General features: G+C 40.0%; 2 protein-coding genes across 2 annotated transcripts; one reads left to right on the forward strand and one right to left on the reverse strand.

Annotated features, from left to right (window-relative positions):
• The first annotated feature begins 58,220 nt into the window (after nucleotides 1-58,220).
• On the forward strand, nucleotides 58,221-60,588 carry MKRN3 (makorin ring finger protein 3). Its single transcript, XM_082617276.1, has one exon. It carries the CDS (start codon nucleotides 58,408-58,410, stop codon nucleotides 59,908-59,910), a length of 1,503 nt encoding a protein of 500 aa, XP_082473402.1. The 5' UTR covers nucleotides 58,221-58,407; the 3' UTR covers nucleotides 59,911-60,588.
• Nucleotides 60,589-101,728: 41,140 nt separating this feature from the next.
• MAGEL2 (MAGE family member L2) lies at nucleotides 101,729-105,844 on the reverse strand. The gene has a single exon (XM_082617550.1). The coding sequence runs from the start codon at nucleotides 105,714-105,716 to the stop codon at nucleotides 102,138-102,140; it is 3,579 nt and encodes a 1,192-aa protein (XP_082473676.1). The 5' UTR covers nucleotides 105,717-105,844; the 3' UTR covers nucleotides 101,729-102,137.
• Between the last annotated feature and the right edge of the window lie 38,335 nt (nucleotides 105,845-144,179).

Genomic DNA, 144,179 nt, shown 5'->3' on the forward strand with positions numbered 1-144,179 from the left:
CAGGAAAATTCTATCAAACATTTAGAGAAGAGCTAACACCTATCCTTCCCAAAGTCTTCCAAAATATAGCAGAGGGAGGAACACTCCCAAACTCATTCTACGAGGCCACCATCACTCTGATACCAAAACCAGACAAGGATGTCACAAGGAAAGAAAACTACAGGCCAATATCACTGATCAACATAGATGCAGAAATCCCCAACAACATACTAACAAACAGAATCCAACAGCACATTAAAAGGATCATACACTGTGATCAAGTTAGGTTTATCCCAGGAATTAAAGGATTCTTCAATATATGCAAATCAATCAATGTGACACTCCATATTAATAAATTAAAGGAGAAAAACCATATGATCATCTCAATAGATGCACAGAAAGCTTTCAACAGAATTCAATACACATTTATGATAAAAACTCTCCAGATAGTAGGCATAGAGGGAACTTTCCTCAACATAATAAGGACCATATAGGAAAAACCCACAGCCAGCATCGTCCTCAATGGTGAAAAACTGAAACCATTTCCACTAAGATCAGGAACAAGACAAGGTTGCCGATTCTCACCAATATTATTCAACATGGATTAGGATGTCTTAGCCACAGCAATCAGAGAAGAAAAAGAAATAAAAGGAATCCAAATCGGAAAAGAAGAAGTCAAACTGTCACTTTTTGCAGATGGCATGATACTATACATAGAGAATCCTAAAAGGCTACCAGAAAACTACTAGAGCTAATCAATGAATTTGGTAAAGTAGCAGGATACAAAATTAATGCACAGAAATCTCTGGCATTCCTGTACACTAATGATGAAAAATCTGAAAGAGGCATTAAGGAAAAACTCCCATTTTCCACTGCAATAAAAAGAATAAAATACCTAGGAAAAAACCTACCTAAGGAGACAAAAGACCCTCATGCAGAAAAATATAAGACACTATTGTAATAAATTAAAGACGATACCATCAGCTGGTGAGATATACCATATTCTTGGATTGGAAGAATCAATATTGTGAAAATGACTATAGTACCCAAAGAAATCTACAGATTCAGTGCAATCCCTATCAAACTACCTATGGCATTTTTCACAGAACTAGAACAAAAAATTTCACAATTTGTATGGAAACACAAAACACCTTGAATAGCCAAAGCAATCTTAAGAAAGAAAAATGAAGCTGGAGGAATCAGGCTCCTGGTCTTCAGACTATACTACAAAGCTACAGTGATCAAGACAGTATGGTACTGTCACAAAAAATAAACAGATCAGTGGAACAGGATAGAAAGCCCTGATAAACCCACGCACATATGGTCACCTTATCTTTGATAAAGGAGGCAAGTATATACAATGGAGAAAGGACAGCCCCTTCAAAAAGTGGTGCTGGGAAAACTGGACAGCTACATGTAAAAGAATGAAATTAGGACACTCCCTAATACTGTATACAAAAATAAACTCAAAATGCATTAAAGACCTAAATGTAAGACCAGACACTATAAAACTTTTAAAGAAAAACTTAGGCAGAACACTCTATGACATAAATCACAGGAAGATCCTTTTTGACCCACCTCCTAGAGAATTGGAAATAAAAACAAAAATAACAAATGGGACCTACTGAAACTTAAAAGATTTTGCACAGCAAAGGAAACCATGAACAAGATGAAAAGACAGTCCTCAAAATGGAAGAAAATATTTGCAAATGAAGCAACTGACAAAGAATTAATCTCCAAAATATAGAAGCAGCTCATGCAGCTCAATATCAAAATAACAAACAACCTAATCCTAAAATGGGCAGAAGTCCTCAACAGACATTTCTCTACAGAAGATATACAGATTGCCAACAAACACATGAAAGAATGCTCAGCATCACTAATCATTAAAGAAATGTAAATTAAAACTACAATGAGGTATCACCTCACACCAGTCAGAATGGCCATCATCAAAAAATCTACAAACAATTAATGCTGGAGAGGGTGTGTAGAAAATGGACCCCTCCTACACTGTTGGTGGGAATGTAAATTGTTACAGCCACTATGGAGAACAGTATGGTCTAAAAATAGTACTACCATATGACTCAGTAATACATTACTGGGCATATACCCTAAGAAAACCATAATTCATAAAGAGTCATGTACCACAATGTTCATTTCAGCACTATTTACAATAGCCAGGACATGGACGCAACCTAAGTGTCCATCAACAGATGAATGGATAAAGAAGATATGGCACATATATACAATGGAATATTATTCAGCCATACAAAGAAATGAAATTCAGTTATTTGTAGTGAGGTGGACCTAGAATCTGTCATACAGAGTGAAGTAAGTCAGAAAGAGAAAAACAAATACCATATGCTAACACATATATATGGAATTGAAAAGAAAAATTGTTCTGAAGAACCTATGGGCAGGACACGAAAAAAGATGCAGGCATACAGAACAGACTAAGGACATGGGGAGGGGGAAGGGTAAACTGGGACGAAATGAGAGAGTGGCATTGACATATATTCACTACCAAATGTAAAACAGATAGCTAGTGAGAAGCAGCTGCATAGCACAGGGAGATCAGCTTGGTACTTTGTGACCACCTAGAGGGTGGGATACGGAGGGTGGGAGGGAGATGCAAGAGGGAGGGTATATGGGGATATAAGTATACATATAGGTGATTCACTTTGTTATACAGCAGAAAATAACACAGCAATTATGCTGCAATAAAGTTGTTTAAAAAATGCTAATGCAGAGCTTTCAGAGAAATTCATATCATTAAAATTAAATATTAGAAAGGAAGAAAGCCTGAAATCAATTTTCTAAGTGTCCATCTCAAGAGTTAAAAACCAACAGAAAAGCAATAAATAAATAAAGTCAGATAAATAAAATATTGAATAAAAGGTCATAAAGCAAAGTTTTAATAAAAAATCAGCAACTAGTTGGTTCTTTGAGAGTATTAATTATATTGATAAACATTAGTAACTGTTTGATTCTGTCTTTTGGAACTCAGGGATGGTCTAGGATGCTGAAACCTTTTTCCTAAAAACAGAAAATGGAGGACACGAAAAGGCTTTTTTACTTGGGAATGCCCCACAGGGTCCTGCTTGGTTTGGTCAACACACACACACACAAATTATAAGTATTTAGGTAATGTTATGTGTTTGCTAATCTTATTGTGGTCACCATTTCACAATATATACATATACCAAATCATCACATTGTATACCTTAAACTTGCACAATGTTAAGTGTTAATTATGTTACAGTAAAGCTGGAAAAAATCCCCACTGTATTACAATTCACCCTTTGATATCTTTTTGATTTAATTGAGGTATATATTGGAAGCTTTGATATCTTGACATCAATTTTGAACTAAATTATTTGGAATATTTGAGTGGCCTGAATAATAGTGCTACTTTTATAGAGTACAGTATAGGTTGCCCCAAAACTGTAGAAACATTTTATCATAAGAATAAAAAAGAAGAAAACAAGAGAAACAATAAGGAGTTCTTGTAGACTGGCCCATAACCAAGTTCTTTATTTATATGCCATTAACCAAGAAAAGATCTGAAATTTCTGGAGTCTCCAACAATATCTCAGTGTAGTTGTAAAAATGTGTTAAATTTATAAATTATATTTTTATGACAATTATATCTGGTATTTCTTGATTCTTTCAATACTTAACAATAGGTTAACTTTGGCAAACATCATGATGGAGCGGTGCAGGGGTGAGGTATTTCTTTCCTTGTCCCTCTGAATTAACACTGGGCTATTGGTCTCCACGGTGTGGACCACAATATCTCTCAGATTCTAGGAGCATGAAGATGACTGCCAGAATGAGAGCAAGGTATGCAGTAGGCAAGAGGACTATGGCTTGCTACCCCTGGAGACAGGCTGGGACCTGGCACCTTTTGCTGCAACGCCATAACAGGGAAGAGCTAAATCAGACTCCACATTGGATCTGTTTCTTTAACTTTAACCTTTAATTTTCATTGCTTTTTAAATTATAATCATACATAATGGCCTGAATCAAGGAACCCAGGCCCTCTGCTTGAACGTTAAACTAAAGTGGTCTGTTCAGCTCCCAGGGAGACAATCTGACCCTGCCCACCTGTAAATGGCTGAAATTAACACATCCCCTCACCAAGGCTGGCCATTCCAAGGAGATGTCTCGCAAGATTGATGGCCATTTTTACTCTATTTCCTCACTGCCTCTCCCTATTTTGCCTTTTTACTTTACTTCCCTCTCTGATTCTATAAAAGAAATTGGCACCCAAAGCCCGATAAGATGGTTATTTTGAGACATCAGTCCGCCATCTTCTCGGTCTGCTGGTTTTCCGAATACAGTCATATTCCTTGCCTCAACACCTCATCTCTGATTTATTGGCCTGTCATGAGGCGAGCAGAGTGAGCTTGGACTCAGTAACAAATATGGCTTAGCCAGCCAGGAGCCTTGCTGCTCATGGCTAGCCAGCCCCAGTCTGGGAATATTGGGGCAAGACCCTAGCAGCTGCCAGGACAATTTGTCCTGAGGATCTTCCCTTCAAAATTCCCTGAAGTGGCACCAGCTACCCCAGCACTTGGCAGTTGAAGCAAGGAATCAACAAACTTCTACGAGTCAGACTCAATTTGATTTTGGAGGGCAAGTCACTCTGGCATGCACACTGGGAACATATCCCCCCTCAATTTGGGCTTTTCCTTTATGGAACAAGCCAATTTGGTTGGGGTGCTCTGTTGGAGAAGGGAATTGTTGTTGGACTCTAACTGATTTTGGGAACCAGTTCATTGGGAGCTAGTTCGCTCGTTTTGTAGGGTATGTCACCTGATTTGGGAACTAGTTCATTGGTTTTGGTCTTGGTTTTGTGTGCATCGGTGCTAGAATTTGTGCCTTTTGTGTTGGAATTTTTTGCATTTTCTTTGTTTTGGTGTTATCAAACTTGTAAAAATGGGAAATACTACATCTATCCCGAAGGAGAGCTCTTTGGGCATATATTAGATAAATGGGCAAAACATAGCCATGAGCCTATGACTAAGAAAGACATGATATACTATTTTAATAGGGTGTGGAACCAATATGTGTTAGGATCAGAAGAGCAATGGCCCCTGAATGGCTCCCTCAGTTATTATACGATCTCACAGTTAGAAGTGTACTGCAAAAGAGAAGGGAAAAGAGATGAGATTCCATATGTAGAAGCATATATGCTATCTCTTCAGGAGAAAAACGAGTCAGAGGACTGCCACCTTATGGTGCAATGGTCTGAAAGGAAACCCAAGGGGAAACCCATTCTACAAGTGAAAGAGGGAGAAATGAGAGTGGGGACATGTTATTTCAAAACTTAAAACCCACCTCCCCAACCTATCCAGCTCCCCAGTGGCTGAGCAGGCTGCACTGGCAGTTGTTGTAACTGCCCCACCCCGCATGCCACCAACATATTCACTGCCTCCTGTTTCCCCTACCCAGGGGGATCAAATAGAAGTTTCTATGGTAAACTCGGGGCACAGGGATCTAGTTTAGCATCACCATCTAAGACCTAACAGGGCACCCAATTGGGACCAGGAGCCATTTCCACAGCAGGGTAATTTCCCTTGGGCCGATATCCTATAAGAGGCCAGGGGACTCCCTAGGATTTGAGGTGTCCAATTCTGATTTTGCCTCAGGAGCCCCCAATAACTTCGACAGTGGGGAACAAGTTGATTGAATTTCTAATAGATATGGGTGCCACATATTCTGTGGTAAACACCAAGGTGACAAAGAAAACATCTCAGTCTATCTTGGTCACGGGAGTCTGTGGAGACACACAAAACTGTTCATTCTTACAACCTCTAGAATGCCAACAAGGGGACCTCACTCTGAAACAGCTTTTTATATATGCCATAGTGTGCAATACCCCTTTGGGGGACAAGATCTTCTTTGTAATTAAATGCTCAAGTAATTTTTTGCCAGAAGAGCTTGACATCAGGGCCCCACAGGTACCTTTTTGATCTTGTCCATTTGGGGAACTTCAATTCCATTTGCAAGGCAACATTTTGGACAAAGGTCACAGTTCTAGTGGGACTGGGAGGTCACTTTTGGGGCATTTTTGCCATTTGGCTTTTGATTTCTGGGCATCTCTTTGCCATATGTTTTACTTTGAGTGTGACTTCCGGCTGGTGAGGTTTAGGTTTGGTTACTTTGGTTTGAGTGCGCAGATATCTGGTACTAACTGCTTGAACTAAAATGGGAAGCACTTCCTCTAAAGTTCCACCGCCAACTGAGAGCCCCTTTGGAAATTTTAAATGACTGGCCGACCTACAGATGTGATCCAATGCCAAAGAAACCTGGCCTAAAAATTGGTCTCTTACAATGAGATCTTTATTGCCACAAATTGGGAAAATGGACTGAGGTTCACTTATGTCCAGGACTTTCTCCTATAATCAAAAGCCTGGGGAATCAGAAAAACAAAACTGTCACTTGTTTTACAAATATATCTTTACAGGACCAGAAGTGTGGCTCCAAAAATAATCTAAAGCCCACATATCCTTTTACCACTCCCAAAACCTTCCCTATTTATCTTAAGAGGCTTCTAAATATTAAACAAAGGGGAAATAAAGTCATCCTAGGAGAAACTTACCTGTATCTTTGAGATACAAATGTCCTATCTGGTCTTCTCAAGAACGCTTTCTCTACCTTCTTTTTAAAATGCAAATTTTGAAAAAGAGGGTACAGTATTTTAGAACTTGACTTGTTTTCCATAAATATTAGTAAAAAGGGTTTAGCCCTCTAGACAAGTGAGCTTGATTTTTTCCATCTGCCAGAAACCCAACTTTAATCCAACCTCTTTTGTAAACTGATGGGTTTTATATTGCTGTACCTGACTCAGGGCTGAAATCTTGAAATGAGAACTATGATGTCTCTCTGTTAGTGTGTTTGTATGTGTCTTTGTCTTTGGATAACATTGCTGAGGTTAATCTCTAAATGAGCTCTATTTAATTGGCTTAAAGGAAAGTAAGTGTTCTAATTTCATACTTTTACATGTACCTGTCCAGCTTTCCCAGCACCACTTTTTGAAGAGGCTGTCTTTTCTCCACTGTATATTCTTGCCTCGTTTATCAAAGATAAGGTGACCATATGTGTGTGGGTTTATCTCTGGGCTTTTTATCCTGTTCCATTAATCTATATTTCTGTTTTTGTGTCAGTACCATACTGTCTCGATTACTGTAGCTTTGTAGTATAGTCTGAAGTCAGGGAGCCTAATTCCTCCAGCTCCATTTTTCATTCTCAAGATTGCTTTGGCTATTCGGGGTCTTTTGTGTTTCCATACAAATTGTGAAATGTTTTGTTCTAGTTCTGTGAAAAATGCCAGTGGTAGTTTGATAGGGATTGCATTAAATCTGTAGATTGCTGTGGGTGGTAGAGTCATTTTCACAATGTTGATTCTTCCAATCCAAGAACATGGTATACCTCTCCATCTATTTGTATCATCTTTAATTTCTTTCATCAGCATCTTATAATTTTCTGCATACAGGTCTTTTGTCTCCTTAGGTAGGTTTATTCCTAGATATTTTATTCTTTTTGGTGCAATGGTAGAAATTAAGTTATTTGTAGTGAGGTGGATGGACCTAGAATCTGTCATACAGAGTGAAGTAAGTCAGAAAAAGAAAAACAAATACCATATGCTAACACATATATATGGAATCTAAGGAAAAAAAAAAAGGTCATGAAGAACCTAGGGGCAAGACGGGAATAAAGACACAGACCTACTAGAGAATGGACTTGAGGATATGGGGAGGGGGAAGGGTAAGCTGTGACAAAGTGAGAGAGTGGCATGGACATATATACACTACCAAACATAAAATAGCTAGCTAGTGGGAAGCAGCCGCATAGCACAGGGAGATCAGCTCAGTGCCTTGTGACCACCTAGAGAGGTGGGATAGGGAGGGTGGGAGGGAGGGAGACACAAGAAGGAAGAGATATGGGAGAACATATGTATATGTATAACTGATTCACTTTATTATAAAGCAGAAATTAACACACCATTGTAAAGCAGCTATACTCCAATAAAGATGTTAAAAAAAATCATGCTGAGTAAAGAAAAAAGAAAAGAAAAGAAAAGTAGGTGCTTGCAAACCAAACAATTCTAAATACAAGAGAAATTAAGCCAAATGAGTTTCAGGTTCACGTGAACTGGGACATATTTAGTATTAAATTAATACCTGCATTAATGTTTAAGTTTGTTGATCTAATTAATATAGGCATGTCTTTAGAGCCATCAACATTAAGTATAGTACTTTCACTGCACCTAGGTTTAATAGAAGTTAAATTAAATCTTGTTATATCCATTGCAAATTTGTCAGCAAGAAAATAACTTGATCTGATGAAACTTTGAAGTCAATGTAGGGCTTCCCTGGTGGCACAGTGGTTAAGAATCCACCTGCCAATGCAGGGAACACGGGTTCGACCCCTGGTCTGGGAAGATCTCACATGCCGCTGAGTGACTAAGCCTGTGTGCCACAACCACTGAGCCTGCATTCTAGAGCCCATGTGCCACAATTACTGAACCCACGTGCCACAACTATTGAAGTCCATACACCTAGAGTCCATTCTCCTCAACAAGAGGAGCCACTGCAATGAGAAGCCCGTGCACCACAATGAAGAGTAGCCCCTGCTCACAACTAGAGAAAAGCCCGTGTGCAGCAACGAAGACCCAACACAGCCAAAAACAAATTAAAAAAAAAACCTAAAAAAAATAAAGTCAATGTAAACAAGATAATGATGCCAAGCAGGGCCCTGTGGGGCTCCCGGGCAGGGAGGCCTTTTTGTCCCCAGTTTGTTGTAGGTAAGGCTCCAGCCTCCATGACCTTCCCTGAGTTCCAAAGGGCAGATTCAAACAGTTACTAATCAAGGGAGGAGCAGCCATGAAAACACCTGAGGAAAGATTAAAGGGACCAGAGAAGCTCATCAAGATTAGGAGACCCAAGACCACCAGAGACCCTGCATACACCCTAATCTTGTCAGCAACCCCACCCTTTTGAAATTTTGCAGAAGAAGAATGAAAGACTGTTACTGCCTTGACCCTTATCACATACCTCTGAGCACTACCACTGACTATATAACCTATCCCTATTCCCCAGTGAGGGGCTCACAGTTCTTGAGGCGCTAGCCTGCTGTGTTCTCTCTCTGCCTGGCAAAGAAATAAAGCCACTCTTAATTTCTCCTCCATAATTCTGTCTCTGTATTTCTGTTTGGCATTGGTGCACAGAGAGCCAAGATTTTGGCAACAAGAGCTTTTAGGTAAACACTATAAGAATGATTATATTCTAAAAATCATCTTAAATAGTTCCCCCAGATTTTGGTAACTATTACTTGCCTCTTGGTTTTCATTAGAAATTAAGGTTCTTAAGAGTCAGAGATTCTAATTTAAATATGTAATTAAAGTTACTGAAAATAATAAAATATTTCAGTATGGTAGAATGTGTGTTTTCAGTTAATAAGGTATAAGGAATGGAATACAGTTTACTGAGAAAGTTTTTTACATGGTCAGGATTAACTAAATTTAGATTGAATTTAACTGAGTAAATGGATTCTAATACAAGACTAGAATTTGATCTCTCTCTGTTAGAAGTGAAACTGTGCACCTCAGATTGGGACTTGAGCCCATGTGCTGGGACACAAACCCAGCCTAAACCCTGACTGGGACTTGAACCCACATGGCTGGGACTCGAACCTGGCCAAAACCCACAGTCTTCCAATTGAGATCACACACCTGATTTCAGGACTTAATGAAGCTCAGGTTCTTGATTGCAGAAAGAATTCAGTGAGAGACAAAGTGATAGGTAAGAAGTGGATTTATGTAGAAAGAAACACACTCCACAGACAGAGTGTGGGCCATCTCAGAAGGTGAGAAATGTACCAGGGTATGGGGTTGTCAGTTTTTATAGGGGTGGGTAATTTCATAGGCTAATGAGCAGGAGGACTATTCCAGCTATTTCCAGAAGGGGCGGGGATTTCCAGGAATTGGGCCACCGCCCACTTTTTGATCCTTTTGGTCAGTGTTGGAACTGTCTTGGGGCCTGTGGTTGTGTCATTTAGCTTGCTGATGTGTTACAGTGAGTGTATACTGAGGCTCAAGGTCTAGTGGAAGTTGACTTGTTTGCCATGTTGGACCCATTTGGTTCTAATCAGTTTATGTCATGTCCTCAGGCTATGTCATTCTTTCAAATGTTGTGCCCTGTCCCCTTCCCTCCTGTTTCATTCCCCCCTCAGAGATTTTACTCCCATATTCTTATGGGAAGCAGAAGGGTGATGGTCTTCTGTAACTGCTTCAAGACTGAGTAGGGGTGTCAACCCTGGCTGTCAGGGAGTAAAAATCTCTGGGTGCCTGATCTAGGGGTTCCAGGGGTAGGACACCTTGTTTTATATTAGTATGGACTGGAATCCTTGCATAGCCATCATCTTGGTGTGGAACCGTTGTAACTGTTTCCATAGCCTTTCTATGAATGTCCTTGATGAGGAAGCACTTTTTGTAACAGCATCAGAGTACAAAAATATCTATAAATGACAAAAGACTTAAAAGCCATGGTTAAACATTTGATTATAGTGTAATCAATAAAGAAACTTAGTTAAAATAACCAGAATTATGAATGATTACATTTAACTTAACATACCAAGTAATCTTGGTTAAATATTTTTCTTTAAGATACCTCAGGGGAACTCTAAATTATCACAAAGTTAGCTGGAAATCAAAAGAAACTTAATTAAAATTTGATATTTGGGAAGTTTGTCAAAAAGTTTTGAAACAGTTGGTCAAATAAGATCATAGGTGACTGTGAGACAATACTTATTCCTTAACCAAAGTTACAAAAGATCTCAAAAGCAAATACAGATCACTTAAATGCAAAGACACTCACACAGTCTGTTGTCAAAAGCAGCATTTCAAGAATGCTTTGGAGGAAGAAACCAAATCCAGTCTTGTTCTAGCCCATTCCTAATAAAATCCATTTACCCAACTAAATTCAGTCCAATCTTAGAAAATCCTGATCATGTATTATTGTTTTCAGTATTTTTCATTCTCATTCCTCCCACCTTCTTTTACTGAAAACATACATATTACTTTCCTTAAAAGTTCTTTTTTCACATTGAGTTACTTTTCTTGTTGACAGATTTATAACAGATAGAATAAGGTTTTATTTGACCTCTAGTAAAGCTAGGTACAACAGAAGTATTATACTCAACATTGATGACTCTAAAGACATGTCTATATTAAACCAACAAGTTTAAGTCACCTTCAATACCAGATATCAGTTTAGTACTGAATATTTTCCAGATGACATGAACCTGAAATTCATTCTGGCCAGATTATTTTTTACTTCTGAGTATTTACATAAGTGTTTGATTTTTTAAAGGCCAATTAAGTGGAGCTCTTCTATGAATTAATTTTTGGCAATACCATATACCTACAACACACATATAGATACATATGAATATACAAACACAGAGGTCTCAGTGTTCCCATTCCAAAATTTCAGTCCTGAGTCAGGTACAACATAAAATCCATCAGTTACAAGTGGCTAGATTGAAATTGGGTTTCTGGCAGATGGAACAAATCAAGGTCACCAATCTAGATGGTTAAACCCTTTTTACTAGTGCTTATAGAAAAGACACTTAGGATTTCTGTTTATCCTTGAGAAGTCAAGTTCTAAATTACTTTACCCTCTATTTTTAAATTTGCATTTAAGAAGATGGCAGAGATAAGGGTTTCTTAGAAGACCAGATAGGACATTTGTATCTCAAAGGTACAGGCAAGTTCCTCCTAGGATGACTTTGTTTCCCCTTTGTTTAATACTTACAAGCCTCTTAAGATAAATAGGGAAGGTTTGGGGAGTGGTAAAAGGATTGGTGGGCTTTGGATTATTTTTTGGAGCCACAACTCTGGTCCTGTAAAGACTATCTTTGTAAAACAAGGACAGTTTTGTTTTGTTTTTCAAAGAATTGGGTGGTTACCTCAATGATATTGGAGGACTGACATACCCATTCACCTATGTTGGAAAGTTTTACTTTTCCTCATTTAGCTTAGGGGAGAAGGCCTCCCAAAATTCCTATCAGGCTCTGAATATCAGCTATGGTCAGTTTAGTCAGATCGGTGGCCTCCTATTTTGGTAATCTACTTACAAACATTTTTGAGGATCTTCCCTAGGTTTAAGAAATTTGTACCTTATATTTAGACACTATATAACACTTTTTACTCAATAATCACCGGCTGGATATCTTTGGCCAAGCCTGGAACTTCAATATTCCACATTCCAGGGTCTACTAAGGCTTCTATTTTAGCTTCAGATTTTATCTGTTCCTTTTTTCTTTTTGTTAGAACCAATTGGTGATGAGGGTGGTTCCCTTGCCCTTCGAGAACCAGAGTGGCCCCTCACTTAGTTAATAAATCTCTTCTTATTAAAGGGATGGGACAGTCAGGCACAAACAGAAAGGAATATAAAAACAGCTGGCCAATGATCTTGCACAAAAGGTGTTCTAGGAAATTGCACCCCTGTCTCCTCCCTAACAACCCCATTACATATTTCTTATGATTGCTAAGGTTTCCAATCCTTTGGGTTAAGACCAAGAAGGTTGCACCAGTGTCTATAAGAAATTCTACCAGTGGCCCACCACATTAATGACCACCCGAGGCTTGACATTAGTTATGTAGATAGTATCTCTAGGCAGAGCCACTTTCAGCCTTGGACAACATCATTTTTCTGATTGCAAAACCATCAGTGGCCGAGGGGCTCCCATCACTCTCTGGCATCTGGGGCATTCCCTCTTCCAATGTGATGGCTGTTTGAAAAGGGCACATCGATCACAGTCCTCCCTCCAGTGTCCCTTTTGTCCACACAGGGTACACTGGCCTTGTATGTGTACACGTGGGCCTTGTTGTCAGCCATGGCCAGATTGGCCCAGAAAAGCCAGCTTCCCCTCTGGTGGTCTCTGAGTGGACAAAGTCACTGCAATCATTTGGGCCTTTTGCATATTTCTCTGGGTGCATTCAGCCTTTTTGGCCGTATCCCTATTACCGAAAACCAAATGAGCCAATTAGAACAAATCATTCATTGGAGTCTGAGGACCAGCAGTTGTTTTCTGAATTTTGCACCTGATTTCTGGAGCAGACTGGGCTATGAAATGCATAGCCAAAAGGGCCTGTACCTCGGGGGAGGAGGGATCCACGTTCATCTAGGATCCATGGCCCTGTAGGGTGGGCCAGTTAAAATGTCCTCTGTATCCTTCCTAGAGTTATCCCTCCAAGCTACACACGCCTTAAATTCCTTTTGTGTTCCATTGCCTAGATATAGGGCATGAAAATTTGAACATAGGGTACTTCACTCCATTTTAAATTTCCTAACTCATACTGTGGCCAAACCTGATTACATAACCTACTAAGTTTTTTCCTTTTAATTCCTGTTGTCTAAATCATTCCCAATCCCAGAGTATATGGCCCAGAGGGGTATTGGTTGGGATTGATACAGCCTGACCCATTTCAGACAAGCGTGAGGTGACGGAGGTGAAGTCTCTCTAACTCCCAAGCTATCCAAAATTCCATTGTTAAGTCAAAATCCACCGCACAGTTTGGTCAAGATTTGCACTTAACGATTTTAGATAGTATCCCTTCCAAGGTAGTCTCCCAATGAGGTGTTAGTGCCCCAGAAGCTGTCGCAAAGAAACGGCACAGGAGACATCCCCAGTAGTGTTGACAATGAGTGGGAGTTGGTTTAGCTGTAAGTTGGGAATAAAGGGTCAGCATTTGTAAGGGTCAGAGGGAGGAGAGTAAAAGCAATGAAAAGTACACCTTGGTAGTCACACGTCTTCTAGGGTTAACAGAAGAAAGAAATAGAGTAGGAATGAACAAGGATGTAAGAATGTAGGAGAAAAACCTCAGAGTCAAGGAGAAGAGTATATAGAGATTAACAGTTCTGTCCTGGAACTGCTGTTGGATGTGCATAAACATATGGGGTCGACCCACTGGTCAAAAATGAGCAGACATCAGCAGAGCGTCCTCCCTAGTTACCTGGCTCGTGGCGTCCCATGGGTCTCTTAAGGACCAAGACCTAACTCTCAACATTTTCCTCCTTTACCACCGTAACTTCGTGGTCACCAGCTGAAACCGTGCACCTCAGATTTGGACTTGAATCCATGGTTTGGGACTCGAACTCAACCTAAACCCAGAATGGGACCTAAACCCACATGGCTGGGACTCAAATCCCGCCAAAACCCTGATGGGGACTCGAACCCCCACACGGCTGTTTCGGAAGTGCTCCTTTTTGATAACAGATTGTATGAGTTTCTGTGCCCTTAGGTGATCCATATTTGTTTTCTTTCAATTGTTTTGTGACTTTGGTTAAATGAATAAGTATTGTTTCACAGTGACCTATGTTCCTGTTGTGTTTTAAAACATTTTTGATATTTTTAACAAACTTCCCAAATATCAAAATCTGACTAAAGCTTTTTAGCCTCCCGCTGACTCTGGGATACTTCAAAAGAACATCTCTGAGACATCTCAGAGAGGAATGTCAAACTAAGTTTATTTGGTATGTTAAATTATTTCAAAAACATTGTAAGGTGATTGGAGATGAACCTTAGGTTATAGTGTATGGATAAATGTCATTAATATAGATATTCCAAAATTTATATGGAATCACTAACATCCTGATATGTTATCAATCATAATTCTAGTTATTCTAAAATGTTATATGTCACAGAAATATCCAAGTTTCCTGCTAATTGCATTGTACTCAAATCTTTAACCATGCTATTTTAAGTTTTGTCCTGATGCATTTACAAAATGAAGATTTTCAGGAAGACTCATAAAAGGAACTTTTTAACAAATATAAGTTTCTGATAGCCTTTAGATAATGTCACTGGACTAGGTGACAAATGACAAAACTAATGGAAAACCTGATTATTTCATCCAGATCAACAGGAATTAATTACATGGGACTGAAAGAACTGATGAATGTGGTGTATACCTTTACAACTTTGTGAAATATACTAGTTCTAACCTTTGTTTTTGAGAAAAAAACTTTTCTCTTATGCTATGACCTACAAGAAGTTGATAAAGTATGTCTTTGTGAACAAAGATGAAACATTTGTCTTTTTCTCTCTACCTGATCCTGACAGAATTTGGCGTCTCTAGCTGGCTCTCCTGTGGTTTTGATATTATGCTAATCATTGTTTTAATTTGTTCTTTGTTTCCAAATTGTTTGCACTTTGTGTCTCACTGCTGCAGTATGTCTTTGTCAATGTTACTAGCTGCATTACTTATATCCCATCTATTTTATAAGGTTGTTGTCTCTTACAGTACCCAGTGTGTAACTAGGCCTCCAACAAAACTTCTATGGCTAAACATCTTAAGGAAATAGATCACATTTATAACATAAAATAATTGTAATAGTGTGATTCTAGGTATGGGAAGAAGCAATAAGGGAAAATGTCTCCTGGATCATAATTAGACAGAGGATCTAAAGAATGTTTAATTATCAGTAGGGTCTGATCCTAAAATTAGAACCTGGAGTGGCATATCAAGAATTTTCACCTGACCTGGTATGAGCATCCCAGCACTGTGGGACAAAATTTGATCATGAAATGTCTCCCAAATATTAGTTAAATTCCTGACCAAGAGGAGAGGATCAGTCACCAGCGATTGCAGCCCTCCAGTGTGAGCCAGTGAACCCTGAAGAAACTCAGGAAGGAGAATACCTGCCATCTAGCAGCCATCAGACTGGAGCCACTCCTTATGATGAGCCCTGAGGACACTCAGGATATGAAAATCCAGGATACAGGCCCCAGATAGCTATGGTGCATATCAAAGGAATAATTTCAGTGAGCCCAGAGCCTTGCATCTTCCCATACATAGAAAAACGCTAATTTTCTTAACTTCAGATGTGGCCTCATGGACTTGAAACCCTCAAAATTCCCGATAGCTCTCAACTTTCAGGGTGTGATTTTTTTTAAGTCAACAGGTGTAAAGTAGACACTTCCAAAGAGGAACAAAAGACAAATCTCAACATTTGGAACACTGGCACTGATGGCAGATGCTCCCAGAAAGATCTATCTGATGGAGCAGTTAGAACAGTTGTCACTCCTTTTTCCACAAGATCGTGGAATGGACATTGACAGTGGGGAAACGTAAAAAGGAAGAAGTAAATCAGACTCCATGTTGGATCTGTTTCCTTGACTTTAACCTTTGCTTTTTGTTGTTTTTGTTGTTGTAATTATGCATAATGCCCTGACTCAGGGAACCCAGCCCCTCTGCCTGAATGTTGAACTAAAGTACCTCTGTTTAGCTCTCAGGGAGACAATCTGACCCTGCCCACTTGTAAATGGCTGAAATGAACACATCTTCTCATCAAGGCTGGTCATTCCAAGGAGATGATTTGCAAGACTGATGGCCCTTATAACTTTACTTCCTCACTGCCACTCTCTATTTTGCCTTTTTTACTTTACTTACCTCTCTGACTCTATAAAAGAAACTGGCATCCAGATCCTGATGTTTTTTGGGGACACTAGTCCACCATCTTCTCAGTCTGCCCGCTTTCCAAATAAAGTCGTATTCCTTGCCTCAATACCTCATCTCTGATTTATTGGCCTGTCATGTGGTGAGCAGAGCGAGCTTGGACTTGGTAACAGTCCTGCAATGCTTGCACCTGGACATACTTCTCCTCAAGCAACAAAATACAAGGAAAGTATATGGGACAAAAAACAGCTGCATGCATGTGCAGTTAGGGCAAATTCTAGACAAAAGATACAAAGAGACCTAAAAACCCAGCTGTCACTTTTGAAGAGCCTGGAGCAAAAGCAGAGGGTTGGGAGCAAAAGCAGCGTACTGAGCATGCCCCCTGCAGACCACCACCTAAGGGGTGGGCAAACCTCCTAAGCCACCCCTCCGGCCTGACCCCTGGACACACCCCCACCCTCACTCCTTATAAGGAGCCAGCTCACACCCCTCGGAGTGAGCAAGCAAGGGAACATGTTGTTTGTTCTCACTTCCTCCTGCTGCAGCAGGAGTCCCAATAGAGACTTGCCTGAATTTCTTGCCTGACCTCTGATCCATTTCTATTGGTTAAGGAGGTCAAGAACACTGATTGGTGACATACTTTGTGGCGACACCACGAAGGGACTATTGTCCCCTTCCCGGGAGAGGATCTGGGCACCTCCAGGACCACTGAATGCCGCTTCCCAGTGCGTGACAAGCGGCCGCCTAAACCTCTTGTTTCAGAGTCAGCAAGTTTGTTAAGTCTGCCTTCTTGGTCCCTGGGGGCCTCAGTACCCTCATTCAGGCAATGCTTTCCCCCTCCCCTTGTCCCTTTTCCCTCACCACTTTCTCTTTCCCCTTTGTCCCTTTCCCTCTCCTGAAACCTCTCTACTTCTCTCTCTGTCCTCTCTTACTTCTGTCCTATCCTTCCAAGAGAGTGGATATCAGGCAGCTACAGCATCACTCCTCTCAGCTTGTGAGACCTGCTCCCTCTGGCTAACAATGGCTCACCTTGGCGGGTGACAAGCAAAGGTGGGAGAGGCTCGCCTCACAGCTCACACCTTGGTCCAGCGGTTTCTCCCTGACCAGAGATCTTTGAGAGTGATAGAGGTTCAAACCTCATATCGTGTAGTGGCTGGAAGTCTGATGGTCCCAATATTCTCACCTTTATTTTCCTGCCGCCAAGAGAGCTCCTGTTGGGAATAGACTGAAGCGGCAGATTTCTATATACTATTGTATGTATGGGTGAGAGTCACACCTGTGGGTTGGGGACCCACAGACAACATACAACTGGCTGCTTTCCAGGCTTGACTGCCCCGGTGGGCAGTGGACAGGGTGTTCCCTCCTTCACTGGCCCTTTGTGGAAGTGCACAATTTGGTGCCTGAATAGACACCTGCAGGGGTGGGTTGAAACTGAAATCTCCCTCTTTCTGTCTCTTTCTCTTTTTCAGTCTTTTCTCTCTCCCCTCCCTTTACCTCTCCCTTGATCCCTACACCTGCATTCCCATCCCCTTTACGTTGAAAACTTCTTGTTTGTGTCTTTAAGTTTTGTGATTTGTATCTTTGTTTGTGATGTAGTTTTGTCTGTCCAACTGCTCCTGCAAGTCTCTACTGACATTGTGGGCATGGTGGAGCACTTGAACCTTGAAATACAAACCCAGCCCACATTGCCTGAGACTCCAGCCTTGGGTTATGTAGTGGGATTTTAAAGAACAAAAAGAAAAGACAAGAGCTTGCATTTTTCCTTCCTCTGCTCTTGCAATACACTATTCTTCCAGGGCTCTCAGGAACTACCTGATTCATCTGTAGTCCCCCAGACTGAGGGAAAAAAATGGGCCATTTTAAATTCAAGCAGGAAAACTATGAGATCTCTGGTTCTGTAGAAAGTGGTTTGTCTGGTTTAAACTTGTGGGTTTAATTAATACAGACCTGTCTTTAGAGTCATCAACACTAAGTGCAATACTTTCACTGTATCTAGGGTTACTAGAAGTCAATAAGTGTACATTGTTTCTGTTATAAAATCTGTCAACAGGGAAAATAACCTGATATGATTAATTTTTTAAAGTAAATATAACTGGGATAAAAACCTTCTGGTAAATTCTATAGGAATAATTATGTTTTGGAAACTTCCATCTAAAACAGTCTCTCCAAATTTTGGTAAATCTGAAACTAAGTTAAGTTAAATGGTAAGAATTAATTAAATATCCAGGCCATTTCAAATAAGATAAAATATTGGAACATTAATTACTAAACAAGTCTAAATTTACCTACTCTTGTCTTCTTGTGAGAGAGAAACTAAAGCTGTTTGGTGCCGCCTTGAGACGTTCTCTACCAAATCTACAGAATGCTAATGTAAAAGACAGTTCATGGTTCCTTAAGGAAAGTAGGATGTTTGTTTTTAGAAAAGAAGGTATGAGGAATGGAAATATATTTTGTTAAAGGGAAAAGTGTGATTTTGTCCTAGAGCTGGATATTTCTGAATGGGGAAAGAATAAAGGACAAAGTATGGCTACAGAAAGTTGCAGAAGGCTTGTGGAAGAGGGACATTGAGAAAAGAATTTTGTATGTGGTCAGGATTTTCTAAGGTTGGATTAAATTTAGTTAGGTAAATGGATTTTATTAAGAGTAGGCTGATGCACGACTGGATTTGGTTTCTCTCTCTCATAAGAGAACAAAGTTGTCCTGGAATGCTGCTTTTGATAACAGATCATGTGAGTTCCTGTGCCTTTAAGTGAGCTATATTTACTTTTGATTTTTTTCCCCACCTTATCTCAAGGAATAAATATTGTTTCACAGCAAACTATGATCTTATCTGATGGGGTGTTTTAAAACTTTTTGACAGACTTCCCAAATATCAAATTCTAATTGAAATTCTCTTGACTTGCAGTTAACTTTGGGGTACTTCAAAGGGCCCCTGGAACATCCCAAAGAGAGATCCTAAACTAACTGGGTTAATCTGTGAGGAGAGCTTTGGCAGGTTCTCCCTAAACGTTGACAAGTTCAGAGATGAATTTATCAGGCTGGGGTTGACATTCTCACCTGGTAGGCCAACATGGTTATTCTGGCCCACTGTTGCACCCTGGATGAAAAGGAACATATATTAAGAAAGGCCAGAGAACACACAGATGGCCTACTGGCCACCAATCCACACCACCAAATTTATCAGGTGGGTGGGGATGCAATCCCAAAACATGATCCACACTGGGACTATGAAGATCGTGTAGGCCAGGTTAGGATGAAACATTGTATTACTTGTTTATCATAAGGAATGAAAAGGTGTAAGGTGAAGGCTGTAACTTATGATAAGGTCTGAGAGGTTACACAGGAAAAAAGATGAAAACCCAGCAGCCTTCCTGAGCCTGGTGAAAGAGGCATTCAGGAAGTACACCAATACAGACCCTGAGTCCTCAGAAGGAAGGACATTCTTGGCCATGCATTTTGTCACCCAGGCTACTCCTGATGCCGGAGAAAATTACAAAAGCTTGAGGATGGGCCCCAAACCCCATTGTAAACCTTGGTAAAGGAGGCCTTCAAGGTCTAGAACCGAGACTTAATGGCGGAGGCCAATAACAGTAAGAGGCTAATAAAGAAAATGCAGCTTTAGACTGCTCTGATCCACGCACCACCTTGAGGGAACCCTGGAGGGCTGAGAAGGCTGGACAGACTGCCAAGAAGCTGCCTGGGCCCAAACCAGTGTGCTTTTTGTCGGAAAGGGGGGCACTGGATGGGGGAATGTACTGAGCGCCCTCCTGTGGGATGCCCGAGGGGCAACACTGACTGGCCCCACTACCTTGTGAATCTCTCAGATGCAAGATTCCCACACACCGAATGATTGGCTCTGAGCGCCTGCCCTGCTCTGGATCCCACTCAATCCATCCTCATTACTCCCACAGAGCCTTGGGTCACCCTCGATGTGGCAGGTAGGAGAACTGAATTTCTTGAAGACAGTGGAGCTGCCTTTGTTCTGACTTGGCTGGCTGGCCCTCTCTCCATGACTCTACTGTGATGGGAGTTGATGGACAGCCAAAAGTAAGGTGATTTATGTCTCCCCTTGCCTGCAGAGTCGAGTCCATTATTATTACTCCTTTTTATATATGTCAGAATGTCCCTCTCCTCGGAGAGAGATTTGCTAACTGAGTTAGGACCTGGTCTATTCTTAGGACAGGGTGAAGTCCAAGGTGGTAAAGAATCCAAACAGAGAATGCCATCTGTTATGAGCCCCAGATGACCCACCTGTTGGGCATCAAAATATTCCCCAAGACCTCCCCCAAGAAATTAGAGAACAAGTAGATCCTGCAGTTTGGAATACCTTGGTGCCAGGAAGAGCAAAATGTGTTCCTCTGATAAAAATAAGGTTAAGGCCTGGGGAAAAATACACCTGGAAGAGAAAATATCCTTTAAAGCCTGAGGACTTGAGGGGAATCCAACCACTGCTCAGCAAATTCCTAAAACACGGACTCATTAGGTCCTGCAAATCCCCATGCAACACTCATCTTCCCCATTCAGAAGCCTAACAAAGAGTGTTGGTTTGTGCAAGACTTATGAGCAGTGAATAAGGCTGCCTCACCGAAGTGCCAGGGAGCACTCAGAATTTCTCTGTTTTGGACCTCACAGATGCATTTCTTCTGTATTCCCCTACATCCAGACTTTCAATACCTTTTTTTCCTTTGAATTGGATGGATGCTGACACCCTGGAGGCTACCCAGTATACCTGGACAGTGCTTCCACAGGGTTTTCAGGACAGCCCCCATCCTTTTGGAAACATGTTAGCAAGAAAACTGAGGGAACTGAGCCTTGAGAAGGGAACTCTGTTACAATATGTTGATGACTTATTGGTAAGTAGTGAGACCAAACAAGATTCAGATCAAAATACTGTTAGGGTCCTAAATTTTCTGGCAAAAAGGGGATATAAAATCTCTCCAACCAAGGCTCAGATCTTACAGCAACAGGTTCAATATTTAGGATTTCTTTTGAGCCCAGGGGCACAAGTCCTGGCCATAGATCCAAAAACAGCAATTTGCACGTTACCATCTCCAACCACAAAGAGACAACTCAGAGGCTTCCTTGGGATGGCTGGGTTCTGTTGTATCTGGATTCCAACTTATGGCCTTATAGAAAAACCCCTATATGAGGCTCTAAAGGGAGGAGAAAGGGAACACTTCAATGAAATAAGGACCACCATCAGGCCTTTGAGACTCTAAAGAATGAGTTGAGGCTGGGAGCTGAGGCTCGGGCTTCGGTCGGAGCACAGGGAGAGGAATGGGGTTGGCAGCGTGAACACAGCCTGAAGGGATTAGTGAACCACAGCTGGCCGGGAGGGAGTCCAGGAAAAAGTCTGGACCTGCCAAAGAGGCAAGAGGCTTTTTCTTTCCTCTTTGTTTCCCAGTGTGCGAGGAGAGGGGATTAAGAGCGCTGCTTAAAGGAGCTCCAGAGACGGGCACGAGGCACTGCTAAAAGCGTGGACCCCAGAGACAGACGTGGGACCCTGGGGCTGCTGCTGCCGCCGCCAAAAAGCCTGTGTGAGAGCGCAGGTCACTGTCCACACCCCCTTTCCGGGGAGCCTGTGAAGCCCGCCACTGCCGGGGTCCCGGGATCCAGTGGCAGCTTCCCCGGGAGAGCGCAGGGCGCGCTGGTGCAACGTCATGCTGGCCTCTGCCACCGCAGGTTCGCCCCGCACTCCGTGCCCCTCCCTCCCCTCGGCCTGAGTGAGCCAGAGTCCCAGAAGCGGCTGCTCCTTTAATCCCGTCCTGTCTGAGCAAAGAACAGACGCCCTCTGGCGATCTACATGCAGAGGTGGGGCCAAATCCAAATCTGAACCCCGGGAGCTCTGAGAATAAAGAAGAGAAAGGGAAATCTCTCCCAGCAGCCTCAGAAGCAGCGGATTAAAGCTCCACAATCAACCTGATGTACCCTGCATCTGTGGAATACATGAATAGACAACGAATCATCCCAAATTGAGGAGGTGGACTTTGAGAACAAGATTTATGATTTTTTCCCCTTTTCCTCTTTTGGTGAGTCTGTATGTGTATGCTTCTGTGTGAGATTTTGTCTGTACAGCTTTGTTTCCACTAATTGTCCTAGGGTTCTATCCATCTGTATTTTCTTTTAAAAAATATTTTTTCTTAATAATTATTTTTTACTTTAATAACTTTATTTTACTTCATCTTGTTTCTTTCTTTCTTACTTTCCTTCCTTCCCTCCTTTAGACAATGAATCATCCCAAATTGAGGAGGTCGACTTTGAGAGCAAGATTTATGATTTTTCCCCTTTTCCTCTTTTTGTGAATGTGTATGTGTATACTTCTGTGTGAGATTTTGTCTGTATAGCTTTGCTTCCACAATTTTTCCCAGGGTTCTATATGTCCGTTTTTTTTTAATAATTATTTTTTATTTTAATAACTTTAATATATTTATCATACTTTATTCTATTTTAGTTTATCTTCTCTCTTTCCTTTTATCCTACATTCCTTCCTTCCTCCATCCCTCCCTCCCTCCTTTCTTCCTTCCATTCTTTCTTTCTTTCTTTCTACTCATATTAATTCTTTCTTTCTACTTTTTCTCCCTTTTATTCTGAGCCATATGGATGAAAGGCTCTTGGTGCTGCAGAGTCAGTGCTGTGCCTCTGAGGGGGAAGAGCCAAGTTCAGGACACGGGTCCACAAGAGACCTCCCAGCTCCACATAATATCAAATGGTGAAAATCTCCCAGAGATCTCCATCTCAACACCAGGACCCAGCTTCACTCAACGACCAGCAAGCTACAGTGCTGGACACCCTATGCCAAACAACTAGCAAGACAGGAACATAACACCACCCATTAGCAGCGAGGCTGCCTAAAATCATAATAAGTCCACAGATACCCCAAAACACACTACCAGACATGGATCTGCCCACCAGAAAGACAAAATCCAGCCTCATCCACCAGAACACAGGCACTAGTCCCCTCCACCAGGAAGCCTACACAACCCACTGAAACAACCTTAGCCACTGGGGACTGAAACCAAAAACAAAGGGAACTACAAACCTGCAGCCTGCAAAAAGGAGATCCCAAACACAGAAAGATAAGAAAAAGGAGAAGACAGAAAAAGACACAGCAGGTGAAGGAGCAAGACAAAAACCAACCAGACTTAACAAATGAAGAGGAAATAGGCAGTGTACCTGAAAAAGAATTCAGAATAATGATAGTAAAGATGATCCAAAATCTTGGAAATAGAATAGACAAAATGCAAGAAACATTTAACAAGGACCTAGAAGAACTAAAGATGAATCAAGCAACGATGAGCAACACAATAAATGAAATTAAAAATACTCTAGAAGTGATCAATAGCAAAATAACTGAGGCAGAAGAACGGATAAGTGACGTGGAAGATAAAATAGTGGAAATAACTGCTGCAGAGCAGAAAAAAGAATGAAAAGAACTGAGGACAGTCTCAGAGACCTCTGGGACAACATTAAATGCACCAACATTCGAATTATAGGGGTTCCACAAGAAGAAGAGAAAAAGAAAGGGACTGAGAAAATATTTGAAGAGATTATAGTTGAAAACTTCCCTAATATGGGAAAGGAAATAGTTAATCAAGTCCAGGAGGCACAGAGAGTGCCATACAGAATAAATCCAAGGAGAAATATGCCAAGACACATATTAATCAAACTGTCAAAAATTAAACACAAAGAAAACATATTAAAAGCAGCAAGGGAAAAACAACAAATAACACACAAGGGTATCCCCATAAGGTTAACAGCTGATCTTTCAGCAGAAACTCTGCAGGCTAGAAGGGACTGACAGGACATATTTAAAGTGATGAAGGAGAAAAAACTGCAACCAAGATTACTCTACCCAGGAAGGATCTCATTCAGATTTGATGGAGAAATTAAAACCTTTACAGACAAGCAAAAGCTGAGAGAGCTCAGCACCACGAAACCAGCTTTACAACAAATGCTAAAGGAACTTCTCTAGGCAAGAAACACAACAGAAGGAAAAGACCTACAATAACGAACCCAAAACAATTAAGAAAATGGGGATAGGAACATATATATCAATAATTACCTTAAACGTAAATGGACTAAATGCTCCCACCAAAAGACTCAGATTGGCTGAATGGATACAAAAACAAGACCCATATATATGCTGTCTATAAGAGACCGACTTCAGACCTAGAGACAAATACAGACTGAAAGTAAGGGGATGGAAAAAGATACTCCATGCAAATGGAAATCAAAAGAAAGCTGGAGTAGCAATTCTCATATCAGACAAAATACACTTTAAAATAAAGACTATTAGAAGAGACAAAGAAGGACACTACATAATCATCAAGGGATCGATCCAAGAAAATATAACAATTGTAAATATTTATGCACCCAACATAGGAGTACCTCAATACATAAGGCAAATACTAACAGCCATAAAAGGGGAAATCGACAGTAAGACATTCATAGTAGGGGATTTTAACACCCCACTTTCACCAATGGACAGATCATCCAAAATGAAAATAAATAAGGAAACACAAGCTTTAAATGATATGTTAAACAAGATGGACTTAATTGATATTTATAGGACATCCCATCCAAAAACAACAGAATACACATTCTTCTCAAGTGCTCATGGAACATTCTCCAGGAGAGATCATATCTTGGGTCACAAATCAAGCCTTGGTAAATTTAAGAATATTGAAATTGTATCAAGTATCTTTTCTGACCACAATGCTATGAGACTAGATATCAATTACGGGAAAAGATCTGTAAAAAATACAAACATATGGAGGCTAAACAATATACTACTTAATAACGAAGTGATCACGGAAGAAATCAAAGAGGAAATTAAAAAAGTACCTAGAAACAAATGACAATGGAGACATGATGACCCAAAACCTAAGGGATGAAGCAAAAGCAGTTCTAAGGGGGAAGTTTATAGCAATACAATCCCACCTTAAGAAACAGGAAACATCTTGAGTAAACAACCTGACCTTGCACCTAAAACAATTAGGGAAAGAAGAAAAAAAAACCCCAAATGTTAGCAGATGAAAAGAAATCATAAAAATCAGATCAGAAATAAATGAAAAAGAAATGAAGGAAACGATAGCAAAGATCAATAAAACTAAAAGCTGGTTCTTTGAGAAGATAAACAAAATTGATAAACCATTAGCCAGACTCATCAAGAAAAAAAGGGAGAAGACTCAAGTCAATAGAAGTAGAAATGAAAAAGGAGAAGTAACAACTGACACTGCAGAAATACAAAAGATCATGACAGATTACTACAAGCAACTCTATGCCAATAAAATGGACAACCTGGAAGAAATGGACAAATTCTTAGAAATACACAACCTGCCAAGACTGAATCAAGAAGAAATAGAAAATATGAATAGACCAATCACAAGCACTGAAATTGAAACTGTGATTAAAAATCTTCCAACAAACAAAAGCCCAGGACCAGATGGCTTCACAGGCAAATTCTATCAAACATTTAGAGAAGAGCTAACACTTATCCTTCTCAAACTCTTCCAAAACATAGCAGAGGGAGGAACACTCCCAAACTAATTCTAGAAGGCCACCATCACCTTGATATCAAAACCAGACAAGGATGTCACAGAGAAAGAAAACTGCAGGCCAATATCACTGATGAGCATAGATGCAAAAATCCTCAACAAAACACTAGCAAACAGAATCCAACAGCACATTAAAAGGATCATACACCATGACCAAGTTGGGTTTATTCCAGGAATGCAAGGATTCTTCAGTATACGCAAAGCAATCAATGCGATACACCATATTAACAAATTGAAGGAGAAAAACCATATGATCATCTCAATAGATGCAGAGAAATCTTCGGACAAAATTCAACACCGATTTATGATAAAAACCCTGCAGAAAGTAGGCATACAGGGAACTTTCCTCAACATAATAAAGGCCATATATGACAAACCCACAGCCAACATCATCCTCGATGGTGAAAAACTGAAAGCTTTTCCACTAAGATCAGGAACAAGACAAGGTTGCCCACTCTCACCACTCTTATTCAACATAGTTTTGGAAGTTTTAGACACAGCAGTCAGAGAAGAAAAGGAAATAAAAGGAATCCAAATTGGAAAAGAAGAAGTAAAGCCATCACTGTTTGCAGATGACATGATACTATACATAGAGAATCCTAAAGATGGTACCAGAAAACTACTAGAGCTAATCAATGAATTTGGTAAAGTAGCAGGGTACAAAATTAATGCACAGAAATCTCTTGCATTCCTGTACACTAATGATGAAAAATCTGAAAGTGAAATCTAGAAAAAAACTCCCATTTACCATTGCAACAAAAAGAATAAAATATCTAGGAATAAACCTACCTAAGGAGACAAAAGTCCTGTATGCAGAAAATTATAAGACACTGATGAAAGAAATTAAAGATGATACAAATAGATGGAGAGATATACCATGTTCCTGGATTGGAAGAATCAACATTGTGAAAAAGAAACTACTACCCAAAGCAATCTACAGATTCAATGCAATCCCTATCAAACTACTGCTGGCATTTTTCACAGAACTAGAACAAAACATTTCACAATTTGTATGGAAACACAAAAGACCCCGAATAGCCAAAGCAATCTTGAGAACGAAAAATGGAGCTGGAGGAATCAGGCTCCCTGACTTCAGACTATACTACAAAGCTACTGTAATCAAGACAGTATGGTAATGGCACAAAAACAGAAAGACAGATCAATGGAACAAGATAGAAAGACCAGAGATAAACCGACACTCATATGGTCACCTTATCTTTGATAAAGGAAGCAGGAATGTACAGTGGAGAAAGGACAGCCTATTCAATAAGTGGTGCTGGGAAAACTGGACAGGGACATGTAAAAGTATGAGATTAGATCACTTCCTAACACCATACACAAAAATAAGCTCAAAATGCATTAAGACCTAAATGTAAGGCCAGAAACTATCAAATTCTTAGAGGAAAACATAGGCAGAACACTCTATGACATAAATCACAGCAAGATCCTTTTTGACCCACCTCCTAGAGAAATGGAAATACAAACAAAAATAAACAAATGGGACCTAATGAAACTTCAAAGCTTTTGCACAGCAAAGGAAACCATAAACAAGACCAAAAGACAACCCTCAGAGTGGGAGAAAATATTTGCAAGTGAAGCAACTGACAAAAGATTAATCTCCAAAATTTATAAGCAGCTCATGCAGCTCAACAGCAAAAAAAACAAACAACCCAATCCAAAAATGGTCAGAAGACCTAAATAGACATTTCTTCAAAGAAGATATACAGACTACCAACAAACACATGAAAGAATGCTCAGCATCATTAATCATTAGAGAAATGCAAATCAAAACTACAAGGAGATATCATCTCACACCAGTCAGAATGGCCATCATCAAAAAATCTAGAAACAATAAATGCTGGAGAGGGTGTGGCGGAAAGGGAACACTCTTGCACTGCTGGTGGGAATGTGAATTGGTACAGCCTCTATGGAGAACAGTATGGAGGTTCCTTAAAAAAACTACAAATAGAACTACCATATGACCCAGCAATCCCACTACTGGGCATATACCCTGAGAAAACCATAATTCAAAATGAGTCATGTACCAAAATGTTCATTGCAGCTCTATTTACAATAGCCCGGAGATGGAAACAACCTTAGTGTTCATCATCCAATGAATGGATAAAGAAGATGTGGCACATATATACAATGGAATATTACTCAGCCATGAAAAGAAACGAAATTGAGCTATTTGTAACGAGGTGGATAGACCTAGAGTCTGTCATACAGAGTGAAGTAAGTCAGAAAGAGAAAGATAAATACCGTATGCTAACACACATATATGGAATTTAAGAAAAAAATGTCATGAAGAACCTAGGAGTAAAACAAGAATAAAGACAGAGACCTACTTGAGAATGGACTTGAGGATATGGGGAGGGGGAAGGGTAAGCTGTGACAAAGTGAGAGAGTGTAATCGACATATATACACTACCAAACGTAAAATAGATAGCTAGTGGGAAGCAGCCGCATAGCACAGGGAGATCAGCTCGGTGCTTTGTGACCACCTAGAGGGAAGGGATAGGGAGTGTGTGAGGGAGGGAGATGCAAGAGGGAAGGGATATGGGAACAGATGTATAACTGATTCAGTTTTTTATAAAGCAGGAACTGATAAAAATAAAAAGAAAAAAAAAGAAAAAAAAGAAAATTAGTCTGGGGCTGAAATAAAAGTACACACACTGAATGGCAATATGTGTGAAATTCCCCTTGGACCCACCCAACAAAAAGTAACTGCAAAGGAGTACAGTTGTACAGGTTTATTCATTAAACATGCTATTTCATTTAAAAAATAAATAAATAAGAATATAAATACTGAGTTGAATAGAGTGCCAGCACTGGTGCTTCCAAATTTGGACAAGCCCTTTACCCTATACATTTGTGAGACATCAGGGACAGCACTAGGAATCCTGACCCAAAAGTTGGGACCGGATCAGAGACCAGCAGCTTACTTTTCAAAACAACTAACAAAAAGGAGCAGAACAATAACAAATAATAAAAGAATAAAATAAAATTTAAAAAGAATAAAAAATAAAATTAGAAAAAAAGGTCATAAAAGGCCTTGGTGGTGTTGGGGGGTGGGGGTGGGCAGGCCTCAGGCTGAGGACTCTCATGGCTGGAGGGGGCCCCAGAGGGCTGAGGATCAGGCCCAGGACCCCAGCAGGTTTGCCAAGGCCCAAGCCAGTTGGGGAGATGCTAGCCGTGTTCCCCTCTGATCTCCCGATCCCCCAAAGGTCTCTCCCCATCCCCACCGGTCCCCATATTATGGTTGGGCCCCTTTACGTGTGGGAACCCCTCTCGTCCCCACCGCTGCCCCACAGGGGTGCCTGGTCCCATCACGCCTCAACCTTTCCTGCTCCTCTTCTTCCCCTCCACATCCTACCCACTCGTACTGGAATTCCTCCCATCCCTTTAGGTGTCCGAGGTCCCCCACCAATGCCTGGTAGGTGCCCTAGTTGTGATAAGATGCAAACTCTGTATCCTTCTACTCCACCGTCTTCTGACTCATTGGCCCTAAGATGGCCAAGCTGCCTGTGGGGTGTAGCAGCCACAGCCCTGTTGGTTAGTGAGGCTTCCAAGCTCACCCTGGACAACACTTAGATGTTAACCCCTCTCATGAGGTACAATCTGTGCTGGAAGTCAAGGGACATCACTGGTTGACTGGAGCAAGGTTAACAAGATATCAGGCCCTCCTAATGGGTACCACTGACATTCCACTGACATACCACTTAAAGGTATGCCAAACTGTGAACCCGGCAACTCTGTTTCCAGCGGTCGAGAGTGGAGACTCAGTGCATCCGTGTATTGAGACCATAGAACAAACTTACTCCACCAGGTCTGATCTTCTAGATGAGCCTCTTGACAGCCCTGAGGTCGAATGGTTTACTGGTGGGAGCAGTTTTGTAGAAATGGGAACCCGAAAGGCGGGGTATGCCATAGTTAGTCTAGATGAAGTTATAGAAGCCAAGGCCCTGCCACCCCAGACGTCAGCCCAGAAGGCTGAACTAATTGCATTAATGAGAGCTTTGCAATTAGGGAAGGATAAGAAATTAGATATTTTTACTGACTAATTATGGGTTCCATGTGCTACAGGCTCATGCTGCCATTTGGAAAAAAAGAGGAATGTTAACCACTAGAAATTCCCCCATAAAACATAAAGATGTGATTCTGGCTCTTTTAGAAGCAGTGCAGCTTTCAACCCAGGTAGCAGTAATATACTGTAGAAACCATCAGAGGGATGGAACTTTTGTGAGTGAGCCAAGGGAACAACAAAGCTGATCAAATTGCAAAACAGGTAGCATGATTGCAGGTACATGAACAAGTTATGGTTCTAGTGATTTGCCCCCCTGAACTCCCTAGCCTTCCCCAGTATTCCCCACAGGAACAAGAAAATGCAAAAAAAAAAAAAGTGGTATGAGAAGGGAAGCACCGGGTGTATAAAAAGGAGGATAAAGTTCTAATCCTACTGGCCCGACAGTGGAAACTCACTAAGAGTTTACATGATGCCACCTACTATGGGAGGGATGTACTATGGGACTTGATGCAAAAGGCTTTTTCAGGGAAGGGGCTTAAAAGAACAGTAAAAACAAGTAACACTTGCCTGTGATTTGCGTGGCTGTAATAACCCACAGACCCATCCTATCCCTCCTTCATTACTCAGGACAATTCAATGCCAAAGACATATCCCAGGGGAAGACTGGCAGTTAGATTTCACCCAAATGGCCCCATGATCAGGATATAAATATCTTCTGGTGTTTGTCGATACTTTCATAGGATGAGTTGAAGCCTTCCACACCTGATCTAAAAAGGCTATGGAAGTCTGTAAGTCCCGTTTAAAGAAATAATTATTCAGTGTGGACTTCCAAAGTCCCTCCAGAGCGATAACGGGCACTTTACAGCCAAAATCACACAGCAGCTCACAACAGCCCTAGGGATAGGCTACAAGCTACACACCTCTTGACACCCCCAGTCTTCAGGGAAGGTGGAGAAAATGAACCATACTTTAGAGAAAACCTTAGCAAAGCTCTGCCAAAAAACTCATGAACCCTGGACCAACTTTTACTCCTCAGGGTCTGTGTAGCCCCCAGGAGTGGTCTGAGACTTAGCCCATTTGAAATGATATGGGAGGCCTTTTCTTACTACTACATTGTACTGGATGGAGGTGAACCAGGCCCTGAGATATATTATTAATCTAGGACAAGTTCAGAAGGCAATCAGGACTATGCCCACAAAACACTGCCAGCTCCCACTAAATATACAGAGGAAGGAGCAGTCCCTTCACAAATAAACCCCAGGAACCAAGTTCTTAAAACCTGGAAAGTTGGATCCCCGAAGACCAACTATTGCCAAAATGGAAGGTCCCCTATAAAGTAATTTTAACCACCCCCACTGCTGTCAAACTCAAGGGATATCTTGTTGGGTACATTTGTCCACACTAAAGCTTTTACCTCCAGAAGCCCCAGAGGTCACAACAGAAGAACAATACACCTGTGAGCCAGTGGAAGAGCTGAGATATCTATTCAAAAGACAGGCACCATCAACAAAAAAGTAAAATGATGTAGTGGGTTGGCTCCTATTTGAAGCCTTAATGGGACTTGGGACCTCTCTTGTTTCCTTGGTTGATGTGGTTCTTGACAACTGTCTGGCTGTTGATTATCTTCCGGCAGAACAAGGTAGAGTTTGTGCGACAAGTAATACTTCCTGCTGCACTTGGATCATTGCAACAGGACATGTAAAATTAATATTAAGGAAACATACACTCAGGCAGAGTGGCTTCATAATTTTGACAGGGGCGATGTTGCCTCCCTTGTCTGGTCAACAGTTAAGGAAGCCCAAAGTTAACCTTGTTCCTTCCCTTTCCAGGCCCTTTAGTGGCTACTGTTCTTCTCATTTGTAGCCCTTGTTTGTTTACATGTTTTTTAAAATTTTATTTATTTTTTGGCTGTGTTGGGTCTTTGCTGCTGCACGCGGGCTTTCTCTAGTTGCAGTGAGCAGTGGCTACTCTTCGTCGCAGTGCACATGCTTCTCATTGTGGTGGCTTCTCTTGTTGCAGAGCATGGCCTGTAGGCCCCTGGGCTTCAGTAGTTGTGGTGTGGGGGCTCAGTAGTTGTGGCTCGTAGGCTCTAGAATGCAGGCTCAGTAGTTGTGGTGCGTGGGCTTAGTTGCTCCACAGCATGTGGGGTCTTCCCGGACCAGGGCTCGAACCCATGTCCCCTGCATTGGCAGGCGGATTCTTAAGCACTGAACCACCAAAGAAGTCCCTGCCCTTGTTGTTTAACCTTTTGGTTAAGTTTGTGTCTTTAGGCTCCAACAGTTTGAAGTAAGGCTTATGATGACTCAAGGAATTCAGCCCATTCCAGCAGAAAGTGGCCCAGGTCCCTATAGGTCCTTGGAACAGTCGGAGAGGGACTTCTACACCTCTAGGGTAGGCTAGGGTCTGCAACCGCTGTCCAGCAGGAAGAAGTTTCAGAAGAAGAGAGCTTCGGCCCATTATCCCTTAAGAATAGGGCATGTAGTCTCTCAGGGGGGAATGAGACAGGCTGCGACCTGGGACCCTTTGCTGCTGTGCTGCAATGCTTGCACCTGGATACACCTCTCCTCAAGCAACAAAATACAAGGAAACTATATGGGACTAAAAATTACTGCATGCATGTGCAGTTAGGGCAAATTCTAGACAAAAGATACAAAGAGACCAAAAAACCCAATTGTCACTTTTGAAGAGCCTGGAGCAAAAGCAGGGTGTTGGGAGCAACAGCAGGGTACTGCACATGCCCCCTGCACAAACCACCACCAAGGGGTGGGCACACCACCTGAGCCACCCCTCCGGCACGACCTCTGGTCACACCCCTACCTTCACTCCTTATAAGGAGCCAGCTCACGCCCCCTCAGGGAGGGAGCAAGCAAGGAAATCTGTTATTTGTTCTCTCTCCTCCCTGCTGCAGCAGGGGGCCCAGTAAAGCCTTGACTGAATTTCTTGTCTGGCCTCTGATCAGTTTCCATTGATTAGGGAGCCCAAGAACCAGTAACAACTCCAGCTGCATAACATTGGCAAGGAGACCCAGGTGCCACTTCTATATGGTGGGCAGGTCCAGCCAACACCTTACGCCACAGGGGTTGCCTAGAATACATGGATAAACTAAAGTTCTGCCCAAAATAATATTACAGAAGTACTGACACCAAAGAGGTGATAGGCCCTTGGGATAAACATCTGCCAAACACAGGCTGCAACTAGAAATATACCATATAACTGAGCACAACCTTATGAGGCCTTCTGGGTGTGGACTGCCCCCACCTGCCTCTTGTTTGTAGAAAAGCTGTAGTCTTCCAGGCCTCCCTTGAGAAACAAAAACCTGTCTCAAGATTTAATGACTGGAAGAATGTGAACATGTAGGAACAAAAGATAGCAGTTGGGTCAGGAGAACTGGTAACAATTTAAACAATAGATCATCCACATAGCAGAGTCACAGAAACTTTAGTTCCTCCATGAAGGACATGGATAACAGTGTCTGATGCACAGTCCTTAGTTGTTTTGCAGATACTAAAACCTGCACCAGAAGGAAGAAGCTAACTGCATCATGACCATGAGCATGTAGCCCCCAGACCAGCTGGAGCCTGAGGATTGATGACGTCAACCTCCGTGACACCACACTTTTACCTCACCATCAGACAGTCAGAAAATTGTGCATGAGCTGATCACAGACCCTGCAGCTCTCTCCCTCACTCTATCTTTAAAAACCGTCCCCTGAAACTCATCAGGGAGTTTGGGTCTTTTGAGCATGAGACACCCACACTCCTTCCTTGGCTCCTGCAATAAACCCTGCACTTTCCTTCACCACAAACTGATGTCACTAGATTGGCATTGCTGTGCACTGGTGAGCTGACCCAAGTTTGGTTTGGTAACAACCAGAATGCCCAGACCTAGAAAGTGTGGCTAAGTGGCCTGTCCCTCAGATTGCCCTAAGGTGAGCCCCTACCTGAGCTGCATATGGCCCCCAGAGTTTAGCCAATCAGCAGTGTTCATTTTGAATATTCTGACACCCAGAAAATTTAGGAAAGGAGAGATGCAGCTACTACCAGCAGACAGAGCATCAAGGCTAAAGCTCACCAACAAGTGGAAGTTTTGTCCCAAGCCATTTTCTCAGTGGTATGGAACCCATCATAATCCAAGAGCACATCCTCCTACAAAGCTGTCCATATATCAGCCATAATGGCCTAGACATGCTGTCTGTAATGCCAGTTGTTTGATAAGTTTTAAAGATTATTTTAATCGTGGTACACAACACAATTACACTGGGATAGATAAAAGACAGAACTTTTTAATAACTTGCAGTCCAAAACAAGAGAAGGCTGCCAGGCAGGGTTAAATGAGAGGTTGCACCTGGGACAGGGTAACAGCAAGTTGAAGCTCTAGGGGGCAGCTTGTACATGGCAAGTGGGCTGTCCTTAGCTAGGTGTTGTGGGCTCCCTGTGGATTGGCTAATTTAAATAAGTTATCAGACATAAGGCATAAGAGTGTCCCTAGTTGTCTGATACCTGACCCTGGGGCAATTTTAGCTGCTGCATAGTGCTTTGAGTGTGAGATACAAAGGGAAGTGATTGATGTGTGGACATAATAAGCTGTTCAGGAAGGGAAACTACCAGCCTCCAGCCAGGACCTCAAATTTTAGTCGAAAGCATTTAAAAAAATGATATGAGAGCAACATTCTGTTGTAGCCAACTTGAAGATAGAGGAGGAACTTTCACTCAAAATTTTGTTTGGATGTCCAGACTGATAATGACACACACATTCAAAGAGGGTACAAACATGTTTATTACTCACATAATGGAGGCTTTCTGGGGAGGGCAGAGCAGCTCCCAGGCAGGTCCAACACAGCTTGAAGAAAAAGGGAAGGAGACTGGCTTGGGGTTTGTATGATGGTTAGGGGTGGGGCTGAGATGAGGATTCCCATGCATGGATTGAACTTTCCACCTGCTCCAAAGTAAGGAGCACCTAGGCTTTCTTACCATCTTGCCCAGTTGTGAGGCAGAAATAGAAGAAGGAGAAGTTGGATTAAAAGCTGTCAAAAGCCAAATACCAAAAAAACAAAAAATAGTGTTTTATATACACATAGCTTGAACCACAGAATTTGGCTAGAGTATGTTGTAGTATAAACATCTACCTTTAGTCCAAAATAAAATAATTATCTCTCTTTTAAGGTATTTCAGACCTATAGCAACTACAACTAAGTATCATAGCCTTCTGCCAATTTTTCACCTGTTTCCTCCACCCCCCCAAAATAGTTGAGAGATTGAGAGGACATAGGGATTGTACAACGGGAAGCAGGGCTTTCAGGATACGTTTTTAAAGGCTTAATGCACTTTTGAAATTGCATTTGTCATTACACTTAGGCAAACTTAATGTTGTCCAGAATAAATATTATATTTTTACAGCTTTGATTATTACTGTTTTGTCCTTATCAAGAGTTTAGCTTGTAAAAAATTAATAAACAGACACCTGCATTAAATAGAGCCAGGATACCAGCAGGGGGCGCTCTCACACCCTCCGACAGTAGCAGAGCCCTACAGGAGGAAGAAAGATCCTCTTCCTTCCTGGCGAGGACCCAGCCAATAAGAAGCTATGGCCTCTTTGTTTACAACAGTTCCTCCCAACATCCTTTTCCCCTCATAAAGGAGTTCTACTTCCCTTGCTATGCAGGAGATTTCAGGTGGCTCCCCAAGTCTGCAGACCTCAAATTGCAATTCTCTGCTGATCCTGAATAATCCCATCTTTGCTGGAGAAATATCTGCAGTCTATTCATCTTAGGTCAACACACTTCACAGTATTGCTGCCTTGAATCCATTTTGTTTGGCAAACTGACCTGCAGGGACCTTAGCTGACGTTAGCCCCTCATGCAAGCACATGCCCTAGACAGCAGCCCACAGAGTCACAAGTGAATAAGTTCCTAATATGACTCCCCCAACAGCCCTTCTGATCAACAACCCCCGTGGCCTCCCAGGGCCTTCCCTTTTCGTTCCCCTTAGATAAGACCCCAAAGAAATTCACCAGACCTTGCTCTTCTGGCTTGAATTGACCAATCCAGCCTTGGCCCAGGAACCCCAAAGCACTACACCCATGACGCTAATAAAGGCAAGTGCTCCAGGTCCTGTCTCTCTCTCTCTGCATTCACCTTGATGTCCCCAGTGGGCCATCCAGGTGTACTGTGTCCTTCCTCCAGAGCCTCTGAGTAATTACTTCACTATTTCAATTTCTCTTGTGGTCTGTTGTTGAACTGCAACTCACCAGCCATCTGGCACCCTGCCCCACTTAACAATTGTTAATTTAACAAAGTCATAACAACAGGCATCATGAGCAGGAACGTGGAGTTGCCCTTTAGCTCTCGTGGGTAATTCTCCCTGGGGGAGGCCCACCACTTGCTGGCATTTGTGCTGCAGTGTACCACCTACAAAGATACTTCCTAATCTACCTATAGTGCTAACTCTGAAGGGGACGACCAGAGTTTTCACAAACCTCAGAGCAATGCGCATCAGAGCTGATTTGAGTTTCTGTGGACATGTCTTCTACCCATCAGTGCCCCACAGATGGTGAATTCCCCAGGAGGGTGTTAGATTTCAGGTATAACTGTTAGGAAAACTGGTTAAGATTTTCATTAGTTAAAGGCTGGGACAAACAGGTGACAACCCCTGCCCAAGCGTGCACTACCAGATAAAGGAGGGGACTCCCTTAGAAAACGGAGACTCCCTTCCTCCGTATTTTCAGGACTCCAGTATTAACGAGTACAATTGGGGCACCCTGGCTCAGGAAAGCACGGAGCCTCAGGAAGGCAGGTGCACTCAAGGCCTTTGGTCCCTCTGTTGCTACAAACATTGCTGCTGTTGCACCTCCTCCCCCAACCCTGTGGGATATTGTGGGCCACGGCAACACATGGTGACAAAAGATATAATGGTCCTACATAAACAGCCTGAACACCTAGTGCCTTCCCTGCCTAAATCACCCAGGAAGTTAGCAAGCTCCTCATTAACTATAAAATGCCCATAGAATCAGGCTGGACATAGTTCAGTGCCCTGGTGAACTAGTATGCCAAAGCATTGTTTCTACACCCTCAGAGTGTAGGGTCCAGTCCCAATGATCCTGCCACCATCATACATGAGGGCATGAGGGCCAACCCTATCCCTGTGAGGCTGATTGTGACACCCTGGAGAGGAAAGCAGATACCTATGAATCCAGCTTCTGAGGACATCCATCTTTCCAGTAATAACCCATAAGGTCAAAGCAGTGGGGGATTTGAAACTGAAAATGGAAATTTCATGCATCTCGGGATTCAAAATATTTTTAAACATTTTGTACATCAGGAGGAATAAAAAGGGACCAACTGACTGTTAAGAGTATTTAATATTTCTGTGACCTACTACTTACCATTACAGAAATAAGACAACTAGCTGGTATTACCAAAGACCTGAAAATGCATAACCTTTTAAAAGAACCCTAGGATCTAGCAGCCAAAACCTGCAGAGAAAAGCCTGGCTCCTACCCAACCTGAGATGGAGAAGTAAAGACCACGTGCTCCAAAGCAAGGACACTCTGCCTTGGTCAGTATCCAGATTGTTCACCTTAAATGAAGCCCTGCAACCTCAAATGCAAATATTCTCCATTGATGTGGCTATTGATCTTAATGTGTGTAACGTGGATAATAGGATTGCTAATAGACTCCACAGGTCTAACCCTGCCCCAGCAGGAAAAGAAATCAGCCATGTTTAGTACTGTACTGCAGAATGGCTGAGTGTCAGGTGCTGGTCCTGTTACAAAAGCTTTGCTCAACGTGTCAATAGGCATGAATTCTGATCTAGAGCTCACCTCTCTCTACATTAAATGGTGCCAATGGAAGTGACACTTAAGCTGGTCACTCCCTTTTTATACCATGCCTGAAATTATATCCCAAGCAGAATGGCCCTCCCAATGCAGTCAAATCAGATGCATCTGGATGGCAGACTTGTGCTTTAATGATCTTACAGTAGATCTAATGGGATGATCCCTGAGTGTAAAGCTGCCTACAATTAGCCTATCAATGTGCCCAGATCTACATGCATTGTGGCTGGAGTCCTCACAAAGCTTGAACATGGACATCATGTGGTCCTTTCAAGGTGCATCCTAATGATCTGATGAAGATCATGGAGATCTGCCTAACTAGCAGTAGATCCCATATTGTAATTCCATCCTGAGCCAGGCGCTATCACATATACTCAGATTTACCACCAGCCAGCCTATCCTATCCTTCCCTGCTCTGACCTCTCCCACCACCGAACAGATCAACTACTCAAATGACATCACTTCAGGCTGATGGGGCCCAGGGTAGGCCACCCCAATATATGCCTCAATGCCATATTGATTATTTTGAATTAAAGTTACTTAAGAAACAGCCAATGCAAGAGGGACAATCTGACCCTCCTTTATGTCACCCTGAAATCAGGAAATAAATCTCTCACGTGAAAGGTGCTCTCCTTGCAAATGAAGGTGAAAGGACAGACACCCTTAGAGCCAGAGATGAGGAATTCAGGACAAGAGGCCTATATAAACAAACCTTGTTACTTCTTTAATTTACTACTCCAAGCCCAAACTTTGTTTAGATATCTTACTAATTGAGCACTCTAAACCTAAGTTTCTTTGTCCTGTCAATTCCTAACAGATTTATTGTTTTTTTGTCTAAAAAGTATAAAAGCTGCCTGCTTTGGCCACTTCTTAGGTTTCCATTTCTATGGGACCTCCATGTGCATGAATTTAAATTTGTTTCTTTTTGTCCTGTTAATCTGTCTTGTGTCAATTTGATTAGTCCAGCCACAAGAACTCAAGTGGGAAAGAGGGGGGAATTTTCTGCCTCCCTAGTGGTTGATGAGTAAGCCAGGGGGCTGACTGTACCTGCTTCCCACTCTGAGGCTGCTGCAGCTGAGAGATCCTGGGACATGTGACAAAGGCCAGCAGAAGGTAAGATTTCTTACATGTCAGCCTCCTGATCTCTGACCCCAAGGCCTCTTTCAAAGGGAAGTGGTGAGATTGCCCTTTTTTCTCTCTCTCTCACTCAGTTTAGATTAGCAGCAGAAAATACTTGTGGAACTAAGTTCCTTGGACTTAGTAACACTTGTGGATTCTTCTCTCAAAGATGGTCACTGTTGTGTGCATGTGTGTGTGTGTGTGTGTCTGTTTGCCTGTCTATTGTGTTTTTTGTCATAAGGAGGAAGAAATAGGTCAGAATGCAGGCAGAGTCCCTATCAGCCTGCTCTCTGAGCCAGCCTCACAGGCTGGTGAGTTAACCGTTCTCACCAGACCAGTGTTTCTTCAGTCAAACTAGACTGTGGGTCCTCTGTGTAAAACGGGATTAGGTTTTTGTCTTCCATATTTTTCTGTGTCCCTAGAGCTTGGCCTTGTGTCCAGTGAGAATATTCTCTGTGGTCTCTGACATCTGGAAGGTGCATCTGGTGGCCAGTTGAATAGACTGGGATTCTGAGACACAAAGTCACAAGTAGCACTCTCTTTGTCTGGCTGTGCAAGCTCCCAGGGGAGTTTGTCCTAAGGGGTCCCAGTCCACAAGGGGCCTTTTTCATATCAACTTCTGTTGCTTGTTAATGCTGGAAAAATTCCATTCCAGTAGCATCTGCCCAGTGCATTGATTAGCATATTTACAGCAGGAGGTGCCCCACATTTTTTGTGGGACATTGGAGACACCATTTTCACTACACCATTCTTACTGCCAGTAGCAAGGAAGAGCTTTTACCTTCTTAGACTATATCTGGGAGTAAAATTTCTTGATCTTGTGAGGGCTATATACTGTCTTGTGAGATGCCTCTTACATCTTTGGTTAAACCAAAAAATACTTATTGGTTTGAGTCACCTTTTTAAGTTAATATAAGATCCTACTTATCAATGGCCAGACAATAGATACTTAAAATTGGCTGTATTTAAAAGGGAAAAAAATTGACAGCTCTCATCATAAGCAGCTGTCATACTGGTACCTATGGGAGGATCAAATTGAAAATAAAACAATTATAATGACCAGCCTTAAGGAACTCCCTATGAAGATGAAAGAATAGAAATTAGTCTTAAAGCAAAATCCAACATAAATTCTCCTTTTTAAAAATTGATCTTTCTTCTCAGCAATTCCCCAGGTCCTCTTACAAATAATCAGGAAATAAATCAGCTGAAGTACAATATTTAAGGGCTTAAAGGAACAACTCTCTTTGTCTTGCAAGTTCCTACAAAACCACAAGTACAACTCTAGAAACAAGTCAAGGCCCACCTATCTTTACCATCCTAAGACCTCACCTATTCCTCTCAAAATTGCTTGTAGATAGTATAAAATATCAGGATATTGAAGCAAAGTTGCCCTGTGCTTCAAAACTATTTTACTAATGATTATCCTAAGACTTATAAGAGACAAATATACTCCAAAACTCCTAGGAGAAAACTTACATTTTTATTTATTGTCCTTTAAGATATAAATCTTATCATGTCTCAGAGAGGACCCAGGTGGCAGACTAGGAGGATATGGAATTCACCTCCCCCCACAAACACATCAACATTCATCTACCTATGGAACAACTCTCACAGAAAACCAATGTGAAACTGGCAGAAGGTCTCATACAAACAAAGGTGCAAGAAAGATCCCCATGTAACCAGGTAGGATGGGGAAAAAAAAGCAGCAGGATGGGTCCGGTGCCCCTGGGAGGGATCTGTGAAGGAGGGAAGGTCCACGGGTGCAGATCTTCACCCTGAGGAGCCCACTTGCCTGCTGGGAGATTCACTGGGACAGATAGAGGGGCTGGAGGGGCCTGGACTCTGCTGTCACAGAGGGCACATGTGCAGGCTTGCTAGCAATCAGGGCAGAAGGAGACCTATGCTGGTGGCTGCCACCTCACCACACTTCCCAGCCCCAAACCCACACCCAGTGGGGCTGCTAGTATGAGCAGCAGCTAGGAGCTGAATCTTGAGCAGATAGGCCCTGGAGAAGACTTGATCTAGCTCCACAGAGACAGACAGCCCGGAGGGCCTTGGGTGTGGTCTTGGCTGAAACTTAGAGCCCACTGTCAGTATGTGCATAGTGGGAGTGGGTCCAGCAGGGGTGGACTTTGTTGGTGTGCACAGCAGGTGGCACCACAGAAATGCATGCCTTGGGAAGATAGCCCCTGGGGAGGAGTATGCAGTGGTTCATTTCTCAGTGGGAGCTCTCCCATTCCACCCAACCCACACCACAGCTTGAAGCTAGACCTAGGGTGGACAGGTCCTGGGAAAGTCCTGCCACCTAGGCAGCCCAGGTCCCAGGCTGTATCAGCACAGCCACCTCAATTTCTGCAGCCACAGTACCACAGCCCCAAGCACCAGCCTAGCACCAGGTCTGGGACAAACACAACAGAGAAAGGGACATGATCTTGGCCTTTTTCTAGGCAGAACCATGGATGACTGCACAGGTGGCACATATGTCCTCTTGACCACTTGGTCCTCACTTGCTTCAGCAATCACCTCCTCGGGGACAGAGCACACACTTAAGGGCAATGGAGCCTTATCGAACCTGACCCTCAGGGCATCTACTCTAACAACTGGGGAACAGAACCTCCCCCCAACAGGGCTGTGACAGCCATGGAGCAAAGAGCAGGCCCTGCTAAATATCCAGTGCAGGCTCCAGGAAGCACAACACTAACCCCTTATCAAGGGGATAATGGACAGAACACTGAGAAAAGATGTGGCTGGCATCCATACCAAAAACAGCTCTCATACCAAAAATACTGGATGCACACAGTTTGCACAGGGATGCTCCCACATAAAAACACCTCTTCAAGACCACAGTAGAAAACTGTTTCTCCTAAATTCATAGAGACAGAAAAAGTTAAGTAAAATGAAAAAGCAAAGGAAGGGCTCCCAATTAAAAGAGCAAGAGAAATCCCCTGAAAGAACAAATAATGAAATAGACCTCACCAGTATACTAGACACTACATTGAAAAAGGAAGTAATAAAAATGCTAAAGGAATGAAAAAAGATTATCAACAGAAATACAGATCCTTGTAACAAGGAACTAGAAACTATAAAATGGAACCAATCAAAATTAGACAACTTAATTGCCAAGATATAAAACCAACCTAGAAGCAATGAATAGCAGACTGAAGAATGCAAAAGAATGAATAAGTGATCTGGAAGATAGAATAATGGAAATCACCCTATCAGAACAGCAGACAGAAAGAAAAATTTTTTTAAAATGAAAGCTGCATAAGAGATCTATGGGATAATATAAAGCATGCCAACCTACATACAATAGGGGTTCCAGAAGAAGAGAGAGAGAAAGAGATAAAAATGTATTTAAAGAAGTTATGTGGGACTTCCCTGATGGTGCAGTAGTTAAGAATCTGCCTGCCAGTGCAGGGGACATGGGTTCAAGCCCTGGTCCAGGGAGATCCCACATGCCGTGGAGCAACTAAGACCATGCATCACAATTACTGAGCCTGTGCTCTAGAGCCCACGAGCCACAACTACTAAGCCTGCATGCCACAACTACTGAAGCCCATGTACCTAGAGCCCGAGCTCCACAACAAGAGAAGCCACCACAATGAGATGTCTGTGCACCACAATGAAGAGTAGCCCCCACTCACCACAACTAGAGAGAAAGCCTGTGCACAGCAATGAAGACCCAACACAGCCATAAATAAATAAATAAATAAATAAATAAATAAATAAATAAATAAATAAATGTATTACCAAAAAAAAAAAAAAGAAATTATGGCTGAAAATTTCCCTAAACCTAAAGAAAAAAACAGATATTTAGGTACAGGAAGCACAGAGGGTCCCAAACTAGATGAACTAGATGTTTGTTTTTTTCTCTTTTTATGAGTGTGTGTGTGTATGTTTCTTTGTATCATTTTTTCTGTTTAGTTTTGCTTTTACCATTTGGGTCTGGGGTTCTATCAATTCATTGTTCTATTATATTTTTTCTTCCTTTTTTTCCAAGCCAAGTGGCTGGCAGTGTCTTGGTGATCCAGCCAGGTGAGTGGCCTCAGCCTCCAAGGTGGGAGAGCTGAGTACAGGACATTGGACCACAAGAGACCTCTCAGCCCCATGAAATATCAATCAGCAAGAGCTCTCTCAGATATCTATGTCTCAACACGAAGACCCAGCTCCACCCAACAGCCAACAAGCTCCAGTGCTGGCAGCTGCATGCCAAACAACTAGCAAGATATGAACACAGCCCCGCCCATTAGCAGGAGGTTGCCTAAAGTCATACAAAGTTGACAGACACTCCAAAACACACCACTGGACACGGCCCAGCCCACTAGAAGGACAAGATCCAGACCCACCCACCAGAACACAGGCACCAGTCCCCTCCACCAGGAAGCCTACACAAGCCACTGAATCAATCTCAGCCACTGGGGGCAGACACCAAAATTAGCGGGAACTACGAACCTGCAGCCTATGAAAAAGAGACCACAAACACAGTAAGTTAAACAAAATGAGAAGACAGAGAAATATGCAGCAGATGAAGGAGCAAGGTAAAAACCCACCAGACCAAACAAATGAAGAGGAAATAGGCAGTCTGAAAAAGAATTCAGAGTAATGATACTAAAGATGATCCAAAATCTTGGAAATAGAATGGAGAAAATACATGAAACATTTAACAAGGACCTAGAAGAACTAAAGACCAAACAAACAATGATGAACAACACAATAAATGAAACTAAAAATACTCTAGAAGGAATCAATAGCCTAATAACTGAGGCAGAAGAAGAGATAAGTGACCTGGAAGATAAAAGAGTGGAAATAACTGCCACAGAGCAGAATAAAGAAAAACGAATGAAAAGAATTGAGGACAGTCTCAGTGACCACTGTGACAACATTAAATGCACAAACATTAGAATTATAGTGGTCCCAGAAGAAGAGAAAAAGAAAGGGTCTGAGAAAATATTTAAAGAGATTAACATTGAAAACATCCCTAATATGGGAAAGGAAATGGTCAATCAAGTCCAGAAAGTGCAGCGAGTCCCATACAGGATAAATCTGAGGAGAAACACGCCAAGACACATATTAGTCAAACTATCAAAAATTAAATACAAAGAAAAAATATTAAAAGCAGCAAGGGAAAAGCAACAAATAACATACAAGGGAATTCCCATAAGTTTAACAGCTGATCTTTCAGCATAAGCTCTGCAAGCCAGAAGGGAGTGGCAGGTCATATTTAAAGTGATGAAAGGGAAAAACCTACAACCAAGATTACTCTACTCTGCATGGATCTCATTCAGATTCGATGGAGAAATTAAAACCTTTACAGACAAGCAAAAGCTAAGAGAATTCAGCACCACCAAACCAGCTTTACAACAAATGCTAAAGGAACTTCTCTGGGGAGGAAACACAAGAGAAGGAAAAGACCTACAATAAGAACCCAAACACTTAAGAAAATGGTAATAGGAACAAACATATCGATAATTACCTTACATGTAAATGGATTAAATACTCCAACCAAAAGGCACAGACTGGTTGAATGGATACTAAAACAAGACTCGTATATATGCTGTCTACAAGAGACCCACTTCAGACCTAGAGACACATACATACTGAAAGTGAGGGATGGAAAAAGATATTCCATGCAAATGGAAATCAAAAGAAAGCTGGTATAGCAATTCTCATATTAGACAAAGTACACTTTAAAATAAAGACTATTAAAAAGACAAAGAAGGACACTACATAACAATCAAGGGATCAATATAAAAAGAAGATATAACAATTGTAAATATTTATGCACCCAACATAGGAGCACCTCAATACATAAGGCAAATTCTAACAGCCATAAAACGGGAAATTGATAGTAACACAATCATATTAGGGGACTTTAACAACCCACTTTCACCAATGGACAGATCAACCAAAATGAAAATAAATAAGGAAAAACAAGCTTTAAATGACACATTAGATCAGATGGGCTTAACTGATATTTATAGGATATTCCATCCAAAAACAACAGAATACATTTTCTTCTCAAGTGCTCATGGAACATTCTCCAGGATACATCATATCTTGGGTCACAAATCAAGACTTAGTAAATTTAAGAATATTGAAATCATTTCAAATATCATTTCTGACCACACTACTATGAAAAAAGATATCAATTACAGGAAAGAAACTGTAAAAAATATTTAAAAAACATGGAGGCTAAACACTATGCCAGTAAATAACTGAGAGATCACTGAAGAAATCAAAGAGGAAATAAAAAAATACCTAGAAACAAATAATGGTGATAACACGACGACCCAAAACCTATGGGATGCAGCAAAAGCAGTTTTAAGAGGGAACTTTATAGCGATACAATCCTACGTCAAGAAACAAGAAAAATCTCATACAAACAAACAAATCTTACACCTAAACCAATTAGAGAAAGAAGGACAAAAAAACCCCAAATTAGCAGAAGGAAAGAAATCATAAAGATCAGATCAGAAAAAAATAAAAAAGAAATGAAGTAAACAAAAGCAAAAATCAATATAAGTAAAAGCTGGTTCTTTGAGAAGATAAACAAAATTGATAAACCATTAGCCAGACTCACCAAGGAAAAAAGGGAGAAGACTCAAATCAACAGAATTAGAAATGAAAAATGAGAACTTACAATGGACACCACAGAAATACAAAGGATCATAAGAGACTATTACAAGCAACTGTACGTTAATAAAATGGACAAACTGAAAGAAATGGACAAATTCTTAGAAAAGTACAACCTTCCAAACTGAACCAGGAAGAAATAGAAAATATGAACAGACCAATCACAAGCACTGAAATTGAAACTGTGTATAAAAATCTTCCAACAAACAAAAGCCCAGGACCAGATGGCTTCACAGGTGAATTCTATCAAACATTTAGAGAAGAGCAAACACCTATCCTTATCAAACTCTTCCAAAGTATAGCAAAGGAAGGAACACTCCTAAACTCATTCTGAGAGGCAATCATCACCCTGACACCAAAATCAAACAAAGATATCACAAAGAAAGAAAACTACAGGCCAATATCACTGATGAACATAGATGCAAAAATACTCAACAAAATACTAGCAAACAGAATCCAACAGCACATTAAAAGGATCACACACAATCATCAAATACGGTTTATCCTAGGAATGCAAGGATTGTTCAATATATGCAAATCAATCTGTGTGATAATCCATATTAACAAATTAAAGGATAAAAACCATATGATAATCTCAATAGAAGCAGAAAAAGATTTTGACAACATTCAACACCCACTTATGAGAAAAACTCTCCAGAAAGTAGGCATAGGGGGAAGCTACCTCAACATAATAAAGGCCGATTTTGACAGACCCACAGGCAACATCGTTCTCAATGCTGACAAACTGAAACCATCAGTTTGCAATCAGGAACCAGACAAGGTTGCCCACTCTTCAAAACTATTATTCAACATAGATTTGGAAGTCCTAGCCATGGCAATCAGGGGAGAAAAAGAAATAAAAGAAATCCAAATCAGAAAAGAAGAAGTAAAACTGTCACTGTTTGCAGATGACATAATACTACACATAGAGAATCCTAAAGATGCTACCAGAAAACTACTAGAGCTAATCAATGAATTTGATAAAGTAGCAGGATACAAAATTTATGCACAGAAATCTCTTGCATTCCTATACACTAAAGACAAAATATTTAAAAGAGAAATTAAGGAAACTCTCCCATTTACCATTGCAACAAAAAGAATAAAATACCTAGGAATAAACCTACCTAAGGAGACAAAAGACCTCTATGCAGAAAACTATAAGACACGGATGAAAGAAATTAAAGATGATACAAATAGATGGAGAGATTTACCATGTTCTTGGATTGGAGGAATCAACATTGTGAAAATGACTATAATACCCAAAGCAATCTACAGATTCAGTGCAATCCCTATCAAACTACCAATGGCATTTTTCATACAACTAGAACAAAAACTTTCACAATTTGTATGGAAACACAAAAGACCTGGAATAGCCAACACAATCCTGAGAAAGAAAAACGGACCTGGAGGAATCAGGCTCTCTGACTTCAGACTATACTGCAAATCTACAGTAATCAAGAGAATATGGTACTGGCACAAAAACAGAAATATAGATCAATAGAACACGCTAGGAAGCCCAGAGATAAACCCATGCACATATGGTCACCTTACCTTTGATAAAGGAGGCAAGAATATACAATGGAGAAAAGACAGCCTCTTCAATAACTGTTGCTGGGAAAACTGGACAGATACATGTAAAAGAATGAAATTAGAACACTTGTTAACACCATACACAAAAATAAACTCAAAATGGATTAAAGACCTAAATGTAAGGCCAAACACTATAAAACTCTTAGAGGAAAACATACGCAAAACATTCTGACATAAATCACAGCAAGATCGTTTTTGACCCACCTCTTAGAGAAACAGGAATAAAAACAAAAATAAACAAATGGGACCTAATGAAATTTAAAACCTTTTGCACAGCAAATGAAACCACAAACAAGATGAAAAGACAACACTCAGAAAGAGATAAAATATTTGCAATTGAAGCAACTGACAAAGGATTTATATCCAAAATATACAAGCAGTTCATGAAGCTCAATATCAAAAAAAAAAAAACCAACCCAGTCCAAAAATGGGTGGAAAACCTAAATAGACATTTCTCCAAAGAAGATATACAGACTGCCAAAATAAACACATGAAAGAATGCTCAACATCATTAATCATTAGAGAAATGCAAATGAAAACTACAATGAGATATCATCTCCCACCAGTCAGAATGGCCATCATCAAAAAATCTAGAAACAATAAATGCTGGAGAGGGTGTGGAGAAAAGGGAACACTCTTGCACTGCTGGTGGGAATGTGAATTGGTACAGCCACTATGGAGAACAGTATGGAGGTTCCTGAAAAAACTAAAAATAGAACTACCATACGACCCAGCAATCCCACTACTGGGCATATACCCTGAGAAAACCATAATTCAAAAAGGCACATGCAGAGAGGAAGAGAGAAGAGACTTTTTCTTTAGAAAATAAAAGACACATGCACACCAATGTTCTTTGCAGCACTATTTACAACAGCCAGGTCATGGAAGCAACCTAAATGCCCATCGACAGACAAATGGATAAAGAAGATGTGGTACATATACACAATGGAATATTACTCAGCCATAAAAAGGAATGAAATTGGGTCATTTGTAGCAACATGGATGGACCTAGAGACTGTCATACAGATTGAAGTAAGTCAGAAAGAGAAAAACAAATATCGTATATTAACACATATATGTGGAATCTAGAAAAATGGTACAGATGAACCAGTTTGCAAGGCAGAAATAGAGACACAGATGTAGAGAACAAACATATGGACACCAAGGGGAGAAAGTGGTGGGTGTGTGTGTGATGAATGGGGAGATTGGAACAGACATATATACACTAATATGTATAAAGTGGATAACTAATAAGATCCTGCTGTGTAGCACAGGGAGCTCCACTTCTCTGTACAGTAGAAACTAACACATCATTGTAAAGCAACTATACCCCAATAAAAAAATTCAAAAAAAACTTTATTAAAGTCATTACAGAAGATCTGCCTTATCTCTATGTTTCTGATGACCTGAGTGCTGGCTCATATTTGGCTAAATTAAACCTCTGGTAATTCTGAGGGAAATGGATAAAGGACAATGAATCTGGAACAAATTTTTATTTGTATCTTCCAGGCACCAAAGGACAATACCAACCTTTAATCACAGTAATTTTGGGGGCTGGGAATTTTTTCTTCCAAGAAAATAAACCAGCAAAATCAGCAAGAATAATCAGTCCAATGATTATAAATTCTCAGAGGATTCTATTATTGTTTTCAATGAGCAGGTAAAGAAATTTCCTCATTTGAGACCTTTGCAGGAAGGCAGATTTTCCCACACATAATCCCTCAATGAGAGTACCCTTGAGTGTCTCATATATAAGAAAGTGCTTCTTTACAGCCCAAACCTGCTTAGATGTAAAGCTGATATTCCAATTCCCAGTGGTTATTCTTCTCACAAAGGGTGATTTAGCATGTCTCTCTGTTCTCTGATTGACTTTTGATTGATGCTCTCCTTGCATCTATGTTAAAAATAAATGTTTATTGAACTCTGACTATGTATAGACTATACCAGGTAAACTGGAATGAAACACAGATACCAACTATACTATAGTTTATTATCTATTTAGTGTTATGTGTTACTCATGTCTAAAGAAATACTACAAGGTCATATAACAAAAGATGCATATTGAAAATAAATGTATCTAACAGCTTATGCAAACACCGCAGGAAAAAACAGCAACAACAACAACAACCTCTGTGCAAACAAAAGTCCAGAACCCTATGGCTTGACTGGGGATTTCTACAAAACATACAAAAAGAGCTTATATCTATCCTTCTCAAACTACTCCAAAAGATTGAAGAGGAGGGAATATTCCCAAAGTCACTCTATGAAGCCACCATCACCCTGATATCAAAACCAGACAAAGATACTACCAAGAATAAGAAAATTACAGGATAATATCTTTAATGAGTATAGATGCAATGTAACTGTATTTGAAGATAGGATCTGTAAGGAGGTAATTAAGGTTAAATGAAGTCATAGGGCGGGTCCTGATCCAATAGGATTAATGTCCTTTAAGAGAAGACACCAGACAGCTCACTGTCTCTCTCTTTGCCATGTGAAGACAGCACCAAAACAGCTGTCTGCAAGCCAGGATGAGGGTTTCACCAGAAACCAAAGCAATCAGCATCTTGATCTTGGACTTCCCAGCTTCCAGAACTGTGAGACAATGTCTGCTGTTTAAGCGAAATCTGCAGTATTTTGCTACAGCAGCAGCCCAAGCAGAATAATACAGTAGAAAAACAATAGCTCATTTCTACCTAGTATGTAAGGATATATTAATAATACTACAGTAGTTCAACCCTGCATATGAGAATCTCATGTTTGTGTTTAAAACCAGAAATCAAGACTTTTGTTGTTATTTCTTGGGATAATGTTAGTTTTCTCCTAAAATCTTTACTGTTTTATATTTCAGGTTCATATCTATATTTCTCTTGAGATAACGTTGTATGCATATTATGAGACAGGGATCAAGTTTCTTTTTTTAAGTTATTCATTGAACTGACTCAATACCATTTATGGAAAAAATTGTCTTCAATACTCTTAAGTTCCACACTTGTTAAGAATTAAACGTCCTTGTGTGGGGGTCTATTTCTGAACTCTGTTTTATTCAGTTTTCTCTCTATGATTGTACCAGTATCCACTCTTTTAATTACAGTTAGCCTTGAAATACATTTTGATGTCTGGTAAAAGTAATTTCTCTTTTTTTTCTCCTTCAAGGTTGCCTAATTATATTTGGTTATTAGCATTTGCATATGCATTTACTCTGACCCTTTCAAGTTATACACACAGACTCATTTTGATTGAGCTTCTAATTAATCCATAGATCAAATTTCCATATATTAACCTCCTTAAAATACTACATCTTCTACTCCTTTATCATGGAATAATTCTCAATTTATTTAGGACTTCCTAAATTTCTCTCAGTGATAGTTTATAGATTTCTATGTACATATGTTTAGATTTATTCCTAAAATATTAAAAATGTCCCCATGCATCTTTAGTTCTGTGAGTTCTTAAATTTCATTTCTAACTGTTCATTATAGAAATGTAAATAGACAATTGGTTTTTACATACTGATTTCTTCTCAATGGCTTTGCTAAATTTATTACTTCAAATAGTTCAACTATAGATTCTTCTGGATTTTCAACTGTCCTCCTGTTAATAACCCATTTCCAATTATAATACATTGTATTTCTTTACTTGCCTTATTACAGTAGCTAAGACCTTAAGTAAAATTTTAAATATAAATGTTGGTTGATGGCATTGTAGCCTCATTCTTGGTGTCAGAGGGAAATCTTTGTACATTTCAACATTTATAAAAATCAATATGACTTTTATCTAGAGTTCTTAAAGAGGATATCTTTAATCAGTCAGGGAAATTCTTTTCTATTCCTAGTGTTCCAAGAGCTTTATCATAAATGCATATTGTTTAAACATAAAAATCTGGGTTTTTGAGAGTTTATTATTTTATTTTTCTCCTTTAATATTTTAATGTTGTTATTTACACTGACTGATTTTGTTTTCATCATTCCTAGAAATATCTTTATTTCAAGTGCTCTTAAACACTTCTTTGCATGCATTACAGATAGATATAACTTCCACTCACTGGTATGGCGCTGTTCTCAACGCAGCTCACAAGTGGCATCTTAGAAATGTCTTAACTACAAGTATTCTCAAACACTTCTCTGAATGAATTTCAGAATGGTTGTAACTTCCATTCACTGATATAACACTGTTCTCATTGCAGCTGGCAAGCAGCATCTTAGAAAGTGTTCTTAAAAACTTCTCTATGTGCTTAACAGAATGGGTATAAATTTATTTTACTCATAAAACACTTTTAAATGCAGCTTGCAATTAGTGTTCTGAGAAACACCCTGTGTGTGTGTGTGTGTGTGCGAATAAATCAGCTCTTTCATTTTATTTGTTTTTTATTGATATATGCACGACTTAAACCATTATACTAGTTACAGGTGTACAATCAAATGATTTGATATTTGTATATGCTGTGAAATGATCACCACTATGAGTCTAGTTACAACATCCATCACCACACAGTTACAATGTTTTTTCTTGTGATGAGAACTTTTAAGATCTACTCTCTAAGTGACTTTCAATACACAATACAGTATTATTAGCTACAGTCACCATGCTGTACATTACATCCCCAGGACTTATTTATTTTAGAACTGGAAGTTTGTACCTTTTGGCCACTTTCACCCATTTCACCCAGCCCCATTCCTGCCTCTGGCAACTACTAATCTGTTTTCTACATTCATAAGTTTGTTGTTTTTCAATTGATTTTCAAATATTGACATTACCTTACATCATGAGAACTAACCCTTTTTTGTTTTGTTATGTATTACCCTTTTATAGATCATTGGACTTCATTTTTCAATTTTCCTGAAATTTGCATCAACATTTATGAGCACCATGTGTCTGTAATGATCCTTCTTACATACTTAATAGAGCTTATTGTTAATCTATCTGGGCCTGGAGTTTTCTTTTTAAGAAGGTTTTTATTTATAATTAATTTCTTTTAAAAGCTAGAAGGCTATTTATATTTCCCATTTACTTCCATTTTATTTATGATAATTTGTATTTTCTAGGAAGTTAAACATTTCAACTACATTTTTATATTGAATGGCCTAATGCTGTTCATGGTACATTCTTATGATCTCCTTAAAATGTATATGAACAATGGGGATATCACAGTTTTTCATTCTTGATATTGGTTAGCTGAGAAATCTCCATTTTATTTTTTCAGCGAAACATACGAGAGGTTTATCTGAATTATTAATCCTATTACAGAACGAGCCTCTGGCTATTCTACTTGTTATATGTTTGCTTTCTTTTATTAATTTCTGTTCTTGTTTTTGTTATTTCCTTCCACATATATTCTTTTGGCTAAATTTGTTGTCAATTTTGTAATGTAATGTACATTTGTAATTACCCGAATTTAGTGATTGTATCAGAAATAATATGACTTTCTCACTTTCTAATATATTCAAGCTATAAAATTTTCTGCAAGCATTGCTTTCCACCCAGCACACAAACTTTTATATAAGCAAACTCATTATTAATCAAAGCATAATATTTTCTGATTGCTTTTGTGATTTTTTTTCATTGACCTGTGGGTGATTTAGAAATATACTTATTAATATCCCGACCTATAAATTACTTTTCTAACTTTTTAAAATTGATTTCTGGCTCAATTTCAGTCTGGGGTTGGAGAATATACTCTGAATTATTTCAATCCTTTGAAATTACTAGACATCTTTTAGGCCCAATATGTAAATTGTAATAAGTGTCTGGTGTGCAATTTTCACGGACTAGATTTGGTGAATGTAGTGTTTTTATACACATCAATTAGATCAGCAGTATTAATAGTGTATCACAATCTATCACCTTGCTCTGTTTTCCCCCCTTTGCTTATTCAATCAATTACATCCACGCCCTCTAGCGGCCAGAAATATTAATGCACTTTATAACGTTCCTTGTGGGAAACCAACATTTATCCGGTCAGTCGGGTGTGATTGCTCACAATTCTCTTTAATAATTGCCTAAACGTTTTGGAGGAGGAAAGAAACAGGGAAAAGAACATGGAGAACTATATGAGTACTTTTATGTCTTAAAATATAAAAATCACTCTTTCTTTAAGGAACGAAGATTCAGATTAATTCTGTCATTTTTTCCCTGTGGCCACAGCATTCAGGTCTTAGTGTACACCTGGCATAGCATCTATGTCCTCTTCTAAAGGGGAAGAGACAGTAGGACTCCAACATCATCACGTGACATTCTACTCCCATCTCTGTTCATCTTTCTTTTCCTACCACCTGGAAGCAAAGTTTCTTCCTTCCTTATGAATATATTTAAGGCTATACATTGTGCCTCTATGCATGGCTGTAGGTGCATCCTAAGTGTTTTCATAAGTCACATTTTCATTGTCAGTTGAAATATTTTTCATTTTCTTTGTGATTTCTTCTATAACTCATAGGTGATTTAGGTTATTTAATGCCCCTTGAACTCTCACCATATTAGCTATTTTCTAAGTCTTTCAAGCATTTACTTTTCATATTTATCCAGTTTCTATCATGGTTCTGCATGGAGCTATCAGCCTTATAAAAACTATTTAATCTGGGTTATGGCTAGAAATTAAAATTTAAGTATGTTTTAGGTCTGTAATATAAATGAATATGAATAAATTCTGTTAACCACACTACACTATACACATAGCTGAATTCTTGGCACTTATAGAAAAGCTTTCAGAATATTTCTTGAAATTTTCTGTTTGATTACAATATAGCTATGTATAATTTTCATAATCAGAGTTTTTGTGATACTATATTTGAATGTCTTTAAGATAATTTATACCTTTTTATATCCATATTAAAATATGGAATTAGAAAGACATCTTTGAGTATATTTTTTTATCAAGTTTTTCACTCATGGTGACTAGATTTTTCAAAACAGCCTACCCTCTCCTAGGATAAGCCTAGAGGACTCCTGTCCCATGCAGACACCCATGCAATTACAAGTGATGTGGGAACAAAAAGTGCTGCACAAAGGTACCTAAAACTGATCTTCTCTTCATGATAATTAATTAATTGTGCCTGGTTTCAAAGCCCAACTTGTTACTTACAGCTTTCTTGAGGTATAATTGATATACAAAAAACTGCACATAATTAATGTATGGAATTTGGTGAGTTTGGACTTCTGGAGTTGGAGAAAACTGCCTCTGTAAATTTCAAAATAAAAATCAGTTTTTCCATCAGTATAAGAAAATAAGTACTTATTCCCTAACTCTTATGTGCCAGGAACTTGCAGGGATCCTATAGACGTATTACTGCTGTATTCAGGCAGCAGAAAATGGAGCTTGACACAGTCACTGTAGTCACAGTGATTCTAAAATACAAAAGAATTTTATCTCAAAGATTGTCCTTGTAACAGGCACTGTTCCAATAATTTTATATTATTTCATTTATTGCAACAAACCTGTGAGCTGATCGCTCTTATTATTGGTGGTAGCTCTTGTTGTTTGCCAGATAAGATAAAAGAGTGATTAATTTGCCCAAGATGAATTCCTCAGAGAGCAGTGCATCCTGGATTTGAACCCCTGATGCCTTATTCTAGACAGTTGCTTTTAATCCCCCCCCCACAGTAATGCCTAAATGTCAGACCTGAAGTAGGTTGTGTGTGCTGGAGGAAACTGCTTGGAGACAAATGTGTATCCTTTAAATATGGACACATGAGCCACATGGGGCTGGGCCCAGCAGGCCTGAGATGTTTAGAATAAAAGACTGTGGGGGTCTCCGGTTCTTTTCCACCCATGGCCATAGTCCACTTCAGAACTAGTCTCCTGCCTGTCAGGCTTTTGTTACACTGCCCGGACTGTGTCTCAGCTCTGTCAGACACCTCCCCCTTGTCATCTGTTCCCTGGTGACCAGGTGCTCAGCCCAGCCTGCTCAGGTGGAACACTACTTCCCTTTGTTCCACTTGGACACCCCAATGCTGACCATCCAGATCTCCTGCTGCCCTGAACACCACTATGTACACAAATTGGTCTCAGCCGGGTCCCAGACTTGGAGGCCCTCAATGGTTTTTTGGGAAAAGAGGGCTCAGCTGAGCCAAATAACTGGAGACAGGATCAGATGTGTATTCTCAGAGACTGTGTGAAAGCAACATCAGTGCTCACATTTTAAAAAAAAATCAGGATAAGATTTTGAAGTATGATGGTCAGAGAAAATTCTCTGAGGATAGAGATTTGACTGGGATGGAAAATATTTGATCATTTCTCTCAAGACACATTGCCTAATATTTCCAAGTATTCAATCTCAGATGATATTTAAAATCATGGGGTACAATTTTAGTTTCTAATAGTGAACATGGAATATGTCATTGTAAAACGAGATGTGCTTCACTGTGAGATGGCAGGACACAAACATGATTGGGAGCCACACAGGGGGGGATCTGAAAGTAAATACTGTCCCATGCCAACTGCATAGCTGGGTAGGTTAGAAAATATTATTTTTCTCCATTTCTTCATGTTTGAGGAGAAGGATGGTCAGATACTATTTGGAACTTTGCTGTCCAACAGTAGCTACTACTCAGCCACATTTCAAGCGCTCAAGAGCCATGTGAGCTAATGACTACTGTACAGGACAACACATAAAAAATCATCATGGAACATCCTATCTGGTGGTGCTGGTCTATAAAAAGGTCAATCAAATTAATTTAGACATGGTGTTGAGAACATACTACCATTAAACAAATAATAGATTTATATTCCGTATTTTTACGTTTGTGAATTTGTGGAGAGCCTGGTATATAAGCTCAATATCTGTTTCAAGCCATTTTCTGTAAAAATTCGGGGGGCTGTCAAAGGAATATTCATTAAGCAATGAATTTAGAGGAGAAAAAAGAATGCAAGTGAGCCAAATTTTGAAAGAATTGGCATTCTAAATACAAAACTCAATATAAAGGAGGAAAATATAACATCACCAAGGCTTCCTAGATTTGCAGTGGAAAACAGCAACATTCTCTCATGATTTATCAAATGAGGAAAAGTTTACCTTCTGAAAATACTGAGCCTTCTACTACATGATCAGAATAAACCTCAATTTCTTTAGGTTTTCAGAAATAAAATGATTTTAATTTTTTAGAACTTTAATTCCAAGGATAGTTAACTTTTAATGTTATAAATGTTATGAATTCTAAATGTCTATGTATCATTGATTGTATACATGTATATATACATATAAATATAAATACAAATGATTTTGTGTATTGCACTACCATTCATTGTCTTTTCTAAATGTGTTTAAGTCTAATAGTTTATCAGTAAATTATTCTTATTTTTCTGCTGTCTTCCATTAATAATTCCTTTGCGATTCTAACATCTTTTATTTCTTTGTTTGCCTTATTGTACTGGCTAGGACTTGCAATAACACATATAGACCTTTTTGCCTTTCTATTTATTTCAGATGGAAAACCTTAAAAGCTTTCATTTATGGAATTGTTTTTAATTACAGATTTAATTTATCTAACAGATCAATACTTATGTTCTTTATTTCTGGTCCTCTCATTTTTATTAATAAATATGTTTTTAGAAATATGACCACTTCACACAAATTTTCAAATTTAATGGCCTAACCTTGTATCTGATATCCTCACATGATTTTTAATATCTGTTATTAATGTAGTGATACCACTTTTTAAATTTCTGATCTTGGTTATTTGAGCCTTCTTCATTTTTTCTTGATAAATTTCATGAGAAATTTATCAGGTTCAATAATCATTTCAAAGGATTTTGATTAATCCCCCCTACTTCATGTTTGTTTTTCTTTAATTTCTTATCTCTATTATTTACTTCAATGTAACTTATCTGCTATATTCATACTTTCTTCCATTTTAAAATATAAATTTGGACCATAAAATTCCCTCTAAGAAACTTGTTTAAGCAAACAAAATCCAATAATATATAAAATGATAATAAATCATACCAGAAAGCTTTATTCTTGGAAAAAAATGGTAAGTTAAACATTTGAAAAATCTGTCAGTGCAAATAACCGCAATAACACAATAAAGAGAAAATAACGTGATCAGCTCTTAAGAAATGCAGAAAACTACATGATAAAATTCAGTATACATCCATAAGTACTCTTTATATTTAGGAAAATATTTTTTTACTAATCTATTAAAATATATCTGCAAAATGACAGCTCAGGCGTGGAAATTAAAAAGCACCACTCATAGGCAGAAGGGTAGAGAATATACTGTGAAAGGCTGGCCCAGCACAATACCGTACAAAACTGGGTGAAAGAAAGAAAGGGAAACAAAGAGCCACTGTGAGTTAACCAGCAAGAGAAAATAAAAGCCAAAGGGGACACAAAGGGGACAGTGGCTTATTAGGCCAGCATCAGGACCAATGAAGTCTGCAGCTTCTGCACAGTGGGAGGGGAGCCCTGCAATCCACAATAACCCGAGAGAGCTGAAAGGCGCTAAAGTGGCCTCAGATCAGAACCCTGCTCATGCCTCACTGGCGAAAAGCCTTTCCAACCTAAGCCCATAAGAATTTCCAGAAAACAAAGAGCAGAAGAAATCAGGTCTTGCCAACACAACTAAATAAATAAGGCTTCCAGCAGTGACAGTCAAGAAACCCAGAAATAAAAATAATTAAAAAAATAAGACCCACAGACATAAAACGGAGTGAACAGACAAAGCCTTTATAAAATTCATGTGTGAGATGGTTCAGAAATAAGATGAACTTTACACGGGAGCAATAAAAAAACACGAGGATTATGATGCTTTCAATAGACACTATGAAAAAGCAACGAAATCAATGCGTGTGAAAGAACACTGGAACAGATTGCATTAAAAACCTCAAAGCGCTGTGATTCCTTCGCTCAGAAGAGCCGCGGGATGGCGAGGTGCCGAGCGCAGCAGAGCAGGGGCAGCGCCGGAGCGGAGAGCGGGCAGCGTTGCCGGCTGCGAACACAGGAGGAAGCCGGTCACCATTTCTGCCGGACCAACCCTGCACCGACCCGGTGGAGGACTGACGTTGTTCCCACAGGAAGTGTCCGCCGCGCCTGCTCAGAAAAGGAAGTAGGAACACAGGCACAGGAAGCAGGGAGCGGGGGAAAGGGAAAAGAGATGCACAACTTCTAGGGAGGAGCCCACGAGCTGGCGCCTGGCCTCCGGGCCTCAAGCCCGAAAGGAAGAGATACCAGGGAAGTTCCGGCACCATTTAGGGGCGAAGAAATGCCATGGAAGAGCCTGCAGCTCCCACAGAACCCCACGAGGCAGCTGGGGCCTCTGGGGGTGCCGAGGCAGCGGGGGAGGGCGTCCCCCGGCCCAGCGTCCCGGTGCGCCCAGCCTCCCGGTGGTCTTCGGCTCCAGGCCCGGCCCCCTTCCGCCCGTCACGTCTGAGGCCCGCCCAGGCCTCATGGGGAGGGGCTAGGCCCAGATGGCTGCAAGGCCGGAGCAGCGGCAGCTGGACAAAGCAAGTCGTCTGCAGGTATTATCTGCATGGGCTGTGCAAGGAGGGGGAGAACTGCCGATACTCCCACGACCTCTCGGGCCGGCAGGTGGCCAGCGAAGGCCACGGTTTGTTGCCCCAGGCCTCTGCAGACAGTGGCCCCAGCACGGCTGCGCACATGGAGCCCCTGCCTCAGGAAGTGGCGGAAGCCCCCCCTGCTGCGTCCTCACGCTCCTTGCCTCTGATTGGCTCGGCTGCTGAAAGGGGTTTCTTTGAAGCTAAGACAGACAATGCAGGCCTTGAAGCTGCCGGAGGAGCAGGTGCAGAAGGCTGGGAGGGTGCCGTTGAGTTTGTTCCCGGGCAACCCTACCGGGGCCGCATGGCCCCTTCTGTCTCCGGGGCTCCTCTGCAGAGCTCGGTGACTGAGAGGGAGCAGATTGCCTTGGGCATGGGGAAGCAGCTTTGCCGCGATGCTATGGTGGGGCAGTGCTTTCGTGGGCAGAGATGTATCTATCTCCACGGAGATATATGTGATATGTGTGGGCTGCAGGTCTTGCACCCTGTGGACGGTGCCCAGAGGGCAGACCATGTAAAGGCCTGCATTGAAGCACACGAGAAGAATATGGAGCTCTCGTTTGCTGTGCAGCGCAGTGCGGACAAAGTGTGTGGCATCTGCATGGAGGTTGTCTATGAGAAAGCCAACCGGAATGATTGCCGCTTTGGCATTCTCTCCAGCTGCAACCACACCTACTGTCTTAAGTGTATCCGTAGGTGGAGGAGTGCCAGACAGTTTGGGAGCAGGGTCGTCAAGTCCTGCCCGCAGTGCAGGGTCATCTCCACCTTTGTCATTCCCAGTGAATTCTGGGTGGAGGAGGAGGAAGAGAAGCAGAAACTTATTCAGCAGTACTTGGAGGCAATGAGCCACAAGACCTGCAGGTATTTTGCTCGAGGCAGGGTCTGCCCATTTGGAGAGAACTGTTTTTACAGACATGCGTTCCCTGAGGGCCAGGGAGAGGAGCCTCAGAGGCAGGGTGCTGAGGCGTCCAGTACTTGCCGTGGTCAACGTTTCGAGCCTCTGCAGGTGGGAGAGGGCAGCATGCCCTTTAAAAGCAGTAAAAAAGAGCTTGTCATGCTTTGGCTGGCCAATCTGTTGTGTAAGTGTTTTATTTCACTGGGAGCTAGTGAGCTCCCCTTCACAGAGGCCCTATGGGACTTGCGTCATTGTGAGCTGGAAGAATATTTCAATTTGAATCTGTGGCATTATGCTGTGGCATGTTGTCTGGTGTGCTGAAGCTCTGTCATCTGCTCTTGCCTGTGTTTTGTTTATAGACACATCTGTCACAGGGGCTGCGGAAACCATTTGTATAGAGCATCCATCACTGTTTTCTTGCCCATTCCCATTTCTTGCTCCCCAGGATTATGGTGTTTCACTGTGTTAAAAAGTAACAAAACGTCCTTAAAGTTACTGTTTGGAGAAATTAATATGACTGTCAGTTTATGGTTTATTTTGTCATCTCTGTTTTCAACAGGATTGACTCAGTTCTAGTCTAGTGTTTACAGAATTTCCACACTCATTTTGAAGCCCCTCAAGAATAAATGTGACAGGGTGAAAGGAGAAGTCTTAACTGAACAAGGAGCTTTTTGCTACTTCAGTCTTAAGAAATGGACCCTCGTGGGGCTTTGTGGTGCAGCTTCAGCATCTCTGTTGTTTACACGTCTGTTTCTTCCCCTGTTCCCCTTCAAGTGCACTCTTTAACTTGTGGTTACCTTGTGGTTTTGTGTTTTACTTGACCAGAACCAGGTGCATATGTTTACATGTTTTTATCCTGTTTAGCTTGATGTGAAATTATTTATATTTGGAAGTATATATTTAAGAATTCTATATATACATACATATGCATATTAATGTGTATGAAAGTTATGTATTTGAAAATATATTTAAAAGGTGTATACCATAATGTTTATTTAATAAAATAAATACAGAGCTGGAAGCTGAAGGTCAAAGGCTGATAGGATTTGGTGTTGTGTGAGTGTGAGGTACATGAATAATCATTCTGTCCCTTTTACAGCTTCAGTGATTAGCAGCTAATGAAAAAAGCTATTTAAGTGGCTCTATCCAAATGTGAGACATTTACAAAATATGACATTGGTAATTCCTGTGATGGCATTAATAGCTCATTGCTGTTATTAATACAGAAATGTGAATTCCTGTGCAGTTCAGCCACCACCTCATTGATCTTTGTAACAACACAGTCCTGGACTCAGATACACAGTTCTTTGTGTTCAATGTTTTGTGTCATCTCTAGACATTCCAAAGAAGGGGCTTTTGACAAAAGTTTTCAACATAAAAGGGACAAGATTTTAAAAGATAAAGAACAATAAACAGAATGCAAGAATAGAAAGATAATAAATGAAATATAGAAAGGGACAAAAGCTAAATGCAATAGTAATTTGGAAAGTTGGTAACACAAATACACCATAATTATATTAAATGGAATTGGTTTAAAAACGAAAACTCAAAGATTAGCAGACTTGATTAAAATTAAAATGAAACTATATGCTGTTTAAAATACACACCTACAATGGAAGAATACAGAAACATTATAAGTAAAGGATGAAAAATTAATCAGAGGTGCTGTGACTTTTGAGCACAGATGGAGTTCACATTAAGGATAAATACATGGCTGGAGATAAATAAAGATGATATATAAACATGAAATTATAATATACCAGGAAGATAAAACTGTTCCAATTTTATGTTTGGTACCATAAGATTAGATATACAAATAAATAATTGATAAGAAAAACTACAGAATCTTGGTAGACAATTTGAATACCTCTTCTCAGTAACTGAACAAGCAAAGAAAGAAAGAATGTGAGTTGAATAGCACAATTTTAATAGTTTACCTAATTTGCCTGTATAAAATGCTGTATATCAACTGCAGGAAGCTCTCCTCCTGGCTAAGATAGCTGAAAGTATCCTGGGGGCCTAAGTCACAGGAGATACAGACTTCCCTGACTGTGCACAAAGACAGGGTGCATTTACAGAGTTTATACTCTTCAAAACACTGATTTAATTCTAAAAACCACCTTATGAGGTACTTGCTATAATTTTTAGCACCGTCATGATGAGATTAATAAGATAGAGGGGTTACATGACTTGCCCATATAGTCCTGACCCGTAGACATGAATTAGTGGAACAGCAAATGGACCTCAGGTAGTATATTTCCAGAGCACAGGCACCATGCTGCCCCTTGCCCCACATGTATAACTGAGAGCAGGTGGACCCACTGAATATAGGTACTAGAAACACATGTTCAATCTTACATATGGAGGTTCAGCTGGGTGGGACAGAGATGGGCATAAATGAGCTACAGAGTGTGGGAGCCCTAGTGCTTTATCTGTGGGCTGCCAGACTCAGTATTTCTTAGTCCACTGCTCAGAATGTGCCTCAGCTGCCCATATTTGTACATTGCCTCTCCCTTCTTACATGATTCCTGATTCTGTGGGTAAGTATCAGCCTGTTTCACTGGGGTCCTTCCCCTCTAGATTCTTGTTATCCAAATAATTCATCAGTCAAGAGGCCCTGGATGCCTGGCTATTGCTGGCATGTAGAGTGAGTGATTCCAAATGAAATCCAAACATATTTCTACCCCCAGGCTGCCCTAGTCATGCAGGGGAAAGGGGGCTTAGATAACCAAACAACCAAAGAATAGGACCAGATGGGGCACTCTCAAAGACCACACTGACAGCAGAGGCTCAAAACATGAGTTCTGAGTGGTGGCGATGCTGTCAAGGAGGGCATTTTAAACCAAGCACAGAAAGCTTTGAAAAGTTTGTCCTAATATGCACTACCTAATGTGAAACATCACATTTCTATTCAAATAGTGTCTTGAACCAAACAATCATAATAAAGATGGGGAGACAGCGTGTGACAAGGGTGTATAGAAGATAAAATGGTTTGGGAGACAGACAAAGGATGACTAGAATCCTGACTCTGCTTCTTACCAGCCCTGCAGTCAGGAGCAAGTTATTTAAGTTTCCTATACCTCAGTTTCTTTATATGAGAAATGGGTATAACACCACCTATTTTGCAGGGTTGTTGTGAGGATCAAATGTAACCTGGACAAAGCTTGAAGCATAGGTGGTATTTTTAAAACAGCATATATAAAAGTGGTATTTATGTGTGTTTGTAAACCTGAGAAAACCTTGCACAAGAATTAAAACTCCACCAAGTTTTTCTCTTTGGGAAACTTTGGAACTTGTGTTAAGGTAACATTATGATTTTATGATTATTTTCTTAGGAAGTAGGAACATTACCTTTATGTTCATAATTTCAAAAAGACCAAGTAATTTTTTTTAGCAAAAGTCAGTTAAAACTAAAAATGTGCTATTCAATTACTGAAAATATAGCAAACAAGAAAAAAAATCGTATTATTTGTGACAGATGCCTACACGAGGAAAATAAGTAAGATGATATTTTTAAAAAATGGGCTTCCCAGGCTTCCCTGGTGGTGCAGTGGTTGAGGGTACGCCTGCCGATGCAGGGGACACGGGTTCGTGCCCCGGTCGGGGAGGATCCCACATGCCGCGGAGCGGCTGGGCCCGTGAGCCATGGTTGCTGAGCCTGCGTGTCCGGAGCCTGTGCTCCGCAATGGGAGAGGCCACAGCAGTGAGAGGCCCGCGTACGGCGTACCGCAAAAAAAAAAAAAAAAAAAAAAAAAAAAAAAAAAAAAAAAAAAGATTCCCTTTTCCCTCATCAGCTCATTCAGAAAGAGATCGAATAACAGGGATGTCAGCACATCCAAAGCTGAGTGAAATGTCTGAAGGGCCTGCCCATAAGGACAGCTTAGCCACTCCTGCTGCAGTCAGGAACAAAGGAGCCCTTGCCATACAAAATTTTGCTCTGTGAGTGATTCAGAATGTATGCCGCCCCTCCTCCAGGAGACTCATGGATTCAGCCCCTGGGGCTCGTGCATATAGAGTGCCATTCTAAACAGACAAAGAATGCCTGGGTGAAGCAAATCTGATTTTCTTATTCTTCATGTATCTAAATTCGGTGGATGTAAAGACTTACAAATATGCTAAAAATTTACCTAGTACTTCTTCACTAAATCCATTTACTGAATATCAGTGACTTAAAGGGAAAGATTTCCAGTTCATAATTGATGCCTATATGGTGTTCCATTTTTCACTTTTGTGAACATCACGGGGGTGTGGTTTCTGTTTCCACAGCAGATGCTAAACTACAACCTAAGTGTGGAATGAAGTTTGGGTGGGGATAGAAAAAGGGATGTTTGGAAAATAACCCAACACTAGTGCAAAGAAATAAATTAATACATGTCAGAATTTTGCCGTTAAAAATATATCACATTTTCCAGTGTGATCACTAACAAAAAATAATTGACTATGTATTAGATCACAGTGAAGCTGTCAAATTGAGAAATTAGTAGTACAGGCAACATTCTCTGATGTCAATACAAGAAAATAAACCACTACCACATGAAAATTCTTTTAAATATCTCTCTCAAAAATAATTTGATGAAAGAGTGAATTCAAAATCTTCTAGAAGGATAGAATAAGGTAATGAAAATTTATATATACCATAATCTATAGGATAGTGCTGAATCTGTGCTCAGAGTAAAACTAATCTTAAATACTAATATACAGTATCTAGAAAGACAAATTACATAATTAAATAGATATCCAAATCTGTAAATTTTAAAGAAACTAAAACATTCAGACACACACACACACACACACACACACACACACACACTGGTAAGCAGAAAGAATTAAGATTAAAGCAAAAATTAGTGGATCATAAAATGCAGATGTAAAAGCTGCTTTTTTTAAAAAAGCTACACAGATAAACCACTAATGTAATCACAAATAAAGGTAGAAGTTCAGTTAAACAATAGGAAACAATGAGTAGGAAATAATCAGAGAAAAGAAGACACCAAAGAAATGGGAGATAAACCCTGTTACACTGAGGCAAGTGCACTTGGAAATGTGATAGGAATTTTAAATTTTCAATGTAATTTTCCAAACAACAATCTAAAATACAAAGTAAATCAAACCAAACCAATTGCTAATGAAAAATTAAAGAAAGTTATCAGGAATGTACTTATGCCCCTGACTTCCCAAAAAAGAGAAGAGCAGAAGACATTTGTCCCAGAAATTTACTAAAAGCTTTAAATAGATTGCAATGCTATATAAACCATTCCAGAGAAGAGAATAAAGGGGACACTTGTGAAATGTATGAATGACACCTAACATGGGTATCAGAATGTTTCCAATACAGTATAATACAAAGTTAACTAGAGCCCAATCTCATTTGTGAATATTGATGCCAAAAAATCTCAAATGAAAAATTAACAAAAAAATAGCACAATAGAAGAAGAGTACATCAGGAAAGAGTAGGTTATATTCAAGGTAACAGGATGGTAGAACATGAGAAAACATTTTTATCTTAATACATCAAAAGAAATAATGATTTGAACGTCTTTGTATATCTGAAAAAACACTAAATTCATGATGAATATAATTTTATGTACAATACAGGTGTATGAGGTATGTTAACTGTATATGTGTACATGTATATAGTATACATCTATAATTTTTTAAATGCACAGTCACAAAAGCACATAACTAAAGAAAGCAAAGGAGATGAAGACAATAAATAATAGAGAAAAATATTAAGTAATAAGACTGATTTGATTTTTTTTTAAATTATAAAATAGATAAACCATTATCCAACTTAAGAAAACGAGGAAAAAAGAGAAACAAAGTGGCCATACACAGTTGCACACACATTCACCTAATCGGGGTTCACCAGAAAGAGAGATTCTATTAAATAAACATAAGAAAGAACATTACTCAATCAGATGCCAATTAATTGCAAAACTTGAAAGAAATTGATAATTTTGTAGGCACATGTAATTAATTAAACAGTAGCTTCACAGAATATAACCTACCACTTAACATGAATAAATTATTTCACAGAATGCAGTTTTCCCTAAAAACAAGGATTTTCATAAAACCTTTAAAGAACAAATAATTTCAGTGCTATTTTACACAATTTGGAAATTATTACAAAATGGAAAATGGAAAGTAGGACAACTTATGTGGTTTTATTTTGTTTTGTTATTTTTTCAGCTTTACTGAGGTATAATTGACATAGAATTGTGTAAGTTTAAGTTGTAAAATGTATGATTTGATATATGTATATATTGCAAAATGATTGCCACGATAAGTTTAGTTAACATCCATCACCTCATATAGTTACAATTTTGTGTGTGTGTGGTGAGAAGTTTTAAAATCAACTGTTTTAGTCACTTTAAAATATATAATACAGTAGTATTAACTATAGTCACCATGCTGTACATTACATCCCCAGAGCCTATTTATCTTATAACTGGAAATTTGTACCCTTTGACCACCGTCATCCATTTCCCCCACCTTCCACTCCCCTATCCTGGCAGCCACCAATCTCCTCCCTGTTTCTATGAGTTTTTTGGTTTTTTTTTTTAGATTCCACCTATGAATGAGATCATATAGCATTTGTCTTTCTCTGTCTAATTTATTTCACATAGCATAATGCCTCAGGGATCATCCATGTTGTTGCAAATGGCAGGATTTCCTTCCTGTTTATGGCTGTATGATATTCCATTGTATGATGCATAATTTATACCAAATTATTATTTCATGGTACTGTGTAGTACACATACACATTTACACACACATGATTAAGTGATTTATTGAAATATGGTTTATTTATGAAAATCATTTCATAATATGAAATATGATTTATCGTGAAAAATGCAAAGTTTAAAATTAGTAAAAACCCGAATAAAAAGTATTTCAGCATTTTTATTCTTTTAATAAGACAAAGGAATATAATCATAAAATTATCTCCTGTGATCAGGCGAAAACAAGTAGACCCCAACCCTGCACTGCCAGTTAGTGTTATTTTGATAACCAATGCAATTGCATGCAAAATAAAACAAATGAGGCATACAAAACTTTCAAAGAAGGATGTAAATTTATCTCTCTGAGATAATATAATATTTTGTGTTGAAAATCCAAAACTATCTGGAAAACTTCAAAAAAAATTCAATAAGATGCTAACAAAAATTAATGTGTTTCACATATAAAGCTATAGAAAATTTAATGGACAAATTTTCTATGGAAACAGTACTTTAAAGTGTATATAAATAAGTAACAATAAATCTGAAAAAGCTACAAAAAGAAACACTTTAACAAGATAAGCAATTATTCTTAAAGAATACTTGAAGTGAAAATGTATACCATGGAATTTGATAGGAAAAATCAACATATTAATGTGTCAGTTCTTTAAGTTCATTTATGTACTTGACAAAATCCTAATAAATTACTCCTTTGGACTGAATGTTTGTGCCCCCCCATTCATATGTTGGACCCCTAATCCCCAATGTGGTGGTATTTGGAGGTAATTTGGTCACGAGGTAATTTGCTCAATTACCATGAGGTAGTTTGGTCATCCCTCGAGAATGGGATTAGTGCCTTAATAAGAAGAGACATAAGAGAGATGGTTACTCTCTCACCACAACATGAAGATACAACTAGAACGTGGCCGTCTGCAAACCAGGAAAAGAGCCTCACCAAGAACCCAACCATGCTGGTACCTCGACTTCAACCTCCAGAACTGTGAGAAATAAAGGCTTGTTGTTTAAGCCACCCAGTCCGTGGTATTCTATAGTAGCGTCTACTGAGAAAGACAGAAATGGGGGGGTAGTGAGAGGTGGGTGCTTCTGTAACAAATACCTAAAAATGTGGAAGTCATTTTGGAACTGGTAATAGGTAGAGGTTGGAAGAGTCTTGAGGTGCCTGCTAGAAAAGTTGATATTGCTGTGGAGGCTTTTTTTTTTTTTTTTTTTTTTAGTTTCTGCTTTATAACAAAGTGAATCAGTTATACATATACATCTGTTCCCATATCCCTTCCCTCTTGCGTCTCCCTCCCTCCCACCCTCCCTATCCCACCCCTCCAGGCGGTCACAAAGCACCGACCTGATCTCCCTGTGCTATGTGGCTGCTTCCCAATATCTATCTACCTTACGTTTGGTAGTGTGTATATGTCCATACCTCTCTCTCGCTTTGTCACAGCTTACCCTTCCCCCTCCCCATATCCTCAAGTCCATTCTCAAGTAGGTCTGTGTCTTTATTCCTGTTTTACCCCTAGGTTCTTCATGACACTTTTTTTCTTAAATTCCATATATATGTATTAGCATACGGTATTTGTCTTTCTCTTTCTGACTTACTTCACTCTGTATGACAGACTCTAGAGGCTTTTAAAAGTAACTGGTGAGGGCTCAGAAAGGAAGGCAGAGATACACAGGGAATACACACAAAAAAGTATATACAGAATATTGGTAGAAATAAGGATGGTAATAGCCATTCTGATGAGATCCCAGGCAGAAATAAGGAATATGTTACTGGACAACAGAAAATGTAGCCCTTGTTATAAAGTGGCAAATAAAACTCGAGAGCAGTGAAATGGACATTTAGCCAAAGATATTTGTTACCAAAGTGTTTGAAGGAGTAGCTTGGTTCCCCCTGACTGTTTATAGTAAAATATGAGCAGAGGGAAATGAAGACAGCCTTGATAGGGAAAAGGGAAACAATATACAGATTTTGGAAATTCTCAGCCTGTTCATATTACAAAAAACAAGGAAGCACCTTCAGAAGAGCAAACTTGGGGTGTGGCAAACCAACCAGTTGATGAGTTTAGTGTGGGTGTGAACCGCCGGCCTAACCTGCTGCCCCAGCAGGAACAATGCCAGTTTGAACCTAAGGGGGCAGAGATGAGACAGAATGAAGGCTGTCAGACTTCCTGGATTTGACAGGCAGGACCATAAGACCTGTTTGGCTCTGAACATGCTCTGTTCTTCAAGACAGGGGAAGATGACCCCAAAGCCTATTCAGAAATCAGGGCCACCTCCTCAATTTCAACAGGCCCAAACATACTAAAACAAGTAAAAATAGATCGTATATAGCTTAAATAAATAAGCACATACATGTATACATACGTAGGTAAGTCTGTGAAAGTTCATATGAAGGAAAAAAAAACAGTACAACTTGAATATTTTAGAATTTAAATATAAGTAACCATCAAACCCTACCAGATCCTAAAACATAGTATCATATGCCAGCAGTGTGAAAAGTGAGGTGTTGGCACTTTAATTTTGAGATCAAAGATGTATATAAAAAAGGTCCAGAAATGGACACAGACACATATAGGAATTGAATTTATGAAAAAATATTAAAACAAAAATAACTTGAATTATTAAATAAAAATTGTTGGATAGGGCTTCCCTGGTGGCGCAGTGGTTGAGAGTCCGCCTGCCGATGCAGGGGGTGCGGGTTCGTGCCCCGGTCCGGGAGGATCCCACGTGCCTCGGAGCGGCTGGGCCCGTGGGCCATGGCTGCTGGGCCTGCGCGTCCGGAGCCTGTGCTCCGCAGCGGGGGAGGCCGCAACAGTGAGAGGCCCGCATACAGCAAAAAAAAATAAAAATTGTTGGATAAGCTCTGAAGTCACCTTGAAAACTAATGCATGGGCTCCAAATATCTTACTTTACATACAGTGTAAATTCTTACGTTAAAATTTTCAAATGTAAATATGAAACCAAAAATGTACAGAAACGACATAGGATTTTTTTTCTTTTAAAGTCCTAGAGTCAAAAATGCCTTTCTATGACATGACTGACGGAAGTCTTAAAGGAAATTTTGACAATAATTGTAGCAACTGTGCAGAGCTTACTATGTTCCAGTTTCTTTTCTAAGATACATTATCTCATTTAATCCTTCCAGCCATCCTAAGATAAGTCATAGTGTTATCCCCTTGTAGGGAGGTTAAGAGATATGCCTATGGTGAAGTGATTCCAAGGCCCATCCTCTCACCACTGCACTGCCTCACAAATGTGACCACCTTGAAATGAGCCTAACAAATTTCACATGAGCTAGACCAGAAGAAAGTATCAACCTACCAAAAAAAGGAAATCATAAAACAGGGCAGATGCTTATTTCCATACATTATAAAGTGATCCAATAAAACAAAAGACAAGCAATATAATGAAGAAATTAATAAAAGTATGATGAGACCTTGCACAGAAAACAAACTGCAAATAGATTTAAAGATAGGAAAAGTTGTCAAACATCACCAATAATAATGTTTATTAGAACTTCATGGAGTTTCAGTTTTCTCCTTTCAATTTATCAAATACCCAAACATTTGAAAACACACTCTGGTGACAGTTGGGGAAATAGTTACCTTCATATATTGCTTGTAGGAGTGTAATTGGTACACTTTCCATAGAGGAAAACTTGATACTATCAAATCATAAATTTACATATGCATACTTCTTGACCAGTCATTCTATTTATTTAAATGTGACTTACATGTATATTCTACATGTATGAAATAATTCAAATACCAGGATGTTAATTGCAGCCTTTGTTATAAAAGTATAAGATTGGAAATGCCTAAAAAATCCAACAGTAGGCAACTGGTTAAAAAATAGCAGAGACAAACAGTGGAATATTATGAAGTCACATTTAAAAAGTGAACAAACAAAAAAGCAGAAGGAAATTTGCATGGGCTGACCTGTAAATGTAGAGTGGTAAGCAGGAATTAAATGTGCAGAAGTTTATGAAATTATATCACTTGTATGTAAAGGCAGCAATAATTATATATAGTGTCTTTGCTTATATATATATAGTTATATTTGGTGTCTTTGCTTATATGTACATAAAAGTCTCCTGATAAATCATTTGTTTGTGAAAGAATATAAGTTTTTTTTAAAAAAGAATGTATCTATAGATATACATACATATACATACATGTGTGTAAAATATATATAATAAGTAAATATGAACACAGGAGAAATGTATACATGTACAGATATGTATGTAAAATAAAATAAATGTAGACCTGAAAATTGAATGTCAGTGGTTAGTACATTTGGTTCCTTTATGAGTGTGGGTTATGTGGAAAAAAGATGCAAAGATATGAGAAAAAATTGTTTAAACGGTTTCAGCCAAATACAGCACACTCATTGTAAGGACCCAGCAATGACTATTGTCACTAGTCACTATGGCAACAGAGCTGCCTCTCAGGGATCCCACATATGTAGACACACATTCACTAATAAGGCTTGGTACTGTCTACTATTGCCATGTGATAATTCAGTCTGTGACTCATGCACAGGTCTTTATACTCAATATTCTGTATTCTCCTGATTCTCAATAAGATGCTTTTTTTAAAAATTAATGAAATAGTAGCTAAAAGGTAGAAAAAGGAGAATACAAATAATAAATTTATAAAAAGGTAAGAAAGAAGAGAAAATTGGCATAGAACAAGCAAGAGAAATAGAAAGTAAACTGTAGTATTGGAAATTAAACAAAAGTAATGCAGAGGAAAGATTTCCTAGATTTATATCAAAGTTAATTTTAAGGCAAAGGTGTTAGTAGAAAAGGTGAGAAAATTTCAATGCTTCGGGGAGTTAAAAGCAAATTAAATTTGTATTCATGTGATTACATAGCCTCAGAAAATACAAAGACAAAAGAACCAATAGGGGAAATACAGGAATCCACAAGCTTAGTAGATATTTTTAACACATCTTAATCAGTCACTTATTTAAAAAGAAATAAGGATAAACTAGATTTAAATAACAATGAACACTATGGAATTAATTGTCACATTTAGGATCCTATAGTTATAAAATTAAAAAATTCATTTCTCGTGGTATGGATAGCAGATAAAAAAGGAAGATGCCTGGCCAGAAGCCTTGACCCAGAAGCCTTTGCATGACCTGTCTTCCTTATAAAAATATATACCACACATAAGTTTTTACCATGTAGTAGGCAAAGTGCAAACGGAGTCTATAAGCATGATCTAATTTTCATAACACCCAGTGTACTAGTACTCTTCCTGATATCTACGGAATATAATGCTAATGACGGGGAAGTTAAGTAATTTGCCCACCTCAGGACCACATCCAGAAAGTTGTGGAGCCAGGATTTGAACCTGGCTTGTCTGATTCCAAAACACTTGAGTTGGCTGGCCCCTCCCATTCTGCCTACCCTTTGATCTGGAGTGAGTGTACCAGTGTGGGGGTGGGGGTGTCTCCTACAAAAAAGCTGCTTGGGGAAAAGCACATACACGTTCACTGTAGATGGGCAAGCCACAAAGGTAAGGACAAGTATCACTGAACTGCTGGGAGTAAAAGACACTCCAGATCTTATCTTTCCATCTCATCTGCCTCTGAACAAGGGGTTAGTTGTTCTGCTGCCAGGACTCTGCCCAGTTCCTCAGATTTTGTGTTCTCTTTGCTATGCTGCTTTGCTTCCTGGTGCAATGGTTCAGACTCCTTAGTTGTGGCTTTCCTTATTTCTTCCAACATCAACCCTTCCAAAAAGATACCACCCAAATGGTTAACAGGGGGTGGTAGTCTGGGTCCTCTGAGAAGCAGGCACCAAAACAGAATTAAGTGTGCATGGATGTTATTTGGGTAAGTTCCCATGAGAGAAGTTGGGGAGAGGTCCAGGAAGGCGGGGAGATACTTCAGACCAAGTCTGACCGAAGGTGACAGAGAAGAGGAAGGTAGGATAGAAGCATCCTGACCTGCTGTGTAGTCTAGTGGTGTCTCAGCAAGGCCATCCAGGAGTCCTCAAGCCACAGCTGGCCATCACTGGTGTCCCCTAATCTCTCAGAAGTAGACCTTGTCACATTCAGTCACTAGCTGGGAGAAGCCGACAGGAAGCATGGCTTTGACATAAACACAATCATGGATTTCAGAGCACAGCAGTTGGGGCCCTTGGTCAATTAAACTCCCCGTAGTTGGAAGATTTCCAGATATCTGTTGAAGGAGCCAGAAGGTCTTAACTGTCCCACCTGTGCTGCAATACCTGGTGATGGGCATACAATGAGATCTTACCATGACCCTTCCTTTGAGACACTCATTCATTTTTGTTGTTGTTATATCGACAATTTTTTTTAATTGAAGTGCAGTTGATTTACAATGTGTCAGTTTCAGGTATACAGCAAAGTGATTCAGTTATATATTCTTTTTCATATTCTTGTCCATTATAAGTTATTATAAGATATTGAGTGTTGTTCCCTGTGCTATACAGTAGGTCCTAGTTGTTTATTTTATATATAGTAGTGTGTATATGTTAATCCCAAACTCCTAATTTATCTCCCCCCTGCCCCCACTATCCCCTTTGGTAACCATAAGTTTGTTTTCTATGTCTGTGAGGGACACTTATTCTTAACAGAGTTTCTTTTTTAGGGCTTCAGTCAGCCAAAGAACCAAACAATGAGAGAATATGGCCAGATATCATGTTCTCTGAGACTCTGTAATAATGAAAGCAGATGCTACAAAAAATAAAGACAGAGTAGCAGGCTAGGGCAGTTGGGGCAGATCTAAAGAAGAGACATTGAGGCTGGTCCTGGGCAGTTTGCAAATTTTCTCCTAAGCTATATTCCTCATCACTAGAGTTGTCATATTTTCTTTTACTAACTCTCTGTCTCTCTCTTCCACCCATCTCTCCAGATAGATAGATATTTTTACATATATATTTTATATAATGGTACCATTTATCCAGACTGTTACATAAGAGGCAGAAGAAACATTAGACTATGCTTAGAGAAAGGGAAGTTATTTGGGGACAGGATACGTGGAGGATTGGAAGCTAACACAATCTCTGTGTCTTAGTAACCTAGGCAAGTTACTGAAGTGTCCTACAGCTCAGTTTACTCATCTGAGAGAAAATGGGAATAACAGCACCTCATTTTTGGTGTTGTTTATATGAAATCTGGATGAAGGGAATCAAATGGAATCTAGATACAGTATAAATGAGGAACTCCTGAGTGTCTGTAGACCAAAGATGAGCATGATGTTTGCCCTCAAGGATCTGGACTCCACCAATGTTTTTGAGGCAGTATCTATGGAGTTTATTATTCCCACATGAATAATGATTCAGACAGGAGGCATATTAACCCAGTGCCCCCCCAAATTTTAATAATTGGGGATTATTATGTAATGTATTTCAACTAAGAGCATAAATGTTAAAACTGTGATATTGAAAGTCTTATAAAAATTACTTTTCATTTTCTAAAAAACAGAAAAAAACAAGTATGGTTTTGGGGGCACATAACTATTTAAGAAAACAGCAAAATTAAGAGATGACAAAGTAATATTTTTGACAAAAACATCCAGATAGTTAAGAGAACATACCATATGAATTTATTTATAAAAAGTTAAAGAAAAGGAAAACCTAATTTATTGTGATGGAAATCAGAACCTTGGTGATCTATGGAGATAGAGATTATCTCGAAGGGGCCATAAGGGAACATGCTTAACTGATGGAAATGTTCTATATCTCGTGTGGGTGTTGGCTGCACACGTCCAATCACATGCTGGAGTTGGACTAATGGCTAAAAAGAGCCAAGTGCACATCCCCTCCCAACTTCATACTCAGCAATATGACATTGGTGGCTTGAAACTGGACGTGGTGAGAGTATTTACACCATAGACATTGACAAACAGCACATCAGTGATTGTTCAGAGAGCTAGTTCACCACCACATCACTGCACAGATTTATACATTTGCCAAAAGTAATTACATTTGTATGGTCTTAAAAGTCTGGACACTTCAATTTTCATGAATTTTAACTTAATAAAAATAATAATGGAAAGTTGTCTTCCACTTAAAGTATAGTCTTTTAGGACCTGTTAGACACTGGGGCCCCAGTCACTGTCATTCCAGATAGGGCCTCTGAATTCACAAAAGTGGAGCCCACAAAAGGGCATGCCAGTAAAACAATCAAAGGTGTACAGACCCATTTGGATGTAACCAATGAGACATTTACCTCAAACTGCTTCCTCTCCTGATGGTCCCTGAGCTTATTCTTTCCCCATAATAGGCATGGATGCATTAACATGTCCCCATGTCACATGGAACAAGTTCTTAGCCTTCCTTGTAGACACCAGTGACTCTTCCTCCTCAATGAAGGTGGCAAACGCCCCCAGTACCGACTTAAATAAGGCACTGAATGTCTACACCCTGTCATTATCAATGTGCGTGAGACTGGGGACATTAAGCCACAATCTTCCCTTTCAGTAGCCCCTTTTGGCTAAAACCTAAGCCAACCGCTAATGTATGGCACCTGGCCATTGACTATTGAAACTTCAATACTCCAGTTCCCCCGATTAAGACTCCAATTCCTGATACTGCAGAATTGATTGAGGACATAACACTGGTGCAAGGAGTGACCTTGACCTAGCTAACATGTTCTGTTCCCATTACGGGGAAATTCCAGGCCTACTTTGATTTCACTTTTGACAGGGTTCGATACACATTTACACAGCTCCTGGTGGGATTTAAACAGCTCTGCAATTGCACATAACCTCTGCTGCCAGGATTTAAATGCCTTACAATTGGGAAAGTGTCATTTTTGGCATCATATTGATGCTGAGGGTCCCTACGAGGAAGTTGGAAGGGCAAATGTGCACAGCCTCACACACCACCTATACCAATACACCTGGGCAATCGTCCCTCACAAGATCCAAGGCCCAGCCTCATCTGTCAAGATGTGATTTCACTGGTCACTTTTCTTCTACTGGGGCTTCTAGATATGCTGTCACAATCATTGATATGGGACTGCTCTTGGCGACTCCCACCTGGCATTCCTCTTCAAAAACATGTAATCTCCTTCCCTACCAAATTTATTCTTGTTCTTTTTGGATCACCAGACATTAACTCTGACCTAGGTACCCACTTCACCTCTTGGGAGACTCAACAGTGAGCTCTCCAACATAGCAGTTCTAGAAAGTCCATCTAGGCTACTGCCCCCAGGCAGCTGACCTCACTGAGCATCTTAAGAGCCTCCTTAAAGAGCCATCCTTAAATTACTTCCAGGCATGTGGTCCTTGAAATGGGTTGAATTCTTGTCATGGACCCTCATATTACTTAACTCTCACCCCTGGGCCTTTATATCCAACATATCAGTTATTATCCATTCCTCCCCCCACCCCCAAATGCCACTTTTGCTCCTCTCTGGCAAGCCTCAAGCGTTTGCCCTCCAAGATGATATCCTTTTCATTTTCTCCTCTGACTCCACTTCCCTCTTTCAATAATTTTGCAGTCATCTCGCCATCTGCTTCACTCTGGTGACCTGATCAAGGGCAGATCATCCAATTGACCCCCTCCTCACTGAATGCCATCCTGTCCCAAAGCCCACCAAGTTGGTGCAAAATTGTTTCTTTGGAAACCCTGACAATGGTGCGGACCCTTCGAAAAGAGCCTCTCCGTACTGGCTGCTCTTCCCAAATATAGAAAATAAAGGCTGGCTAATTTAAACTTATTTCCCTAGTAATTTAAGGGAGTGGAAATCATTGCTACAGGACCAACCAGGGGCACAAGTTTGGGTGTCTGAAAGAGGGAAAGAAACTCTCTGCCTGGTAAGTGCAAGCCATATTTGGAGATGAAAGCTACAAGTCACAGCCGTACTTCACGCCTGAGGAGGTAACCCATGCCTTTCTCATGAAGAGCAATTACATTGAGCCATTAATCAATACATAAATAGTTCAGCCAGAAGCAACCTGACAATTGCTCATGAAATGCCAGTGCTCTGTATGACTATGGCTATTCTTATTGCTTTGTATTGCCTGGGTGGCACAGCTACTGGTAGACCCCTCAGGGCTAACCATCACACAGATACAATGCTGGACCAGTCCTGCTCCAGCCTGCAATTGCACCACAGGCATCCACAGGGTGGAAAAGTGGAGAGTGTTGGAGAGTCCTGTTGGAAGGGCTGAGGCCAGCAGGCCACCAGGTCTCCTGGCAAAGAGATTGAATTCCTTTACAGACAATGGGCCCTCCCGAAGTGATGTCTAAATGATGCTCTTCTCCCTATTTCTGTACATCAAATATTGTTACAAGCTAACCAGACCTATGATGATCATACATAAAACCCATCTGGTTACAGGATGTAATAGCAGGGAATGTTGGAGAGCCCCATCGGAAGGGCTCAGGCCAGCATGCCACCAAGTCTGGGCAGTGAAGGGATTGAGTCCTTTGCAGAGATTGGCCTTCTGGAAATGATGTCTAAATGACACTTGCCCTTCCTCCTGATTTCTGTACCTCAAATACTGCTTCAAGCTAGCTGGACCTTTAAGTGCCCATACATAAAACCTACCTGGTTATGGGAACTGTGGTCCCATGGTTTGCCAATTGCCCTCACAGGCCAGTCCCAGGAATGCCTAAATAGCATCCATAAGATCCTCCTTAGCAGGGATATAAATGTGTCCACAATCTTTACGTACTGTGGATGAGCTCGGCAGGGAATAAAAGAGTAGCCACCCATTCCTGTTCTAATTGTGCCCTTGATGTCCCCAGGGAATCTCTTAAGAATGTGTTGCACTCGCAGCAGGCGCAGATATGTTAGCTCAGTCCTCAGGGAAGCCTCCAAGGTATATCAGGGTACACTGCTCCCAGCCCATGACCGTGACCCCAAATGCATAGCTCATGGGAGGGTCACCCACACCCTCACCAGCCACGACTCCAGAGCACCTCACTCAGCCCGAGTTCACCATTGGAGGAGCCTACACCTCCTCTAGCAGAGATGACTCCTCAGGGACACAGCACCATGCCACAGACCTCACTCCTTGCCCAGTTTATAGTGAACTCAGTGAATCCCCACAGTGGGGACTAAGACTTTCTGGGAACAAGGGACTAAATGTACTGCCCTGATGGAATTGTGGGATTCAGTGAAATATTATTTTGCCGAATTTTCCCATTGTTTGCCTGCTGACCCTACTCTGTACCAAGAGTCCTGTCAGACTATGAGTATTTCCCCTGCTGACCACAGGGCAGCACTGTATCCTATTTCCCCACCGAGTCAGGCCAAATTGTGCATTCTGAACCAGATAGCTCCCGGCCTGCAAACACTGCCCATCTGAACCTGATCAACTTGACCTTCTGTGTCTGTATGTTGTGTGCTTACTTGGGAATTCCCAACCCCTGCTGCCCACCGTGAGCCCCCACCATGGTTACCCCTGACGCTATTAGGATATCTTCCACCACATTTCCCCCATGCTTTCTCCAGACCACGTGTCAGGTGCTTCACAAATACCACCCATATTTTTACCCCATGAACTAAGAAGGCTACACACTCAGTGGGAATCAGAAATTACGAGTCTGTCACCTGGCCCCCAGTTGCCTGCACTCCACCTTAAGTGCTTACTTTGCTGATCTTTCCACTTCAGCCAACTCTAACTAACAACATCTTTGCCCTGGCTTCCCTTCCATTAGATGACTTTCCCCCCAACTTCCCACCCCAACTGCTCCTCACAGAGCCATGTGGGAGCAGCCTTGCAGGCCACTTTGGTGGTTCTGTGCATAGGCACAAGCAGCTCTTGGACCACAGATGTTTAACCGCTCCACCAGGACTCACGTAGCTGGGATAACCAATGAATGGTGTGATTTCCCAAGTTTCAGGCTGGAGGCTTCAATGAACTCTTTACACTGGGAACTTCTGCCTTCAGATTGCATTGTGGGCCCACTTTGCACGCTCTCACCTCATGCACCATTCTCTCCCCCAGCCCTCTGATCCTTCTCCCCGGGGCCACACACTACAATGTGCCATTGTCTCCTTGGCCTGCCACTTGAGGTTTATTGCTCGGTCACAAACCTCTGTGTATCCTACTCTGGCTGACTAACAACAACCCAAAAGAGCCATTTTCATTACCTTAGTCCTGGACATTGCAGTCCTACTAGGGTTGATTGGATTGGCACTGATGCAAGGACCTCTGCCACTGCAATCAGGTCATTGAGGTCAATCAGCAATTATCAGCCATCTTATCCTAACATGTACAATGACTTGATGAAACCCTGTGCCTTGTGCAAGGGTTTTAGACAATTTCTTGTCCAAATGGTCTTAGACAATCCCCTGGCCAAGGAAGGAGGGACTGGTGCCCTCCCCAGGACCACTTACTGCCTATACCTCAATGACTCAGGACAGCTTCAAATCTTCTTATACCAGATGGTCCCAGCTATTAAAATATTCCACAATATTACCCAAAGCTTTGAACAGATTCCCAGGGGCCTCAGATCACTGATATATTTTGATGGCTGCACCCTTCAAGTTTGGGACAATGGTTATGAACTAGATTTCAGACCATCACCTGTGTAATTATTTTGAGATTTGTTACTATAACCCTAATTAGATGTGTACTCTCTTAGTTATAATGTGCTCTGCCCTCAACTGTTAACATATCTGCTACCTGGGCTGGTAATGTCCTCACCATTGCCTCTGATGCCTGGGCATCACAGGGTGGATTGTGGTGTATCTGCCTGACAATTAAATTTTTGGATTGTAATATAAGTGCCTGACATTAAGATTTTGATTGTCAAGTCATCCATTTCAAAGACATTCACCTTGAATAAATTTATTGCCAGCTACACAACCAGATAAAGAGCCAGGCCACCCCACTCATGAAGTTCCCCTTTTTGGAAAGCTCTGGTTGACCTACATAACTGACTGCTTGATGACCCTGTTTTTCCCTTCCCATGCTTCAATTCCTGCTCTTATGTTTTGCATTCACCAAGAGTGAACCCACAAAACCCTAGGTACCCCACCCTTGACCACAATAAATGCAGAGCCCCAGGCTGCACTCTCTATCTGTGGCCTTGCTGGGTGGCCACAGCTGTGCTGTGTAACCTCCAGGATCTGTGAGTAATAAATCTTGTTTGCTCCAAGTCCCCTGATAGTTGTTGCTAAGATACACCTTGCAATCATAAGAACTACAGGTGCTGGTCCAGCCACATTGGCTCAGGAAGGGGAGATGCCTGTGAGGGCTGCTATAAGCAGGATGGGCCCAGGTGAGCACCCCAGTCATTCCTAGATGATAGCATCACTATAGAATGAGACCAACACAAAACAGGGTGTAAGGTAATCGAGGTGCAAAACAAGCCCATAAAAATGAAGAATAAGGACAATCCTCATAATGGGTGTCTCCTAGTGAAATGAAGCCTTTGCAAGAGACAGACTAAGACTTAAATATAAATATATGTATAATATAGAGACAGAACATAAGAGAACTGAAAGGGATCCCATAGCTCAATAAATAACTTTCAGGAAATTTATACAGGATTATTTATAACTAAATAATCAACAAGTTGGTTAGAAGAAAGGGTTCATGGACTTCAGGGGTCCCAGAACACAGTTGAAAATTAATAAATTTTTATTGAATAAAGAGTTCAATGAATGAGTTGCTTGGTACTTCACTTTGAAGAGAATCAAGTAGAATAAAGAACTTTTGTGTGGAGTCTAACCCTTGATTTCCTGAAAATTTTGTTCAGTGATTTAAAAGAATCTTTACAAAGTCTGACCCAGAAATGGCAGGTAATCCCTAATTTTAACAGGTCTGGAAGAATCCAGGAGGCTGCATGATTTGAAAAATCTAGGCTAAAACTATTAAGATCAACATAGTAAGCTAACTATTATCATATTAATTTTATTTATGACAATGCTGCAAATAAGAGATTTTAAGTGAAATTGCTAATGCTATGATGTCACTGAGGAGTGTCAAGACAAGATTCTGTTATATGACCTCTTTACATTTACTTATTTATGTGTGCACATGCACACACACACACACACACACACAGAGATTTACTTCCCCTTGCCCTCCATCTACTTCCAGATATTTTCTTCTACCATTACTTCCATTTAGAATTCATTTCTAGAACCTCACTCCTTCTACCTATTCATTTTTTCTTATTCTTAAACCATTGTTATCAGAGTTTCCCTTCCTATTACCTTATTACTGCTAAATCCAATGAATGATTTTCTATCACCATCTAAATCTGTGAGCGGTGCCTGATTCTCTCCTCTCTTGGCTCATTTAACATCACATTTTCCTAGTGCCTCTGTCAATCTTTTGGATCATTATTTTTCTTATTTTTCTGTTGTGGACACTTCTTCCACTGCTTGCATATTCCATATCTGCTTTCTGAACTTCCCATCCCTGACTCTCTACTCATTTTGTATAATTAGTCACCATCTCAATTCCATCCAGGGTTTCAACAACTGTCTCTATGCTGACTCCCATATTTTTATCTCCAATTACATATGGAACTAAACCCACAATCGAATATATGAATGCTTTCTAGATCACCCCAAATGCTTTCCAGAATAAAGCAATAAACAAACCAAAAAACAAATGAATGCATCTGCCTATGTGACATTATTTCCTAGATATGTGATACAAATATCAGAAACTGAATACCCACATCAGTAGCTACCTTTCTCTGTTCCTTTTCCCAAATAAGCACACCTGTATACATCCAGTCACTCAAGCCAGAAAACTTAGAGCTGTATTTATCTCAATAGCTTTCCATATCTCTCTTGTCTTTGAGTGCAAGGTAGTTGACAAGGGATGGCTCCTCTTAATCTCCAAATCTATTGCTTCTCTCCATCTCACTGCCACTATCTTACCTTAGCAAACTTTTACTCTTTACTGGATTATTGGACTAGCTTCCATCTGGCTCCCCTGTCTCCTTAATTATTCCCACTCAATCCATTCTCTTCACCCTAGTCAGGATGATTTTTCTAACTTTAGAGGAAAGACCCTCTGTTCTTCCCCTCAGTGTATGTCACAAATTTGACTCTGGGGATAGAGGGGCTGAGGGTAGCCTTACAATTTTCCAGTTGGGAAATTAACCAGTTGATACTTCTTAATGTCTAGAAGGACATAGTTGGGTGCAACCTAGTACCACGTGACAGCCTCAGAGAGGGATCTGTCCTCCCAATTAGGGACGCAGGTGGTTTTTCACCTTCCTTCTTCAAACCAAATAGCTGCTAATTCACAAAGAATGTTCAAATTTTTCTTTCCTGCAGAGTTCTGCCAATACCTTAAGCTGATCTGGAATTTTCAGTCTGGGACACAGACTTTTGAATCTGGTTGTGCCTTGACTCATCAGTCTCCTGGGCAATGTCTCATGTCCCGGACCTGAAAGGAAGTCTCATGTGAAGAAGGTTCTATCATATCTTAACTCCGTTTTCTCTGTGTCCTTTGCCACAGTCATCTCCCTTGAAACTTTGCCCCATCCAGTGGTCTGCCCTCTCCTCCTCGGCTACTTCCTCTCCTTGTCACATAATGGTATCCTGGCCACCAAGAACCTTTTCACACCACTTCAGATGCCCACTGCCTCTTAGTCACTTTTGCTTCAGCTCAGTTTATATTGAGTCAGTAGTTGGTGGAGAGGAGAATGGTTACTTTTTTTTTTTTTTTTCCCCACTGCCTAATGGCTCCGTAGGGGAAGGGGAAGGTGTACTCTCACTCCAGGGGTGTTTGAGAAAAGGGTCTCTTTTCTGAGGCAGAGCTGGTTTTCTCCATGAGAATCTGAGTCTACACAAAAGCATCAAAGCCAACCCGGCTTAGTGTAATGGTCTTATTATGCGAAAGGTGCATTCACACCTTCTGAGCCCTTGGTTACTTTTAAGGTCTCCCTACAATGTTGACAGTGATTCATGACTTTCCCAAATCAGTTATCTTTAAGCCCCAGGATTTTCAGCCAGATAAAAGGAGCTCTAGAAGGTGAGGGAACCAGGGAGTATGGTAAGACAGATGTCATTTCATCTCTCTCAAAAAGTAAATCTGATTACACCATTCTCCTGATTAAGTGCCTTCAGAGGTCTCTTATTACTATTAAAGGCCAAACCTATTATTATAATGTACAAGATCTTTCATTGTATTCCTTCTTCTTACGTTTCCAGATTCAACATTCTCCATTCCCAGCTCCTTCACATACACACACATACACTTGAAGTTTTAGCAACAGTGATCTGCTGTCAGTTCTTTGAATGCAGAATGCCTTCTCCAGAATACATCATCTTCTCCCTCCCCTTCTGTCTCTCAAATGCACCATGATCCCTTTCCCAGGCTTTCATTCATGCTTTCTCTCTGTCTGGAACATCTGATCTCTGAGTGTTTTACCATTTACTCAGCCTTCAAGTTTCAGTTTTTGTGACACTTCTGCTGATGGCCTTCCCTAATCTCCTTAAATTTGGTAAACATTCCTGACTTGTGATGCATAATCCACCGTACTTTTGCTATCATTGAATTTATAGTCCTCCACTAGTCTGGGAGCTCCAGGAAGCATGGTTTGTGTCTCTTTTGTTCAATTTATACCCTAAACTATACATGTCTTAGGTGGTCTCTCTACTCAGAAACCATCCCCCCATCTAATAATTGCTACCAATATAAAAAGGTGGTCACAGCACATAAGTCTAGGCTATATAGTTTGTTCCCCCAGAGCTCAGTTGTGATACATGTCTTAGGTTTTTCTTTCCAAGAACAAACAACCATCCTCCAACCCAGGGATTTCTTCTAGATAATGAAATTGAGTTTGTTGTTATACACAGTGGCTCCCATATGGTCAACCCTAAAGATTCTAAGCAGACAACATTCAACACAGCCAATTCTTTCTAAACAAGGTACAAGGAGCTCAAATATGTACCATAGGCATTTGACTCTGAGCTGCAATGTGTACATATACAGAGAACATACAGGCTTCACTGCCTGACTCTCATTCAGTTTAACAACGATGGCTACAGGAAATTTATTCATTTATTCAACTCACATTTCCTGAAAATTTACTGTAAGTCAGGCACTGTGAGAAGAGCTGAGAAATCGATAGTTAGAAAAGGAGACAGCACTCTTGCCATCGTAGAGCTTGCAGCCTGGTAAGGAAGACAAACAATCATCACCGATCACCAACAACTATGGGGTATCCTACAGAGCAAAGGTCCTTTTCTAAATCAGAGGGTAATTTCTATGTGGATCTTTCTGAGCTGATCATGATTGGGTGTTTAGGCTTTCTCATTGCTCTGCATTCCCCAGTATGTCCAAACAACCTACCTTCTCTCCTAGAATTACAAGTTTCTAGAATCTTTGGACACAAACAACAAAGTAGCAAGAAACATTATCTCAGACTAGATACTCAATGGCTAAAGGGCTGATCTCTCCCTAGAGAGGGTCCCAGGAGAAACAGGAAAGATTCAGCATTGAGTTGGAACCCATGCTATAAAACGGGGGTCCCCAACCCCCAGGCCATGGATTGGTACTGATCTGTGGCCTGTTAGGAACCTAGTCACACAGCAGGAGGTGAGCAGCAGGTGAGCAAGTGAAGCTTCATCTGTATTTACAGCTGCTCCCCATCGCTCACATTACTGCCTGAGCTCCACCTCCTGTCAAATCAGTGGCTGCATTAGATTCTCATAGGAGCATGAACCCCACTGTGAACTGTGCATGCAAGGGATCTATGTTGTGTGCTCCTATGAGAATCTAATGTCTGATGATCACAGGTGGAGCTGAGGCAGTGATGCTAGCACTGGGGAGCAGCTGAAAATACAGATTATAATTAGCAGAGAACTGCACAGAGACCATAATAAATTAATTGCTTGCAGACTCATATCAAAACCCTATCAGTGAGTGGCAAGTGAAAACAAGCTCAGGGCTCCCACTGATCCTGCATTATCATGAGTTGTATAATTATTTCATTATATATTACAATGTAATAATAATAGAAATAAAGTGCACAATAAATGTAATTTACTTGAATCATCCAGAAACCATTCCTTCCCTGCCCCACCCCGGTCTGTGGAAAATTTGTCTTCCATGAAACCAGTCCCTGGTGCCAAAAAGGTTGGGAACTGCTGTTATAAAAGGATCCCTGTTCTAAATGAACCTTCCTTTTTACTGAACCATCAACTCCAACCCTCACCTCATCGCTCAAGGTCACATATTACCCATTTCTATCTATCTTCCAACCACATTTTCTATCCCTTAAGTCCTCTTTGAACTATCAAGAACTGAAAAATTAGACATGCAGTTGCACATGTCTTTTTACATTCTTTTCAGTCTTTGAGTTTCATTCTTTGGAGTCAGAGTTTTGGTTGCTCCTTCAAAGTAAGTGCCTCATGCCTACAAGTGGTCTGACCTTCCAGGTACAAATGGGAGAGTGGGGTATGAAACACATGTGAAACACTCAGACAAAGAATTCAACATGGAATCAAGCAACAACTCCTTTCTCTGCTCAGCATTTAAATGTAAAGAAATGTAGTTATTATTTCAGACCTTCCATTTTTACCCCTTTTACCCAAAAAGGTAGGAACTAGGATTTCATCCCACAACTATGTCCTTCTAGAATATTACTTCTCACTTGCATCACAGGCATCACCAGTGTCAGTTGGATCCCATAATTCCTACGGGTCCCTGGTAATTGTGCGTCTCCTTTGCTTTTCCAAATGAGGATTTTCATTATGGCTAGCCTTTCCCTTTCTCTGACTGACTATTTGATGTTGAGAGAAAATAACATATCCAAGTCCTTGACCATGAAAAACCACATCAGGACTTCAGTATCATTCAGAAATCCTGAACTTTGAACTGGCTTCAATACGTAGGTGAATTTTGGGTTGTCTCCCTTAGGAAAGGAGTTTGCTCAACATGTAAGGAGACAGTGAAATGAATATTTGATGAACAAAATGGCCACCTTGGCAGAGAAAATGCTGTATCTTCATCCAATCTTATTTTCCCCGGGACTCACAGCTGGCCTACATTCCAGTCCACAGTCATAGTTAGTTGACACCATGTGGTTGAATTCCAACTGATGGGATGTAGGCAGAAATAAAGCACTCCACTACCATATCTGGTCCATAAAACCCTCTGACACTCCACACTCTCTTACTTCCTTACTTCCTCTGACGGGTGAATGGCATAGATTCTAATAACCAGGTGCCAAGCAGAGTCGTAAGTGAGCAGGTGCCTCAATCCCTGAATAATTACATGGAACAGAGCTTCTCAATCTCCACTCTCTTTAACCCATACTGACATTTGCATAATCAAGAATAATGTGATATCATATAACATGACAAGACATGACATCTCACCTAACATACCATAATGTAACATGACATGATATAATATAACCAAACGTCTGAGATTTGGGGGTTTCTTTGTCGTTGCAGCTTAGCGTTAATTTATCTGAGTAACCCCGAAGTAATCAGAGAGGGGATACATCTCTGAGGACCTGGTATTTGATCTGAAACCACCCCATGGTTTTAGAGAAAAGCAATCCATTTAAATACCTGGGAACCAATCATTCTATGTAGAGGGAACAGCACACAAAACCCAAAATCTGGGAGGCTGTATTTAAGAAACAGAAAGAAACTAGTCCATCTGGTTTCTAGTGAATGAAGAAGAGAGGGGTAGGGGATGAGATTGACAGGGTAGGTGCAGACCAGATCATGTAGGACTCTGTGGGTGATTGTGAAGAGCCTATAGTCCACGACAATTGTGATGGAACATCACTGGAAGATCTTAAGCAGGGAAAAGACATGACCCTATTATGATACATATGTTTCTAAAAGATAATTTGGGCTACTCTGGAAAATGGCTCAAGAGGGAAGCAGAGACACTACATAGGAGAAATGTTCCAGACAAGAGATGTTAGGGACTTAACATAAGGCAAACGTAGTAGAAAGGGGAGAGTGGATATATTGCATGGAGTCATTTAATGAACCGAGTGTAGGGAAATCATATGGATTATACATTTATGTAATAATTATATGTAAAATATATGGAGCGATTAATACATTAACAAAACATATGGCTACTGAATTCTGCTAAATGTTCAGGAAGCTTACAGATAGTATGTAGCAAGCCCTCGTTTTAGGATTTTTAGACTTCTTAGTAGAGCTTTAGTGAAGCTAAAGTTCTCCAGAGAAACAGAAAATACAAAAAGCTGCTGGTTTACCCAGTGGCCACCAGATGGCCCTAATGGGATCTATTTCGCAGACATGGATCACAGAGAGAAGGAACTCTGTACTTGGACAGACCCAGATCTCACAGAACACTCTGCGGTATAAAACACGTTTGCTGTTGTTTACTAAGAATGGAAAATAATCGTCAAAGACATTCTAAAAATAAACTTGTTCACAGCCTAAGATGCTGTGTTATAGGACGCTACAAAACTGGAATTAAATGAGATCTTCCTGAGGTGGGAAAGTATTCACTTTAGGATGAAGAATAGTCATGTGCATGTGTTAAAAACATGTAACCTCACTCTGGGGAGTCAGCTAGAAAGTTGTCTAGACCTCATTGCCGCCTTCTAGGATAGCTCCTGGACCCTCCTATTTAGAAACTCTATAGATAGTAAAGGGTACAATGAAGAAAAAATGTGTAAAACTAAGGCTTGCTGCTGACTATCTACAAGTGTGTTGAAAATTTTTTGTGAGATGTTCTTTTGCCAATTTATTCATTGGGCTATTCATTTTCTCTTTATTGTCTTCTGAGAGTTCTTTGTGTGTTCTGAATACAATTTCTTTATTAGATATGCGATGTACAAATATATTCTCCAAGGCTGGGACTTGTCTTTTCTTTCCTTTAACAGTGACTTTGGCAGAGAAAAAGATTTTATCTTTAATAAAGTCCAATTCATCAATTTTTAATATCATGGATTATACTTTTTTGTTGTATCTAAGAACCCATCAACAAATCCAAAGGCATGCAAGCTTTCTTCTCTGTTTTATTCTAAAAGTTATATTGTTTTACATTCTATATTTACTTCTATGATACATTTTGAGTTACTTTTCATGTAAGATGTGGGATCAGCATCAAAATTTACTTTTTGCATATGGACTTACAATATTTCCACCATCATTTTTTGAAAAGAATATTCTTTCTTCACTGACTTGCCTTTGCATCTTTGTCAAAAAGTAGTTGACTATATTTGTGACAGTCTATTATGGGTTTTCTCTTTTGTTTCATTGATCTGTGTGTCTATACTGTCACCACTGCCATGCTGTCCTGATCTTAGAGGCAAAGCGTTGAGTCTCTAACCATAAAGTATGATGTTAGCAGCACATTTTTCATATAAACATTTTATTAAGTTAAGGAAGATCACTTCTATTTCTAGTTTTTCAGGAGTATTTGTCACGAACGGGTGCTGAATTTCAGGGCCCTTTGTACTGATCTTCAGAGAGATTCTGCAGCTTGCAACTCGCACTAATCCACTGCTCTTGTTGGAGGTTTGCTAGTGAGGAGGTGGAGCATGGGGCAGGGGTGTTATTTAAGCTTCTGATTAAGTCTCAGTCTTTCGGGGGTACAGTGTGCTTCTGTCGTGGGGGTATTTACAGATGTCTCTGTCCCTCCCTAGAGTTTTTTCCATCTCCTACCATCTTTCTTGACTGTGATGCCCCCAGCCTATTTCCCTGGAGCTCTCTCACCTGTTGGCTTCAGTTTTCTTATTCCTTAGATGACACAGGAAGACTAGAGTGAGGCTGGAGTGGGTAGACCCAGATGGGATGAGGTTTCAGCACTGCTGTCTGTGAAGGCTTTGCTCCAGCCTCTGGCTTCCAGAGCTTCTGCCCCAGAATTTCACATCTTGCAACTCACTGGAGTTTCCTTCTCTCTACATTTCGGGGTGCTTGTATTGCTTGCAGCCTCAGTTCTCTGATGTGTCCAAGAAAACTCATTGATTGTCTGTTTGTCGAGATTGTTCTTCATTTAAGTACAGAAAGAGCTTTGCATGTCAGAGCTGAAATAAAAAGTTGATTTTTTTGTTACCTTGATGGAGATGCATTAAAAAAATTCAAAACTTGTATGAATTGGCAGGAAGCCTTTCGTGTGCTTTCACAAGACCTTGATTTCAGACAGTGCATTTCATCTCATTGTCTCCTGAAAAAATCAGGAATTAGTGACTTTATTATGTGATTCTCTCCCTCAGTGCGGCCTGCTTCCCTTTCATTACTGCAGACTCTGGGTTCCCTTTAAAATGTATTTCTTTCCCCCACCCTCCAGAGATCAGGAATCATAACCAAAGTGTAGACTTTAACATGGCTGTGGGGCCCCAGAGGTGTTAACCCAGGGTCCAGAATGACCAGTGATGATAGACTGGAACTCTGACTAGCTTTATCTTTCTAGGCACCATCACACAGCATGCCCCTAGGAAGGGCATCTAAGTCTCTGGTGGCTCCTGGTTGCCAAGAGCATAGGAATTCATTTCAATCAGTACCATGCTCCCTACATGCTTCCCTGGACAAGGAAGTCACTAGCCCTCTCTGCCTCTCCATGAATACCATATAAACTCTTCAGGGAATTCTACAACACAAACCTGGATGCATTTTGGTACCTAAGCCACATAGATGAAATTCAGACAGCCTTAAAAGGAGATGGCTCATCTATTTTTCTAGAATTATTTGAACACAGCTAGCACTTTCCTCAAACTGGGATAGCTTTCTCTGAAAATACTATTAATTTTTGAATAATGCCTCCTTTCAAAGACTTCAAGAAAAACTTCCCTTAGGTATATCCATTTCTTTGGGTCATTTTATAGGTGTTTTATTATATTTAAAAAATTTTCTCAGGCATACCCATCGATGTCTCTCTCTCACTCTCTCTCTCTCTCTCTCTCTCTCTCTCTCTCTCTCTCTCTCTTTTTTGGCCACGCAGCATGTGGGATCTTAGTTCCCCCACCAGGGATCAAACCCGGGCCCTAAGCAGTGAGAGTGCAGAGTCCTAACCACTGGACCACCAGGGAATTCCTTTAGGTATATCCTTTTTACAATGTCCCCAAATGACTAGGAAATACGCATCACATTAGAGACAAGTGAGGTTACACCCATCTTATCGAAGTCATGGAAGAAGTGACAAATGTGATCCTAAGGCCAGCTGGCCCCAGTAGCCCTGGCCAGCTGCATAAACCTGATTCATATATCCTCAGCCCACTCATTTCCACAGATGGACTTCTTAAGTGATCCTGTGTGCAATCCGTAAACAAGCATATTGTGCACCAACCCCTAATCAGCTAATGGGAGAGCAAGGCAAATCAATGTTCCCAAGTTACCCTGCTCATTTATGGGTGTCCATCTCCAAAAACAAAGGGCAAGCACTCACACTAACCTTGACCACTCAGTCTGCTCCAGGCACACTTTAATTTGTTCTGTACCCAGTCCATGAATGCCTCCTCCTGATGACCTTGGCATTAGGCAAATCCTCTGCTTAGAATGCTATTGTCCCAGACTTTAATGTGGTCTGGCTCCATTCTGTCTTGAAAATATCAACCTAAATATGAATTTCTCAGAGTCCTTTTCTGATCACACTATCTACAGAGCCCCTTTATCTCCCTATAATTCGTCTTGTTTTAGTTTCAACACAGTATTGTCACTACTGACATTTCCCCATTTGTTTGTGACTCACCTCTCTTCACTATAATGTAAGCGTCATGATAATGGGGACTTTTATCTGTGTCTTCACTCTTTTGTTGCTTTGTCCAGAACCATGTGCACCCTAATAGTAGATGTTCCCCTTATCTAAGGGTAAGTGGTCAACCCATGAAGCAGAAACAAAAGAATCTTGAATGGCAGCTCATCTGAATATAAGCTTTCTTTAACCACTATTGCCTTTGGTTATCTCTGTAAACTTACTGGTTAATATAGAAATAAATTAACTGAAATGTTGATATTCCTCTTGCTGAACACTTCTGCCTAAACATGGAGCTGGGTAACAGGATGATGGCATGAAGTTGCAATTGTATGCTATCAGCCTACTCATTGCAGAGAAACCTCAAAAATGTACTGTAGCAAGTGTAATGATAGTATCTAAGTCCCAGACTATAGAACTCACTGCCTTTACCACCACTATATTTGAGTATATTTTCAATTCTTATTTTTTTAAATATCTTTAATGGAGTATAATTACTTTACAATGGTGTGTTAGTTTCTGCTTTATAAAAAAGTGAATCAACTATATATATATATACATATATCCCCATATCTCCTCCCTCTTGCATCTCCCTCCCACTCTCCCTATCCCACCCTTTAGGTGGTCACAGAGCACGAAGCTGATTTCCCTGTGCTATGTGGCTACTTCCCACTAGCTATCTATTTTACATTTGGTAGTGTATACATGTCCAAGCCACTCTCTCACTTTGTCCCAGATTACCCTTCCCCCTCCCCATGTCCTTAAGTCCATTCTCTATGTCTGTGTCTTTACTCCTGCCCTGCCCTTAGGTTTTTCAGAACATTTTTTTTTTTTAGATTCCATATATATGTGTTAGCATACAGTATTTGTTTTTTCTCTTTCTGACTTCCTTCGCTCTGTATGACAGACTCTAGGTCCATCCACCTCACTACAAATAACTCAGTTTTGTTTCTTTTTATGGCTCACTAATATTCCATTGCATATATGGGCCACATCATTTTTTTGTTGTTGTTGTTATTTCAAGAGTGATATTTTATTTTATTTTTTTATTGGTTTCTGCTTTATAACAAAGTGAATCAGCTATACATATACATCTGTTCCCATATCCCTTCCCTCTTGCATCTCCCTCCCTCCCACACTACCTATCCCACCCCTCCAGTCGGTCACAAAGCACTGAGCTGATCTCCCTGTGCTATGCAGCTGCTTCCCACTAGCTATCTACCTTACGTTTGGTAGTGTATATATGTCCATGCTTCTCTCTCGCTTTGTCACAGCTTACCCTTCCCCCTCCCCATATCTTCAAGTCCATTCTCAAGTAGGTCTGTGGCTTTATTCCCGTTTTACCCCTAGGTTCTTCATGACATTTTCCCCTTAAATTCCATATATATGTGCTAGCATACAGTATTTGTCTTTCTCTTTCTGACTTACTTCACTCTGTATGACAGACTCTAGGTCTATCCACCTCATTACAAATAGCTCAATTTCATTTCTTTTTATGGCTGAGTAATATTCCATTGTATATATGTGCCACATCTTCTTTATCCATTCATCGGATGATGGACACTTAGGTTGTTTCCATCTCCGGGTTATGTAAATAGAGCTGCAATGAATATTTTGGTACATGACTCCTTTTGAATTATGGTTTTCTCAGGGTATATGCCCAGTAGTGGGATTGCTGGGTTGTAGGGTAGTTCTATTTTTAGTTTTTTAAGGAACCTCCATACTGTTCTCCATAGTGGCTGTATCAATTTACATTCCCACCAACAGTGCAAGAGTGTTCCTTTTTCTCCACACCCTCTTCCAGCATTTATTGTTTCTAGATTTTTTGATGATGGCCATTCTGACTGGTGTGAGGTGATAACTCATTGTGGTTTTGATTTGCATTTCTCTAATGATTAGTGATGTTGAGCATCCCTCCATGTATTTGTTGGCAATCTGCATATCTTTGGAGATATGTCTGTTTAGGTCTTCTGCCCAATTATGGATTGGATTGTTTGGTTTTTTTAGATATTGAGCTGCATGAGCTGCTTGTAAATTTTGGAGATTAATCCTGTGTCAGTTGCTTCATTTGAAAATATTTTCTCCCATTCTGAGGGTTGTCTTTTAATCTTGTTTATAGTTTCCTTTGCTATACAAAAGGTTTTAAGTTTCACTAGGTCCCATTTGTTTATTTTTGTTTTTATTTCTATTTCTCTAGGAGGTGAGTCAAAAAGGATCTTGCTGTGATTTATGTCATAGAGTGTTCTGCCTATGTTTTCCTCTAAGAGTTTGATAGTGTCTGGCCTTACATTTAGGTCTTTCATCCATTTTGAGTTTATTTTTGTGTATGGTGTTAGGGAGTGTTCTAATTTCATTCTTTTACATGTAGCTGTCCAGTTTTCCCAGCACCACTTATTGAAGAGGTTGTCTTTTCCCCACTGTATATTCTTTTTTTTTTTTTTTTTTTTTTTTGCAGTACGCGGGCCTCTCACTGTTGTGGCCTCTCCCGTTGCGGAGCACAGGCTCCGGACGCACAGGCTTAGCGGCCATGGCTCACGGGCCCAGCCGCTCCGCGGCATATGGGATCCTCCCAGACCGGGGCACGAACCCGTATCCCCTGCATCGGCAGGCGGACTCTCAACCACTGCGCCACCAGGGAGGCCCCCCACTGTATATTCTTGCCTCTTTTATCAAAAGTAAGGTGACCATATGTGCTAGGGTTTATCTCTGGGCTTTCTATCCTGTTCCACTGATCTCTATTTCTGTTTTTGTACCAGTACTACACTGTCTTGATTACTGTAACTTTGTAGTATAGTCCGAAGTTAGGGAGCCTGATTCCTCCAGCTCTGTTTTTCTTTCTCAAGTGTTTTTTGGCTGTTTGGGATTTTTCGTGTTTCCATAAAAATTGTGAAATTTTTTGTTCTGGTTCTGTTTCAATTCTTATTTTATCCTTTTCAACAATTTCAACTCTTCTGGGTAAATATGCTAATATCTTCTTTTTAATTGTAGAAATTCATAACAGGGTGAAAATGAGCCACACACTTGGTAAAAGAGAGTGAGAGCTCAGAGACCAGGGCCAAATGCCCTGCTTGGCAGTGGAAGGCAGAAATGGGGAAACCTGTGACATACTTGGAATTTCAGGCATCAGTCATATGCTGGAGTCCAGGCTGGACTTTGCCCTTGACTCTGAGGTAGGGGCTGGTGCTGACTCTGGGCTCTCCCAAAGGAGAAACAATGACACCCATTCTTGGATCAGCTTAAGGTATATGCTGGTATCTTCTCTTTGGAAACTCCACTGGATGTTATACTTATGTGCAGCAGAATTCCCTCCATCCTGAAGCAAGACTATATTAGAAACTAATTTCTTGTAAAATTGATGGTTTCATTAGAGAATTCTGTTTAAAGAAGATTTAGCATCAATTTTATACAATCTCTTCCAAACAGCCAAAAAGGAAAGAATGTTTTATGAAACTGGTAATGCCCTGGTACCAAAATCAGACAAACGCAGTACCCCTCCCCCATACCTCCCAAAAAAAAGAAAGAAAAAAAAATAAAAGAATGGAAAACTACAGACCAACATCCCTCGTGGACATGGATGTAAAAATCCTAACAAAATGTTGGTAAATAAAATTCAGCAAAGTGGGTTTTATTCCAAGAATGCAAGGTTGCTTTAATATTCAAAATTAAATTAATGTTATCCATTCTGTTAATAGGTTAAATAGCAAAAATCACATGATCAAAGAAATCAATGCAGAAAAAACATTTAATAAATTGTTTAACACCCATTTATGATAAAATCCCTAAGAAAAATAAGAATAGAAAGGAACTTCCTCAACTTGATAAAACACATCAGGTAACCTACAGGTGACATTATACTTAAATGGTGAAAGACTTTTTCCCCCCAGCATCAAAACAAGGCAAGGATATCTGCTTTCACCACTCCAGTCCAATATATTATGTGAAGCCCAGCAAAAGACAGTAAAAGGAAACAAAAGATATACAGATAGAAAGGAAGAAATAAAATTGTCCCTATTTGCAGATGATGCAATGGACTACATAGGAAATCCTAAGGAATCAAACTCTCAGAACTAACATGGGAGTTCAGCAAGCTGCAGGCTACAAGACCAACATACAAATCTCTATACACTAGCATTGAACACATGGAAACTGAAATGTAAATGTAATATAATTTGTAATCACTCGTGAAGAATGAGATGCTTAGGTATAAATCTAACAAACATATCCAGGACTTGTACACTGAAAAATACAAAATGCTGATGAAAGACATCAAAGAAGATCCAAATAAATGGAGAGATATACTGTCTTTATGGATTGGAAGACTCAACATAGTAAAAAATATCAATTCTCCCCAACTTCATATATAAGTTTAACTAAATTTCTTTTAAAAATCCCAGCAAAATTTTTTATGGACAATCTTATTTTTAAATTGACAATCTTATTTTAAAATTGATATTGAAAGTTGAAGAATCTAGAATAGCTAAAAATAATTTTGAAAGAGAACAATAATGTGGGAAGAATCACTGTACTTGATTTCAAGTCTTATAGGGCCACAGTAATCAAGGTGGTGTAGTTATCACTGAAGGGATAGATTCACAAATCAATGAGACAGAACTAGCCCACACAAGCAGAGCTAAACTATTTTTTGACAAATGTGCAAAAGCAATTAGATGTTGAAAGCATAGTCTTTTCAATAAATGTTACTGGAACAACTGGACATCCATAGGCCACAAAAAAAAAAAAAAGGAAAAAGAATATGGAAAAGGAAAAGGATCTTGGCCTAAATTCATACTTCATACATAATAAACTCAAAATGGATCATAGATTTAAATATAAGATATAAAACTATTAAACTTATAGAAGAAAACAGAAGAAAATCTTTAGGACCTACAGTCTGATAAAAAGTACTTAGATATGAAATCATGATACATAGAAGAAAAAAAATCAGTAAATTGAACTTCATCAAAATTTAAAACTTTTGCTGTGTGAAAGGCCCTGTTACAAGGATAAAAAGCAAAACTATGGACTGGGAAAAAAACACTTGTAAATTGCATATATAATAAATGACTCAGATCTAGATTACATAAACAACACCCCAAATCCAATGTTATAAAACAAACAAAAATTTATTTAGAAAAGGGGCAAAGGAGATGAACGGACATTTCACCAAAGAGGGTATACAAATGACAAAAAAGCTCATGAAAAGATGTTCAGCTCTTCTAGCCACTAGTGAAATACAAATTAAGACCACAGTGTGGTATTAGAACACACCTACTAGGACAGCTACATTTTATTTTTTTTGTGGTACGTGGGCCTCTCACTGTTGTGGCCTCTCCCGTTGCGGAGCACAGGCTCCGGACACGCAGGCTCAGTAGCCATGGCTCACGGCCCCAGCCGCTCTGCGGCATGTGGGATCCTCCTAGACCGGGGCACGAACCCGTGTCCCCTGCATTGGCAGGTGGACTCTCAACCTCTGTGCCACCAGGGAAGCCCGACAGCTACCTTTTTTTAACTGACTACACCAACTGTTGGTGAGGATATGAAATAACTGGATCTCTCATACTCTGCTGGTGGGAATGTAAAATATTACAACCACTCTGGAAAGTAGTTTGGTAGTTTCTTTAAAAAAAAAAATAACCGTTCATTTACCATACCACCTATCGATTACACCCAGGGGCATTTATCCCAGATAAATGAAAATTTATGTCCATACAAAATTTATGTCCATCCCATGCACAGGGATGTTCATAGCAGCTTTGTAGGAGATCAAAACTGGAAACAATCAAAATGTCCTTTACAGGTAAATGTTTTTGCAACACTGCAAACGAATGAACTATGTACTGATACACACAACAACTTGGATGGATAACAAGGGCTTTATAGTGAGTGGAAAAAATGCCACTCAAAGGTAGATTCCATTAATATAACATTCTCAAACTGACAAAATTACAGAAATGAAGAACAGGGCAATGATTGTCAGGGGTTAGGGATGTTGGGGAAATGATGCACGTGACTAAAAAGAGCAGCATGAGAGAAATCTTTGTAGTGGTGGAATAGTTCTGTATGTTGATTGAGGTGATGTTTACAGAGTCCACAGTTTTTTGTGATAAAATATCATTGAACTATACATATACATAGTACCAATGTCAATGTGTTTGATATTGTACTACCGGTATATAAGATGTAAACATTGGGGGAAATTAGATGAAAGATTCAGAAGACTGTCCTGTACAATCTTTGCAACTTTCTATGAATCAATAATTATTTCAAAACAAAATGTTTTTAAGTATGTCTTGTAGAAGCCAAGAAAACCAGCACTCAAATCCTACAGCTTTGTGGCCCCAGCTGGCTCTGTTTCAGGGAAGAGTCTCAGTCACTAGAAAGCACACCCCAGGAAGGCTACTAGATAGGAAATGCTTCTGTGGTTATTGCTGGTTGATTGGACAACCTCAATCCCTCTATTAACCCTCTGAGAACCTCAAGCTGAAGTTACTCTGAACAAATGAGGGCAAAGAAACCGTCTTTTTTTTTTTTTTTTTTTTTTTTTTTGCAATACGCGGGCCTCTCACTGTTGTGGCCTCTCCCATTGCGGAGCACAGGCTCTGGATGCGCAGGCTCAACGGCCATGGCTTACGGGCCTAGCCGCTCCGCAGCATGTGGGATCTTCCCGGACCGGGGCACAAACCCATGTCCCCTGCATTGGCAGGCGGATTCTCAACCACTGCACCACCAGGGAAGCCCAGAAATCCAGTCTTGCTGGGAAATGGATTGGCAGTTCGTGGAGTGAAGTCATTTGTACTGAGAAAGCATCTCTCTGAGACCCCAGGAGGATTCCTGCAGTGCCACCAAGCAAAATAGGAGAAAACTGAGAATGAAGGAGGCTCTCCATATAGACTTCATCTCTTAAAACAAAAAGGAGCCAGAGTAGCTTTCAGAATATTAAGGGATTAAGGGATCAGACCAGTGGGCTAGTAGTGTTATAAATCTCTCCATGGGATTCACAATAGGACCCTTCGAACAATTTGGAAGAATGACATTGCTTGCACTCTAGCTTGTGCTCTAAAGATGGATTGCTAGGTTTCCTTTCCCAGAGATTCTCTCCAGAGAAGCCTGATCTACTATCCTGCATGTCTTTCTTGTACCCACAGGACTTTCTGGACTGGTAACAAAAGAAAACAGGAAGGTTGTGATCTAAATGTCAGAGGCTTCTTTCTTTTTTAAAAAAAAATATTTTATATTGGCATATAGTTGATTTACATTGTTAGTTTCAGGTGTACAGCAAAGTGATTCAGTTATACATATACATGTATATATTCTTTTTCAAACTCTTTTCCCATTTAGGTTGTTACAGAATATTTAGCAGAGTTCCCTGTGCTATACAGTAGGGCTTCTCTCTCTCTCTCTCTTTTTTTTTTTTTTTTTGGTATACCAATGTACTTATTTATTGGTACCAAAAAACGTGCCCACTCACTTGAATTTGTGGTTCACCCATGGGATTAGTTACCATTCACTGCTTTCCACTAACTGGTGGCTAGTCCCCCTCACAAGGGATGAACGAAGGATGGGCTGTGCAGAAGCTTCAGTTGAAGCCTCTTATCAGAGAAGTCTCACCTCATGTTGTCCGCATCATGGCCTTGCGTTTTTGCCTTCTGAGTCTGTGCTGAGTCACAGGAGACTTTAGACAGGTTGTCTTGTTTAGGTCCATGCCCACCTTTGTCTTTATGAAATATGTGGCATTTTCATCTCATACATACGCACGTTTGAATCTTAAAAAACTGGAGAATTTCCTCCAGGTACTTCTGGTTCTTGCTGGTTTGGTAACATTACTTCTGCTAACTTTGGTCTTTCCCAGTAATTCTCTCTCTCTCTCTCTCTCTCTCTCTCTCACACACACACACACACACACACACATTCTCTTTAAGACCCATCCTTGTTGACGCTCCTGGGTGTTCCCTACAGAATCCTAGGAGTTCCCCTAACTTCCCAGTAGAGGGACCTCTGGTCTAATTCGTAAATCCCTATTTAGGCTAACCCACAGCTAACCTGATGCTCCTTGACTCTCAGGATGAGGAAAGTGAGCTGCATCTAACTCTGAGATAAACTGAGAGCCATCAGGTGTTTTAAACAGGGTGAAACGTTATGCTCTGGGCAGCCGACATAGCAGTTTGCATGAGAAGCAAACTACCGAAGGTAGGCACCATGTCAAAGGCAGCTGCCAAGTCCAAGCAAGAAACAGTGGTTGCAGGGATAGAGAGAGGGTGAGCACTCACCGTGCCATGTGGCAAACCTGGCAGGCCTGGATGACTGATCAAATGCGGGGCAGTGCCCACATGTTAGACTCTGGTTAGATGCCTAAATCCCTTCCAGTATCATGACAGTAGATGAGAAGATGCCACACATTGTGGGTGTGTCTGTAACTCTAAGGGTAAATTATTATTATTATTTTTTAAATTTTTATTATTATTATTTTTTGCGGTACGCGGGCCTCTCACTGTTGTGGCCTCTCCTGTTGCGGAGCACAGGCTCCGGACGCGCAGGTTCAGTGGCCATGGCTCACAGGCCCAGCCGCTCCGCAGCATGTGGGATCTTCCCAGACCAGGGCACGAACTCGTGTCCCCTGCATCAGCAGGCGGACTCTCAACCACTGCGCCACCAGGGAAGCCCACTAAGGGTAAATTATTAACATGTGCTAGGTGCCCAGCAGAAGCCACAGGGACGCTGGAGAGAGGACTCTGTCCATCACAGCCACAGTGATTAATTCTTGTCTGCTTACAATGTTGCTTTATGTAGTGCTTTGACAGGCAACTGGCCCTTGTCTCTGTGGCTCTTGGGAGGAATGACTTATAGCAATACAGTATTATTCTAAAATTCAGATCATCATTTCTAGGTAAGCATCCTAAGATATTACCTTGCTTATAACTTAACATCCTGTACAACGGTACACTGGATTCCATCACTTTGGGAAACATTTTAAATTTCTCTTCTTGAGGAGTCTACACATTATCAGAAATGGCTGAGATCATTCCACAGACTTGATGGGAACCTGCTAGCACCCACTTTCAAAATTTTCAGGCACATATTTCATGTCTCTGTTTTGCTGCACACAATTTTGTGCTGGAGAAATCTGCACGTGGTTTTCTGAGGAAGCCTTTGGTCTTTTCAGCAGAAAGCTCACTGCACCACCTTGATGTTAGTATGTTTGTATGGGGGTGGTGGGCAGCTGTGCATATCATAATGTCTCCTCCACTTTCCTAAGTAGTTTTCCTTGTGAAAAAGCTTCTGTCCCCACTGCAGATTATTTCCATTCAATATATTCCTATATGAAGAATTTCTAGGTAAGATAATGTTAATATTTTTAAATCTCTTGGCGATGCAGTTGACTGAATTTATTTCAGGGTAATTTGTAGTAATTTATAGTTTCCTCAGCCGTATAAACTGGGTGCCAGTTTCATGATAACTTTATTCACATTGGATATTCCATGAGCTTTTATTTCATTCTATGCTAATTTAATAAATGAAAGCTGGAATACTGGTCTAATATTTATAATAGGTAATATTGTCCTCACGTATTAGTGAGGTGAAACAGTTTACAATGTCATTTTCCATTTGTATTTCTTTTGTTTTTTGTCACCTGTTATCTTTTGCCCATTTAGTTTATAGAGGTTTTAGGTTTTCTTCATTTTACAATAAAAATCTTCATACTAAATTTATCTACATTTTAGAACTTTGAAATAATGGGTCTTGAATTTTCTCTCATTGCTTCTTACCCTGTCGTTTCCCATTTTCCTGGATTCTTGTTTTCTACCTTCTGATTTCATAATGTCAGCTGTTCTTTCTTAAACCTTTCAGTTGAATATTTGGCCAAGTTTGTTTGTAGTTACAATTGTATTATTATTGTAACATCTTTAATTACATTTTAACTCTATTCAGGTCTTAAGCCCTTGGCATTGCTTAAATTAGGTATTTGATTATATCCAATGATGAGATAAATGAGATAAAAGATTGTCAATGGGAAGTGAGCCTTTCTGCCCTGAACTAAAGCCACACCTTAAGCATGGCACCAAAGTCATGTGATGCTACTTTCCAAATTTTGCTCCACAAAAAGCCACTTGCTCAAGTCCCCCAAGAGTGAATGATTTGGAGAAAACTATTAAAAAATTAATAAATAAACTAAAAACAAATAAGAAATACTAGACCTATGTGTCACTTTTCTGGCCCAGCAAAGCCTCTTTGGGGGATAGTTCTCAGTTGAGACTGTGCCGTTGCCTTCAATGGGCATTTGCTGTTGTCGTCAAAATAACTAAAGACTGATTGGGGCAGTAGCCCAATACTCTCTGAACCATGGAGCTTACAAGAAACTTCTTCAGAATTTTTGGAAAACCTGGCCACTTGGACAACTTGCCAAGGATCCCCTGTAGCCAGGCAGGTCCCAGGGTGGGGACAGCCGGGGAATGGACTCTCCATCTTACGAGTTCATCTCCTCCTCTAGAAACTCAGCTTCCTAAATGCAACTGGATTGGACGTGGAGAGGAGGTTTCACCTTGCCCTATGACATAAGAGAAAAGAAAAAACGTTTGGGCCCAAATTCAAGTAGAATTATGGGCAAGGGTTATGAAGCAAGTACTAGCCTAAACCCGGGTATTTGGGGTGTGAGTTTCTTCACTGACGCAGGGGCTGCACTGAGCCACTGCAGGAGCGACAGAACTGTGGCAGGCCACTAGGTGGCAGATGAACACCACTTTTGCCATTTACCTCCCCTCTGGAACTTCATCTTCACCAAGAGAAGGGGAGTTTAGGGGTGGGGTTCTGGATCCTTCTAGGACAGTAGAGATGGCAGCAGCTCTGATGGTCCCCATCCACGTGAAGACAATGGTACCTTCAGGAAAGTCCTGTTGCACACACCAGCCTGGTCAGGTGTGCATGAATATCTTTCTCTGAAACCCTCCTGTCCACATCCACTCCCTCCCACACCAGGCCCTGCACCCAAGGGTTGACTAAGGCTATTTAGCACATCAGACGTTGCCAGCTGACTCCCCCTGTATGTTACAACTGAAGGCCCCTCCCAGAATCTTCAGATAGACTTCCCTGTTGTCCGCCTCCTTCCCCCCTACCGCCTGCAATCTGCAGAATCCCCAGTTCAGTGAAGCCTGGTATTTCCTTTTCCCTGTTATAAACCTGGATGTTTTGCAGGGAGTGTGTTTCAATGTCCGTGTCAATGTGTTGATGAAACCCACATTTCCTGAGCTGCTGGACACCCACCACCCACCACATGACTGACCAATGCCCCTTTGGCCAATTCATCCCCGTGGCTAATGAACTTGGTACTTGTGGTCCTGCAGGCAGATGGTCCTCACTTCTCACGTAACCTTAAGAATATTTTCTGCTCCAAATTACAACATTATTGTCTTGACACAGACATGTCCCATTTAATTATTGTACTTGAGCCTTAGACACTCATCTACAAAATGGGAATAATGCCTACTTTGAAGGATTATTGTGAGGAATCAAGAGGATTAAAAACCTCCTCTTGATTCAGCCTTGCTGACTTAAGTTTTACTTTTGCTTTAATCTTACGTTTCACCACCCATTGCAATCACTGCCTAATTATAATGCATGTAGCACTGTCTTTGAAAAGCAGTTTTGTCACTGTGGTTTCTACTATCACTGGTAGTTGTCTTGATGTTCAGCTGTATTTGGAGAGTACGGTAAAACTTGGCTCCCACTATCTAGAATAAAAATTAGAATAAAGACAAACACTTCCATGTTATGCTGAAATTATATTTATATATAGATATAGATATTTACTTTTCTGCAGACAGCTTTTACTGATGAGTCATTTTAACGTTCAAAGAACAGCCTATTTTGATGCTACATAATCTGTACCAGAATGAGATGGATAGCTTCTCAAATTCATTTCACAAAGCCAGCACAACTCTGATAGCAAAACATAACAATTATAACACAAAACAGAGAATCACAGATCTCACTTAAAAATACAGATGCCAAAATACCAAATAGAACAGTAGCCAGTTGAAATCAACACCACCTGAAAATGTACAAAGCTTTGGCAGATATAAAAGCAAATTGAAATTCAAACTTACACACAGAGAACTGGAACATAAACACCAGAAACAAAACGTACCCCCCACCCCACCCTGTCAGTGGCCTCAGGCCGGGGACCCAAAGGAACAGTGAGATATCAGCTAAACCACATTAGCGGGGAGGGGGACTGCTGGTGGGGTCATCGGCTTTGTCATCGGGGCCAGGCTCATCCTCATCCAAATCTTCAGACTCACACTCTGCCAGTGCTTCATAGTACTGGTATGGCCAGCACCGTGGATCTTTCTTATAGAGCTTGGCCAAAAACTTCAGGACAAGCATCTTGCTGGTTTCGAGGAATGCTCGGGGGCCCCAGAGGAACTCATATTCTGCTGGCTCAGTAAAAGGGATTCGCCTGTACTCTAGGTACTTCTCCCTTACAAAAACTTCGGTGATGAGCTTCCTTGTATTTCCGAAGAGACCATGTGTCTCCCGGACATCCAGCCCTAACTTGTACAGAAAAGTAAAGATCAGGTCCTCCCTGACACAACTGCCTTTCATAAAGATGAGGCTCAGAACCACCATCAGGAGTCCTAACTTGGGCCTGTCTAAGTAGGATGACGCTGCTTCACCCTTCCGACCCTTGTTGATGAGAATATAAGAGTGGTTTTTGGGATCAATTTCCTTCAATTGATAACCAAAGACACACTCCAGCTTGTGGCTGGCACGGCTGATGATTTCTAAGCACTCATCTTTATATTCACGGATGATGAATTTCACCATCTCTGAGCGCTTGATGGGCACCTTGGCTTGGTCCTTGACCAAGAGGAACTGCACCAGTGCGTTTGCTCTCTCATCCAAGGGAGACAGTGGCTGAGTCTCCATCTTGGGGTCATCTTGGGTTGCACCAAATCCCTGAGCAAGATTAGGGAGCTCAGAGATGATCAAGGACGGAGGGCTAACTGGGCTTTCCCAGAGACCCAGGGCCCTTGAGGTGCTCGGGCCCTCCCAGGCACTCAGGGCCCAAGAAGTGCTGGGTCCTTCCCAGCCACTCAGGATCCGGGAGGTACTCGGGCCCTCCCAGCCACTCAGGCCATGGGAGGTGCTCAGGCCCTCCCAGTCACACAGGACCTGGATAGGGGTTTGAACCTCCCAGTCATTGAAGTCCACACTTTCCCAGGGCCTGGGGGCCTGCCAGGTGTGCATGCTCAGCATCTGGCCCCTGCCATCCTCCTCTTCGGTATTCAGATGCTTCTTCTTCCTGGTAGCCTTGCCTGAACGACGCGGAGGCTCAGCGGAGGTCTTTGAGGCCTCTTGAGTGGTGGCCATTGCCTTGGGGGCAGCTGCCGTCGCCATCAGGATGCTGGGCCCTGCCTTGCATGCCTTCGAGGCATTCACATTGGGCTGTGGAACCCATGGGACTGCAGGCAAGGCCTCAATGCAGGCAAATGGATCCTGCAGAGCAAGTGGCAGTGACTTTGGGGTCTCTGAGGTGGCAGACGGGCCCTTGAAGGCATTAGAAGAGGCAGGCTGGAACTGGGAGGTAGATGGAAAGACCCTTGGGGTGGCAGTAAAGGTCTTGGATGCGGCAGGCAAGTTTTTCCAGGGAGTTGTCAGGTGTGCTCCAGCAGTTGGCATTGCCCTGGGAGCACAAAAAGTGCCACCAAAGATCATCCGGTCCTTTGAAGGAGCCTTGCGTTCCTTTGAAGAGGTCCTACGTTCTTTTGAAGAGGTCCTTCGGTCTATAGAGGAGGCCCTGGATTCTCCTGATGGAGTCATCAATGATTTAGCAGAGCCCATGGGAAAATTTGCCCCCGCTAAGGGGGCTCCGGGCTGGCCCTGCAAGGCTGCGGGGGGGCCCTGCCAGGAGGGCTGGAGTTGCATGGCTGGCAGCTCTGCCTGCGAGCCCGAGGGCTGGACCTGCTGGGTGGGTAGCTGGATTTGCAGGGCCTTTTGGGAGGTGGGGGCCCCGTGAAAGGGCTGCTCCAGTTGAACCAGTGGTGGGCCCTGCCTCTGGGCCTCCTGGGTGGGCAGGGCCTGCCAGAATTGCCCGGGGGCCTTTGGAGCCTGCCAGGCCAGGCTGGCCTGGGCTTGCTGAACTTCCTGGAACTCCATTGAGGTTGGCATCTCGTGTGGCACCGGAGCTTGGCCTTTCGGGGCCTGCCAGATGATGGGTGGGCAGTGCACAGCCTGCGGGGCTGACAGCGCGGCCGGCAGAGGGGCTGGCATCACGGCCGGGGGCGCCTGTGGAACAGCGGGAGGTGCGGTGGGCATCTGCGGTGCTGGAGGGGCCGTTGGCACCTGTGGGGCCGCCCGAATTGGTGGAGCCGCCCTCAACTGCGGGGTGGGCAGCCGAGTCTGCGGGGCCTGCCGCAGAGGTGGTGGGGGCGGCAGGGCCTGCCAGAGAGGTGGCGGAGTGGCCAGGACCTGCGGGGCAGGTCGGATGGGTGGCGGTGCCTGGCGGATCAGTGGAGGTGCCTGGCGGATTGGGGGTGGGGCCTGGCGCACCGGCGGGGGGCCCGGGCGGATGGGCGGTGGGCCCGGTCGGATGGGTGGTGGCCCCGGGCGCACAGGTAGAGGTGCCTGCCAGGCAATCGTTGGAGCAGGCCAGGTGACCTGTGTGGTCTGCCAGCCCAGGGGCGTGCCTGGCCAGCCTTGCGGTGGGGCCTGCCATCCCGGCGAAGTGGCCTGCCAGCCCGGGGGTGTGGCCAGCTGCGCTGGCGGGGCCTGTGGACCCTGGGGAACCTGTGGAGGAGCCCTTATAACCTGTGACTGGATCTGAAGGATCAGAGGCTGAGCCTGTGGGGCCCAGGAAGCCATAGGTTGCGCAGGTGGGGCCGGCGCAGGCGGTTGCACCATCGGGGCTCCTGTAGCTGGAGGCTGGGTGATCGGAGCTCTTGAGCCTGCAGGATGGATCATCAGGACTCCAGGACCTGGAGGCTTGGCCATCGGGGCTCCTGGAGGCGGAGGCTGGGCCATCAAGGGTGCTGGGGGTGGAGGCTGGGCTATCGGGGCTCCTGGAGCAGAAGGCTGGACCATCAGGACTCCCGGAGTCAGAGGCTGGGGAATCAGGACTCCTGGAGCTTGAGGCTGAGCCATAGGGGTCCCCGGAGGGGGAGGATGGGCCATCGGTGTCCCCGGAGGGGGAGGGTGAGCCATCGGTGTCCCCGGAGGGGGAGGATGCGCCATGGGGGTCCCCGGAGGGGGAGGATGCGCCATCGGGGTCCCCGGAGGGGGAGGATGCACCATCGGGGTCCCAGGAGGGGGAGGATGTGCCATCGGGGTCCCCGGAGGGGGAGGATGTGCCATTGGGGTCCCCGGAGGGGGAGGATGCGCCATTGGGGCTCCGGGAGCCGAAGGATGCATCATCAGGACTCCCGGAGTTGGAGGCTGGGCCATCGGGGCTCCCGGAGGGGGAGGATGGATCATCAGGACTCCCGGAGTTGGAGGCTTGCCCATCGGGCCTCCCAGAGGGGGAGCCTGGACCATCGGGCCCCCTAGGGCCGGAGGTTGGGCCATGGGAGCCACTGGGGCAGGCGGCTGGCCCTGCGGGGCCTCCCAAGCAGGCTGAGGTGCCTGCCAAGCGGCCAATGAAGCCTGCAAATCAATCGGAGGTGGATCCCAAGGGACTGGCGGAGCCCGAGAGGAGGCGGGCGGAGCCCGCATCAGAACCGTAGGGCGGCTATAGACCGGAGGCTTAGGGGCCTCCGCCGGGGGACTCGAATCACCCAAATTCTTACTTAGCTGCGACATGTCCTTTTGCTCTGACAGCTGGTGAGCCTTTTCCTCCGACAGCTGCTGGGCCTTTTCCTCCAGAGAGAAGAGAATGCCTACGTGGCTGCTGAGAGGATTCCTCCCTGCTGACTGGTGAATAGGAAGTGAGTGCCCTTAGCTCTGCAGCTTTCCGCAGTAAGGAGGAGGGGGGAAGGGGGCTCAATCCCGCCCCTTCTCCGCCCCCGACCACCACAAGTGGATAGTGCATAGGGGCGTCTACCAGAAATCCTGGCTGACACAAGATCCCTCCTCACTCGATCCAGTCCCCAAATGCAGCCTCGTCAGACTCCGCATGGATGAGTTTTCACGGGGGAGTGACAGGAACAGATTTATGTTTTAGAAATCACTCTACTGCATTATAGAGTTGGGAACAGACCACTGGGAACATGGAAGGTATCCATGGAGGGGGAGATGGTGTGGTCTGAGCTCAGATACAGCAAAACTGGAGCCAGAAGAAGGGAAATATATATATATATATATATATATATATATATATATATACACACACACACATACATATATATATACATATATATATTTCAAGAGTGATAGTAGGCAGCTATTATAATTTAATGTAAGTGTGAAAGAGACGTGTGTCCTGGGAAAGTGGGAAATTGCTAGTGTAGATGATTGTCTTAGGGACACAGTGGAGGCTGGTAGGAAGAGAGATTGGTGGGTATTGCATGGGACACGGGCATTTACAGTGCTGTGGACCTGCCAAAGAGAGATACCCTGCAGACACTCCTGTATAATGTCTTGGGATTCAGAAGATAAGTGAGCTTGGAGTCCAGATACTCTTCATGGAAATAGAGCTGTTGCAGGGATTGTGGATGCAGAAGAAGAGTGTTTAGGGTGAAACTCCTATGATAGGTCTTTCTTGGAGGATACAGGCATTTTCAGACCCAGGAAGAGAAAAAATGTGGCAAAGAATAGAGAAGGAAAGACGTCCTGGAAATTGAGATGTTCCAGACATCCATGAGAGGAAACATTTTTAGTATGGGGGACAATTCCCATGGAATAACTGGGATGAAAGAACAAGGTAGGTTTCCTGTTGCTTGTTTATCAGTTGCAGAGCAAGAAAGAAATGGTAACAACAACAACCAAAACAGTGCACTAGAAAGTAGTAAAATGGGCGAATGAATAGATCCATGATTCATATACAGGAAAAAAATATGAAGAGTAACACACAGAATTGGAGGGAAATCTACTCAGCCAAATCAGTTTAAAAATTAGACAAACAATGTATTAACAGATAAAGCAGAAGACATCAAATGTATTGAGTAACACTATACTACTTCATGATGAAAGGAAATGACAGTCTCATCTCTAGTTGGGTAGCTTTTTGGGAATATACAAAATACTAAATATCAAAGATGTTTAGTTTAGAAGAGGCTATTTGCAGGCTAGGGCAAGAGTCTGGAGCGACAAAAAACAAACAAAAAAAAAACATGAAAGATGCCACAAGGGGGCAGACGAGAATGATGAAGGCTACACCCCACTCCTCCTGCAGTACCCTCAAATTTGATAATTTATGAATCCCAGTGAAGGCATATACACACTCCCAAGTTTACTATTGCCTTAAATAATGAAATAATAATTTGGGAGTGAGGTTTCAGTAGTTTTTCTGGCAATTGAAGAGATGAGAAATGAGTTGTTATCCCCCAGGAACATCTTCTTTTCAGAGGCCAGCAGCTCTTCCCTGGTGGCTGATGATGTGTCATGCCTATATAACCCCAGAAAGATGCTTCTACAGGATGGATATTCCATGTCTCATGGTTTCAGATCCCTCCTGTAGGTTAATAATAGTCAATCCATATGAGTTCTCAGTTTGATGGGCTTTAGAACTAACGACTTCATGGGTGCCAACTCTGGACCCATAACCCTCATGTTCCCCTATTACCAACCCTGTCACATAACAGTTGCTGGCTGTGGGTGACTTTGGGAAAATCAGTTTATCTTTCAGCCTACGACATTTCTACCCTCAATAAAGCACACTTTTTCCTCCTCTAATTCCAATATATAAATTCATCAGAGATCAAGTTCTCCCACTAACCATTTTTTTTTCAAGATTATGGTGGATTTAACTTTTGGTCCACCATGCTGTGGGCCATCCCACACAGTAAATGGTTACCAGCAGGACCCAACTGTTCTCACGGAGGTTGGAGCTTAATGAATAGCAACTGCCCCACACAATGTCAACTCCCACCATATCCGTTATGTCAAAGGAGGCCCAGTTTATGCCCACGGATGATACAGAAGGCAAAAGCAAATTATCAGGAATTATGGAGGGGTGGGTAATGTAGATGTCATTATAAATGGAAGGTAGTCAAGGTAGAACCCTTGCAACTCTTTGGTTAACATTATTGAACTATCTGAGAAAAATTGGGGTATGAGTATACAGTGGTTCTGCTGGGTACAGTAATGGTGGGTGAATCGGGTTTATTCTTCCCTGGAAAATACATCTGCCTGTTTTGGACAATCAGTGCTCTCAGACCCAGGCCACTTGATGACCTAGCTACCCACAAATTTCCTATTCCCAATGTCAGTAACACCTGAGGAATCGAGTGACATATAGCCCCTTTGTGAAGGTTGACTGTTTTAATATTGATTAAAGCAAAACCCAATAATGTCTTGAGTCTAGTGGGTTTGAACTACAAGCTTTAAATAGGTCTCTAAAAACCCCTCTTCTCCTTGTGGAATGTTCTAGCTTCCTGAGGCTCCCACAACCCTTTTGTGCGTATGCTCTCCCATCTCCATACCTCTGATCCAAGTGTTGTCAAATTCCCTTTCCTTCCTTCTCCATAAAACAGCTTAAAAATCCAAGGTGCATAGGAAATAAAAGACACACACACACACACACACACGTATATATATACAAACATCCATGGAATGTAGGTGTCTGTCTCTCTTCTAATTAGAAAGGACTTTTCAGTATTTGCATAAGTATATAACAAAAGGATAACGCAAGTAATGGAAAAGATTGGGGGAAGGAGAAATGAGGTGAGACAAACAGGAGTAGGAAAATCACTGAGCCAGATGTATGAAGAATTTGTTCATTTCTTTATTGTCTGCATTATGGCAAGAATAGAGACTGGAGCCTTGTTTTGCTCACTCTTCTATCCCCAGATCATTCTGAGTGTTCAGTAAGGAGCTAGTGAATGAAAGTGTAAGATTAGCACTAGAAGCGCCCATCTTTCACTCCTCTATAGCTGTTAGACTTGGTGTAAATATTGATAAGTGAGTAAAATAGTTATGATTTTCACAAAGTCTAAAATTGTTTACTTATGAAATGTCTTTTATTAAGTATTTAGTATGTGCCTGACGGTGCTATGTACAGAGAAAAATCTGACATTGGATCTTATAGACACAGAGGGATACGAATATGCTATTTTTTAGTGCAGTAAAGTATTGTTGTTTGCATTGTTTAAAATTCATATTGGTCATAGTTGATGCAAATAACTGAGTACTTACTTCTGCTTGGAGTGTGGGGGTAGGGGTGTGATGCTGGCAGCAACAATGAAAAGAAAAACAAATCCAAAGGTGTGGGAGATTCATGAGTGAACAAATAGAGCACTAAAAGTAAAAAGAAAAACAAAAACAGGATATGTCAGAAGTACAAGGCATTTGAAAGAAGAATTGTGAGAGATTCATTAAAATAGTGTAACTACTATTTATTGAATGGTTATTATTTGAACAAATACCATCCTAAAAGCTTTCAAACACTATATATTCCTCACAAAATCCACAAGTGTTTGGTCCCATTTTACACGTCAAGAAATTGAGGCTCAGGGTGGTAATTAACTTGTCACAAATCTGGAAATCTATAGCAGATTCTGGAATTGAAGCCAAATCTATTTGTTGCCAAAGGGAGCTTTCTTGGCCATTACACCAGGGCTGCCAAAACTTTTTTTTTTAATTTAAGGCATAATTAACATACAGTTAAATGCATAGATATACAGCATTCTGTTAAATGAACTTTGTCACTAAGTAACCATCTGTCAAAACAAGATGAAGAGCATTTTCTTTACCAAATAAATGTCTATGTACCCTGTTCCAGTCAATTCCTTCACCTCCAAAGGCAACTGCTATTTTTTAAATATTATTTTCCATTATCAGTTATTATAAGATATTGAATATAGTTCCCTGTGCTAAACAGTAAATCCTTGTTGCTTATCTATTTTATATAGAGTAGTTTGTATCTGTTAACCCCATACTCCTGATTTATCCCTTCCCCACCACCCTCTCCCCTTTGGTAGCTGTAAGTTTGTTTTTTATGTCTGTGAGTCTGTTTCTGTTTTGTATATAGATTCATTTGTATTATTTTTTTAGATTCCACATATAAGTGATATCATATGATACTTATCTTTGTCTGATTTACTTCACTTCATATGATAATCTCCAGGTCCATCCATGTTGCTGCAAATTTGATTATTTTTTATGGCTGAGTAATATTCCATTGTGTGTGTATCTGTATGTGTATATATGTGTGTGTGTGTGTATATACATATACATATATATATATATATACATATATATATATATATATACACACACACACATACACCCCCCCACAACTTCTTTATCCATTCATCTGTCGATGGACACAAGGGTTGTTTCCATGTCCTGGCTATTATAAATAGTGCTGCTCTGAACATTGGGGTGCATATATCTTTTCGAATTAGAGTTTTCTCCAGATATATGCCCAGGAGTGGGATTGCTGGATCAAATGGTAACTCTATTTTTAGTTTTTTAAGAAACCTCCATACTGTTTTCCATAGTGCCTGCACCAACCCAACGACAGTGTAGGAGGCTTCCCTTTTCTCCACACCCTCTCCAGCATTTGTTATTTGTAGACTTTTTGATGACGGTTATTCTGACTGGTATGAAGTAATGTCTCATTGCAGTTTTCTTTTGCATTTCTCTAATAATTAGAGATGTTGAGCATCTTTTCGTGTTCAAAGGGAGCTGCTATCTGATTTCTTTCACCATGTATCAGTTTTACTGGTTCTTGAATTTCATATAAATCTGATCAGTATAGTGTATACTCTTTTTGTGTCTGGATTCAACTTTTTTTTTTTTTTTTTTTTTTTTGCGGTACGCGGGCCTCTCACTGCTGTGGCCTCTCCCATTGTGGAGCACAGGCTCTGGACGTCCAGGCTCAGCGGACATGGCTCACGGGCCCAGCCGCTCCACAGCATGTGGGATCTTCCTGGACCGAGGCACGAACCCATGTCCCCTGCATCGGCAGGTGGACTCTCAACCACTGCGCCACCAGGGAAGCCCCTGGATTCAACTTTTTTTTTTTATAGTGTTTACTTTTACTTGTTGACAGTTTGCTTTATTTATTTATGGCTGTGTTGGGTCTTCGTTTCTGTGCGAGGGCTTTCTCTCATTGTGGCAAGCGGGGGCCACTCTTCATCGCGGTGCGCGGGCCTCTCACTATCGCGGCCTCTCCCGCTGCGGAGCACAGGCTCCAGACGCGCAGGCTCAGTAATTGTGGCTCACAGGCCCAGTCGCTCCGCGGCATGCGGGATCCTCCCAGATCAGGGCTCGAACCCGCGTCCCCTGCATCGGCAGGCAGACTCCCAACCACTGCGCCACCAGGGAAGCCCCTGGATTCAACTTTTTATTTTTTAGATTTAAACATATTGCATGTATAGGAGGTTTGCTACTTTCTGATTCCGACTAGAACTCCAACTATATATACTGCATAGTTTGTTTATCTATTACCTGTTGACACTGAGACATTTACAATTTGGGGCTAGTATAAAAAAAAGACTGCTTTGAAAATTCTTCTAAAATTCTTCTTTTGAAAGTACATGTTCATGTATCTTGTGTAAATGTCAGACTGGATGACTGGTTCATAAAGTAGATACGTGTGTATTTATAAGGAACTGCAACAGTTCTCCACCATTGGGTTAGAATGTTTTACATACACTCTTCCAGAACTTATGAGAATTCCAGGTGTTTGACAGCCTCACAAGATTTTGTATTGTCAGTCATTTTTATTTTGGTCATCCTAGCAGATGTGAAATTGTGATTGTACCATTTTGTACTCATCTTAGCAATGTATGAAAGTTCCATTTGCTCCACATCCTTGCCAAAATTGATGTAATTGGCCATTTTGATTTTAAGCTTTCTAGTGGGTGAGAAATGATTGTATCGTATTTTTGTTTGTCTGTATGTTTGTTTATTAATAGCTAATTTTTTTTTTTTTTTTTTTTTTTTTTTTTTTTGCGGTACACGGGCCTCTCACTGTTGTGGCCTCTCCCGTTGCAGAGCACAGGCTCCAGACGTGCAGGCTCAGCGGCCATGGCTCATGGGCTCAGCCACTCCGTGGCATGTGGGATTTTCCCAGACCGGGGCATGAACCCGTGTCCCCTGCATCGGCAGGCAGACTCTCAACCACTGTGCCACCAGGGAAGCCCTATTAATAGATAATTTTTGAGCAGTTGTAGGCTTCCAAAAAATTGAGGGCAAAATTGAGAATTCTCATATAATCTTTGCCAGTCCCACACACATACACAACTTCTCACAATATCAACATCCTGCACCAGAGGGTACATGTGTTATAATCCATGAACCTACAGACACATCATTATCATACAAAGTCTGTAGTTTATATTAAGGTTCCCTCTTGGGGTTATACATTCTGTGGGTTTTGACAAATGTATAATGACATGTATCCACCTTTATGACATACAGAATAATTTCACTACCCTAAAAATCCTCTGTGCTCTGCTATTCACCCTACCTCCCCCCTAACCCCCGGCAAACCCCCAGGCAAACACTACCTCCCCCAAAACCCCCTTTTTAAGATCTCCATAGTTTTGCCTTTTCCAGAATGTCATATACTTGGAATCATACAATATGTAAACTTTTCAGATTGGCTTTTTTCACCTACTAATATGCAATTAAGATTTCTCCAAGCTATCATGGCTTGATAGCTTACTTCATTTTTATCATTGAATAATATTCCATTGTCTGGATGTACCACAATTTATCCATTCGCCTATGAAAGGATACCTCTCTTGCTTCCAAAATTTGCCAAATATGAATAGAGTTGCCATAAACATCCATGGGTAGGTGATTCATTTCGTTTCATCTTGGCATAACATTCTACTGTGTGGAGGTGCCATAGCTTATTAGCACTCATCTATTGTAGAACATGTTGGTAGCATCCAAGTTTGGACACTTATGAATAAAGCTGTCATAAACATTTGCATGAAGATTTCTTTGTCGACATACGTTTTCAACTCATTTGCATGAATACCAGGGAGCAAAATTGCTGGATTGTATGATAAGAGTATATTTACTTTTGTAAGAAACTACCAAAACTGACTTCCAAAGTGGCTGTATTTTAAGACCATTTGTATATCTTCTTTGTGCATTTCATTCTATTTCCCATTTATTAATTGCGTTGTCTTTTTTTAATTTAAGAATTTTATTTATTTATTTTATACAGCAGGCTCTTAGTAGTTACCCATTTTATACATATTAGTGTATATATGTCAATCCCAATCTCCCAATTCATTACACTGCCACCCCCCCACCACTTTCCCCCCTTAGTGTCTATACGTTTGTTCCCTACATCTCTGTCTCAATTTCTGCCCTGCAAACTGGTTCATTTGTACCATTTTTCGAGGTTCCACATATATGTGTTAATATATGATATTTGTTTTTCTCTTTCTGACTTACTTCATTCTGTACGACAGTCTCTAGATCCATCCACATCTATACAAATGACCCAATTTCGTTCCTTTATATGGCTGAGTAATGTTCCTTTGTATATATGTACCACTTCTTTATTCATTTGTCTGTTGATGGGCATTTAGATTGCTTCCATGACCTGGCTATGGTAAATGGTGCTTCAGTGAAGATGGGGGGCATGTGTCTTTTTGAATTATGGATTTCTCTGGGTATATGCCCAGTAGTGGCATTGCTGGATCATATGGTAATTCTATTTTTAGTTTTTTAAGGAACCTCCATATTGTTCTCCATAGTGGTTGTATCAATTTACATTGCCACCAACAGTGCAAGAGAGTTCCCTTTTCTCCACACCCTCTCCAGTATTTGTTGTTTTTAGATTTTCTGATGATGCCCATTCTAACAGGTGTGAGCTGATACCTCATTGTTGTTTTGATTTGCATCTCTCTAATAATTAGTGATGTTGAGAAGCTTTTCATGTGCTTCTTGGCCATCTGTATGTCTTCTTTGGAGAAAGTTCTATTTAGGTCTTCTGCCCATTTTTGGATTTGGTAGTTTGTTTATTTAATATTGAGTGGCAGGAGTTGTTTAAATATTTTGGAGATTAATCCTTTGTGCGTTGATTCATTTGCAAATATTTTCTTCCATTCTGACTGTTGTCTTTATGTCTTGTTTGTAGTTTCCTTTGCTGTGCAAAAGCTTTTAAGTTTAATTATGTCCAATTTGTTTATTTTTGTTTTTATTTCCATTACTCTAGGAAGTGGATCAAAAATGATCTTGCTGTGATTTATGTCAAGGATTGTTCTTTCTATGTTCTCCTCTAAGAGTTTTATAGTGTCCAGTCCTACATTTAGGTCTTTAATCCATTTTGAGTTTATTTTTGTGAATGGTGTTAGGTAGTGTTTTAATTTCATTCTTTTACATGTAGCTGTCCAGTTTTCTGAACACCAGTTATTGAAGAGACTCTCTCTTCTCCATTGTATATCCTCACTTCCTTTGTCAAAGATTAGTTGACCCTAGGTGCATGGGTTTATCTCTGGGCTTTCAATCTTGTTCCATTGCTCTATAATTCCATTTTTGTGCCAGTACCATATTGTGTTGATTACTGTAGCTTTGTAGTATAGTCTGAAGTCAGGGAGTCTGATTCCTCCAGCTCCAATTTTTTTCCCTCAAGACTGCTTTTGTTATTCGGGGTCTTTTGTGTCTCTATACAAGTTTTAAGATTTTTTGTTCTAGTTCTGTAAAAAATGCCATTGGTAATTAGATAGGGATTGCATTGAATTTGTAGATTGGTTTGGGCAGTATAGTCATTTTCACAAGATTGATCCTTTCAATCCAAGAACATGGTATATCTCTCCATCTGTTTGTATCATGTTTAATTTCTTTCATCAGTATTTTATAGTTTTCTGCATACAGGTCTTTTGCCTCCCTAGGTAGATTTATTCCTAGGTATTTTATTCCTTTTGTCACAATGGTAGATGGGGGTGTTTCCTTAATTTCTCTTTCAGACTTTTCATTATTAATGTATATGAATGCAAGAGATTTCTCTGCATTAATTTTGTATCCTGAAACGTTACCAGATTCATTGATTAGCTCTAGTAGTTTTCTGGTGGCATTTTTAGGATTCTCTATGTATAGTATTTTGTCATCTGCAAACAGTGACAACTTTACTTCTTCTTTTCCAAATTGTATTCCTTTTCTTACTTTTTCTTCTTTGATTGCCGTGGCTAGGACTTCCAAAACTATGTTGAATAATAGTGGTGAGAGTGGACATCCTTGTCTTGTTCCTGATCTTAGTGGACATGGTTTCAGTTTTTCACCATTGAGGACGATGTTGGCTGTGGGCTTGTCATATATGGACTTTGTTATGTTAAGGAAAGTTCCCACTATGCCTCATTTCTGCAGGGTTTTTATCATAAATTGGTGTTGAATTTTGTCAAAAGCTTTCTCTGCATCTATTGAGATGATCGTATGTTTTTTCTACTTCAATTTGTTAATATGGTGTATCACGTTGATTGATTTGTGTATATTGAAGAATCCTTGCATTCCTGGAATAAACCGCATTGATCATGGTGTATGATCCTTTTAATGTGTTGTTGGATTCTGTTTGCTAGTATTTTGTTGAGGATTTTTCATCTATATTCATCAGTGATATTGGTCTGTAATTTTCTTTTTTTGTAGTATCTTTGTCTGGTTTTGGTGTCAGGGTGATGGTGGCCTCATAGAATGAGTTTGGGAGTGTTCCTTCCTCTGCAATTTTTGGAAGAGTTTGAGAAGGACAGGTATTAGCTCTTCTCTAAATGTTTGATAGAATTCAGCTGAGAAGCCATCTGGTCCCAGATTTTGTTTGTTGGAAGATTTTTAATCACAGTTTCAATTTCATTACTTGTGATTGGTCTGTTCATATTTTCTATTTCCTCCTGGTTCAGTCTTGGAAGGTTATACCTTTCCAAGAATTTGTCCATGCCTTCCTGGTTGTCTATTTAATTGGCATGGAGTTGCTTGTAGGAGTCTCTGCGTCTCACCATATTTCTGTGGTGTCTGCTGTACTTTTCCTTTTTGATTTCTAATTTTATTGATTTGAGTCCTCTCCCTCTGTTTCTTGATGAGTCTAGCTAATTGTTTATCAATTTTGTTTTATCTTCTCAAAGAACCAGCTTTTAGTTCTGTTGATCATTGCTATTTTTTCTTTTTTCTATTTGACACATTTCTACTCTAATCTTTATGATTTCTTTCCTTCTACTAACTTTGGGTTTTGTTTCTTCTTCTTTTTCTAATTCCTTTAGGTGTAAGGTTAGATTGTTTACTTGAATTTTTCTTGTTTCTTGTGGTAGGCTTGTATTGCTATAAACTTCCCTCTTTGAACTGCTTTTGTTGTATCTCATAGGTTTTGGATTGTCATGTTTTAGTTGTAATTTGTCTCCAGGTATTTTTTTATTTCCTCTTTGATTTCTTCAGTGATCTCTTTGTTGTTTAGTAATGTATTATTTAGCCTCCATTTTTTTTGTGTTTTTTACGTTTCCTTCCCAGTAACTGAGTTCTAATCTCATAACGTTATGGTCAGAAAAGATGCTTGATATTATTTCAATTTTCTTAAACTTACTGAGGCTTGATTTGTGACCCAAGATGTGATCTATCCCGCAGAATGTTTCATGTGCATGTTCCATAATCCCTTTCAGAAGAAAGTGTAATCTGCTGTTTTTGGATAAAATGTCCTATAAATATCAATTACATCTATCTGGTCTATTTTGTCATTTAAAGCTTGTGTTTCCTTATTAATTTTCTGTTTGGATGATCTGTCCATTGGTGTAAGTGAGGAGTTAAAGTCCCCCACTATTATTGTGTTGCTGTCAATTTCCTCTTTTATAGCTGTTAGCAGTTGCCTTATGTATTGAAGTGCTCCTATATTGGGTGCACATATATTTATAATAGTTATATCTTCTTCTTGGATTGATCCCTTGATCATTATGTCATGTCTTTCAGTTTCTCTTGTAGCATTCTTTATTTTAAAGCCCATTTTATCTGCTATGAGTATTGCTACTCCAGATTTCTTTTGATTTCCAATTTCATGGAATATCTTTTTCCACCCCCTCACTTTAAGTCTGTGTGTGTCCCTAGGTCTGAAGTAGGTGTCTTGTAGACAGCATATATATGGGTCTTGTTTTTGTATTCATTCATCAAGCCTGTGTGTTTTGTTTGGAGCTTTTAATCCATTCATGTTTAAGGTAATTATCAATATGTATGTTCCTATTACCATTTTCTTAGTTGTTTGTGTTTGTTTCTGTAGGTCCTTTTCTTCTCTTGTGTTTCCCATTTAGAGAAGTTCCTTTTGCATTTGTTGTAGAGCTGCTTTGGTGGTGCTGAATTGTCTTAGCTTTTGCTTGTCTGTAAAGCTTTTGATTTCTCCATCAAATCTGAATGAGATCCTTGCCATGTAGAGTAACCTTGGTTGTAGGTTCTTCCCTTTCATCACTTTAAGTATATCATACCACTCCTCTCTGGCTTGTAGAGTTTCTGCTGAGGAGTCAGCTATTAACCTTATGGAATTTCCCTTGTATGTTATTTATCGCTTTTCTTTTGTTGCTTTCAATAGTTTTTCTTTGTCTTTAATTTTTGTCAATTTGATTACTATGTGTCTCAGCATGTTTCTCCTTGGGGTTATCCTGCCTGGGACTCTCTGCGCTTCCTGGACCTGGGTGGCTGTCATTTCCTGTCTTAGGGAAGTTTTTGACTATAATCTCTTCACATATTTTCTCAGACACTTTCTCTCTCTCTTCTTCTTCTGGGACCCGTATAATGCAAATCATTTTGCATTTAATGTTGTCCCAGAGGTCTCTTAAGCTGTCTTCATTTCTTTTCATTCATTTTTCTTTATTCTGTTCTGCAGCAGTGAATTCCACTATTTTGTCTTCCAGGTCATTTATCCATTTTTCTGCCTCAGTTATTCTGCTGTTGATTCCTGCTACTGTATTTTTCATTTCAGTTATTTTATTATTCATCTCTGTTTGTTTGTTCTTTAATTCTTCTAGGTCTTTGTTAAACATTTCTTCCATCTTCTCCATCTTTGCCTCCATTCTTTTCCCGAGGTCCTGGATCATCTTCACTATCATTCTGAATTCTTTTCCTGGAAGGTTTCATATCTCCACTTCATTTAGTTGTTTTTCTGAGGTTTTATCTTGTTCCTTCATCTGGTACATAGCCCTTTGCCTTTTCATCTTTTTTTAAATTTTTTTAATTTTTTTTATTAGTTTCTGCTTTATAACAAAGTGAATCAGTCATACATATACATCTGTTCCCACATCCCTTCCCTCATGCATCTCCCTCCCTCCCACCCTCCCCATCCCACCCCTCCAGGCGGTCACAAAGCACCAAGCTGATCTCCCTGAGCTCTGCGGCTGCTTCCCACTATCTATCTACCTCACGTTTGGTAGTGTATATATGTCCATGCCTCTCTTTCGCTTTGTCACAGCTTACCCTTCCCCCTCCCCATATCCTCAAGTCCTTCTCAAGTAGGTCTGTGTCTCTATTTCCGTTTTACCCCTAGGTTCTTCATGACATTTTTTTAAATTCCATATATATGTGTTAGCATACGGTATTTGTCTTTCTCTTTCTGACTTACTTCACTCTGTATGACAGACTCTACGTCTATCCACCTCATTACAAATAGCTCAGTTTCGTTTCTCTTTATGGCTGAGTAATATTCCATTGCATATATGTGCCACATCTTCTTTATCCATTCATCCGATGATGGACACTTAGGTTGTTTCCAGCTCCGGGCTATTGTGAATAGAGCTGCAATGAACATTTTGGTACATGTCTCCTTTTGAATTATGGTTTTCTCAGGGTATATGCCTAGTAGTGGGATTGCTGGGTCATATGGTAGTTCTATATGTAGCTTTTTAAGGAACCTCCATACTGTTCTCCATAGTGGCTGTACCAATTCACATTCCCACCAGAACTGCAAGAGTGTTCCCTTTTCTCCACACCCCTCTCCAGCATTTATTGTTTCTAGATTTCTTGATGATGGCCATTCTGACTGGTGTGAGATGATATCTCATTGTAGTTTTGATTTGCATTTCTCTAATGATTACTGATGTTGAGCATTCTTTCATGTGTTTGTTGGCAGTCTGTATATCTTCTTTGGAGAAATGCTTATTTAAGTCTTCTGCCCATTTTTGGATTGGATTGTTTGTTTTTTTGCTATTGAGCTGCATGAGCTGTTTATAAATTTTGGAGATTAATCCTTTGTCCATTGCTTCATTTGCAAATATTTACTCCCATTCTGAGGGTTGTCTTCTGGTCTTGTTTATGGTTTCCTTTGCTGTGCCAAAGCTTTGAAGTTTCATTAGGTCCCATTTGTTTATCTTTGTTTTTATTTCCATTTCTCTAGGAGGTGGGTCCAAAAGGATCTTGCTGTGATTTATGTCATAGAGTATTCTGAGAAGAAAAGGAAATAAAAGGAATCCAAATTGGAAAAGAAGAAGTAAAGCTGTCACTGTTTTCAGATGACATGACACTATACATAGAGAATCCTAAAGATGCTACCAGAAAACTACTAGAGGTAATCAATGAATTTGGTAAAGTAGCAGGATACAAAATTAATGCACAGAAATCTCTGGCATTCCTGTACACTAATGATGAAAAATCTGAAAATGAAATCAAGAAAACACTCCCATTTACCATTGCAACAAAAAGAATAAAATATCTAGGAATCAACCTACCTAAGGAGACAAAAGACCTGTATGCAGAAAATTATAAGACACTGATGAAAGACAATAAAGATGATACAAATAGATGGAGAGATATACCATGCTCCTGGATTGGAAGAATCAATATTGTGAAAATGACTCTACTACCCAAAGCAATCTACAGATTCAATGCAATCCCTATCAAACTACCACTGGCATTTTTCACAGAACTAGAACGAAAAATTTCAAAATTTGTTTGGAAACACAAAAGACCCCGAATAGCTAAAGCAATCTTGAGAACGAAAAACGCCGCTGGAGGAATCAGGCTCCCTGACTTCAGACTATACTACAAAGCTACAGTAATCAAGACAGTGTGGTATTGGCACAAAAACAGAAAGATAGATCAATGGAACAGGATAGAAAGCCCAGAGATAAACCCACGCACATATGCTCACCTTATCTTTGATAAAGGAGGCAGGAATGTACAGTGGAGAAAGGACAGCCTCTTCAATAAGTGATGCTGGGAAAACTGGACAGGGACATGTAAAAGTATGAGATTAGATCATTCCCTAACACCATACACAAAAATAAGCTCAAAATGGATTAAAGACTTAAATGTAAGGCCAGAAACTATCAAACTCTTAGAGGAAAACATAGGCAGAACACTCTATGACATAAATCACAGCAAGATCCTTTTGGACCCACCTCCTAGAGAAATGGAAATAAAAGCCTTTTCATCTTGTCTATCGTTCTGTGAATGTGGTTTTTGTTCCACAGGCTGCAGGATTGCAGCTTCTGCTGTCTGCCCTCTGGTGGATGAGGTTGCCTAAGAGGCTTGTGAAAGTTTCCTGTTGGGAAGGACTGGTGGTGAGTAGAGCTGGGTGTTGCTTTGTTGAGCAGAGCTCAGTAAAACTGTAATCTGCTTTTCTGATAATCGGTGGGTCTGGGTTCCCTCCTTGTTGGTTGTTTGGCCTGAGGGGACCAAACACTGGAGCCTACCAGTCGTTGGTGGGGCTAATGGCAGACTCTCGGAGGACTCATGCCAAGGAGTACTTCCCAGAACTTCTGCTGCCAGTGTCCTTGTCCTCATGGTGAGCCACAGCCACCTCCCACCTCTGCAGGAGACCCTCCAACACTAGCAGGTAGGTCAGGTTCAGTCTCCTATGGGGTCACTCCTCATTCCCCTGGGACCTGATGCACACACTATTTTGTGTGTACCCTCCAAGAGTGGAGTCTCTGTTTCCTCCAGTCCTGTTGAAGTCCTGCAATCACGTATCACTATCCTTCAAAGTCTGATTCTCTAGGAATTCCCCCCTCTGGTTGCCAAACCTCCAGGTTGGGTAGCTTGACGTGGGGCTCAGAACCTTCAGCCCAGTGGGTGGGCTTCTGTGGTCTAATTGTTCTCCAGTTTGTGAGTCACCCCCCCAGCAGTTATGGGATTTGATTTTATTGTGATTGCACCCCTCCTACTGTGTCCTTGTGGCTTCTCTTTTGTATTTGGATGTGGGATATCTTTTTTAGTGAGTATCAGTGTCTTTCTGGACACTGATGATTGTTCAGCAGTTAGTTGTGATTCCATGCTCTCGTAAGAGGGAGTGAACACAGGTCCTTCTACTCTGCCATCTTGAACCAATCTCCAACTGGGTTGTCTTTTTATTGTTGATTTTAATAGAAATCACATTATTCAGATTTTTTGTTTTCTCATTTGCCAGTTTGGATAATTTTTGTTTTTAAGGATTTTTCCATTTCACCTGAGTTGTCAACTTAGAGTTATCAATCTACCTTTATTAACAGTTAACAATCTGCTATTTGTTAAACGGTTTTAAGTTAATGATTTCTTTTTATTAAATGGAGATTAACAAAATATTCCTTTAATATCATTTTCATGTCTGTATAATATGTAGTATTGTCTCTCTTTTATTCCTACATGAGCAATTTGTTCCCAGTCTCTCTTTTGTTTTCTTTCTTCTTTTATTAGTATTTCTAGGGGTTACCAATTTTTATACTCTTTTCAAAAATAAACGATTGACTTGTGTAATCGTCTCCATTGTTGGTCTGTTTTCTATTTCATTTATTTCAGGTCTTATTTCTATTCTATTCATTCTTCTACTTTAATTTTGATTTATTCTTTTTCTATATTGTTAACAAGCAAGTTTAGGTAATTTACTTTCAATATTTCCTCTTTTGTAATATAGGTAATTAAATCTACAAATTTATCTTTCAGCCTTACTGTAGAAACAATGTTTTTATTATAATTTTTATTATCATTCATTTCAAAATATTTTACATTTTTCTTTGAATTTTTTGTTTGATTTATGGGTTATTAGGAAATATGATGTTTAATTTCCAAACATTTGGATATCTTATACATATTTTCATAATAATAATTATTAATTTAATTCCACTGTTATCTGTGATCAAAGAATACGGCCAATATTATTTCAGTTATTTTAAATGTATTAAGACTTGCATGTAGTTTCCAACATAGGGTATATTTTGAAAAATATTTGATGTACACTTGAGAAGAAAGTGTGTTCTGCCATTCTTTGATATATGTAATTGTCACTTAGGTCAATTAGATTATGTTGTTCACATCTTCTATATTCTTACTGTTTTTTAAAAAATCTGTTCTATCAATTAATCAAGAAAGTGTTAGAAAGTTAGTATGTCTAAATTTGTTTGTGGATTTGTCTATTTCTCCCCTTAGTTAAGGAATTTAATCTAATATATTATAAGAACTTTTATTGGAACACACATTGCATGTGTGATTATGTATTTTTGATAAACTGGCACTTTTATCCTTATGAAATGTCCCCCTTAGCTCTATAAATACCCCTTCTCTTAAAGTCTACTCTGTCTAATATTAACAGAGTCAAATTAGCTTTTACACTTAGTAAATTGGAAACCCTATTTATATGCATCTTTTAAACTTTTAATCCAGTTCATCATATTTAAGGTGATTTTTTAAGAGGGCGTACGTGGGCCTCTCACTGCTGTGGCCTCTCCTGTTGTGGAGCACAGGCTCCGGACGTGCAGGCTCAGTGGCCATGGTTCACGTGCCCAGCTGCTCCGCGGCATGTGGAATCTTCCCGGACCGGGGCATGAACCCATGTCCCCTGCATCGGCAGGGAGACTCTCAACCACTGCGCCACCAGGGAAGACGTAAGGTGTGTTTTGATAAATAAGATATACTAAGTATATTAGTCAGGGTTCTCTAGAGAAACAGTCTTAACCACCAGACCACCAGGGAAGTCCCTATATTTAATTTAATTTATTGATTTATTATAAAGAATTCTCTCATGTAATTATGGAGGCTGGCAAGTCCCAAGATCTGCAGGGTCAGTCATCATGCTGGAGACCCAGAAGAGCAAATAGTTTAATTCCAGTATGAGCTTGAAGGGCTGAGAACCAGCAGAGCTAATGGTGTAATTCCAATCTGAAGGCCAGCAGGCTCGAAACCCAGTCAGAGCTGTTGTTTCAGTTCAAGTCCAAAGGGAGGCAAAAAAACAATGTCCCAGTTCAAAGGACATTAGGCTGAAATAATTCACTTTTACTTGGGGGGAGGATCAGCCTTTTTGCTCTATTCAGTCATTCAACTGATTAAGTGAGGCCCATCCACATTATGGAGGATAATATGCCTTACTCAGTCTACTGATTTAAATGCTAATCTTATCTAAAACAGCTTCACAGAAACCCCCAGAATAATGTTTGACCAAGTCTGGCCACCATGTGCCCCAGTCAAGTTCACACATAAAATTAACAGTCACACTTAAGTGGTGATTTATTAATCATTTCTGCTCATTTCTTCCTTTTTCATGAAATAGTCAATTAACATTTAATGTAATTAATGATAGAGTAAGATATAAGTTGACTGTATTGATATTTGTTTTCTATGTATGCCACCTATTTTTTTGTTTCCCAGTTAGGATTAATCAAATATTTTAGTATTAAATTTTATCTTCTGTATGTTTGTTTTTTTTTTTGCTGTACATGGACCTCTCACTGCTGTGGCCTCTCCCGTTGCAAAGCACAGGCTCTGGATGTGCAAGTTCAGTGGCCATGGCTCAAGGGCCTAGCCACTCCACAGCATGTGGGATCTTCCCAGACCAGGACACGAACCTGTGTCCCCTGCATCGGCAGGCAGACTCTCAACCACTGCACCACCAGGGAAGCCCTTCTGTATGGTTTTTAATTTATACCTCCTTCATTTTCTTATGGCTGCTCTGCAGATTACAATATGCATTTTTTTTTTTTTTTTTTGCGGTATGCGGGCCTCTCACTGTTGTGGCCTCTCCCATTGCGGAGCACAGGCTCCGGACGCGCAGGCTCAGCAGCCATGGCTCACAGGCCCAGCCGCTCCCCGGCATGTGGGATCTTCCTGGACTGGGGCATGAACCCGTGTCCCCTGCATCAGCAGGTGGACTCTCAACCACTGCGCCACCAGGGAAGCCCTGCATTTTTAATTTAGCACCATTTACATCAAATATCCTACCTACTTCATGAATAATATAAGAGCTTTTCAACAATGTAATTCCATTGAGACTCCTCACACCTTCTGTGTTATTCTTGCCATTTATTTTACCTCTATATATGCTACAAACCCTACAACATGTGACTATTTATTTTGCTTTTAATGGCCAGTTGTCTTTTTAAAATAATATATGATATGTACAGAAAACAGGTTGGTGGTTGCCAGAGGTCAGCATAAGAGATGGGCAAAATGGATGAAAGTGGTCAAAAATACATATATTATATATTTTATATATATTACAATTCTTACTATGTATAAAACCATATTATCTGAATCCTGTACACATTGGAAAAGTGTACTCACTTTGCACAGGTGTCTGGTAACTGAAGTTCTGTGCAAACTGGGAACATTGTTCTGATACCACAAGTTTCAGTCAAGGCAGTACTGTGCAAATTGAGGACTGCCTATACTATATATCTGTGTGTATAATTTTAAATATATGAATATTTGTGTGTATTATATTATTATTATATATTATATTAAATGCTATATATTATACTATTGAAAACATTATTGTACATATAATATATATTACAATAGTTTTCAAAGTCCTTTTATGTTGTACATTATGTGTGTATATATATATGCATATATATATGTATATACCTTCCTGCATATCAAGATTTTTTTCTAGTATTAATTCCCTTCAGCCTGAGAAAGTTTCCTTATTATTACTTATAGTAAATATTTGCAAGAAACAGATTTTCTCAGCTGTTGTCTATCTGAAAATGACTTTATTTTACCTTCATTACCTTTATTTATTTACTTTTTTTTGTCTACCTCTTACCCAATCTCTGGCAACACCAGTCTGTTTTCTGTATCTATGAGCTTGGTTTCTTTTAGATTCCACATATAAGAGAGATCATACAATATTTGTCTTTCTCTGTCCAACTTACCTCATTTAGCATAATGCCCTCAAGGTCCATCTGTGTTGCGACAAATGGCAGGATTTTCTTTTTTTTCCCTGGCTGAATAATATTCCATTATTCACACACACACACACATGTGCACACACCTTGTTTTATCTATACATTCAGCTGTCCATGAATACTTAGTTTGTTTCATGTCTTGTCTACTGTAAACAATGCTGCAATGAACATGGAGGCACATATATATTTTCCAGAAAGTGATTTTGTCTTCTTTGAATATTTACCCAGAAGTGGAATTTCTGGATCATACAGTAATTCTATTTTTAATTTTTTAATGAAACTTCATACTGGTTTCCATAGTGGCTGAATCAATTTACATTCTTACTAATAGTTCATAAAAGGTTCTTTTTTCCTTCACATTTTTGCCAACACTTCTTATCTCTTGTATTTTAATGATGGCCATTCTAACAGGTGTGAGGTGATATCTCATTGTGGTTTTGACTTGCATTTCCTTGATGATTAGTGATGCTGAGCACCTTTTCATATACCTGTTGGCCATTTGTATGTCTTCTTTGGAAAAATGTCCATTTAGTTCCTCTGACCATTTTTTTTAACATCTTTATTGGAGTATAATTGCTTTACAATGGTGTGTTAGTTTCTGCTTTATAATAAAGTGAACCAGTTATACATACACATATGTTCCCATGTCTCTTCCCTCTTGCATCACTCTCCCTCCCACCCTCCCTATCCCACCCCACTAGGTGGTCACAAACCACCTAGCTGATCTCCCTGTGCTATGCGGCTGCTTCCTACTAGCTATCTATTTTACGTTTGGTAGTGTATATATGTCCATGCCACTCTCTCACTTTGTCACAGCTTACCCTTCCCCCTCCCCATATCCTCAAGTTCATGCTCTAGTAGGTCTGTGTCTTTATTCCCGTCTTACCCCTAGGTACTTCATGACCTTTTTATTTTTTTTCTTAGATTCCATATATATGTGTTAGCATATGGTATTTGTTTATCTCTTTCTGACTTACTTCACTCTGTATGACAGACTCTAGGTCCGTGGCACATATATACAATGGAATATTACTCAGCCATAAAAAGAAACGAAATTGAGTTATTTGTAGTGACCATTTTTGAATTGGATTTTTTGTCTTGCTATTGAGTTGTATGCATTCTCTCTATATACTGGATGCTAACCCTTTATTAGATACACAATTTGCAAATATTTTCTCCCATTCCACAAGTATCTTTTTTATTTTACTGATGGTTTCCTTAGTTGTGCAGAAGCTTTTTAGTTTCATGTAGTTCCACTTGTTATTTTTGCTTTTTCTGCCTTTGCTTTTGGTGTCAAATCCACCCCCCCACCCGTCAAAAAAAAATTGCCAAGATCAATGTCAAGGGGTTTTATTTATACTTCTAGTATTTTTATGGTTTCAGGTCTTACATTCAAGTCTTTAATATGTTTTAGTTGATTTTTGTGTATGGTGTAAAATTGTTTAATTGTTTAATTGTTTTGCATGAGCTGTCCAGTTTTCCTGACACCATTTTTTGAAAAGACTATCCTTTCTTCATTGTATATTCTTCTCTCTCAAATTCATTCTTGAAAAATTTTTTTGCTGGATAGAGAATTATAGACAGACAATTCTCTTTTTCCTTTTAGCACTTTAAAGATGTTATTCCTCTGTCTTTTGGCAATAAGGCATTCTTATCATTGTTTTCCTGCAAGTAATATTCTTGCCAACTAAGCACTTTTAAGATTTTCTCTCTATCTTTAGTTTTCCGCAGTTTCATGATAATAGGCATAAGTGTAGATTTCTTTTGTTTATACTGATTTGGGTTTCACTGAGCTTACTGTATATGTAGGTTAATACATTTCACCATTTTTAGAAAATTCTCAGCCATTATGTCTTTTTTTTTGCTTCCTTCTACTCCTCACTTTATTTATTTATTTTTTACATCTTTATTAGAGTATAATTACTTTACAATGTTGTGTTAGTTTCTGCTGTATGACAAAGTTAATCATCTATATGTATACATATATCCTATATCCCCTCCCTCTTGAGCCTCCCTTCCACATTCCCTATCCCACCCCTCTAGGTGGTCACAAAGCACTGAGCTAATCTCTCTGTGTTATGCAGCTGCTTCCCACTAGCTATCTATTTTACATTTGGTACTGTATATATGTCAATGCCATTATGATATTAAATAATTCTCTGTCTTATTCTCTCTCCTGTCATTCTGAGATTCCAGTTACACATAGGTTAAATTTATTTTTACATTCATCTGTGGTTCTTGAATGCTCTTTCTCTCTCTCTACTTCAGTCTAGATACTTGTCATTAGTCCACCTTCATGTCCACTGACCCTTTCTTCTGCTGCTGTATTCAGTCTGATATTAAGCCCATTGAATGAATTACTTTTTTTTGATATTGCATTTTTCTCTTATAACATTTCCACTTTTTAAAATAGTTTATCTTCTTGCTGAAATCTCTCATTTGTTAATCTCTTGTTTGTTCATATATGTTATCTACGTTTTTTATTATATACTTTAACATGTTTTTTCATAGTTATTTAAAGTCTTTCTTTACCAATTCAAACATGTAGATTATCTGAGTCTCTTCTCTTGTGTTTGTTTCCTTTCTTATCCATGGGTCACAGTTCTCTGTTTCTTCTCATGTTTCTTAATTTTTCATCATGTGTGAAACAACATTGTGTAAGAAAATTAAAGACTGAAGTAAATATGCTTTCTCCCACAGAAAGCATAATCATTCCTCTGTCAGACAACTAGTATGTGGGATTCAAATATTTAAATATGCAGTTGAATTGAATATGGGTTTTTTTTGCAACTATACTTAGATTCAGTTCCCCGATAATGGCTTCATATATTTTGAGGATTAGATTAAGACATTCCTTTTAGCAGAGATTCAAATCTAAGACCAGTGAGATTTCAAATATCTATGTATTACACCTAGTTGCTTGTTGTATTAATATAGGAAATAAATCTCTCTTTCACTTTTTGACCACCCCCCTGCCGTCACCCTCTCCACCTGGCTGCACCCAAGTCTCCCTCTTCTTCTGACTCTCTTACAACTTTTTGGTTCACTAAGGAGTTTTCTTTACATTCTAGCTCTGATCCTGCATCTTCAAACCTCAGGAAGTCCTTCTAATCCTTAATTCCCTACCTCAGTCTTTATTAGGCCACTATAGTGTACTCAATGAAGGTTTTGTGTGCACCTTGGAAGTAAGAGCTGTCAGTTCTCTTTCTCCACTCATAGCTTCCTGCAGGCTACTTCCTTGCACTCATGAAAGATCTGTGTACCTTGGAAGGTCTTAGTTTTCCTGTTCCACTTCAGCATCCTCCTCCTGGTCATTATCTTTCACTCAGGGAAGGGTTCACGAGTCTGTCTCATCTCCCCTGCCCTGCTCTCAGCCATTAGTGTGATACTCACATGCAGCCAGCCAGAGCCTTGAAGGAGATTTGGCAGGTGGATGTAGAGTGCTTTTAGACTCCTCAGACTTTGAATCTGTCACATCAGGCATATGTAGTCAATAATAATTTGTTAATCGTTTGCTTTCTCTTCTCAGCCATCCTTGGGGAGTTGTGCCTACTTCTGCATTACCTGCAGAGATTAAAGCACCAAATGACCCCTTGCCATTTCTGGAATTTAATTCATTCAGGTGTCTCTGTGTCTTCAGTGTGCTGATGTGTTTTGTAATTTATCCACGTGGCTCTCATGACTAGGGTGGAACTTTTTTTTCCAAACCAGAAGTGGAAGTGCTTTTCAACACTTTTAGCCAAAGAATATCTATAAAGCATTTAAGATTCACCATTGTGTGATGGAACTGAAGGTACTATTATTACAGCACTGCTTGAACCTGAAATTTATTTGAAATTTCATGATTTATTTTAAAACTTTCACCCAAAGTGTACATTCATCTTCATATTATGACAGGATCAAAGAATAAAGGTGCCAATCACTTGACAAAAAGTCATTAAAGTTCCATGTTTGTTTCAGTCTAAAATGGCACTTTGAATAATTTACCATGCTTTGCAATCAGCCCTGGAATTAATATTTGTGCCCTAAGTTGTGACACACTTAGCACAGCACAGAATGGGAAGTTTGTGATAAATAACACTGCCATTGCTGCCAACAGAAGGATGTACTAAGGATATTCGGGTCATGCATCTGTGAAGCAGAGAGGGAGAGCTTGAAAATACACCATGGTAAGCTGAAGGAGAATTGCTGTCTCATAGGAGATGGGATGTGGTGGTAGGAAAGTCATATTTATAATTACTAAAAAAAAAAAAAAAAAAGGAGAGGCTGGATCTAGGCATCCATCTTGAACAGGACAAGGGCCAAGTATGGAAGGAGCTCTTGAATGACAGCCTAGATTTCCTCACCACTAGGAGGACAGAGTGGGCTTGAGGAGAGTGAAGCTAGGTGGTAGGGTCTCCTTATTGGGAAAGGGAGGGGGAGTTGCCTATGGACAGGCAGGTACATCTCCTGACAGCAGGAGATTCAGTATCAGGTGAGCATGTAGAGAAAGGAGATATTTGATTCATTGGAGCTTGAGTATGTCATACAGAAAAGATAGAGAATTAAATTGAGTTGCAAGGAAGAGAATTTCACAGGAGGTACCTGCCATTCTATACCTTCGTTCTTCTTTCCCACATCTAACCTTGGTTCTCTGCTTTTCCTACTTCTCAGGCACCCATAAAATACATGATTTCCATGGCCTTTCCTTTCACAGTCCACTGTCCATTTCATTACCAAGTATAATCTTTGATTTAGGCTTAACTCTGTGTTGAAAAATCCTTTGTGGATTCTGGTCCCCATGTCCTTTGATCCTGTCAAGAGCTTCTCCTGAAAATTGAAGATCTACTCATGGAGTTTCTAGAGAAGCATCCATCTAATGGGAAGGGAGAAATGGAATCAGTCACAAGGTGGCAGAAGAGTTCAGCCCCACCCTTTACGAAGCATCTTGAGAGACCTCTATTTCTTCTTGAACTGGTAGGAGGGTTGAAGTTCTATCTGATCTGCTAGGACTTCTGAGAATGGGACCTCAGGAATGACCCCAGCTCCACTGAGCCCCTCAAGGCCAGGCTCAGAGGAAGGCCCAGTGGAGGTGCCCATGAGGACACATCTTTCACACACGTCTGAGGGAACTTCCCATTGAAAGTTGAGAAAGGAGTGGACACAGCATTTCACTTCCACATCGTCTTCTGTTTGGATTAGGAAATACTACCTACTTTCTGCGTATGTGGATGGAAAAATATTTTAAAACCAATTATGTAATGGTAAATTCATGGTATTAAAAACTGCTGTTTTTGAGAAGAATTTATAATAAACAATATTCATATTAAAAACAAAACAAACAAACAAGCAATAAAAGGAAATGAAAATGTAAAGTGGTGGCTGTGTAAAGAGACTTTCTGAATAAGACGTGCAATCTGGGCAGTGGGACAGGATCCTGGCCAGATCTCTCCCACATTCCATCTCCCTTGCCCAATTCCATCCACATGGGCCTCCCTGGAGACCTTGGATCCAGTCCCAGCACCCAGGCCTTTGCAAGTGCCATGCCCTCTGCCCAGAATGTTCTACTGCTTCTCCAAGAAGTTCCCGTGGCTCACTCCCTCATTTCCCTGAAAACTCCCTGCTGTCTTAATCCTTTATTCTACTTTAGGACTTATCACCTGAAATTTTCTTATACTTTTTTCATTTGTATTTTCTGTCCCCCCATTAGACTAGGTGGTCCATGTAGGCAGGGATGTTGTTAGTTTCTTTTCTGTAGCCCATGTTCTCAGAACAAGGATTGACGCATCTTACATGTTCAGCTAATATTTTAATTATTGATGAATCAACAAATGAATAAGTTAAAAGAGGCATATCAAAAAGAGAATACATCAAAATGTTGAGAGTAGGTATTTTCATCTATTGTGATTATGTTTTTTTTATCTTTCAGAATTTCAGAATATATTACACATTTTTCTATATTCTTTACAGATTCTAGGACCAGACCACCTTAGGTGAAAGTCCCATTGTGGTCATTAACTAGCTCTGTAGTCGAGGTATATGAATTAATATCTATGCATCTCAGTTTCCTCATCTATAAAATGGTGGTAAAGAAATACATATGCTCAGCTTGTTCTAAGAATTGTATATTAAGTGCTTTGTAAATATTAGTCATTATGTTAACATCATCATTACTATGTTATTGTATCATGTGAACTTTGATAATTGTACAGCTTTTATAGAAATGTCATACTTTATCCTTTTATCCTTCTAATCTGATTTTTGTAAAAATGTTGGATTTTTGTTTTCTCACATTACAAGGCACACTGGGTAGTCAAAAGGACGGATGCCACACTTTTCTTAAGCAGTTCTAAAACCTGTTCTGTCTCTGTACTATTATTAGCATTCATTTATTTTAACTCTTCATTTTAAAATAATTTTAGGATCATATAGAAGTTGCAAAAATAGTATGGAAAATTCTAGTATCTCTTTCATCCATCTTCCCCCAATGATATCAACTTATACAACCAAGGTAGAATGATCAAAACTAGGAAATTAACATTGGTACAATACTATTATATAAACTACAAACCTTATTTGGGTTTCATCAGTTCAGGAATACATTCATATTTTGAGAGTGTGTATGTATAGTTCTGTGAAATTTTATTACAGATATGGATTTGTGTAGCCATCAACCTAATCAGGATACAGAACTCTTTTATCACCACAAATAAATTCTCTCATGTTAGCCCTTTATAGTCACACCTTTCCACTAACCCTGATGACCACTTATTTGTTATTCATCACTATAATTTTGTCATTTTTAAAATGTTATAAAATTGGAGTCATACAGTATGTAACCTTTTGAGATTGGCTTTTTGCACTTAGTATAACACCCTTAGGGTCCATCCAAGTTGGTGTGTGTAAAAATATTCAGTTCCTTTTTATTGTTGAGTAGTATTTATTTATACACATATATCATGATTTATGTATTCACTGTTGAAGGACATGTGGATTGTTTCCAGTTGTGCACTATTGCAAAATCAAGTTGGTATAAGCATCAGTGTACCAGTTTTTTATGCATCTATGCAGTCACTTCTGTAGAGTAATTACCCAGGAGTGGGAAAATTAGGTCTTATGGTGAGTGTGTGTTTAGCTTCATAAGAAACTGCCAAAACATTTTGCAGAATGGCTGTATAAATTTACATTTCCACCAGCCATGTGAGAAGTTGGTGTTTTCAACAGCCTCCCTTGGATACTGACAGTATATTTTCCTTCAGTCATTCTAATTTGTGTGCAGTGGTATCTCATTGTGGCTTTAATTTACATTTCCCTAATGGCTAATGGTATTGACCGTCTCCTTATGTGCTAATTTGCCATCCAGATATCTCTTTTGGGTAAGTGTCTGTTTCTATCTCTGATGATTTTCTAATCAGATTATTTGTTTTCATAATGTTGAGCTTAGAGAGTTCTCTATATTTTCTGGATACGTATCCTTTTTTGGTTATGTGGTTCACAAATAATTTTCCCCAGGCTGTGGCTTTTTGTTTTCATTCTTTTAACAGTGTCTTTCAAAGAACAGTAGTTTTTGGTCTTTATGAGCTCTAGTTTATCAGTCCTTTCTTTTGTGGATCATGCTTTCAGTGTCCTCCTCTATAACAAGGGTCATGAAGATTTCCTGCCTATCTTTTCTTCTAAAAGTTTTAGAGATTTACATTTTACATTTAGATCTTTAATTCGTTTTTTGAGTTAATCTTTGTATAAGTTGTGAGGTTTATGTTAAGGTTCATGGGGTTTTGTTGTTTGTTTTTTCATGTGGTGCCTAAGTGCTCCAGCATTATTTGTTGAAAAGGCAAGAGATCCTTGTTCCACTTTTGCACCTTGTGAGAAATAAGTTGGCTGTACTTGTGGTGAGTCTATTTCTGAGTTCTCTATTCTGCTCCAGTGATCCATGTGTCTATCCCTCTGCCAAATACCACACTGATGGCAGAGTCATACACTAAGTCTTGAAATTGGGTAGACCAATTCCTCCAATTTTATTCACCTTTCACAAAATTGCTTTAGCTATTCTAGTCCCTTTACTTACCAATATAAATTTTATTATTATTATTATTTTCTTTTGGCACCTGGACAGGGACTTGAACCCTGGGCCCTCAGATTAAAACTCTGATGCTCTACCAATTGAGCTGCCCAGGCACTCTCAATATGAATTTTAGAATCAGTTTGTCTATTTCTTAGGTGACCAGACTTTTAGAGAGTCAACCTGGGAATTGTCATACTAGACAAAATAAGTTATAATAACATAATATGTAATAAATAATTATACACAAGCAGTATTACTTTAATATAACATAAAAATCAGGGTTTATATCTATATTAAAATTGTATATTATTTTGTATTATTTTGGAATTGTACTTATTTGCTTCATTTACTTTTATATTACCTAACTGACATTTTTTAAACAAAATAAAAAATAGGACTACTTAATAGTGGAAGTTAGTACTAACTAATTGTTGAACTAATAAGTAATACCTGTGAGAAAATATAACAAGATTTTATGTTTCTGCCTTCTGATACAGCAATTTATTTTAACTCTTGATTTCATATTTGAATATTGTAGGCTATAGTTTAGTTTTTCTTAAGATGCATACATGTAAGAAATTTAGGGGAATATAAATTCAAAAGGGTATAGGATATTAATACATTTAACTTTAAAATAACAATGACATAATTCTTTCTGTCCCATGATACATGGGTTATTTTTTCTCCTTCTGTTTCCTTTTCCAATAACATTTGTCTACAAAGCCTGTAGCGTTTGTGATAAGTCGTGTTTTTCATGCAGTGATAAGAGGAGCACAAACATATGGTTTCCTTTGACTTGCAGCTCTGCCCTCAGCCAGTCCACCTACACTGATTCCTTGCGTAAGTCCAATGTGATGACATGAAACTAAATGTTTTCTCAGCAAACACTTCTTAGCCTAGGGTACTTAGGATTTTACTTATCAACAACAGTAGATTTTTAGATTTATAGGAATTAATTTCCAGCTTTCCAAAATGTCCTCTTTCAAAACAAATGTTTGAAACACAATGTACTTTGAATCTACAGGCTTATTTTGATAGACTAGCTGTGTGTCACCCATTTTTAAATCTTATTTTTTAATTTTTATTGGAGTATAATTGTTTTACAATGTTGTGTTAGTTTCTGCTGTACAACGAAGTGAATCAGCTATACGTATACATATATCTCCTCCATCTTGGACCTCCCTCCAACACACCCCCTCATCCCACCTATCTAGGTCATCACAGAGCACCGAGCTGAGCTCCCTGTGCTATATGGAAGGTTCCCACTAGCTATGTATTTTACACATGGTAGTGTGTATATGTCAATCCTAATCTTCCATTTCCTCCCACTCTGCCCTTTCCCCCCACCATGCCTACTCTTCCGTTAACTACATCTGCATCTCTATTCCTGCCCTGCAAATAGGTTCATCTGTATCATTTTTCTAGATTCCACACGTATGTGTTATATATATATATATATATATATATATATATATATATATATATATATGATATTTGTTTTTCCCTTTCTAACTTACTTCAGTCTTTATGACAGTCTTTATGACAGACTCTAGGTCCACCCACATCACTACAAATGACCAATTTTGTTCCTTTTTATGGCTAATATTCCACTGTATGTATGTACCACATCTTCTTTATCCATTCATCTGCTGATGGACACTTAGGTTGCTTCCATGTTCTGACTATTGTGAACAGTGCTGCAGTGAACATTGGGGTACATGTGTCTTTTTGAATTATGGTTTTCTCAGGGTATATGCCCAGTAGTGGGATTGCTGGGTCATATGTTAATTCAAGTTTTAGAGTTTTAAAGAACCTCCATTCTGTTCTCCATAGTGGCTGTATCAATTTACATTCCCACCAACAGTGCAAGAGGGTTCGCTTTTTTGCATACCCTCTCCAGCATTTATTGTTTGTAGATTTTTTGATGATGGCAATTCTGAAAAGTGTGATACCTCATTGTAGTTTTATGGGGTTCTTTTTTAAAGTATTTTATTGAATTATAGTTGATTTACAGTGCTGTGTTAATCTCTGCTGCACAGCAAATCAACTCAGCCATGCATACACATACATTCTTTTTCATACTCTTCTCCATGATGGTTTATCACAGGTTATTGAATATAGTTCCCTATGCTATACAGTAGAAGCCCATGGTTTATCCATCCTATACAAAATAGTTTGCATCTTCCAATCCCAAACTCCTAATCCATCCCTTCTACTCTTCTTCCCCGCTGACAACCACAGGTGTGTTCTCTACCTCTGTTATTCTGTTTCTGCCTCACAGATAAGTTCATTTGTGTTGTATTTTAGATTCCACATATAACCAATATGCTATGGTGTTTGTTTTTCTCTTTCTGACTTGCTTCACTTCGTCTGATAATCTCTAGGTTCATCCATGTTGCTACAAATGGCATTATTTCATTCTTTTTTTATGGTGTGTATTATCTCATTGTATATATATATATATATATATATATATATATATATATATATATATATATATACCACATCTTCTTTATCTGTTTATCTGTTGATGGACTTTTACTTTGTTTTCATGTCTTGGCTATTGTGAATAGTGCTGCTCTGAACTTAGGGTTGCATGTATCTTTTTGAATTGTAGTTTTGTCCAGATATATGTTCAGGAGTGAGATTGCTGAATCGTATTGTAACTCTATTTTTAGTTTTTTTGAGGAAACTGCATATTGTTTTCTAGAGTGGCTACACCAAATTACATTCCTGGGTGGACCCTTTAAAAAGGGAAATGCAGATACTCATCAGCACTGCCTTGACCTCTAAAGCTACCCTTTAAGTGGGGTGGCAGGGAGGGTTAACCCCAGTCCATAGATGAGGAAACTGAAGCTCAGCAAATATCAGGAAGCCTTAAGAGGCTGCCAGCCGGCAGGAAGCTGGGCCTTCCTGGCCAAGCCAGGGCTCTGCTGTGATGTATCTGGGTGATCTCACACCAGAGTACCTTTCGTTTTCAACATTTTTTACAATTATTTTTTATTGGAGTATAGTTGTTTTACAATGTTGTGTTAGTTTCTACTGTACAGTAAAGTGGATCAGCTTTACACACACACACACACACACACACACACACACACACACATATATATATATCTCCTCTTTGTTCGGATTTCCTTCCCATTTAGTTCACCACAGAGCACTGAATAGAGTTCCCTGAGCTATACAGTAGGTTCTCATTAGTTATTTGTTTAATACATAGTATCAGTAGTTTATATATGTCAATCCCAATCTCCCAATTCAATCCACCCCCTCTTTCCCCGCATTGGTGTCCATATGTTTGTTCTCTACGTCTGTGTCTCTATTTCTGCTTTGTAAATAGGATCACCTATAACATTTTTCTAGATTGCACATATATGCATTAATATACGATGTATTTTTTTCTCTTTCGACTTACTTCACTCTGTATGACAGTCTCTAGGTCCATCCATGTCTCTACAAATGACCCAATTTCATTCCTTTTTGTGGTGGAGTAATATTCCACTGTATATATGTACCACATCTTCTTTATCCGTTCCTCTGTTGATGGACATTTAGGTTGCTTCTATGTCCTGGCTATTGTAAATAGTGCTGCAATGAACATGGGGTACATATATCTTTTGGAATTATGGTTTTCTCTGGATATATGCCCAGTAGTGGGATTGCTGGGACATATGGTAGTTCTATTTTTAGTTTCTTAAGGAATCTCCATACTGTTCTCCATAGCGGTTGTATCAATTTACATTCCCACCAACAGTTCAAGAGGGTTCCCTTTTCTCCACACCTTCTCCATCATTTGTTGTTTGTAGATTTTCTGATGATACCCCTTCTAACTGGTGTGAGCTGATACCTCATTGTAGTTTTGATTTGCATTTCTTTAATCATTACTAATGTTGAGCATGTTTTCATGTGCTTTTTGGTCATCTGTATGTCTTCTTTGGAGAAAGGTTTATTTAGGTCTTCCCCCCATTTTTTGATTCGGTTTTTTGTTTTGTGCGGTACACTGGCCTCTCACTGTCGTGGCCTCTCCTGCTGCGGAGCACAGGCTCTGGACGTGCACGCCCAGCGGCCATGGCTCACGGGCCTAGTTGCTCCATGTCATGTGAGATGTTCCCGGACTGGGGCATGAACCCGCATCCCCTGCATCAGCAGGCGGACTCTCAACCACTGTGCCACCAGGGAAGCCCCTGAGTTTATTTTTGTGTATGGTGTTAGGGAGTGGTCTAATTTCATTCTTTTACATGTAGCTGTAGAGTTTTCCCAGCACCAGTTATTGAAGAGACTGCCTGTTTCCATTGCATATTCTTGTCTCCTTTGTCATACATTAGGTGACCATAGGTTCATGAGTTTATCGCTGGGCTTTCTATCCTGTTCCATTGATCTATATTTCTGTTTTTGTTCTAGTACCATACTGTCTTGATTACTGTAGCTTTGTAGTATAGTCAGAAGTTGGGGAACCTGATTCCTTCAGCTCCATTTTTCTTTCTCAATATTTCTTTCATTATTTGGGGTCTTTTGTGTTTCCATACAACTTGTAAATTTTTTTTTTTGTTCTAATTCTGTGAAAAATGCCATTGGTAGTTTGACCGGGATTGCATTGAATCAGTAGATTTCTTTGGGTAGTGTAGTCATTTCCACAATATTGATTCTTCCAATCTAAGAACATGGTATATCTCTCCATCTGTTTGTGTCATCTTTGATTTTTTTCATCAGTGTCTTATAGTTTTCTGAGTACAGGTCTTTTACCTCTTTAAGTAGGTTTATTCCTAGACTTTTTATTCTTTTTGTTGCAATGGTGAATAGGATTGTTTCTTTAATTTCTCTTTCTGATCTTTCATTGTTAGTGTATAGGAATGCAAATGATTTCTGTGCATTAATTTTGTATCCTGCAATTTTACTGGATTCACTGAATAGCTCTAATAATTTTCTGGTGGCATCTTTAGGATTCTCTATGCATAATATCACGTCATCTACAAACAGTGACAGTTTTACTTCTTCTTTTCCAATTTGTATTCCTTTTATTTGTTTCTTTTCTCTTATCACCATGGCTAGGACTTCCAAAACTATGTTGAATAATAGTGGCAAGGGTGGATATCCTTGTCTTCTTCTTGATCTTAGAGGAAATGCTTTCCATTTTTGAACATTGAGAATGATGTTTGCTGTGGCTTTGTCATACATGGCCTTTATTATGTTGAGATAGGTTCCCTCAATGCCAACTTTCTGGAGAGATTTTTTATCATAAATGGGTGTTGAATTTTGTCAAAAGCTTTTCCTGAATCTATTGATAATATCATATGGTTTTTATTCTTCAATTTATTAATATACTGTATCACATGGATTGATTTGCATATATTGAAGAATCCTTGCATCCCTGGGGTAAATCCCACTTGATCATGGTATATGACCCTTTTAATGTGTTGTTGGACTTTGTTTGCTAGTATTTTGTTGAGGATTTTTGCATCTATGTTCATCAGTGATATTGGTCTGTAATTTCCTTTTTTTGTGATATCTTTGTCTGGTTTTGGTATCAGGGTGATGGTGGCTTTGTAGAACGAGTTCTACTAACTTTGGGTTTTCTTGTTCTTCTTTCTCTAGTTGCTTTAAGTGTAAGTTTAGGTTTTTTATTTGATATTTTTCTTGTTTCTTGAAGTGAGATTGAGTTGCTATAAACTTTCCTCTTAGAACTGCTTTTCTGCATCCTGTAGGTTTTGGATCATTATGTTTTCATTGTCATTTGTTTCTATGTATTTTTTTTTTATTTCCTCAGTGATCTCTTGGTTATTTAGTAGTGAATTGTTTACCCTCCATTTGTTTGTGTTTTTCACAGTTATTTTTTCCTTTAAGTAATTTCTAATCTCATAGCATTGTGGTTGGAAAAGACGTTTGATGTGATTTCAACTTTCTTAACTTTACCAAGGCTTGATCTGTGACCCAAGATATGACCTATCCTGGAGAATGTTCCATGTGCACTTGAGAAGAAAATGTATTCTGCCACTTTCAGGTGGAATGTCCTATAAAAATCAATGAAGTCTACCTGGTCTATTGTGTCATTTAAAGCCTGTGTTTCCTTATTTATTTTCTGTCTGGATGATCTGTCTATTGGTGGAAGTAGGGTGTTAAGGTATCCAGCATTATTGTGTGACTGTTGATTTCCCTTTTTATAGCTGTTAACATTTGCCTATGTATTTAGGTGCTCCTATGTTGGTTGCATACATATTTATAATTGTTATATCTTCTTCTTGGGTTGATCCCTTGATCATTAAGTAGTGTCCTTCCTTGTCTCTTGTAACAATATTTTAAAGTCTATTTTATCTGATATTAGTATTGCTACTTCAGCTTTCTTTTGATTTCCATTTGCATGGAATATCTTTTTCCATTCCCTCATGTTCAGTCAGTATGTGTCCCTAAGTCTGACATGAGTCTCTTGTAGGCAGCATATGTATGGGTCTTGGAGATGTTACAACCAAAAGACACAGACTGGCTGAATGGTTGCCCATATTTTTGTTTCTATAAATTCATCATATAGGTTTATAACACCTGAAATATCCATGATTTATAAATACTCTGAAGTGCATTGGATGTTATGATAAGTTAATACTTTTTCTCAGGGAAATTGGCTTCAAAGCATAGAGGTAATTTTAACATGTGAAATAAAATTTTTATTCCAAATAAGTTACAATTTTTAAACATTGTGAAAAATTGAAAAAGTCATGTTTAACTTGGCTGCCCTTTTCTGATAATTCTTTTTTAGTTCTGAAACAGTCTTTTCCCTATGCTGCCCCCCAAAATTTGTTTTGTTTTGTTTTGTTTTCTTTTCTTTTCTTTTTTTGCTCTGTTAGTTTTTGTTGCACCCATACATAGCATCAGGCATTTCATGTGCAGTCAGTTTGTCTTTTACTAGATTTTTTTATGGCCTAGAAACAGTTTGTATAATAAAAACCATATACATTTCTGTTTTATTGTTCTCTTATCTTCATTCTCATCCTCAATGTATTTCCAAATTAGACAGGGCATTCTTCCTCCCACACACATTGAAAATATAATTTAAATGTAAGCCAACATTTTGATAGTCCTTTTTATGAGTGTAAACAATGACAGCCATCTTGTAGGCATGTGTCCATGGAGGCTGTCTCCTTCCGTTTCTATAAAGCTACCACTATCATTAGTGTTTCTCCACGTTTTCAGAAAACTGAAAAGCGACCAAAAACTTTATGAAAGCCTCAAAATCACAGGTAAGCATATGAAGCCCCATTTTAACAGTGCTACATAAAAGATGTGTGGGACATTTAGCAAGTAAGATCTTTTCATTTCATTTTCTTTGGCAAGGAGTTCACAGACTGAATGAAATTTGCCAAATTTACATTTGTACCATCTGCCAAATATGCTGATATATGAGCAAATTCTAGTTTGGATTTGGATGAGATATCAATAATCTTCTGTTTTATGTTTTCTGTGGTTCAGTTAAGATTTTCATATAAACCAAAAAGATAATTTCAAGCTCCATTTTTCAAATCAAAATGCTTTAAGGCTGAGGATGCATTTTCTGTTGTTGTTGCTTTGATTTGACATATAACTTAATATGCTGTAGAAAGATTGATGGTGGTTAGACCTGATGTAATCAGCTCTACGAGGTAAGTAGCTATTACATTCCTAATCAGAGTATCCCCTTTTGTTTGCCCAAAGGACATTTTAGTTGCAGCTCACAAACTTTAGTTTCAGAGGACAACAGACATGATGGAAAGGAAATGTAATGAAGAAGTATGTTTGTGTGGTATGCCCACACCAGTTCAGTGGCTGCTATTTGCAGCTGAACATTGGAGTCTTTTTAGGAGACAAAAAAATAGAGAAGCTTTTGATATTTTTAAGGGTATTTGTTTGTTTGCCCCAACTTGTGAGATTCAGTCTCCATACAAAGGGAAGGTAATGTGAAGACACAGGGAAAAGACAGCCATCAACAAGCCTGGAACAGATTCCTCTTTCCCAGTCCTCAGAAGGAACCAACTCTGCTGACATCTCGATCTCAGACTTCTAGCTTCCAGAACTGTAAGAAAATAGATTTCTGATATTTAAGCCACTCAGTCTATAGTACTTTGTTACAGCAGCCCCAGAAAATTAATGTAGATCATATCACCTTCTCTACTATATCCAACCTCAAATTATTTTCTGTATGTTGTGCAATCTGCTGTTTTGTTCATTTACTTTTCTAACCTCTTGGTATGTGCCTTTCATATGTCATTAAAATAGCATAGTCATTTAACCTTCTTTTCAGTGAAGGCTGGGACATGTTAGCTAGGGTATTGCAATTGTTCTCATTTTTGCTATCTGAATTCCTGGAAAACACGGTCACAATATTTTTAAAGGTAAAAACTGTACTAGCACTAAATGGGTATGAAGCAGAACTATTAATCCACAGGCAAAGTAAAATATGAACTAACACTCATGATTTCAGCATGCCTAAGAAGCATATTTAGATCACAACACTTCAAGTGTTGCAATAATAGATGGTCCATTACTGTGGGGAGGGTGTGGAGAAAAGGGAACACTCTTGCACTGCTGGTGGGAATGTGAATTGGTACAGCCACTATGGAGAACAGAATGGAGGTTCCTTAAAAAACTAAAAATAGAACTACCATATGACCCAGGAATCCCACTACTAGGCATATACCCTGAGAAAACCATAATTCAAAAAGAGACATGTACCAAAATGTTCATTGCAGCTCTATTCACAATAGCCCGGAGCTGGAAACAACCTAAATGTCCATCATCGGATGAATGGATAAAGAAGATGTGGCACATATATGCAATGGAATATTACTCAGCCATAAAAAGAAACGAAACTGAGCTATTTGTAATGAGGTGGATAGACCTAGAGTCTGTCATACAGAGTGAAGTAAGTCAGAAAGAGAAAGACAAATACCGTATGCTAACACATATATATGGAATTAAAAAAAAATGTCATGAAGAACCTAGGGGTAAAACGGGAATAGAGACACAGACCTACTTGAGAATGGACTTGAGGACATGGGGAGGGGGAAGTGTAAGCTGTGACAAAGCAAAAGAGAGGCATGGACATGTATACACTACCAAACGTGAGGTAGATAGATAGTGGGAAGCAGCCGCAGAGCACGGGGAGATCAGCTTGGTGCTTTGTGACCGCCTGGAGGGGTGGGATGGGGAGGGTGGGAGGGAGGGAGATGCATGAGGGAAGGGATGTGGGAACAGATGTATATGTATGACTGATTCACTTTGGTATAAAGCAGAAACTAATAAAACAAAATGGACTGTAGATCATAGTTGCCAATATAACTGACCAGGGAAAAAACAAAAGAAAATAATTAGTGACAGAATGATGAAAAGCAGATAATACATGCTGTATCTATTTGACACTAAAATGCATCCAGCTTCTATTTTGTGGCTGCCAAATGACTCTACAGTTTTTCTCCAACTTTTTTCACTCATATCCCAAACCTGGGATATATCACATTCCACATAGGGACTTCTTAGGAAGTGGAATTATAAGTGCTCAAACCAGGGCAATCTTAGGCAAACTGCTGGGATTTTGATAGGAATTGTGTTTAACCTATAGATGAATTGGATTTAATTACTATGTAATGTCTTCTGATCTTATAAACATGATGCTTCTCCCCATTTATTGATATTTAGATCTTTGATTTTTTTATCATTGTTTTATACTTTTCAACATACATAGCCTATACATGTTTTGTTAGGTTTATACCTACCTTTGATATAATGCACTGGATTTTACATTTCAGTTTCTAATTGTTAATTACTAATATTCAGAAATCTAATTGGTTGTGTGTGTTGACCTTTTATCTTGTGACTTTACTAAACTCACTTATTAGTTCTGGAAGTTTTTTGTTTTTATTTTTTTGTATTTTTTTCCTAGGTAATCAATCATGTAACCTGCAAATAGAGGCAGCTTTATTTCTTCATCGTCATTATGTAAACATGTGTTTTCTTTCCTCGTCCTATTGAACTGGTCAGGAAGTTAACTCCCAATGTGAAAAGGAGTGGTAAGAGAGCCTACTCTTCCCAATCTTCAAAGGAAGCGTTCAGTCTTCCACCATGAAACATTATGTAATGTTAACTGTAGCCTGTTTTTTTGTTTGTTTGTTTGTTTGTTTATGGTCCTTATCAGGTTGATGATTTCTCTTCTATACCTAGTTTGCTAAGAATTTTTATCTTGAACTGGAGTTGAATATTGTCAAATACTTTTTCTGCATGAATTGATAAGAAAATGTGATTTTTATTCTAAAGACTATGAATATGGTGTATTAAGATGATTGATTTTTTAATAATGAAGCAACTTTGCATTCCTAGAATAAATAAACTTGGTAGTAGAATATTATTCTTCTTTCATATTGATACATTAAATTTGCTAATATCTGCCGGAGTCAGCCATGACAGCCACTCCTGAAAAACCTCAGTCTTCTCCATCCTCTAGGACACTTCCAGGACTATCTTTCTCTCTTTTCACTTCCCTTCTGTCTTAAATTTTTACTTCCCTTGCCACTCCTTTGAGAAAATAGAGCACCACAAACTTCCTGTTACATACACAAACGTGCATACATCTAATCAGTCATTTTACCCTTCTGTCTTGTCCCTATAGAGAATGTATAACTGACTTTGTTTAAGGCTCGATCTCACCACACCCTCAACACTGGTTTCTTTCCAATGGCAGTGGAATATATTCGAGTTGTTGACGCTGACCTGCTCAATTCTTTTTTTTAAATCAATTTAAAAAAATTGAAGTATAGTTGATTTACAATGTGTTAATTTCTGCTATACAGCAAAGTGATTCAGTTATATATATGTGTGTGTGTGTGTGTGTGTGTGTATATATATATACACACACACACACACACACACACACACACACACATATATATATATATATATATACACACACACACATCCTTTTAAAAATATTCTTTTTCATTATGGTTTATCATAGGATGTTGAATAGAGTTCTCTGTGCTATACAGTAGAACCTTGTTTTTCATCCATTCTATATATAAAAGCTTA

The sequence above is a fragment of the Mesoplodon mirus genome (genome assembly GCF_964341445.2).
Source record: "Mesoplodon mirus genome assembly, chromosome: 4".
Taxonomy (NCBI): Eukaryota; Metazoa; Chordata; class Mammalia; order Artiodactyla; family Ziphiidae; genus Mesoplodon; species Mesoplodon mirus.

What these genes read in the sequence shown, in the direction of transcription:
- MAGEL2 (XM_082617550.1), bottom strand. Translation starts at nt 105,716, where the DNA reads ATGTCGCAGCTAAGTAAGAATTTGGGTGATTCGAGTCCCCCGGCGGAG.
- MKRN3 (XM_082617276.1), top strand. Translation starts at nt 58,408, where the DNA reads ATGGAAGAGCCTGCAGCTCCCACAGAACCCCACGAGGCAGCTGGGGCC.